The 100955-nt window shown below is 43.4% G+C and overlaps 2 protein-coding genes and 1 long non-coding RNA gene across 3 annotated transcripts in view; 2 read left to right on the top strand and 1 right to left on the bottom strand.

Annotated features, from left to right (window-relative positions):
- The window catches only part of SRSF10 (serine and arginine rich splicing factor 10), a 21844-nt gene extending 15013 nt beyond the window's left edge, over positions 1-6831 (top strand). The window contains exons 3-6 of the mRNA XM_056557033.1: positions 1-31; positions 1379-1544; positions 1648-1695; positions 5382-6831. The exon at positions 1-31 is cut by the window's left edge and continues 73 nt beyond it. Coding sequence (XP_056413008.1) covers positions 1-31; positions 1379-1544; positions 1648-1695; positions 5382-5640 — 504 coding nt within the window. The 3' untranslated portion in view covers positions 5641-6831. The remainder of the gene's footprint in view (positions 32-1378; positions 1545-1647; positions 1696-5381) is intronic.
- A 10140-nt stretch (positions 6832-16971) lies between these two features.
- Positions 16972-26087, bottom strand: PNRC2 (proline rich nuclear receptor coactivator 2). Its single transcript, XM_056557030.1, has 3 exons — positions 25902-26087; positions 24797-24986; positions 16972-21051 (listed from the first exon to the last, which is right to left on the bottom strand). Exon 3 carries the CDS (start codon positions 21031-21033, stop codon positions 20626-20628), a length of 408 nt encoding a protein of 135 aa, XP_056413005.1. The 5' UTR covers positions 21034-21051; positions 24797-24986; positions 25902-26087; the 3' UTR covers positions 16972-20625.
- Positions 26088-26303: 216 nt separating this feature from the next.
- LOC130356027 (uncharacterized) lies at positions 26304-69698 on the top strand. Its single transcript, XR_008888743.1, has 3 exons — positions 26304-26436; positions 64223-64574; positions 69442-69698. It is a non-coding gene; the product is annotated as an uncharacterized LOC130356027 (long non-coding RNA).
- The last annotated feature ends 31257 nt before the right edge of the window (positions 69699-100955 follow it).

Below are 100955 nucleotides of genomic sequence, written 5' to 3'. Positions count from 1 at the left end.
GAAATTCAGTTTGCTCAAGGAGATCGAAAAAGTGAGTTTTAAGAAAGTATCATTTTAAAGCGTACCTGTCATAGTGCAAAAATCCTGATCGTGTGCATATAATTTTTGTCTCTAGGACCTATATAGCCAGAGAAAAAAGCATTTATCTGCTGCTGAGTTACTTTTTCATCTTGCTGGCTGGAGGGGGCGTGTCTGTCGGTCTCCCTCACAGTGGTGACTCATCTGCTCTGAGTCTCGGGAGTGAGCCGGAGCTGTCAGCCAATCACTCCTCACTATTCTGTAACCCTTTCCTTTCTGGGTGTATGTACATTCCTATACATCTATGGGTATGTTCAGAGCATTGCTCCCTTGTCAGTAGTGCAGACTAGGGTGCAATGCTCTGCACATACCCCCACCTGTATAGGAATGTACATACACATTGGGGGGGAAGACACTAGGGTGCAATGCTCTGCAGTGCACTTAGCCCCATGTGCAGAGATCCTGGCTGGGAGGATTGCTGAGATGCAGACAGTTACAGACCCAACCGGTCCTCCAGGGCAGGCTACCCGTGCTCCACAAAATGGCAAGGGGGGGGGGGGGGCGATGGCAGAGTGAGGAGACATAGGAGGGGCACAATCCCAATGCAGCCCTCTAGTACAGAGCTCTATGCTGCTGCAGCACAGGGGACAGACAGCACAGAACTCCGCTGCATACTACTCCACTGAATTTCTATGAAACCAACCTTGGTGCGTTGCGTAGAAACGGAAGCCCCCAAAAGTTACAAAATGGCGTTTTTTTTTTTTCTTCGATTTTGTCGCACAATTAATTTTTTTTTTTTCCATTTCGCCGTGAATTTTTGGGTAAAATGACTAATGTCACTGCAAAGTAGAATTGGTGATGCAAAAAATAAGCCATAATATGGATTTTTATGTGGAAAATTGAAAGGGTTATGATTTGAAGTCCTTAAAAGGGTTAAGTTGTCTGTAATGATCAAAAATGTTTCCTGTGTTTGCAGATATGGGGGCCTCGCTTATTATAACTCTATTGTTAATAATTGGCCTTGTTCCCAATAGCAAATAATGGCACAATATAGCTTTCACTTCTGCAGAGCAGTTCTACATTTAGCTTTAATTGCTATATACACATAGTAAATACTACTGATGAGATACTGTTCATTGCTGCCTGTGTATTACAGTATCTGGGTAGACGCCAGAATTGTGGTTAATCAGTGAGTGATGCCAAAAAAAGGGTTTTACCTCCTAAATTGATTGGACTCTATATCATATATACTTCAGCATTGCTGATAATTGTTGATTTACAACAGTGACCTTTTTGGCAAGTTTTTGGGTTGTAAGTGGTGTGTAACAATGTCTAACAATTAATTTCTCTACTCTTACAGCCCCAAATCAAATGAAGGCCAAAGAAGGAAGGGGCTCATACGGCTCTTCACGTTATGATGATTATGACCGATACAACAGGCGATCTAGAAGTCGCAGTTATGAAAGGAGAAGGTCTAGGAGCCGTTCTTTTGAACAGAATTATGAAAGATCTTATAGTCCCAGAGGGTAAGTGTATAGTGCATAGAAAAGGAAGGACATGATGATTTTTTTTTTTTTTTTTTTTTTTTATGTACCACAATTATTCAACTTTAACTTGTCTATTTAACAGACGAGCTGAGAGACCACGTCGGAGCAGAAGCCGTTCACGTCATGGCAGGTAGGGCTGCTTTCACACTATACTTTTCCTCCTCTAAAAGATCCACTATAAGTGTCCTTATTTCCCCTCCCACTGTCTGCTCCTCATCTTCTTGGAGCAGGGCAGCAGTGGGGACATGTCGGGAAAGGTGGCAGTGAATGAATGAAGCAGATATGTCCCGCATTTAGGCTTCATTCTTTCACCACCACCCGACATGTCCCCGCTGCTGCCCTGCTCCTAGCGCAATCCGCTGGGACATGTCTATTTTCTGCTGCTCCTCTCCGTATCCGACTGAGATGAGCAGCAGAGAATAGACAGGTCTATTGTTCTATTCACTAACGTCTTTCTGGAATATTTCCTTTTTAACTCGCTGAACAAACCAAAATGTATCTTAAGGTCTGTGAGCCTAACTTTTTTTGATTCCCTCTGTCTAATCTCTTACATGCTGCAGTCAATAGTGACTGTAGCTACTAACAAGATTTAAAGACTGAGGTGACTCATTTTAAAGGGGTTGTCCAGGAATAGAAAATCAGAGCTGGGTATTGCAGTTCAGTTTCTTTGAAGTGAATGGAGCCAAGTTGCAATACCACACACAAGCTGAGAACTAGTGTGGTGCTGTTTTTTTTCTTTTTTTCTTGTAACCCTACAACTATTCCCATAAAAATGACCATGGAGAGTATATGTACAAAAATTACAGAGGGAAAAAGCGCTCAGATCCAAGGCCTACCACCTTTATTAGTAAGGGAGAGGACTCACCCGGTGTACGTGGAGCGGTACCTATTTATAGGTGACCAACCCCACTAACACACACACGAGCCTAGACTGCAGTCAGGTTAATCAACACAGAACGTAGCCTCTTCATAAATCCACAGATCTGGAGAGCGCGTAGTCTTCCGGGGACAAATAAATGCCCGTAGAATACCAGCATATAAGCAAAAGACAAACGTAAACAAAATTTTTACGTTTGTCTTTTGTTTATATAAAAATGACCATGGAAGATCTGTTATAAGTTGTGGAATGAAAATTAAGATATTGCTGCCTTGCCATTTTCAGCCTGTTTGAGGCCGGCAGAGATGGTAGGGCACTGAAAACAGTAGTTAGCTAAGTTAAACAATTTGGCGATTTCCTATTGTTACTGGGAGTTGTGCAGGCACCATGGAAGCTGCGCAGTTAATGTAACTGTAAAATTAGGGGAACAGCAGAGTTTTGCGCAATGTCAATGGGAGTTAGGCAGATTTTGACTTGATTGTTGTGTTTATTTTTTTTCATATTTTTTTTCTCTTGTCATCAAACCATTTCTGCTGGGTGCAAACAGGCTAGAGATAGCAGATCAGCCACTGTCTTCATTGGTGATGCAGTGTATGGCATCTAACTTTTTACACAGGCCTATATGTACTGCCTAAAATGTTCTTATCTAAGATGTAGCTACTGTATTGGGTTTGATGGCTAGTAGGGCTACACCATATATCGCAGTCAAATCGCGCTAAATTTTGCGATTACTCATTCCGGAGAGGCCGGGCCGCGCAGCACTGGAGCTTACTTTCATGTGAAACACTGCAGCTGACGATCCTGGTCTCAGAGGCTGCTGTATGCTCAGCCTCCTGGCGTGCGTCTCACTGTTCCTCCTCCCAGCAGTGCCGAGCGCTGGGAGGAGGTGCCTTAACCCCACCATGACTGGTTGCCGTTTATATAAGGCGCAGCAATAGGGGTGGGGAGGTCTATGAAGCAAGCTCAGGAGCGGAGCTCGCTTCATGTTGGCTAATGCCGGGCAGCACTGATCCAGGTGATGTCCGGCATTATCCCTTTAGACACCACGATCAAAGTAGATTGTGGCGTATAAAATGCTGAAAGCACATGCCGGTAGCTCAGTGGAGCTCATCGGGACACCCAGGGTAAAACCCGCGGGGTCCCCATCAGCTAAGAGGACAGGCCGAGGTTCCCAACCTGCCTCTGGCTCGTCTAGTCAGTGCTCCAATAATGCAGGCAGCCTTTAGTAATGGAGCGCCAACAATGATCAGTGCTGTGCTATAGGCTCTAATGGCACAGCCCTTTTCAGTGTCTGCAATCACATGATTGCAAGTAATATTCCAATGTGTCTCTAGCTGTTTCAGAAACACTCCCAGCATGCCTTTGGCTGTCTGGGCATGCTGGGATTTGTAGTATTGCAACAACTTGAGACACTGTTTGGAAAACACTGCCCTAAAAATTATTTTTTTTAAATAAAATTAAGGGTAGTGTCATACGACACAGATCCGCAGTGTATTTTACGCTTCAGATCTGCCGGTGACCCGACTGTTATTGTGCCTCCAGCTGTTCCACAACCATTTTGTAACTTTTGGGGGCTTCCGATTCTATGCAGTGCTCTTTTTGGTGAAAATGACCCAATATCTTCTGTAGGTCCATATGGTTACAAGGATACCTAATTTTATATAGATTTTATTTTACTACAAAAAAAAATAAAAAATTATAGCTACATGCACCAAAATAAGTATGTGTAAAATTGTCATCTACTGACCCCTATAACTTTATTTTTCCACATACAGGGATGTATGAGGGCTAATTCTTTTGTGCCGTGATTTGAAGTTTTTATCGGTGCCATATTTGTTTTGATGGGACTTTTTGCTTTTTATATATAATGATTTTATTTTTTTTGTGACCAAAAATATGCAATTTTGGGCTTTGGAACTTTTTTTTAAATGTGTACACCATTGACTGTGCAGTTTAATTAACATTACATTTTTATAGCTCGGACATTTACGCACATGGCGTGAATTTGGGGAAAACTTTTAATATGGAAGGTGTTAATGGGTGTTTTTTTTTTTTTTTTATTCAACTTTTTTTGGGGGACTTTTAGGAGGAATCAGTAGATTCCTCATACAGATCAATGAGGTTCCATAGAACCACATTGATCTGTGTGCTCTGGGCTTGATTGACAGAGCCTGGCTGAACCAGGCTTTATCTATCACAGAGCCGGGACAGCTGTAGGAGCAGAGGTAAGCCCTCCGGCTACCTCCACAGTGGATCGCAACCCCGCGATCACGCTGCGGGAGGGGGGGTTGTCAACCCACTCAACTGGATGGTTTAAATGTCCCTTTAGACGCCGCTGTCAACTTTGACAGCAGCGATCTAAAGGGTTAATAGTCGGCCGCAGCAATCTCTGCATGTCGGCTATTAACGGCGGCCCCCAGCTACAAGAATCAGCCGGGGGCCAGCCGGTATGAATCGGGAGCCATACACCACTTGCCGTCTCAGGACAAGCCGGCAGGTCCTTAGACGACAACCGGTTAAACTAGCATAGGCTGTTTACGTCTGTCATTTCTATTTTTATTTTTTTTTGTTTTGTTAAAGCAGAAAACTAAATTAGTGTTGAGTCTGGGACACAAAGCCTTACTGACATCAAGGTGTGTTTTTATTATTTTACTGGAAAAAAAGTAACCCTGAATACACAGATCTGCAGAAAAGGATTAAAACAGTGCTCTGTTCTAATTTCTTCAACAAACAGCATCACACCCATATGTGGTATTATAACCTGGCTTTATTTACTTCAATGAAACTAAGCTGCAGTAACACTCAACTTGGGGACAGGTGTGATGATGTTTTTTTTTCATCTTGGATAACCCCTTTTATTTTTGCTGATTATGAAATATCTTTTCTCAGGGTTTGTCATTCTCAACTTCACCTTAATCCTTCTACACTTATTCTTTTAGATTCAATCGACGTCAAAGATCACAATCCAGATCACAATCTAGATCACACTCCAAATCCCTGCCAAGAGAAGAGAGGAAAGAACGACATTCTGGGTCTAGATCTCAGTCTCGATCCAAAGCAGATGGCAAATACAAAGCCAGTCGAGAGTCCAGAAAAGAGGAGCGTGAAAGATCAAAGTCTCAGTCTCACTCAGAGTCAAGGTCACGGTCAAAATCAAGATCACGGTCTTGGAACAGTCACAAATCCAGTGGCCACTAGTCTGGCTGCTGTGAACAGTTTTATTCACAGAAATGTGATATTTTTTTCCCTATTAATGTGCTACAGTCATGAATATTTGTTACCCATCTGACAGCAGCTGATCAAAATAGATTAGGGTCTCTTACAGTGAGTATAATAGAATCGTTTTCTGTTGGCATATGTCTTGAAGTTAATGTTTTTGCTACTTTTTAATATGCTGAAAGAGTTTGGTATTGCTGTGTGTAGCAGCGTTACTAGCTTGTCTAGCCACAGGACACTAAACCAAAAACTCATCTCTGAAGGACCATAAAAGTATTCTTCATTCTTGAAGTTCCTCCAGTACAGTTTTGTATTTTAATTTTATTTTGACTTGGCTTTTTTATGGTTAACCTTGTTCTACCTATTAGGAAAAAACTAAGGGAAATGTATAGGTTTGGTGCTGCAGAATAAGGTTAGTTGACATTTGATGGTTATTAGGCATTAAAGGTTCCCCAACTGTGTTGTATATAAACACTAGAAGTGCCAGGTATAAAACACCCATTCCCTTATTCAAAGTATTGATATTTCTAACAGTACTGGACAGTTTTTAATGTAGCCCTTACAAGCATGTACCAGGAAAGGTAGACCTTTATTTGGTAACATTTCATTTTGTTTATGAACATGGCTTAAAATGCTGAGATTTCATTGTCTCTAAAGTACACATACAGGTACGTTTTAGTAGTTCTTTGCAAGATATCTTTTCTGGCCCTTAAGGTATCTATTCTCTGCTTTTACATTTCTTTATATATTTTTCCGCCCTGCACACTTGTTATAGTTCTTGGTTTTGCTCTTGCATCTTTTAAAGAAAGCTCAATACTTAAAATAAATATGCAAATGTGACCAGAAGAGGGCATTTTACATGTTATGTTTGCATGTTGGTGCTGATATGAGCTGTAGTAGTTCCCTCCTAGCTAGCAACATATGGGTTATATTTATAAATCCTTTTGGGTTAACAGGTGAGCCCTGATGTGATGGTTCAATAGACAAAAAGCACTGACTCTTTCTATCCATTTTAGACTAGTAATTGTATTTATGGAAATTGGCTTAGTCTAAAATTCTTCACCTGGTGTAAAAGCATCTTGTGATCTATGGATGTAAAACTGTAGAAAGTATAGACTTTCAAACAAGTGGTCGTTTGGTCACATTCTGGTTTGAGTGATCGATATGTATATTCACATTTACGTCTACTATATTTGGAGAAAAAAAATGTATTCTGTTCTTTTAGACATATTTTCTTATAATTCAAATCCTAAAATGTGTTCTTTAACAATACATTTGATATGTTTGTCAAGCTATTCTCCATTAAACTTAAGTCTTTTTGTCTTATCTTAATGTGGACATTTTTTTTCTGCTTTTTATTTATTGACCGTTTTAGCAGGTGATGTGTATTCCATCAGTCTGCGTTGTTTTTGTAAATACTTTATCATGCAAATGGGTAGGTTTTTTTCAGCTATTGATTGATATTTTTTCCTTCTGCCTAGATATCCCATTGGGCTGTACACTTGCCCTGAGCTGCTCATGGAGTGTACTAATTTCTATTCTCACAGCAACCAGAATAGACTAGTTGCAGACAGTCCGATCCAGTTTCTATATTTACACTTTATTTTTATTTTTTTCGGGACATATGACAGGTCACATCATTGCCCTGTCTGTGACAAAACATGTTAGGGGGGCATTGGAAAGTGTTTTTACCTGTAGCACAATACACTATTCATACCTTGACATACACTTCAGGTGTGTTTAGGGTACTGTCATAGTAGAACAGGTAAATAGGGTAAAAAAAAAAAAAAAAAGCTCCATTCCCAATAAAGGCCTGTATAAAAAAAAATAAAAAATAAAATACATAATAGGTATTGCCACGTTTGGAACGACTTGTGCTCTAGAATGATGGTGTTAATAACCTTGCACTGTCAATGCAGGAATTGCTCATTTCTCTAGTCGTCTTCACGACAGCACCTTGAGATTACCTCCGCTTGTCTGGACAGGCAATTTTTCCTGTCCAAATCTGGGTAGGTAACCGGAGAGGTGCAGGAGACAAGTCCTGCGCTAAAAATTATAAAAATTTTCTTACATATACTGTGATCCCGGTGTTGTCCATACCTTTTCCTCTCTTGCGGCGTCCAGGCGGGCTTATGCAAAAAGGGAGCGACAGGGAGCAGATCAGCGCAGTCACTACTTCTTCTGCTCCTGTGCCGATTTACCATCACTGGGAGCCTCCATTTGAGGTTGTTACATTATGGATTGAGGCAGGAGCAGCGCATGCGTCCAGACGGGCGTCTGATTATTTCCGGCCTGCTTCAGCCAGGAGTTGGCGTCTGATGTCGCTTCTGGTGGGTAGTGTGTCACGTGCTCTGGCCTACCTATCACAGATGGGGGTGGGTATTTTGAAACACAGGCCCTATCCAGAATGCAAACAGAGGACTTACTATGTAATGATCTTCTAGTTTAGTGTTCAGAGCTTAACCCGGACACGTGCTGAAAGGAGCTTCCAGGATGTCTACTCCAGCAAAGGACCCAGAGGGTGAAAGAATGCTGCAGGATCTGGGAGTACCGAGGGCTATGCGGTTTTATACCCAGGCCCATCTCCACTGTTTTTTTTTACTGATCCTGTCTTTCCTTATTGTTTTCAGGGACAAAAGGATGTTAATCCTGTTAAACCTAAACCTTCTAAAATGAAATGTTTAATTTTTAATAAGGACTGGGCTTTTTCCTTCAAGAAAACTTTGTGTAAAAGTGTATAGCTAACCTAGTTAAAGGGGTACTTCGGCACTGATATCTTATCCCCTATCCAAAGGATAGGGGATAAGATGCCTGATCGCAGGGGTCCCGCCGCTGGGGACCCGGTGATCTTGCACGCAGCACCCTATTACAATCAATCCCCCGAGCATGTTCGCTCCGAGTCTGATTACTGGCGATCACGGGGCCGGAGCATTGTGATGTCACGGCCCTGCCCCTGTGTGACATCACGCGCAACCCCCTCAATGCAAGCCTATGGGAGGGGGCATGACAGCTGTAAGGCATCTTATCTCCAGTGGTGGGACTCCCGCGATCAGGCATCTTATCCCCTATCCTTTGGATAGGGGATAAGATGTCTTAGCGCCGGAGTACCCCTTTAAGGAGGAGACCCCTGATCTGATGAAAGAAATTAAAAAGCTTATTCATACATAGATTCAGCAATCTGGTTACTATGGGCAACTGTTTATCTGATAAATAGTCACCAATGTCTAGTTTTAGACTTTTCATACTTTGATGCCAGGTTGACTTTAACCCCTTAAGGACACAGCCGCTAATTTTGCAAATCTGACCTGTCACTTTAACCACATAGGGACCCAGGGTGTACAGGTACGCCTTCGGTCCCTGGTACTAAAGGACCCAGGGCGTACCTGTACCCCCATGGGAATTTCAGTCCCTGGCGGGGACCGGACACCCCGCGCAAATGCCCAAGGGTGTCATCGGAACACCCCCCCCCCCACATGTCGGCGATCGGCGCAAATCGCAACTGAATTCACAGCTGCGATTTGCGCCAATTCCGGGTCTATGGTGACCCGGAATATAAGGGGGATCGCGATTGTCTGACACCCACGATCCCCCTGAAGGGATAGGAGTGAGGTCGCAGGGGTGCAACCCCTCCTATCCCTGCTATTGGTCGTCAAGGAGTGACGACCAATAACAGATCGGGGGGGGGGGGGGGGTGTTTACTTTAGTTTTCCCCATCCTGCCCACCCACAATAGGCGGGGCAGGACGAGGAAACAGACAGGGATCGGGCGCCGAAGTCCACTTACCCATCGGCGACGGATGTGATCGGGACAGGGATCGGCGGAAAAGGACGGCGATGCGACTCCCGGGATCCTACGGAAGCCGGTGAGTTGCCTAGCAACAGCTGGAGGGCTACAGTCTGAGACCACTATACAGTGGTCTCTATACTATAGCCCTCCAGATGTTGCAAAACTACAACTCCCAGCATGCCCAGACAGCCATTTGCTGTGTGGGCATGCTGGTATTTGCAGTTTTGCAACAGCAGGAGGGCTACGGTTTGGAGATCACTGTGCAGTGATCCAACTGTGGCCCTCTACAGCTTGCAAAACTACAACTCGTAGCATGCCCACACAGCAAATAGCTGCTGTTCTGGCACCGTAGGGTCTTCCTAAATGTGATATGACCCCCAAAAACCATTTCAGCAAAATTCACTCTCCAAAATCCCATTGTCGCTCCTTCCCTTCTGAGCCCTCTACTGCGCCCGCCGAACACTTGACATTTACATATGAGGTATTTCCTTACTCGAGAGAAATTGGGTTACAAATTTTGGGGGGCTTTTTCTTCTATTACCACTTGTAAAAATTCAAAAATTGGGTCTACAAGAACATGTTAGTGTAAAATATGAAGATTTTGAATTTTCTCCATTTTGCTGCTATTCCTGTGAAACACCTAAAGGGTTAACAAACTTTCTGAACGTCATTTTGAATACTTTGAGGGGTGCAGTTTTTATAATGGGGTCATTCATGGTGTATTTTTTTTTTAAGAAAGCCCTTCAAATCCACTTCAAAACTGAACTGGTCCATGAAAAATTCAGATTTTGAAAATTTTGTGAAAAATTGGAAAATTGCTGCTGAACTTTGAAGCCTTCTGATGTTGTTTAACCCCTTCCCGCAGAATGTCATATATAAACGCCGGGTTGTGCAGAGCGTTCGCGCATCCCGGTGTTTATAAATGACATTCAGTTAACCCGGCGATGCGCAGCATCGCACGGGTTAACTGGCAGAAGTCCCGCTGTTTCCAGCAGGGGTCAACTTCTGCTTCACCCCCAGGACCATCCATTGATGGTCCTGGTCAGCGATCACTGTGATTGGTCCCTGTGGACCAATCACAGTGATCTAGGGTGAAAGTTCAGATCCCCCGCACTGCCCGCCCCTGTAAGTCGGGCAGAACGGGGGACGATGGCTGCGGGGGCTCGCGGCATAGGTGGGAGAACACGTGGGGACCGGCAGCCTTACCAGATCCAGCGGCGGGACCGAGGAGCAGCGCGGGACCGGCCACGTGGACGAGCAGCGACGGGACCGGCAGGTGAGTATATGGTCCTCAGAAGCAGCAGTGAAGATCTTCACTGCTGCTTCTAGGAGTCTGAAAACTACAACTCCCAGCATGCCTAGACAGCCTTTGGCTGTCTGGGCATGCTGGGAGTTGTAGTTTTACAACATCTGGAGGGCCCCCGTTTGGAGACCATTGTATAATGGTCTCCAATCTGTGCTCTTCCAGCTGTTGAAAAACTACAACTCCCAGCATGCACTGACTGTCCAGGCATGCTGGGAGTTTTAGTTCAGCAACATCTGGCCCTTCAGATATTGCCGAACTACAGCTCCCAGCATGCCCTTCAGCTGTCTGGGCATGCTGGGAGTTGTAGTTTTGCAACAACTGGAGACACACTGGTTGGGAAACATTGTTTCTAACTCAGTGTTTCCTAACCTGTGTGCCTCCAGCTGTTGCAAAACTATAACTCCCAGCATGCACTAACAGACCATGCATGCTGGGAGTTGTAGTTTTGCAACATCTGGTGCACCCCCCACCCCTGTGAATGTACAGGGTACATTCACATGGACGAGGCTTTTACAGTGGGTTTCTCGCTGCAAGTTTGAGATGCAGCAAATTTTGCGCTGGGAAACTCGCCATAATCCCTCGCCCATGTGACTGTACCCTAAAAACACTACACTACACCTACACAAAATAAAATAAAAAGTTAAAAACACTACATATACACATACCCCTACATAGCCCCCCTCCCCCAATAAGAACGTCCGGTACACCACTGTTTCCAAAGCAGAGCCTCCAGCTGTTGAAAAACAACAACTCCCAGTATTGCCGGACAGCCGTTGACTGTCCAGGCATGCTGGGAGTTTTGCAACAGCTGGAGGCACCCTGTTTGGGAATCACTGGCGTAGAATACCCCTATGTCCACCCCTATGCAAATCCCTAATTTAGGCCTCAAATGCACATGGCGCTCTCACTTTGGAGCCCTGTCGTATTTCAAGGCAACAGTTTAGGGTCACATATGGGGTATCGCCGTACTCGGGAGAAATTGCGTTACAAGGTTTGGGGGGTATTTTCTTCTTTAACCCTTCATGAAAAGGAAATGTTGGGGTCTACACCAGAATGTTAGTGTAAAAAATTAAAAATTTTTACACTAACATGCTGATGTTGCCCTATACTTTACATTTTCACAAGAGGTAAAAGGGAAAAAAGCCCCCCAAAATTTGTAACGCAATTTCTCCCGAGTATGGAGATACCCCATATGTGAGCGCAAAGTGCTCTGGGGGCGCACAACAAGGCCCAGAAGGGAGAGTGCACCATGTACATTTGAGGTGATTTGCACAGGGGTGGCTGATTGTTACAGCGGTTTTGACAAATGCAAAAAAAAAAACACATGTGACCCCATTTCGGAAACGACACCCCTCACGGAATGTAATGAGGGGTGCAGTGAGAATTTACCCCCCACAGGTGTCTGACTGATCTTTGGAACAGTGGTCCGTGAAAATGAAAACTTGTACAGCCCACTGTTCCAAAGATCTGTCAGACACCAGTGGGGGGCAAATGCTCACTGTACCCCTTGTTACGTTCCTCAAGGGGTCTAGTTTCCAAAATGGTATGCCATGTGTTTTTTTTTTTTTGCTGTCCTGGCACCATAGGGGCTTCCTAAATGCGACATGCCCCCGAGCAAAATTTGCTCTCAAAAAGCCAAATATGACTCCTTCTCTTCTGAGCATTGTAGTTCGCCCATAGTGCACTTCAGGTCAACTTATGGGGTACCTCCATACTCAGAAGAGATGGGGTTACAAATTTTGGGGGGTATTTTCTGCTATTAACCCTTGGAAAAATTTGAAATTTTGGGGGAAACACACATTTTAGTGAAAAAAATCTTTTTTTTTTTACATATGCAAAAGTCGTGAAACACCTGTGGGGTAATAAGGCTCACTTTATTTCTTATTACATTCCTCAAGGGGTTTAGTTTCCAAAATGGTATGCCATGTGAGTTTTTTTTTTGCTGTTCTGGCACCATAGGGGCTTCCTAAATGCAACATGCCCCCCAAAAACCATTTCAGAAAAACGTACTCTCCAAAATCCCCTTGTCGCTCCTTCCCTTCTGAGCCCTCTACTGCGCCCACCGAACACTTTACATAGACATATGAGGTATGTGCTTACTCGAGAGAAATTGGGCTACAAATATAAGTAACATTTTCTCCTTTTACCACTTGCAAAAATTCTAAAATTGGGTCTACAAGAACATGCGAGTGTAAAAAATGAAGATTGTGAATTTTCTCCTTCACTTTGCTGCTATTCCTGTGAAACAACTAAAGGGTTAAAACACTTACTGAATGTCATTTTGAATACTTTTGGGGGTGCAGTTTTTATAATGGGGTCTTTTGTGGGGTATTTCTAATATGAAGACCCTTCAAATCCACTTCAAACCTGAACTGGTCCCTGAAAAATAGTGAGTTTGAAAATTTTGTGAAAAATTGGAAAATTGCTGCTGAACTTTGAAGCCCTCTGGTGTCTTCCAAAAGTAAAAACTCGTCAATTTTATGATGCAAACATAAAGTAGACATATTGTATATGTGAATAAAAAAATTTTTTTTATTTGTAATATACATTTTCCTTACAAGTAGAGAGCTTTTCAAAGTTAGAAAAATGCAAAATTTTCAAATTTTTCATCAAATTTTAGGATTTTTCACAAGGAACGGATGCAAGTTACCACAAAATTTTACCACCATGTTAAAGTAGAATATGTCACGAAAAAACAATCTCGGAATCAGAATGATAACTAAAAGCATTCCAGAGTTATTAATGTTTAAAGTGACAGTGGTCAGATGTGAAAAAAACGCTATGGTCCTTAAGGCCAAAATGGGCTTGGTCCTGAAGGGGTTAAAAGTGAAAACATGTCAACTTTATGATGAGAATGTAAAGTAGACATATTATATTTGTGAATCAATATATAATTTATTTGGAATGTCTATTTTCCTTACAAGCAGAGAGCGTCAAAGTTAGAAAAATGCAAAATTTTCAATTTTTTCACCAAGAAATGATGCAAGTATCGACAAAAATTTACCACTAACAGAGTAGAATATGTCACGAAAAAACTCTCGCAATCAGAATGAAAGGTAAAAGCATTCCAGAGTTATTAATGCTTAAAGGTGACAATGGTCAGATGTGCAAAAAAATGGCCGGGTCCTTAACCCGGCCATTCCGTTTTTTTGCATTTTCGTATTTTGCTCCTTGCTTTTAAAAAATTATAACTCAATTTTGCACCTAAAAATACAAATGATGGCTTATTTTTTGCGCCACCAATTCTACTTTGTACTGACAGTCATTTTGCCCAAAAATCTACGGAGAAACGGAAAAAAAAAATCATTGTGCGACAAAATTGAAAAAAATATGCAGTTTTGTAACTTTTGGGGGCTTCCGTTTCTACGCAGTACATTTTTCGGTAAAAATGACACCTTATCTTTATTCTGTAGGTTCATACGATTAAAATGATACCCTACTTATATAGGTTTGATTTTGTCATACTTCTGGAAAAAATCATAAGTACATGCAGGAAAATTAATACGTTTAAAATTGTCATTTTCTGACCCCTATAACTTTTTATTTTTCCGTGTATGGGGCGGTATGAGGGCTCATTTTTTGCGCCGTGATCTGAAGTTTTTAATGGTACCATTTTTGCATTGATATGACTTATCAAAAATTTGTCAAACACCTGTGGGTTGTTAAGGCCGTCTATACCCTATGGGGTGTAGCTTCCGAAATGGGGTCACATGTGGGTGTGTTTTATTTTATTTTTTAGCGTTTGTCAGAACACTGTAAAATCAGCCACCCCTGTGCAAATCACCAATTTAGGCCTCAAATGTACATAGTGCACTCTCACTCCTTAGCCATGTTGTGTGCCCGCAGATCCCTTTACGTCCACATATTGGGTATTTCCGTACTCAGGAAAAATTGTGTTACATATCTTTGGGGTCTTGTTTTTCCTTTTTCCTCTTGTGAAAATGAAAAGTGTGGGGCAACACTAGCATGTTAGTGTAAAAAAATAAAAATAAAAAAGGCTTTTTTACACTAACAGGCTGGTGTAGACCCTTAATTTTTCACTTCCATAATGGATAAAGGAGGAAAAGCCCCACAAAATTTGTAACACAATTTCTCCCGAGTACTGAGATACCCCATATGTGGCCCTAAACTTTTGCCTTGAAATATGACAGGGCTCCGAGGTTAGAGAGCGCCATGCGCATTTGAGGCCTAGATTAGGGATTTGCATAGGAGCGGACATGGATGCAAGCGTTACACTTGCCTCCGCCGCCAAAAATACCCTATGCCAGTGTTTCCCAAATAAGGTGCCTCCAGCTGTTGCAAGATCTGGAGGGCCACAGTTTAGAGACCGCTGCACAGTAATTTCCAATCTGTGGCCCTCAAGATCTTGCAAAACTAAAAATCCCAACATGCCCAGACAGAAAATGGCTGTCTGGCCATGCTGGGTGTTGTAATTTTGCAACAGCTGGAGGCACACAACTACAACTCCCAGCATGCCCAGACAGTCGTTTGCTGTACCATTGTTAGATTTTCCACACCTAATGTCTCTTATCAATTTAGTGCAAAACAAAATCTGGTTACTCCCCCCTTCTCCTGGGAGCCCAATTAGTCTAACATTGGCCCTCCTGGATCTGCCCTATAGGTCATTTATTTCCCACTTCATATCATTAATCTCCTTGCTACCTTCTTCCTGGATTTTCATTATTGTTGAAACTTCCTTGTTCACCGGCGGTAGCACTTGCCTTTCTTTCATGTTTTTAATGTCCTCTCTGATCAACATATTAGAACTCACAGTCCCCATTTGGGTCATCAGATCCTCAAGGGCATTATTACATCTTTGTACTGCAGTAAAAATAAGAGTCCAACATCTGTGTACTATCTTCTTCTCTCTATCCCTCCTCTGTAAACCCTTCAATCAATAGTACTACATATCTGGATCCTCCATTCGTGTTTTCCACAATATGTACCAGATTTGGTTTATTGGTTCTAGTTTTAACAGTATCCCTTGGTGATTTAAAAAAATGTATCCATCTTAGTGTGACTTGTAATTTTGCTCAGTGCCCCTCAACCTGAGCATCTAATCTGCTGTTTTGGACATTTTATACCACGTGTGGATCACTTTACTTGCAGACTCCTCGGAGGTCTGCTTTACTTTCACACTCCACTTAGCATTTTCAAGCCACCCTTAGAGTCAGGCTGCCCCAGTACTGCAATGGTATACAAAATTATTTTTCATAAGTACCTGTCTGCATGTTATCACGGCATCAGTCAGCTTTGTCTATAAGTTTACTTTAACACTGTCTCAGCCGGCTCCAGCCGCACCGGTCCGCGATTGCCACATCTCAGCCAGCAACCTCCATCTCACCAGTGGCGCAGGGGGCCCCACCGACCGCACCATGCCCAGTCCCAGCAGCCATCACAGACCAGCAGGAGACTCGTTGGGGGAGAGAGGGAGAAAGGTACGCCGAGGGTCTGGAGCTGACAGGCTTATGTCATCCTGTCACGTGACCTACTATATATATATATGTGTATGGTCTTTGAGCCCACCATTTGGGATATGCCATATAAAAAAAAGGTAGATGGATTATATTAGTGAAATCTCCCTTAGTGGACACCTCCCAATAGCGGAAAGTTTTATTCCCCGGCAGCATCCCATAGGATTTAATGGATGTGCACCCTCCGAATAGGGGACATTCCCAATAGCCCTTAAAAAAAGGGCAAACGGAACCCATTTGGGACCCAGCAGTTTGCATCAGAACCATTTTAGAGTTTGTTCAAGATCCAAATGACCCTAAACGGGTCAGATGCAAACTGCAATGTTGCATCACCCTTACCTGGTGGTCCCCTAATCCCATTTTGTTTTTATCTGATCAATGATACCAATAAAAGGCTAATCTATTTCTTACTAATAATGGTCCGTTGCAACCCTAGTTAGAACACTAGACTAGCAAATCAGAGAGACCTAATCTATGGGTGAGCGTTTACGATTTACTGATACCAGAAAACTCCATTAACCCATCTTGTATCTGCCACTATGGGCTGAAATAAAATAATTTAATTTCACTATATGAAACTGCAATGCACACAATTCCATCAGTCTTGCTCCTTTATTGCTTTAAACATAGCTTGCGGCTACACTTTCCCTCTCTGGACCTTCATAGGATAGAAAAAAAAAAATAAAATTAAAGCATACCATTCCCCTCCCTGCTACAGTATCACTCACAAAAACACAAAACACAATATAGGGGGGCAGAAAATTATTTATTTGTTTTTTTTCTCCGAATTCTTTTTTGTACTTGAAATTTTAAGCCAAATTAAGTTTGGACATTTGAAAACAAGACTATGGAGTTGGGGGGGATATGTCAAACTATAATCATGCCAATTCATTATTTTTTTTCTCTTCTCCATAGTTCACAAATTGATAAGTGCTGCTGACACATTCTTAGTGTATAAATAGATGAATTTTACATACAGGTCACATTGTAACAATTTCAAAATAAGTGAATACAGCACAGCGGTATTCAAGAAATGCTTGCCCATAACAAAACAGTGGAATAAAACAAATTCTGAGAACATTTCAGTTTACAAAGTCATATGTTGCATGTCCTTAGGATGAAAACTGGACTTTTCCATGACAATAGTAATGCTCATAAGCAGTTTTGATTCGCAGACAGCCGTCTGCTACCAAAATGTAAGTGTCAGTATTAAAGCCTTATAGTGAACACCTTATCTAGGGATAAAAGAGCATGTTTTCAGAAATATACAAAAGATTAAACAAAACCTGGAAGTGTTTTGTCTTTAAAAGCACTATGCCTTTAGAGACACTAAAGTTTTACTTCAAAATTTTAAATAGGGCAGTAAGAAGACAGATTACATGGTTTGAGTACTGGCAAGACTGCTATCCCCAACTCCAACTTGTGCCAAAGCTCTGAATAACTTAACACAGGCTGGTTGTTAGGGATGTGGCACAAGACAAATTTATAACAAATTTTTGCTATGCATAGCAACCAGTCTGTTCTACTGAAAACAAATTTGAAAGCGGCACTGCAGTTTATCAGCACCCAAACATGACATTCCATCTTCTGCCAGTCACTGAATATTACTGTTTAATATCTATTAAAAGTCCCTGGTTTTTTTTTTTATTCCAACACAAAAAAAAAAAAAAAACTTAGGAGGTATGAATGGTGTTTTGGAATACAGGAAAAGTAAAAAAATAAAAAAAAAAAGTGGAAAAAGAATGCTAAACTCTAGGCACAAATGTTACTGTTTTCTCCCATTATACATTTCTGATTTATGCATTGAAAATGTATTACTGCTTCCACAGGATTGATTCAGAAGCCAACTAAGGATGTAGCCACAAAGCTGCATTTTATAAAAAGCCAAAATATGGCGAGGGCGAACTAGAACATTTATGGCAATTCACAAGTGTCAGGAGACATCAGAGGAAAGATGGTTCAAGAAGTTTGATTTTAAAATGGCCAAATCTCAGGAGGGGGGGGGGGTTAGTACAGCCTGGTGAATGCATCCAGAGTCAGCTTTCAGAATTCTGTGTATTGTACACAATTTTTCAATTCAAGGCATTCTTAAGTAAAGTCCATAAATTACAATTCACAATCCACATGTATAAGCACGTTACAAAATCCTTTGTAACCAACACGATCTGTAAATGGACATTTATAGTTGTGGATATAAGTGGACCATACAAAGCTCTAACAGTAAGTACAGTGCATTTCTCATACATACAGGTGGAGTCCTGCTAAAAATATTGGGATACTCATTTTAGACAAGCAGTCCTTTGAAGGAATGTCCAGTTTTTGAAAAACAGGAATCCAGGTTGTCAAGGAGGTAAGGTTGTTGTTCAAAGTACTAGAGCAGTCAAGTTGGGCTTCTTGCTTTATGCCACCTTCACAGATTTATATATATATATAAAAAAAATTCATAGGATCACAGGTCAATACTCCTAGAGAGAATTAGGAATACTCCTCCAAGTCATGGAATGAAGGCCCACAGTGCAATTCAGGTTAGATCATGCAATCTGAGCAACATTTCATATATAGTCCATTTACTATAAACAATCTATTTACAGTTTCACAATGCAACTGAGCAGTGGGAATACTCAGCCTGCAAAACATAAAAAAATACATCTATTCATACAAAAACAATGTGTTGTCAGATCTAAGCAGCTTTTTGTTTTTTTTAAGTTTTTTTTTATATTTATGTATAAAATAAATGCTTCATTTGCACCAATCCCACTACAGAACCAGTTACAATTGATAACACGAGAACGTGTACATATTTATACTGGCACTTTGTGCAAAGGCTACACTCACACACACTTATGTGTTTTAACAAAATATTCAATATTTGTAAGTCATGGCATACGCATGACTACATTCAGCAGTTTGTACTAAAAAATACTTTATCTCCGCAGATGCTCCTGCTTTCATTTACATATGCTACAACTTTTACAGGTATTTACAGAACTGTACTGTTAGAGTTGTTCCATGCTAGCTTGAAGATCATTGCAAAGTAGCAACTGAAGAGGTCATTTTATAGCAAGGAATAAGGGGGAAAAAATAAAAATTACTGGGATGGGAAAAAAACTGCAAATATAAATAGCTGTTTATATAAAAACACCAACCCAGTACAGCTTAAAACTGCTATGGTTGGGCTGTGTTCTGTCTTGGTGTTTAATAAGCAGGACAACCACAGTTTTACAGCTATTTTCCAAACACATGTAAACATCACACAATCTTACCATACTTTGCACTGCTTATTAAACACCACGTGTAAACAAAATAAAAGCAAGGCTGTGGTGAGCTGATATGGGCAAAGAGGCAGGCTGTTTCATAAGTCTGCCCCTATGTTTAGGCAGTTTAGCCGAGTCTGCCATTTGTCTACAAAAGTTGCAACATGGGTAATGTGAAAATAAACTAAGCCTAAAAGCTCCTATTTGAAGGATGTGGTAAGCAATATATTGCTCTCAACAGCCTCATACTAGGTTAGGCTGGGCTGAATTATCCTCCATTGTTTTAGAGGCCAGGGAAAACTAGTGATTTCTCGACAGTAACAGATTAATTTTTCTACTTTAGGCTCAGTGCTTCTTTAAATTTTAAGTGGCTAAAACTTATGTACTTGCATATGGAGGATACTGTATTAAACGCAAATTGAAGGCTTTTCAAAAAAGGACCCAGCTTACCAGAGGCCACAAGCTAAAACTGGCTTGATGTTCCAGAGGTTGGCAGTGCAAACACACAATTCAATTGGCACTATTTTTATAAACATACTTGCTCAGTAAACCAGCTTGAGGATCAGTCTGAAACAAGTTACCACTAAAACATCCTTTCAGGGATCACAGTAGATGCATGCTTTGAAAATAAAAGCATCTTGTAGTTGACTAAAACTATGCTTTTGTTTAAGCTAGACTAATACTAAACCGTCTGCATTAACAGACAAACTATAAAAGGAGAGTGATGAATGTAGAGAGTCATCCCTACAGATTATGCGAACAGTGAAGCTCATCTGAAAACTAACTGGACCATTCTACTCATTCCAAACCAACTTTCAATGAACTCACAGTTCTATGTCAAGTGCAAAGTATTGCATGAATGTAGTTTGAACAGATTAAAAGTTCAGCGAGATATGCACAAAATATGCTGTAATAAAAAGTGCTTCTGATGCAGGAGTCTTCACAGAAGTTTCTCCAGGTAATTTGTTCAGTCTTTCTCCTGAGCAAGTTTAAGCAGAGCAGATCCCAGCAGAAACCTGATTGGTTTACGTGCCTAATGATACAATATTTAAAAAATAAAATAAAAATCCCCATAAATGTAAATAACAGTCTTCTCTTGCTACTCTGCAATGATCCAAAAATGCTGTACTGATCTGGTTCAAGCTACTTAGGCCTGGACCTTCAGCAGTGTTTTGAGCTGGAAGGACATCAATTCTTTATCGGCAGGACTACAGGTCAGATGTACCCAGTGGCTTGGAGGTTTAGGAAGAACACTTGGTGATGGTGGCTCACTAAATTTGGCACCAGCATAATTCTGGTTGTCATCGCTATTCAAAAGGTTTGTGGATCCATGGTAACCAGAATTCCAGTTCTGGTTTGAAGAGCGGTTATTGTTGATTGCTCTGTTCTGCATGGCCTGCCATGCTAGCCCAGCTGGACCACGTCCTCTGTCTTTCCCGTGAGAAGTGTTAATCTTTTGATTGTTTCGTTCTAATAATTTCTGCCGGTTGCTCTGTTTGCTGAGGTTATGTCTATGCTGTTGAAATGGAATGTTACATCTTTCACCTCCACCCATCTTCAAAAGTTATGTCACCTGAAGTGAAAAAGACCATAAATTTAGCACCCAAAACACACTTTACAACATATGCACATCTGTGAAGACAGCAAGATAAACCTTTCTGAATAAAGCATTCACTTATGACACAAAGGACAATTTTCCTGAACAAATGCAGGTTGACATAGGATTAGCACAGATTTCTTAAAGTGTAAAATTTAAAGCAACTCTTCATGCAAGACAATCAGCAGTGGATTTGTCCATGGCATAGACCTGTGTGCAAAAGCGATCCCAACAATTAGAGATGAGCGAACTTACAGTAAATTTGATTCCTCACGAACTTCTCGACTCGGCAGTTGATGACTTATCCTACATAAATTAGTTCAGCTTTCAGGTGCTCCCGTGGGCTGGAAAAGGTGGATACAGTCCTAGGAGACTCTTTCCTGGGACTGTATCCACCTTTTCCAGCCCACCGGAGCACCTGAAAGATGAACTCATTTATGTAGGATAAGTCATCAACTGCCGAGCCGAGAAGTTCGTGACGAATCAAATTTACTGTAAATTCGCTCATCTCTACTCAAGGGCTCAGACAATTTTATTTTTACGTTTGTTTTTTCTCCTCCAAAAAAAAAATCATAACATTTTCATCCACATGCTAGTATGAGGGCTTTTTTCTGCGTGACCAGTTGTCCTTTGTAATGCGTTCACTCACTTTACCATAAAAAGTTGTATGGCACAACCCGAAAAAAAATATAAAAAAAAAATAAAAAACTATTTGTGTGGGGAAATTAAAAAGAAAGCCGCAATTTTGCAAATTTTGGAAGGTTTCATTTTCATACTGCACAATTTACGGTAAAAATGACATGTGTTCTTTATTCTTTGGGTCAATATGATTGAAATGATACCCATGGCTAGATACTTTTCTATTACTGGAAAAACAAAAAAAGCTAACTTTTTAACCAAATTAGTACATTTAAAATCCCCCTATTTTGAAGACCATGCATTGCATATATAAAACTTTTAATACATTTTTAACCTGTTGGGGACGGAGGGCGTACCTGTACGCCCTCTGCCCACTCAGTCTATAATGAGTCGGCCCGGCACCTAGCAACGGCAAGGACCCGTGGCTAATAGCGCACGACACTGACTGCAGTGCCAGACACTATTAACCCTTTAGACGCGGCGTTCAAAGTTGAAGGCCGCGTCTAACGTGAAAGTAAAGCTTTGCCGGTTAGCTCAGAGGGCTGTTAGAGATAGCCACAGCATCCCAAACAGCTCTAGGACAGCAGGATGGTTCCTTACCTTTCCTCCTGTTGTCTGATCGTCAAATAACTGCTCAGTGCCTGAGATCCAGGCATGAGCAGTCAAGCGGCAGAATCATTGATCAATGGTTTCCTATGAGAAACCATTGATCAATGTAAAAGGACCCCATGGGAGCTAACCTTGCAAAAAAAAAAATAAATAAAAAAACACCTTCCCTAATAAAAGTTTGAATCACCCCCCTTTTCCCATTAAAAAATAAAAATCATGTTGTGATGTTGCAGAGTACGGAAATGTCAGATTTAAAAAAAAATATTGTTAAACCACACGGTCAGTTGTGTACGCGCAAAAAAAAAAGTCCAAAACAGCGTATTTTTGGGCACTTTTTATATAATGAAAATAAAAAGCGATCAAAGTCAGATCTATACATAAATAGTACCGCTAAAAACTTCAGATCATCGTGTAAAAAATTAGCCCTCATACTGCCCAGTATGTGGAAAAATATATAATGTTATAGGTGTCGGAAGATGACAATTTTAAACATACATTTTCCAGCATGTAGTTATGATTTATTCCAGAAGTACAACAAAGTCAAACCTATATAAGTAAGGAATCATTTTAATTGTATGGATCTACAGAATGATAAGGTATCATTTTTACCAAAAGAAAATACTGTGTAGAAACAGAAGCCCCCAAGAGTTACAAAATGGCACTCTTCAATTTTGTCGCACAATGATTTTTTTCTGTTTCGCTGTAGATTTTTGGGTAAAATGACTCATGTCATTACAAAGTAGAATTGGTGGCACTTTAGGATTATTTGTATATTAATTTGTGTCATGTAATGATTTATTCTTATTTCATAAAATAAAAAATTAATATATAAATATAAATATATATATCTATATATCTATCTATATATCTATCTATATATCTCTATCTATATCTCTCTCTATCTCTCTCTATCTCTATATCTCTCTCTATCTCTATATCTCTATCTATCTATATCTCTATCTATCTATATCTCTATCTATATCTATCTATATATCTATATCTATCTATCTATCACAAAAAATAAGCCATCATATGGATTTTTAGGTGCAAAATTTAAAGTGTTACTATTTTTAAAAAGGTAAGGAAGGGAAAAAAAAAACCTCTCCGTCCCAACCAGGGTTAATAAATTTTTGGGGGAATAAAATGTTAAAAAAGCAGTAGTTTTGGACTTTTGTTTAAATTCACCGTATGGTATCAGTATATTTTAATAGTTCGGATATTTACGCACGTGGCGATACCAAATATGTTTAAAAAAAAAATGATATGGGGAGGGGGTTTAATTTTTTTAACTTTATTTTTACACTTTAATAGTCACCATAGGGGACTATTTATAGCAATCATTCCATTGCTAATACTGTTCAGTGCTATGTATAGGACATAGCACTGATCAGTGTTATCAGTCCTCTTCTGTTCTGCTTGATCTCAGACCAGAGCAGAAGACCCATGGAAGGCAGCGGAGGCAGGTGAGGGGACCTTAGTCTGCTGTTCTGTATGACCGGGTAGCCACAGCAGCGCTGCGATGCTCATGGTTATGTATAGGACGTAAATGTACATTCTGGTGCATTGAGTATCACCTCCCCAGGACGTACATTTATGTCCTGCATAGTTAAGGGGTTAAAAGGAGCATCATATGCTTGAAAATCTATTTTTCCACAATTTTGAAAGGGTGTCAATAATTTTGTCCAGCCCATTCTTGGAGTTTGGTGGGACACAAGTTGCTTTTTTTCACTCTTGTTTTGTTCTAATACACACAAAGGGAATAAACATTTATATAGCAAAACATGTGTTACTGCAATCCTTTTCTGTGAAAAATACTTCATTTTCTTGAAAAATCTCAGGTGTCAACATTTACAGCCATGACTGTATGTCTATGTCAAGCAGACCCCAAAAAGGTACAGCACTTCCTAAAAAAAAGGTGGCAAGACTTGTAAATCTGTAAAAGGGTTACTAACATAATGGGGGAGATTTATCAAAACTGCAAAGGAAAATTTGCCCATAGCAACCAATTAGATTGCTTCTTTCATTTTGCAGAGACCTTGTTAAACATGAAAGTAGTGATCCGATTGGTTACTATGGGCAACTGAGCAACTTTTCCCTCTGGACAGGGTTTGATAAAATATCACCAAAAGAGTTCATAATGCCCCTACTGGAATCAGGGGAAGAAATGACCTTAGCAGATTGTGACCTTTGTTCCTAGTGAGACTTGGAGTCACTCCCACCCCTTTGTGACACACACAACTAGGAAGTAAAATTGTTCTGCTCTGACTTCAAACAAGGGCAGAGGCCAAAGACCGTGCCCAATATTATTTGAAGTTTCATCCCTTATATTTAATATCATGATGTATTGGACATGTCCACAGCACTGATATAGTTGATAAACTGATATCTTGGTATTATAGAATTAACTTCACCAAAAGAAAAAAAAAAAAAATATTTTTTTTAAATATATAAAAATATTGTAGCAATTCCTTACCTTGCAATAGATCCTTCAAACACCTCCTCTCCTTTGTTAGATCTCTGATGCGATAAGAACTGTACTACCCGCTGTGTTCCACTCTCCCACTTGCCAGACTGTTTTAGCATGGGCCAGTGAAGATACAACAACAACATGAATCCCCTTGGTAGGAAGCTGCAGGGGATCTCAAGAAGTGAAGTCTATACAGCTGTTAGGGGGGGAGGGGAAAAAAAATCGTTAGGGGGCGGAGCAATAAGGCAGCATACGTGCACAAAGCAAAAGCACAATACAATGGAAGAGGGCACCTATGAAACTCAAAACAACCAAAGCTGGATTCATCATTCTACCTACATACAAATATTTTGTTATAGGTCTTACAGTATTATAAATGTAAACATTCACCTCCAGCTGTTGCAAAACTACACCTCCCAGCATGCCCGGACAGCCGTTGGCTGTCCGGGCATGCTGGGAGGTGTAGTTTTGCAAGATGTGGAAGTCACTGCTTAAGTGTAATACAGATTTGTTAAGTAAACACATTAAAAGCGTAAACAAAACAATTAGAATTACTAGATTACCACAAGATATTTTCAATAACCTACAGAAGGAAAGTGAATATATATATATATATATATATATATATATATATATATATATACATATACACATACATACACACAGTCTAGTTTTGAGAATTGATTGAGAAGTTACGCCCAGATTGGGGCGGGGCCATGACGTCAGCGGGATCCCTGCCATCCATGTAAACAGCCACACGATAAGAACAACGGCTTTCCGACCGTTGAGGAAAGTTTTTATTTTTTTTTTTTTTTATATTTGTAGCATTATTTATCAACAGACCGAAGATAAGAGCAATACACTTCCCGTCATATCGGGGACATGCTAATATAAAAAGTCACCGTCACAACAAGAAAGAGCCTATAATTAATGACTACTATCTTAATACCCCGGGTGGCACACAGTAATAATAGTTGGTAGCCCTTGGGGTCGAGTTTGAAAAGTTAGGGCACAAAGTGGCCACATAGAGACGACGTAAGGAAACAAAGAAGCAAGCACAATATGGCGACCGGAGAGGAGGGGCACCGCGCACCGTCCACTAACAACTTACCAAGACTTCCTTCCGTAATACTGGCTCCCCTCAGTTGAGGTGAACTTGCAAGGACACTCCCGGACCGGTAACGGGACAGCAGCTCCACAGATATACGTGGTAACGGTTTGTCCCTTGGTCGACACTTTCCACTATCACCCTCCGTGTCCGACTCGCAACTCTAGACAGAGCCTTGCCAGCCAAGGGATAAAAATGAATCGTTGTCTCCGCCCACTTCCGTTCTAACCAATTGAAGCGCAGGGGAGCTCCGGGCGGCCAATCATAACGATCCCTCGCTGACTGGAGCCTGTTGCAGTGCGGATTCGGACTTCTGCTCGCTGGCTCCGCCCACTGTTTCCATTTCGTGGCGCTTGTTATTGTGAGGGAGGGGGGGGAGGGTAAAAGCAAAACAAAGTCAATAGACGCCAGAGACTTACACAGGGTTGCGACATCCGCCTGGAAACAGCAGATGGGGCGGAGGAAGGAGAGTGACGGAAGACTCCCTAGTCACGTGATACGTCGAGCTTGTTTTGTTTCACAGTTGCTTTAAGAAAAAGTAAGACATTTCTGTATAGAATGTTATGAGGTGGTGAAGTACTAGCCTGGAACTTCACTGATATAAATCTCCACGTACATAAACGAAGGCGACGTGTCACAGAATTGGGCTTCAACGATAAACAAAGCCTTTTGATTTTCAGCAAGACCCCCTCGCACCCACAAAATACATTTGCTGAGACCCCCCAGTATAAATACGGTTAGACCTGTCCCCCCACCAAATACATTTGTATAGAAATCAGTCAGAAAGTGTTTCTCTGTAGCGCCCCCTACAGTCCACGTTTGGCACTATTCATAAAATGACTACATTACCACATGAAATGTCACCCAGACTAAAGACCTACTTATGTGAATGTGTCCAAACCAAGGGGGAATGTATTATTGGTTTTAGCCAGTTTTTGTGCTGGCAAAAATTCCCTTTTTTCAGTGGTCATGAATTTATCACTGGCAGTTTGTCGCACAATCTGTGGCAAATCTACACCAGCCCTGACTAGCTGTCCAGGCATTCCGGAATTGTAGTTTTGCAACAGCTGGAGGCACCCCTGGTTGGAAAACACTTCCCTATAGTTACACCCCTGCTTACTGTCTATCCTGTGTATAGGTTGAGTTTTAACGTAGATGTAACCCCCTTTAATAATTACCATAGGGATTGTACATCTTTGTCACTCATTTAATAATAATAATTGTGACGTCTGTGGACAGCTCAAATCTTGACCAATCAGGGTGTAATCACACGGACATGTTTCTTGCACATATTTCATGCACAGAATTTAAATCTGTGTTCACTCCTTTACTTTACATTAAATTGTACAGCATAAAATATGCAATTTTAAATCCTGTGCATCAAATATGTGCAGGATACTGTACCTGTGAATACACCCTTAGGGTGCGTTCAGACGAGCGGACCCACAGCGTACAATGAAACGGTGTGCGAGTCGCTGCGCATGCGCGATGTACTCACACACATCGCAGCCGCTCCCCCTGCTCAATGAACCAGGCCAAGAGCTGACGCGATGTGCGAGTATACTGCGCATGCGCGCGACGACTCGCGCATCACACTGTGTCTGCTCCTAGCAGCGTATTGCCGCTACGAACAGGCACATGTGAAGGCAGAATACAGAGGGTCCTTCAGCAGCGGATCCGCAGCGAAATCCGCTGCGAAAATCGGGGTATCCGAGCACAGTAGGTATCAAACTGATCAGCGTCCCCTGCACTCAGCCAGTACCGCTGCTTAGTGCGGGGGGGGGGGGGGGGGGGTTCTATATTGAAAGCAAACATCATGTATACTTCTTTTTTCCTTTATTCGACTCATATAAGAAGTGTCTATTAACGGCAATTTACCTTTAAGGGTGTATTCACAGGTACAGTATCCTGTACAGGATCCAGTACCACTGGTTAGTGCGGGGGGAGCAAGCTGACAGTTTTCTTATAAACATTACAATAGTCCTTTGTTATCCTACACACTTAATTCAGTTAGAACCTGCTCACTTATTTGTTGTTTTTATTTTAATACTAGCTGAGTACCCGGCGCTGCCTGGTTTTTCCTACCTTATCCTTGTTGGTGAGGAAAAGCAACAAAGGGGGAAGCTTTTGTCCTCATATCCTGTCCTGAAATCCTGACTCCATATCTCCTCCTCATATCCCGACCCCAAATCCCCTCCTCATATTCCAACCCCATATCCCGTCCCCATATCCTGTCCTCATATCCCGACCTCATATCTCGACCTCATATCCCGTCCCTATATCCCGACCCCATATCCGGTCCCCATATCCGGTCCCCATATCCCGTCCTCATATCCCGTCCTCATATCCCGTCCTCATATCCCGACCTCATATCCTGTCCTCATATCCCGACCTCGTATAACTTCCTCATATCCCGTCCCCATATCCTGTCCCCATATCCCATCCCCATATCCCAACCTCATATCCCGACCTCATATCTAATCCTGATTTCTAATCCTCATATCCCGTCCTCAGGTGGGGCTGCGATGTAGTAAAGATATTACAGGGCATGCAGGGAGGGTGTGGCTTATCCAGACTGACGCATTCACCAGGAGAAGCAGAGCAGAGGTTGTGGAGGAAGGCACCAGAAGTCCTATATACTTGCATGGGACTTGAAACAAAAACCTTATCCTTCACATATGGGGCAAGTTAGAGGTTAATTTAGCTATTGTATATTTTTATTTGACATATAAGTAACATGTGACCAAGTATTATCGAAATATCTCCAGCCGTTTGGAAGTTATGCAGTAACATATATTTCCCATAGACTTGTATGGGACTTTAAATAAAAACCCTGACTCTGGCAAAAGGGGGTGAGTAAGGGTTAAATTACCTATCCTATGTTTGTTGTTGACATATAAATAACATGTGTGCCAAGTTTCATGTTAATATCTTTAGTGGTTTGGAAGTGATGCTGGAACATACACACATACATACACATTGAGTTTTTATATATATATATATATATATATATATATATATATATATATATATATAGATTAAAGGGGTATTCCAGGCCAAAACTTTTTTTTTATATATCAACTGGCTCCGGAAAGTTAAACAGATTTGTAAATTACTTCTATTAAAAAATCTTAATCCTTCCAATAGTTATTAGCTTCTGAAGTTGAGTTGCTGTTTTCTGTCTAACTGCTTTCTGATGCAGCTCCAGCTCCTATGGGGATATTCTCCCATCATGTAAGGGATATTCTCCCATCATGCACAGCTCCCGTGACGTGACATCATCATTGAGCAGTTAGACAGAAAACTTCAGAAGCTAATAACTATTGGAAGGATTAAGATTTTTTAATAGAAGTAATTTACAAATCTGTTTAACTTTCCGGAGCCAGTTGATATATAAAAAAAAAAAGTTTTTGCCTGGAATACCCCTTTAAATCCTCTTAAAGGAGATGTCCGGTATTCCTATTCCATCCTGCCCGGGCTGGAAAAAAAGAGAAAACAAACTTTCACTTACCTTTCTACGTTCCCCCCGGAGCTCCGCAACAGCTGACCGGTCGGCCGGGCTGTCTACTTCCGTCTTCCCTTAGCCCGAGACATCACACAGCGTTTCAGCCCATCACCGGCCGCAGCGATGTCCCTCCTTGGCCGGTGATAGGCTATGACGTCCCGGGCTAAGAGAAGTAGGAAGCAGACAGCCCGGCCGACCGATCAGCTGTTGCGGAGCTCCGGGGGGAACGTAGGAAGGTAAGTGAAAGTTTGTTTTCTCTTTTTTTGCAGCCCGGGCAGGATGGAATAGGAATAGTCCGTATCGGACATCTCCTTTAAAAATTGTCAGCTAAGGCTGATGTAAAATACTGATCAAAATATGCCCCTGGGACTACACACATAATAAAACTGTTAAACAACTGCTATTTCCCCTGACTTCCCAGAATGCACAAAACATGAAAAAACAATATATAACAAATACCTAGTAATTTATGATTTTTTACAACAACAAAAAAGGTTTACAGAATATAATGCTGTGCTAAGGTCATGTTTACACATTTCAGAATAAGTCAGTGTATTGCATTAACCCCTTTTGCACTTTCGTTTTTTCCTCCTTACCTTTTAAAAATCATAACCCTTTCAATTTTCCACCTAAAAATCCATATTATGGCTTATTTTTTGTGTCGCCAATTCTACTTTGCAGTGACATTAGTCATTTTACCCAAAAATGCACGGCGATACGGAAAAAAAAATCATTGTGTGACAAAATCGAAGAAAAAACGCCATTTTGTAACTTTTGGGGGCTTCTGTTTCTACGCAGTGCATATTTCGGTAAAAATACACCTTATCATTATTCTGTAGGTCCATATGGTTAAAATGATACCCTACTTATAATAGGTTTGATTTTGTCGCACTTCTGGAAAAAATCATGACTACATGCAGGAAAATTTATACGTTTAAAAATGTAATCTTCTGACCCCTATAACTTTTTATTTTTCCGTGTATGGGGCGGTATGAGGGCTCATTTTTTGCATAGTGATCAGATGTTTTTATCGGTATGATTTTTGTTTTGATCGGACTTTTTGATCACTTTTTATTCATTTTTTTATGGTATAAAAAGTGACCAAAATACGCTTTTTTGGACTTTGGAATTTGTTTGCGCGTACGCCATTGACTGTGCGGTTTAATTAATGATATATTTTTATAGTTCGGACATTTACGCATGCGGCGATACCACATATGTTTATTTTTTTATTTTTTTACACTGTTTTATTTTTTTATGGGAAAAGGGGGGTGATTCAAACTTTTATTAGGGAAGGGGTTAAATGACCTTTATTAACACTTTTTTTTTACATTTTTTTTGCAGTGTTATAGGTCCCATAGGGACCTATAACACTGCACACACTGATCTTTTACACAGATCACAGGCGTATATTAACGCGCCTGTGATCAGTGTTATCGGCGCTTGACTGCTCCTGCCTGGATCTCAGGCACAGAGCAGTCATTCGCCGATCGGACACCGAGGAGGCAGGTAAGGGCCCTCCGGGTGTCCTGTCAGCTGTTCGGGACGCCGCGATTTCACCGCGGCGGTCCCGAACAGCCCGACTGAGCCAGGTCACTTTCATTTTCACTTTAGAAGCCGCTTCTAAAGGGTTAATACCGCACATCGCTGCGATCGGCGATGTGTGGTATTAGTCGCGGGTCACGGACGTTGATGAGCGCCGGGACCGACGCGATATGATGCGGTATCGCGGCGCGATCCCGCTTCATATCGCGGGAGCCGGCGCAGGATGTAAATATACGTCCTGCGTCGTTAAGGGGTTAAAGAAAAAACTTGTAAATTTCAGTCTCATTTTGCTTGTAAATAAAAGCATAGGGGGAGATTTATCAAAATCTGTCCAGAGATAAAGTTGCTGAGTTGCCCATAGCAACCAATCAGATCGGTTCTTTTATTTAAAATAAAAAGGCCTCTGGAAAATAAAGAAGCGATCTGATTGGTTGCTATGGGCAACTGGTCAACATTTCCTCTGGACAGATTTTGATAAATCTCCCCCATATTGTTTAGCCTAAAAATACACTGTAAGACAATTCAGTCCTGGTGTGGGCCTCTAGGTACTGATGTAAAATTCTGACCAAATCTGCAATGTGTGGATTCTGCCCTATCTATGTGAGAACTTACATGAATGATTACACAATTTAGTTTATGTATCCTCTACCACACTGCCTGTTACAAAAGGTTGGTGAACTGGGAGCAGGGAATAACCAGTCTCAGGCTTACTGTGCTTATAGTTTTGTCCATTTCTTGCGTTTGTTTCTTTTTTAAGAGAAAAATAAGCCCTGTTATAAATAAACAAACCTTGAAAAATCTGAAGTATGTTACATTCAAAATATTCGTTTTATATGAGATGTTTATTTTGCTTATATTATAGTTGTTTTGAGTAGCCATATTCGTCCCTATTAGCAGTTTATATTATGTCAATCTATCTATTGTAATAATTAATAATAATTGGATTTCTTACTCTAAATACTAACTATAGTTTCTTTATTGATTAGTCATGTTATGAATGTGAATTGATCTTGGGTCCTCAGTACTAGTCTGGACTTGCACACTTTCTTGAATTACAAAGAGGCCGTATCTACTGACTGTAGGCCATCCCCCATGCTGTGATGAATAGATGTGTGTTGATCTGACAGTAGTGGGCTTGGTTATGTTCAATATAGGGAGGAGTTAGACAACACAAAGACACCATTGTTAGGTGACAGACATCCTGTGTCTGTGTTATGTTGTCCCTGAACAGAAGATTAAGTTAATATTGGCCAAATCCAATCTACTGATTTTGGTGGGGCCAAATGATTACTTAGCATGTCCAATGACTGTGTTGACTTGCCAGAGGGGTTTGGAAGAGGTTTATAGCAATATCCACATTCAGAACACAAGCATGCTTAAAGGCATTATCCACCATAATGTGATTTTAGTACATTAATACAGGAATTTAGGTGCACTACTGTGGTAGATGTAAACAATGACATTGGCTAACCCTCAACACTGATGTTAAAATTGAGACATTAGCCAGTATATCCTTGTTTGAAGGACATACCTGAGCCCGCACACCAACGCCAAGGTTTCTCAAGTGGCACGGGACCTAACACTAAACCTACCTGTGCCGTATGGGCAATACCAGGGGCCAGTGGGCAATTACTGCAGTATTAGGCCGACTCACAGCCTCCTCCCAGGTACCCTCCAGTGTGGCTGCAAGCACACACATACAATGGGAGGAGGGAGGCAGGTTACAAGCTCCACCTAAGTTGGCTAATATAGTTGCCGGCCTCACAGGTGCTCCTTAATGCTGCCTGGAAGATGTTCAAGGCGAATAACATATGGAGCCACTTGAGAAACCTTGGTGTTGGTGTGCGGGCTCAGGTATGTCCTTCATACAAGGATATACTGGCTAATGTCTCAATTTTAACATCAGTGTTGAGGGTTAGCCAATGTCCTTGTTTACATCTACCACAGTAGTGCACCTAAATTCCTATATTATTCTAATTGTTACACATCCACACCGTTTATCTGGTGTAGGATTTTAGTACGTACCTGGCAGGCAGTAATGGACATGCTTAGGAAGGATCTGCGCTTGTCTTGGGGATAAACGGCTATGTTGTGAGATTACCATAACACTGTGGCTAGCTTTTTGGGAACTTTTATTTCCTGTTTGCAGGGATGTGGAATTTCTATCGCCCGACGCCCGGGACTAGCAGTTTTGGGCGCCGAGCAGGTGAATTTGTCCGGCCCTTAGCCCGGCTTCGGGCAAGCAGGGCCGGACCTGACAAGTCGCCTGGACCTCTGCAGTCTGTATGGAGCGGGCACCCGACTCCTGCCCGCTCCATACTCTGCAGCCTGTGTCCTCGGAAGCAGAGCAGGGGAGATGAGAAGCTGTGTATTTGTCTTCTCTCCCCTGCTCTGCAGACGTGCGGGGGGAGATGAGGGGGCGTGACTTATTTGTCCCCGTGCAGACCTGCGTCCTCTGCCTTCACTCCCCGCACGTCTGCACGTGGAGACTGTATGCGGCGCTCACAGGGGAGTATGGAGCGGGCTCGGGATTCTTGCCCGCTCCATACTCTGCAGCCCCCGGCTGTTCTCAGTTGCCGGGGGCCGCCGCTAATAGCCAGCATGCAGCGATCGCCGCGGCTGGCTATTAATCTTTTAGATCGCCGCTGTCAAAGCTGACAGCGGCGTCTAAAGGGAGATGTGAATAATCCCTGGTGGGCTAGTGGGGTGGATTGCCCCCCTGCAGCGTGATCGCAGGGGGGGCGATCCACTATAGAGGTAGCCGGAGGACTTACCTCTGCTTCCTCCTGTCCCGGCTCTGTCATTGATAGATCCTGGCAGGACCAGACTCTATCAATGGATCACAGAGCAGATCACAGATCAATGGAGTTCAATAGAATCTATTCATATGTCTGAGGAATCTAATGATTCCTCCTATAAGTGGAATAAAGTGTAAAAAAAAATAAAATAAAATAAAAAAGTTTTAATAAAAGTTTGAAAGACACATTAACCCAGAGGTCTTCAAACTGTGCCCCTCCAGATGTTACAAAACTACAATTCCCAGCATGCCAGGACAGCCGTTGGCTGTGCAGGCATGCTGGGAGTTGTAGTTTTGCAACATCTGGAGGGCCACAGTTTGAAGACCGCTGCATTAAAGGGAACCAATCATCAGATTTACCCTATATAACGCATGGCAAAGCATTATATAGGGTAAAATCTTTATTTTCACCATTCCCGGGGTACGCTCCTGCCCCCAGGGATGGTGAAGATATGAAGTTATAAACTAGTCACCGCCGCCGCCGTAAGTAGTCACCTGGGTGGGGATCTCTTCTCACCTACTCCCGTTCTTCGCCGGCAGCGACGCCCCCTCCGCTTGATTGATGGGCCGCGTCATCGCTCTGCTCCGTCTGTTCAGTGAGCGGAACAATGACGCGGCCCATCAATCAAGCGGAGGGGGCGTCGCTGCCGGCAAAGAACGGGAGTAGGTGAGAAGAGCTCCCCGCCCAGGTGACTACTTACGGCGGCGGCGGTGACTAGTTTATAACTTCATATCTTCACCATCCCTGGGGGCAGGAGCGTCCCCTGGGAATGGTGAAAATAAAGATTTTACCCTATATAACGCTTTGCCAAGCGTTATATAGGGTAAAATCTGATGAGTGGTTCCCTTTAACCCCATCCATGTTAAAAGTTCAAATCACCCCCTTTTCCTATATAAAAACACGTAAACATAATAAAAATAAACATATTTGGTATCGCTTCGTGCGTAACTGTACAACCTATTAAAATATAACATTATGTATCCCGTACGGGAAATGTAAAAAAAATACCAAACCACTGAATTGCAATTTTTATAATATCCCAGAAAAAAAAGTTAAAAAGCGATTAAAAAGTCAGATCAATACCAAAATGGTACCGATACAAAAAACAGATTATGGCGCAAAAAATGAGCCCTCATACAGCCTGGTATGCAGAAAAAAAAATAAAGCTACAGGGGTTAAAAAAGTTCAGAATTAGTAAAACATGACGTAATCGATACAAATCTGGTATCGCTGTAATCAGGCGCCTAAAGTATAAAACTAACATGTTACCTCAACCACAAGGTAAATGGCGCAGAAAAGAAAAAACACCAAATCTGCTAAATTATCTTTTACTATTTCAATTTCACTTCCCTTAAAATATATATATATATATATATATATATATATATATATATATATATATATATATATTTACATATATATATATATATATATTATTTTTTTGGTTCGGAGAATGTTATTGAAAAATTAAAAGGTGTCATTATAGTAGGTATTTATGGCTATTTTAGGGCGAGGGGAAAAAAACTAGAGCGTAAAAGCGAAAATTGGCCGGACAAGTGGATTGTCATGAGGGACAAGTAGATTTTGCTCCATTTTAGTCCCGTGGACAAGTAGTTTTTTATAAAATTTCCACACCCCTGTGTTTGACTTTTCTTTTTGTGACTACAAATCCCACAATTCCATTTTTCTCCCTCCCACACATCAGCCACCCCACCCATTGAAATATAAATGAGCTGCGTCCATTCAAATCAGTGTGGTTTTCAATCGGGGTGTCTACAGCTGTTGCATTAGTTGCAGATTGATCTCTCTCCCAAGTGATCGCTCCACCCATTGAAGCAGACAGGCTCCCTGTCATCAGCTGACTAGTGAGTCAGGTCTTGGCCGCATTGCAAGCTGGGAAAAAATCTGAGACAACAGTAATTTTGTATGCTGTTAAAAATAAATATTGGGGTGAAAATCACATAAGAATTGTGAGAAAACCGTCACACACAGGTACAGACATTATATTATGAACTACACTAACTTTACAGCCCCAGTAGCATAGTCAAATAAAAAAACATTCCTGGAATACCACTTACACTTGCACCCTCAGTTAATCAGTTGGGTTGGGGAGTCAGGAGATATAGCCTTTAAAGGGGTTATCCACCATAAGGGGATTTTAGTACGTACCTGGCAGGCAGTACTGGACATGCTTAGGAAGGATCTGTGCTTGTCTTGGGGCTAAATAGCTATGTTGTGAGATTACCATAATACTGTGGTTAGCTTTTTGTGAACTGGTATTTTCTGTTTGACTTTTCTTTTTTTTTTTTTACTACAAATCCCATAATTCCATTTTCCTCCCTCCCACACATCAGCCACCCCACCCACCTAAACATAAATGAGCTGCATCCATCAAAAGACCTGTGGTTTTCAATCAGGATGCCTACAGCTGTTGCATTAGTTGCAGATTGATCTCTCTCCCACCAAGCGATCACTCCACCCATTGAAGCAGACAGGCTCCCTCATATAAAAAAAGGTTCACACACACTGTTACTGCTAAAGCTTCTTCTTTATATGAATAATCTCTTCACAAGAAATAATTTCTTCACAATACAAAAATGCAAGAAAAAAGCAGTGAATAATCACCCAGGTGGATACAGATAGTCCGCAGAATGTAGATTGGAGAAATAGCCGATTTCTTAAAACTTCATTGTGCAGCTTCACTGCTCAGTTTCTCTGGCCTTCTCTATTCACACGAAGGACAGGTGAGAATAATTGCAACGTTTCAGAGGCTATGCCTCCTTTGTCAAGCATAGTAAACACTCCCATTACCCACATACATAGTATCAAACTCTCGCAAGATTTTAAATCTACAAAAATATAATATATATAGAAATTACAATACTGTTAAAAACAATGTATATAGTTGATCATAGAATATATCCTGGTTACATCTTACAAAAAGATATTGAAATTACAGTTTTCAGGCTCCCTGTCATCAGCTGACTAGTGAGTCAGGTCTCGGCCGCATTGCAACCTTGGAAAAATCTGAGACAACAGTCATTTTGTATGCTGATAAATATTGGAGTAAAAATCACAGAAGAATTGTGAGAAAACCGTCACACACAGGTACAGACACTATATTATGAACTACAGTAACTTTCCTTAATGATGAAGGGTGTAAATGTACGTCCTGGTGAGGTAGTACTTAACGCACCAGGACGTACATTTACGTCCTAAGCATAACCGCGGGCATCGTAGCGAAGCCCGGATCATGCGCGGCAGGTCCTGGCTGTTGATCGCAGCCAGGGACCCGCCGGTAATGGTGGACACCCACGATCCTGCGGATGTCCGCCATTAACCCCTCAGATGCCGTGATCAATACAGATCACAGCATCTGCAGCATCGCGGTCACTTAAATGGATGATCGCATCGCCCGCAGCGCTGCCGCGGCGATCCGATCATCAAGCACCGGTCCCCTCACTGGCCTCTGCTGCCTTCCGGGAGTCTTCTGCTCTGATCTGCCTTCCCGCAGACCAGAGCAGAAGATGACCGATAACCCTGATCAGTGCTATGTCCTATACATAGCACTGAACAGGATTATCAATCGAATGATTGCTATAAATAGTCCCCTATGGAGACTATTAAAGTGTAAAAATAAAAGTAAAAAAAACGTGAAAAACCCCCTCCCCCAATAAAAACTTAAATTGTCGGGGGCATGGCCTGGACGCGCATGGCGGAGGTCGCATAGTTTGTGAGCTCCGTCAGCTACCGGCTTTTCATCAGCACTAACCCGCTTTTGCCTGCACCGACTTGTTCCATCTGCTTTGGACAGGACCCCTAGTCACAAGCGACCATGGCCAGAACCAAGAAAGGGAAGAAGAGCCCGTTAAAAATGACTCAATTCTTTCCCGCGGCAGACTCCCAAGATGGCGCCAGGGACCTGCCAGTCTCTGGCACGGCAGTGACTCCAATCATCTCTGGCTCGTCTGCTGCCATGAGACCAGTCTCACAAGGATCCACCTCACCTCCAGGATCAGTTGGCTCCCACCTAATGGGCTCACCGATCCCAGGCCCTCTAGCATCGCTGGCGGGATCAAACCAGTCACCACCGCAAAGGTCAGTAAACATGGCCGGGGACTTGCAGCGCAGCTCCTCCGCAGTTCTTACGTAGGCGGTCTTGCTTGCAGTTGCAGCTGATTTAACCTCCTCGATCCGGACTGAAATCCGGTCGGCAGTCTCCAGCATCCAAAAGAAGCTGCAAAGCCTTGGTTCCCGCACTGCTCACCTCGAAACTAAAATGGGGGAGCTGACTGCAGCGCATAACAGTGTTGTGGACAGTGTTAACAGCATGGAGGACGAGCTCACGAGACTTAAAGCAAAACTTGCAGACATCGAAGATTGTTTCCAGAGGAACAATCTGAGGGTCCGTGGGGTACCTGAAGATATTAAAACTGAAGACTTGAGGGACTTTATTACAGATTACTTTGCAGCCCTTCTACCTTCTGCTTCCACGCAAGATTTGCTCCTAGATAGGGTTCACCTCCTCCCTAAGCCCAAGTCGCTTCCTGCCTCCTCACCTAGGGACACCATTATGAGAGTCCATTTCTACCACATTAAGGAGAAAATAGTGCTGGCAGCATGCCAGACAAGTGCCTTGCCTGACAGATTCTCCCGTCTGTCTATTTTTGCTGATCTGTCGCCCGCAACCTTAGAGAGGAGACGAGAATTCGCCAAAGGATCTGCTATCCTCAGAGCCAACAATGTCCCATATAAGTGGGGCTTCCCCACCAAACTCATCATTACTTACGCTGGATCCAAACATGTTGCGGCTACACCGGAGGACTTACTGCAACTTTGCCACACCTGGCACTTGTCCTTACCTGATGCTACGGAGCCTATGGAACCCTCCAGCGCGCCAAGGAAGTTGTTTAATGATTGGACTGTGGTGCACTATGGTAAACGCCGTTCAGAGTGACTCCCTATTATTCTGCAGGTATATTTGTTAGTTGCCGGGTAGGCACACGTGAAGTTATGGTTGTATTCCTTCACCCATATCTCCAAAAGTGGTTCTCTTCAGGAATCACTATGGCACTGGTATTTTTTACTTTTATTACTACTTTGCACCCCGTTGGTGCGTATTTACCTTTGTTCTTGTTCTTTGTAATTTAACTTTACATACACCGATAGGAGTATTTTATTATATGCTTGTATTGCAGATGCCTAACTATATATACCTTGATTGTTTTACTATGGTTCTGCTGCCGCGGTCTTCCCCTCTGCCGCCATGGTCATAATGGTCACATCGCTAAATGTTAAGGGGCTCAACTCCCCATTCAAATGGTCCATGGTGTGGGCGGAAGCTCAACGCATTCACACTGACCTGTTGTGCCTTCAAGAGACGCATCTGTCGGAGCGGGACTCAGTCCGCTTGCGTCATAAAAATTTTCCACACATTTATTATGCTCATGCCACCCAAAAGAAATGCAGGGTAGCCCTAGCCATCAAAAATACCATAGCGGTGGCAGACATGGTGGTACAGGCGGACGACCATGGCAGATTCCTTATTGCTTCATGTTCACTCAATGCAGTACCATATACTATAGCCGTACTATATTCCCCAAATAGGAAGCAGCACACCTTTTTGAGGGGTGTTCTGTCCAAAGTGACGAAGTCCAATCCAGCAGCACGTCTTATTGTAGTGGGAGACTTTAACTCTACCTTATGGGCCTCAGTGGACACCACGTCTCGCACGCATTGCCAAGAACCCACACCTTTGTTTAACACGGTATCCAAATATAATTTTTTGATGTATGGAGAATTCAGCACCCTAGTGAGAGAGATTTCTCCTTTTATTCCCACCCACACAACATTTACACCAGAATTGATTACTTCCTAGTTAGCCAACCCGTGCTCCATTCCATCTCTGACTCTCACCTCCACACCATTTCCTGGTCAGATCACGTACCCATCTCCATTAAAATAGCTGAACGCACCTCCTCTGGTAGGACATCTCTGTGGAGGGCAAGCCATTATATCCTCCAGAACAATACAGATAAACCGAAGTTACAAGAGGCTATAACTTCTTACTTCACTAATAATATGGGATCAGTGTCTTCGCAAGGCTTATTGTGGTGCGCTTTTAAAGCCACACTAAGGGGAGTGCTCATTAGTCAGGCGGCACATCATAAGAGATCTGTTAGGGACAGAAGGCTTGCTCTGCAGAGGGACTTAACTGCTCTACACAGACAGAACAACATTTTCTTCCCTATAACTGCTGCTCGGATTTCCTCTATTACGGCTGAGCTACACAAGTTGGACCTTTATAAATTTGAACTGGCTCTCAGATGTCTTAAACTTCAGTCATATTGATGTGCTTATAAACCAGGGAAGGTCCTTGTAGTTTGGCAACATCTGGAGGCTACCGTCTGGGCACCACTGTAACAGTGGTTTCCAAACTGTGACCCTCCAGATTTTGCAAAACTACAACTCCCAGCATGCCCAGATAGCCTTTGGCTGCCTGGGCATGCTGGGAGTTGCAGTTTGGCCTTCCTAGTGGTTGCTACAGTAAAGATCACTAAACTTTCACTTTCAATTACCCCCTCCCCCCCCCCCCACAGTAGTTTCCCTACCTGAGCCAGGATCCAGCAGTCTCCAGCGAAGATCGGGGGGGTCCCCAGGCATCTTCTCCTGCAGGTACCGACCTCCATCTTCTGTCCATGTTCCCCTCGACATCCAGGGGTGGGCAGAATGGGGGGTTGCCATGGCAACCCACTGTCCTGCTCTGCCATTGGTCAAGTTCTGACCAATGGCAGGGGAAAGGAGGAGATCGCAGCACTGCGACCTCACTCCTAGCCCTCAGGATGATCAGGGCTGTCCCTGACAGCTCCGATCATCGCTATTTTCCAGGTGATCGGGTTACCAGAGACCCAATCAGCCCAGAATAGCAAAAGATCGCATGTCTGAATTGACATGCGACTTTCTGCGATCGCCGACATGGGGGGGGTCCCCCCTGGGCGATGTGTCGGGATGCCTGCTGAATGATTTCAGCAGGCATTCTGGTCCGGTCCCAAACCGGCTTGCGGCGGGGACCGGAATTTCCACGGGCACATGCATACGCCCGGCGTCCTGAACAGGTTAAGGCCCAAATGGGCTGCGTCCTTAAGGGGTTAAGCGAACAAGCATTCAGCCTTAGGCTATGCTCACTCAGAGGAAACTGTGCGGAATGTCTGCCCAGAAAACATGGACGGACATTCCACACATTTGCATGTTCCATCGGCCCTGGGACCTCTCAGAAATGTGCTGTTTCAATAGGCGGCAATACATTTCTGAGCAGAATCCGCAGAAACTGTGAACTTGTGGATGCCAAAATCAGGATTTCCGTGGCAGATGTTTCTGTCACAGAAATTCTGCTGTGTACATACATAGTACAGTAGTATCCCATTGAAATTTTTCCGACGGATTCCACTCAGAAATTCTGCCGTGTGAACATAGCCTTAGTGAAGACCAATACATGTAGACATCTATTTTTTAACAATAACACATTTTTATATATTCTAGGTTGTTGATTTTTCATAATAGTCTATTTTGTCCTATATTACACTGAAACAGTGCCTTTAGTAGGGTATATGGCATGAAATAAGGCATTTATTGGAACATTCCATAATTTTTTTAGTATATAAAAATACTGCTTTATGAAAATACAGTGGTATTCAAGTCACAACTGAAAATTTCTGTTGCCACATTTTGGATTTCTGTGAAATAGATCCTTAGAAATGCACTGTGTCATATGAATTTGAATATGTTTGTGTGCGTGAGCCTATAGGCCATATTCATATAGTAATTTTTGTTTTGTTGCCACAGAGGTATTTTGCTTCAGCAGCCAAATCTTATACTTTTTGGGTCCATTCAGTATCCTATGCATATTTGAAGCTGCAAATTTTATGCTGCATATTTTAGTTTAGCTTCAAATATACAGCATTAAATATACACACATGCTGAATGTGCGAATAGACCCTAAAAGTTTAAGTCCAGATCTGCTCAGATTTCTATGATTTCTTTCTTATGCCAAATTTGCACAGAGACACAGCTGAAACTACCTAATTGTGCATTTTTGGTCACTTCATATAACATAAAAAGAATTAATAAAATGCGATCAAAAAGTCTCATCAAAACAAAAATGGTACCAATAAAAACTACAGACCACGGTGCAAAAAAATCAGCCCTCATATAGCCCTGTATGCGGAAAAATTAAAAAGCTATAGGGGTCAGAAGATGACAATTTTAAACATACTAATTTTGTAATAGAATTGTAAAATAAAATAAAACCTACATAAATTGGGTATCCTTGTAACCATATGGACCTACAGAATAAATATAAGGTGTCATTTTTACCAAAAAGTGTACTGAATAGAAATGGAAGCTCCCAAAATTTACTAAATGTTTTTTTTTTTTATTTCACCACACAAATAAGTTTTTTTTGTTTCACCGCAGATTATGTTATAAAATAAGTGATGTCTTTACAAAGTACAATTGGTGACGCAAAAAGCAATCCCTTATATGGGTCTGTAGGTGCAAAATTAAAAATGTTATGATTTTTAGAAGGGGGAGGAGGAAAAAAGGAAAATGCAAAAACAAAAATTGTCCGGGTCCTTAAAGTGGTATTCCAGGATCTTTTTTATTTGACTATGCTACAAGGGCTGTAAAGTTTGTGTAGTTCACAATATAGTGTCTGTACCTGTGTGTGACGCTGGACTCACAATTCCTATGTGATTTTCGCCCCAATATTTATTTTTAACAGCATACAAAATTACTCATGTCTCGGGATTTCCCAAGTTGCAGTGTGACCTAACATATCTAGTCAGGTGATCAGAGGGAGTCTGTCCTGCTTTAAGTAGTGGAGCGACCACTGGGTGGGAGAGAGTTCATTTTGCCACAGCTGTAGCCACCCTGATTAGGAAACACTGGTCTTTGAATGGATGCAGCTCATTTGTGTTTCAATGGGTGGGGTGGCTGATGTGTGGGAGGGAGAAAAGTGACTTCACACTTACAAGCATGGAACTATGGGATGTGTAGTTTAGAGAATGAAATTCAAAAAGAAATACCCATACCAGTTCGGGCAGGTACGTACTACTAAAATCACCTTATGATGGATAACCCCTGTTAAGGACCAAGGACGTACCGGTACGTCCTGAGTCCTTTCCCTTTCTAACAATGGCCGGGACCCGTGGCTAATAGCACGCAGCACTGATCGCGGTTCCGCGCGCTATTAACCCTTTAGACGTGGCGTTCAAAGTTGAATGCCGGTTAGCTCAGGGAGCTGTTCGGGATCGCCGCGGCGAAATCGCGGCATCCCGAACAGCTTAACCTGCCTCCATGCTGTCCAATCGCCGAATGACTGCTCAGTGCCTGAGATCCAGGCATGAGCAGTCAAGCGGCAGAATCATTGATCACTGGTTTCCTATGAGAAAACATTGATCAATGTAAAAGATCAGTGTGTGCAGTGTTATAGGTCCCTATGGGAGCTATAACATTGCAAAACAAAAGTGAAAAAAGGGAATAAAGATCATTTAACACCTCCCCTAATAAAAGTTTGTATCACCCCCCTTTTCTAATAAAAAAAAAACTGTGTAAATAAAAATAAACATATGTGGTATAGCCGCGTGCGGAAATGTCAGAGTTAAAAATATATATAATTAATTAAACCGCACGGTCAATGGCGTATGCGCAAAAAAATTCCAAAGTCCAAAATTGTGTATTTTTGGACACTTTTTATATCATGAAAAAATTAATAAAAAGCGATCAATAAGTCCGATCAATACAAAAATGGCACCACTAATGGTACCATGGCGCAAAAAATGAGCCCTCATACCGCCCCATATGCGGAAAAATAAAAAAGTTATAGGGGTCAGAAGATGACAATTTTAAACGTATACATTTTCCTGCATGTAGTTATGATATTTTTCCGAAGTACGACAAAATCCAACCTATATAAGTAGGGCATAATTTTAATCGAATGGAACTACAGAATAAAGGGAATGTGTCATTTTTACCGAAAAATGTACGGCGTAGAAACAGAAGCCCCCAAAAGTTACAAAGTGGCGTTTTTTTTAAATTTTTTTTCAATTTTGTCTCACAATGATTTTTTTCCCGTTTTGCCGTAGATTTTTGGGTAAAAATGACTATGTAATTACAAAGTAGAATTGGTGGCGCAAAAAATAAGCCACAATATGGATTTTTAGGTGCAAAATTTAAAGAGTTATGATTTTTTAAAGGTAAGGAGGAAAAAATGAAAGTGCAAAAAACGGAAAAACACCTGGTCCTTAAGGGGATAAAGTCATAATGGGTCCTGGCTGCTCATAACAACCGGGTCCCACCGGGTTTGAAGCGTGCTCTGCTCGTGAGCACGCTTTAAACCCCAGTAACGGGACCAGGGCGTACAGATATGCCCTCGGTCCTTAACCCCTTAAGGACTGAGCCCTTTTTCACCTTAAGGACTCAGCCATTTTTTGCTATTCTGACCACTGTCACTTTAAACATTAATAACTCTGGAATGCTTTTAGTTATCAATCTGATTCTGAGATTGTTTTTTCGTGACATATTCTACTTTAACTTAGTGGTAAAATTTTGTGGTAACTTGCATCCTTTCTTGGTGAAAAATCCCAAAATTTGATGAAAAATTTGAAAATTTTGCATTTTTCTAAATTTGAAGCTCTCTGCTTGTAAGGAAAATGGATATTCAAAATATTTTTTTTTATTCACATATACAATATGTCTACTTTATGTTTACATCATAAAATTGATGAGTTTTTACTTTTGGAAGACACCAGAGGGCTTCAAAGTTCCGCAGCAATTTTCCAATTTTTCACAAAATTTTGAAACTCGCTTTTTTTCAGGGACCAGTTCAGGTTTGAAGTGGATTTGAAGGGCATTCATATTAGAAATACCCCATAAAAGACCCCATTATAAAAACTGCACCCCCCAAAGTATTCAAAATGACATTCAGTCAGCGTTTTAACCCTTTAGGTGTTTCACAGGAATAGCAGCAAAGTGAAGGAGAAAATTCACAATCTTAATTTTTTACACTCGCATGTTTTTGTAGACCCAATTTTTGAATTTTTGCAAGGGGTAAAAAGGAGAAAATTTTTACTTGTATTTGAAACCCAATTTCTCTCGAGTAAGCACATACCTCATATGTCTATGTTAATTGTTCGGCGGGCGCAGTAGAGGGCTCAGAAGGGAAGGAGCGACAAATGGTTTTTGGGGGGCATGTCTCATTTAGGAAGCCCCTATGGTGCCAGAACAGCAAAAAAAATCACATGGCATACCATTTTGGAAACTAGACCCCTCGGGGAACATAACAAGGGGTAAAGTAAACCTTAATACCCCACAGGTGATTCACAACTTTTGCATACGTAAAAAAAAAAAAAAAAAAAAAAATTCCCTAAAATGCTTGGTTTCCCAAAAGTTTTACATTTTTAAAATGTAATAGAGGAAAATACCCCCCAAAATTTGAAGCCCAATTTCTCCCGATTCAGAAAACACCCCATATGGGGGTGAAAAGTGCTCTGCTGGCGCACTACAGGTCTCAGAAGAGAAGGAGTCACATTTGGCTTTTTTGAAGGAAATTTTGCTCTGGGGGCATGCCGCATTTAGGAAGCCCCTATGGTGCCAGGACAGCAAAAAAAACCACATGGCATAGCATTTTGGAAACTAGACCCCTTGGGGAACGTAACATGGGGTAAAGTGAACCTTAATACCCCACAGGGGTTTCACAACTTTTGCATATGTAAAAAATAAATAAAAATTTTACCTAAAATGCTTGGTTTCCCAAAAAATTTACATTTTTACAAAGGGTTAAAGCAGAAAATACCCCCCAAAATTTGAAGCCCAATTTCTCCCGATTCAGAAAACGCCCCATATGGGGGTGAAAAGTGCTCTGCTGGCGCACTACAGGTCTCAGAAGAGAAGGAGTCACATTTGGCTTTTTGAAAGCAAATTTTGCTCTGGGGGCATGCCGCATTTAGGAAGCCCCTATGGTGCCAGGACAGCAAAAAAAAAAAAAACACATGGCATACTATTTTGGAAACTAGACCCCTCTGGGAACGTAACAAGGGGTTAAGTGAACCTTAATACCCCACAGGTGTTTCACGACTTTTGCATATGTAAAAAAAATATTTTTTTTTTTACCTAAAATGCCTCTTTTCCCAAAAATTTTACATTTTTAAAAAGGGTAAAAGCAGAAAATACCCCCCAAAATTTGTAACACAATTTCTCCCGAGTACGGCGATACCCCATATGTGACCCTAAACTGTTGCCTTGAAATACGACAGGGCTCCAAAGTGAGAGCGCCATGCGCATTTGAGGCCTAAATTAGGGACTTGAATAGGGGTGGATATAGGGGTATTCTACGCCAGTGATTCCCAAACAGGGTGCCTCCAGCTGTTGTAAAACTCCCAGCATGCCTGGACAGTCAGTGGCTATCTTTCAATACTGGGAGTAGTTGTTTTGCAACAGCTGGAGGCTCCATTTTGGAAACAGTGGCGTACCAGACGTTTTTCATTTTTATTGGGGAGGGGGGCTGTGTAGGGGTATGTGTATATGTAGTGATTTTTACTTTTTATTTTATTGTGTGTTAGTGTAGTGTAGTGTTTTTAGGGTACAGTCACACGGGCGGGGGTTCACAGTAGTTTCACGCTGGCAGTTTGAGCCGCAGCTCAAACTTGCAGCCGGATACTTACTGTAATCCTCCGCCCATGTGAGTGTACCCTGTACGTTCACATTGGGGGGGGGGGGGAACATCCAGCTGTTGCAAAACTACAACTCCCAGCATGTACGGTCTATCAGTGCATGCTGGGAGTTGTAGTTTTGCAACCGCTGGAGGCTCCGTTTTGGAAACAGTGGCGTACCAGACGTTTTTCATTTTTATTGGGGAGGGGAGGGGGGTTGTATAAGGGTATGTGTATACGTAGTGTTTTTTACTTTTTATTGTGTATTAGTGTAGTATTTTTAGGGTACAGTCGCACGGGCGGGGGGTTCACAGTAGTTTCTCACTGGCAGTTTGAGCTGCGACAGAAAATTTGCCGCAGCTCAAACTTGCAGCCGGATACTTGCTGTAATCCTCCGCCCATGTGAGTGTACCCTGTACGTTCACATTGGGGGGGGGGAACATCCAGCTGTTGCAAAACTACAACTCCCAGCATGTACGGTCTATCAGTGCATGCTGGGAGTTGTAGTTTTGCAACAGCTGGAGGCACACTGGTTGTCAAACACAGAGTTTGGTAACAAACTCAGTGTTTTGCAACCAGTGTGCCTTCAGCTGTTGCAAAAGCTACAACCCCCAGCATGTACGGACAGCGGAAGGGCATGCTGGGTCTTGTAGTTATGCAACAGCTGGAGGCATACTACCTTGGCTGGGGATGCTGGGGACTGTAGTTATGCAACAGCTGGAGACACACTGGTTTCCTACATAACTCAGTGTGCCTTCAGCTGTTGCAAAACTACAACTCCCAGCAGTCACCGACAGCCAACGGGCATGCTGGGAGTTGTAGTTACGCAACCAGCAGATGCACTACTACAACTCCCAGCATGCCCTTTAGCTGTTGGTGCAAGCTGGGAGTTGTAGTTACACAACAGCTGAAGGTACACTTTTCCATTAGAAAAAATGTGCCTCCAGCTGATGCAAAACTACAAGTCCCAGCATGCCCATAAGGGCATGCTGGGAGTTGTGGTGGTCTGCCTCCTGCTGTTGCATAACTACAGCTCCCAGCATGCCCTTTTTGCATGCTGGGAGCTGTTGCTAAGCAACAGCAGGAGGCTGTCACTCACCTCCAACGATCCTCGCCGCACAGGTCAGTCCCTCGTCGTCGTCGCCGCGGCCGTCGCTCCTGGGGCCTCGATCCCAACATTGACGCCGGGGATCGGGGTCCCCAGCACCTGGGGTGCACGTCCCGCACCCGCTCACGTCCTCCGGAAGAGGGGCGGAGCGGGTTGCGGGAGTGACACCCGCAGCAGGCGCCCTGATTGGTCGCCCGGTAATCCGGCCGACGAATCAGGGCGATCGTGAGGTGGCACCAGTGCCACCTCACCCCTGCAGGCTCTGGCTGTTCGGGGCCGTCGGAGACGGCCCCGAACAGCCTGTAATTCCGGGTCACCGGGTCACTGGAGACCCGATTGACCCGGAATCTGCCGCAGATCGCTGGACTGAATTGTCCAGCGATCTGCGGCCATCGCCGACATGGGGGGGCATAATGACCCCCCTGGGCGATATGCCCCGATGCCTGCTGAACGATTTCAGCAGGCATCGGGCACCGGCTCCCCTCCGGCTAGCGGCGGGGGGCCGGGAATGGACAGGACGTACTCAAACGTCCTGAGTCCTTAAGGACTCGGAAAAGGGGCCGTTTGAGTACGTCCTGAGTCCTTAAGGGGTTAAGTACCATAACGCAAGGGCGTACCCATACGTCCTTCATCCTGGAGGGGTCAAAAGTTTGTTAAATTTCACACTAAAGTACACTTAAAACTAAAGAACACAGAAAACAGGGAAAGGGGGTGTGGCCTCCAAAAAGGGGCGTGTTCCTGACATTTTCACAAAAACCCAACATATTTACTAAGGTTTCCACATAAAATTTGGTGGATTTGAGCTGAGGAAAACCAGACAGATCAGAGCATGTGTAAAAAAGCAAAATGTAGGGAAAAGTGGAAAATGTAGGGAAACCTTAGTAAATACCGTGGAAAATAAATTGTGGGGAATTAAAACCCACAAAGAAACCTACACAACACTCTTAGTAAATAAGGGCCGATGTCCAATATATGCTGTTATATATTGTACATCATGCACCTTATGATTTATACTTTATCTGTGGAAGGATCACTATAGCTCTGAAACACATTATGCACTGCACTTTATTGTTTTCTAATAAATGATTAGAATCTTTTATCCACCGGGATATTTACCATACAACAGCTTGCGCCAAATTACCTTGGTATTTTTCACTTCTTTTGTTGCCTATGACCTAATAGAGCATATGAACAGGGGTTGGTTTTGTGAGACAACCCTTTAACCCCTTAAGGACCCAGGACGTATGGTTACGTCCTGGGTCCCGGTCCTGCGATATAACGCGGGGTCACAAGGTGACCCCGCATCATATCGCGGCGGGCCCGGCGTCATAGTGAAGCCAGGACCCGCCTCTAATTAACCCTCTATTAACCCTTTAGCCGCACGCACAAAGCTGAGCTGCACCCCTAAAAACGGAAGTGAAAGTTGCCATTTAGCTCAGGGAGCTGTTCGGGATTGCCGCGATATAATCGCGGCATCCCGAACAGCTGTAGCACAGGAGTAAGGTCTCTTACCTTCTCCTGTGCTGTCCGATCGCCGAATGAATGCTTCAAGCCTGAGATCCAGGATTGAGCAGTCAATCGCCGAAAACACCGATTGATCCATTCCTATGGGGATGCATCAATCAGTGTAAAAGATCAGTAAATGCAATGTTATAGCCCCTTATAGGAGCTATAATATTGCACAAGAAAAGTGTAAAAAAATCATTAACCCTTTCAATTATCCCTTCCCCTAATAAAAGTTTGAATCACCCGGCATTTCCAAGAATAAAAAAACACAGTGTAAATAAAAATAAACATATGTGGTATCACCGCGTGCGGAAATGTCCGAATTATAAAAAATATACCGCTTTTTAAACCGCACGTTCAATGGCGTACACGCAAAAAAATTCCAAAGTCCAAAATAGCGCGTTTTTGAATAAAAATTGATCAAAAAGTCTGATCAGAATAAAAATGGTACCGCTAAAAACTTCAGATCACGGCGCAAAAAATGAGCCCTCATAGCGCCCTGAACACAGGAAAAAAAAAAAAGTTATAAGGGTCAGAAGATGACCATTTTAACCTCTTCAGGACATAGGGCGTATGGATACGCCCTGCATCCCGAGTCCTTAAGGACCAAGGGCGTATCCATACGCCCGTGGGAATTCCGGTCCCCACCGCTAGCCGGTTGGGGACCGGAGCCGGATGACTGCTGAAATCGTTCAACAGGCATCCCGGCATATCGCCCAGGGGGGTCATTATGCCCCCCCATGTCGGCGATGGCCGCAGATCGCTGGACAATTCAGTCCAGCGATCTGCGGCCATTCCGGGTCAATCGGGTCTCCAGTGACCCGGTGACCCGGAATTACTGTCTCTGACGGCCCCGAACAGCCATAGCCTGCAGGGGTGAGGTGGCACTGGTGCCACCTCACGATCGCCCTGATTCGTCGGCCGGTTTACCGGCCGACCAATCAGGGCGCCTGCTGCGGGTGTCACTCCCGCAACCCGCTCCGCCCCTCTTCCGGAGGACGTGAGCGGGTGCGGGATGTGGACCCCGGGAGCTGGGGACCCCGATCCCCGGCGTCAATGTTGGGATCGGGGCCCCAGGAGCGGCGGCGAGGGACTGACCTGTGTCCCGGAACAGCAGCAGGAGGTGAGTGACAGCCTCCTGCTGTTGCTTAGCAACTCCCAGCATGCAAAAAGGGCATGCTGGGAGCTGTAGTTATGCAACAGCAGGAGGCAGACAACCACAACTCCCAGCATTCCCTTATGGGCATGCTGGGACTTATAGTTTTGCAACAGCTGGAGGCACATTTTTTCTATGGAAAAGTGTACCTTCAGCTGTTGTATAACAGCTAAAGTGCATGCTGGGAGTTGTAGTGGTGCATCTGCTGGTTGCATAACTATAACTCCCAGCATGCCCGTTGGCTGTCGGTGACTGCTGAGAGTTGTAGTTTTGCAACAGCTGAATGCACAATGGTTGTGAAACTCAGAGTTTTTTTTTTACCTAACTCAGTGTTTCACGACCAGTGTGCCTCCAGCTGTTGCAAACTATAACTCTCAGCGGTCACCGTACACCATGCCCCGTACATGCTGGGAGTTGTAGTTTTGCAACAGCTGGAGGCACACTGGTTGTGAAACACTGAGTTAGGTCACAAACTCAGTGATACATAACCAGTGTGCCTACAGCTGTCGCAAAACTAAAACTCTCAGCATGTACAGTCTGTCAGCGCATGCTGGGAGTTGTAGTTTTGCAACAGCTGGATGTCCCCCCAATGTGAACGTACAGGGTACACTCACATGGGCGGAGGTTTACAGTAAGTATCCGGCTACAAGTTTGAGCTGCGGCAAATTTTCTGCCGTAGCTCAAACTGCCAGCGAGAAACTACTGTGAACCCCCGCCCGTGTGACTGTACCCTAAAAACACTACACTACACTAACACAAAATAAAATAAAAAGTAAAAAACACTACATATACACATGCCCCTACACAGCCCCCCTCCCCAATAAAAATGACAAACCTCTGGTACGCCACTGTTTCCAAAACGGAGCCTCCAGCTGTTGCAAAACAACAACTCCCAGTATTGTCGGACAGCCGTTGACTGTCCAGGCATGCTGGGAGTTTTGCAACAGCTGGAGGCACCCTGTTTGGGAATCACTGACGTAAAATTCCCCAATGCCCACCCCTATGCAAGTCCCTAATTTAGGCCTCAAATGGGCATGGCGCTCTCACTTTGGAGCCCTGTCGTATTTCAAGGCAACTGTTTAGGGTCACATATGGGGTATCGCCGTACTCGGGAGAAATTGTGTTACAAATTTTGAGAGCTAGTTTCTGCTTTTACCCTTTTTAAAAATTTAAAATTTTTGGGAAAAAATAAAGGTATAAAGGTTCACTTAACCCCTTGTTACGTTCCCCGAGGGGTCTAGTTTCCAAAATAGTATGCCATGTGTTTTTTTTTTTTGCTGTCCTGGCACCACAGGGGCTTCCTAAATGCAACATGCCCCCCGAGCAAAATTTGCTTCCAAAAAGCCAAATGTGACTACTCCTCTTCTGAGACCTGTAGTGCGCCAGCAGAGCACTTTTCACCCCCATATGGGGTGTTTTCTGAATCGGGAGAAATTGGGCTTCAAATTTTGAGGGGTATTTTCTGCTATTACCCTTTTTAAAAATGTAAAATTTTTGGGAAAACAAGCATTTTAGGTAAAATATTTTTTTTTTTTTACATTTGCAAAAGTCGAAACACCGGTGGGGTATTAAGGCTCACTTTACCCCTTTTTACGTTCCCCGAGGGGTCTAGTTTCCAAAATGCTATGAATTGTGATTTTTTTTTGCTGTTCTGGCACCATAGGGGCTTCCTAAATGCAACATGCCCCCCAAAAACCATTTCAGAAAAACTCACTCTCCAAAATCCCCTTGTTGCTCCTTCCCTTCTGAGCCCTCTACTGCGCCCGCCGAACAATTTACATAGACATATGAGGTATGTGCTTATTCGAGAGAAATTGGGCTACAAATATAAGTAAAATTTTTCTCCTTTTACCACTTGCAAAAATTCTAAAATTGGGTCTACAAGAACATGCGAGTGTAAAAAATGAAGATTTTGAATTTTCTCCTTCACTTTGCTGCTATTCCTGTGAAACCCTAAAGGGATCCCTAAAGGGTTAAAACACTTACTGGATGTCATTTTGAATACTTTGGGGGGTGTAGTTTTTATAATGGGGTAATTTGTGGGGTATTTCTAATATGAAGACCCTTCAAATCCACTTCAAACCTGAATTGGTCCCTGAAAAATATCGAATTTGAAAATTTTGTGAAAAATTGCTGCTGAACTTTGAAGCCCTCTGGTGTCTTCCAAAAGTAAAAACCTGCCAATTTTATGATGCAAACATAAAGTAGACATATTGTATATGTGAACCAAAAAAAAAATATTCGTAATATACATTTTCCTTACAAGCAGAAAGCTTCAAAGTTAGAAAAATGTTCAAATTTTTCATCAAATTTACGGATTTTTCACCAAGAAAGGATGCAAGTTACCACAAAATCTTACTACTATGTTAAAGTAGAATATGTCACGAAAAAACTATCTCGGAATCAGAATGATAAGTAAAAGCATTCCAGAGTTATTAATATTTAAAGTGACAGTAGTCAGATGTGCAAAAAACGCTCTGGTCCTTAAGGCCAAAATGGGCTTGGTCCTGAAGGGGTTAAACATATAAATTTTCCTGCATGTATTCATGATTTTTTTCTGAAGTGATACAAAATCAAACCTATATAAGTAGGGTATCATTTTAACCGTATGGACCTACAGAATAAAGATAAGGTATTATTTTTGTCGAAAAATGTACTGCGTAAAAACGGAAGCCCCCAAAACTTAAAAATAGTGTTTTTTCATAAATTTTGTCGCACATTGATTTTTTTTCCCGTTTCATTGTAGATTTTTGGGTAAAATGACTAATGTCATTACAAAGTAGAATTAGTGACGCAAAAAATAAGCCATCATATAGAATTTAAGGTGAAAATTTTAAAGAGTTATGATTTTTTAAAGTTCAGGAGGAAAAATTGAAAATGAAAAAACACAAAAAGCCTGGGTCCTTAAGGGGTTAAATACCAAACCAGTTGCTTGCCTTTACTTAGTGACATGTATGCATGTTGGGTCAGGGAATTCCATAAAGCAGTCATTGGAAACTCTTAACTGTCAAACAAAGGAACTTTCAGCCAGGAGGGAGCAGTAAAACTGTAACAATATAATGCCTATAAGATCCCACAGGTTAGACTTTATCTGTAAAGGGTCTGCTGATAAATGCCCTACATCAATGACAGCCTAAAGGGCAAATCTGACTAAAATCCATTTTATGCCATTTTAGGGTAGGGTCACGTGTCATATTTTTCTGTGCATTTGCCTCTGTGTATTTTCCTACACATTGAAGTCAATCGAAAATGGGGTTGTATATACTTTTTATTATATTATATATTATAGTGTATTGTATACCGTGTATACCGTAATACTTGCGCTGGAAAGGCTTAGGTGACCTGCTGATTTAGCATTGTTACAACCTCTGTATTAATTGCTGACAAAGTGCTGTAATCCTTTATGTTCTCCCCATTTGGAGGGAGTGTAATCTGTCGTAGGGACTATTGTCCCTGGGAGCCCTGTCCTTACATTATTACTGTGTGAGAAGTTTGTATTTATCTTCTTGACACATAAAATTCATAGTTTCTTTGAAATCTTGGGTGTTTTTTATGAAATACTGCTGTACGTGCAAGTTGACAAGCAACAAAGGGTGCAGTTACATATCACCTGACCGCTTATAACGTGCCCTACCTAATGTGTTTGTTTTCGATTCCGTCCAATAGTTCAGTTAATGAGTCAGCCGCCTGTATCCTTTCCTTAAACTATAAAAAAAAAGTGTGTGTTTTCTTTTCTGCCATCGGTCTTTTAACACTTAACTCTTTTGCCTCTGGTGGTTACTCTTGTTCTGCTGGTATAACGCCTACGCATATAGTATTACTTTCACAAAGGAAACTGCATGTTTGTTTTAGTTTATGTTTCACAAGTGTTTTGTTTTAATCCTGTAACAGAAATCCAATCGCCAATCCGCATGGATTACAGATGTGGATTCTTCACAAATTTTGAGGTGGAATTTTCCAGTTATTTGCCATGTGAACAAGCCATAAACTCACATGTGATAGCCTGGGGGTGTAGGGTATGGGGATTGTAGCTGTGCGGTAGTTCAAAGGTGCTTGTTCACCCTTGCTATTCGTGATGCCAGGGTGAGGGCTCCTCAGTAATGCTTGTCCTACCTCAACCCTTTCCAAGAGCGATAGGGAGGTAAATAATAATAGAATGTCCACAACCGGAGAGTTTTCTGAAACAGGTATAACTTTTACTGAAGATTTTCTGTAAGCTTCAATAACGGAACAGTCTTTATGCACGCCCCTCAATGAAAGTCTATGGGAGAGGGCGTGATGGCCGTCATGCCCCCTTCCATAGACTTGCATTGAGGGTGTGTGGCTGTGATGTTACAAGAGGCGTGGCCGACCCCCACAGCGCAAAAACAGCGTTCAGAACATTTACTTCCGAACGCTGACCAGAAGAGTACCCCTTTAATATTGATCAGTGGGCTCTATTTCCAAGTCCCTAACCAATCAGCTAAGTAAAGTTTTTTGGAAATAACTGTATTTGTAGTCAGTCGTCAATCACATATACAATAAATGATGCATTCACTATACATAGCATGACAGCACAATTTTAGCACAGGTTCATGAATCCTCACTGTTATAATAAATATTACAAAATTCTACTAAGATAAAGAGCAAAGCTACATAAATACCGAATTTATTAAAAGCTGTCACTTAGCTGAGCGCCTAGACTCTTCAGTGCTGTCAATGCTGACAGATGACAGTCCATTCCTTAGTATACTGAGCACTATGATTAGCGCTACTATGTAGGGCAGTGCTCCATGGCAGATGAAATAGCGTGTTGATGCAAGGCTGTCCTGATATGGTATCCTAGTGTCAACTTTGCTTAAAGTGCAGGGTCTCATTCTTCCTTATTGCTAGTGCAACATACTATTTATTCAGAGTGTGCTGACTGCAAGAAGACCGAATTACAGTCGGGTCAAGAACAATTCTGTGGTTGTTCAATACCTGCTGACTGCATAGAGATGACTGCAAAGAGATGATGCTGCTTAATTATTATCATTAGTGTAAATCACTAGTAAATGTGAACATATGAAACTTGGTTTATCTTCTTAGTAAAAAGTGACATCTTCCAGCAAGTTATCTGCAAAGCTATTTTGACATCTAAACCAACACTATGTTTGGGGCATCACTCCCTGAGGGATTGTTGTAATGTTTTCTAGCGCAAGGAGGCAGAAATTTGGAATATCTAAAGGTGCCCATAAACCTTATACTAAAGTTGGCCAAACCACTGCCGGTATGTTTGTCCAACCTTCTAAGGTGCATGGCAGCCTACAATTGGTTGCCACTTGCCCTTTTTGTCCCAGAAAAGATAAGCTGGCATGAGAGCAGTCTGGCTGTGGCTTACCCCTCCACTCCCCATAGACAACTCAAAAACATTTGTCTATGGTGAACATTTATGTGTATAGGGAGGTCTCGTGTCTATATATATATATATGCCCACCATGTAAATGGTGTCATCTATATTCTGGTGTCCCCTTTCTCTGTAGTCCTGCCTGTGATTACAGTGAGGACACTGCTGAAACGTGATCTATACATGTACTCCAGTTGTAGAACCAGTTTGTTTTATGTTAAAACTGTTGTAGTGAAATGCATGATTTATTAAGACATTAGTTATACATCAGTGAAAAGAAAATGACATCATTATTGATGACTTATAGCTGAAGTCTGTGTGGACTGGCAGAACTGGTATCACATAATGATACAGCTCTGTGACAACTATAAGGGCTCATTCAGATGGCATTATATTCACCCAGAAAGATTCCAGGCAGACATGTATTCTGTGTGTCTGTATGCATTCTGTGATTCAGTCAGCACTGTATTTCCAAGAGGATTCTGCTGAAGTGTCTGAACTATAAATTCCCAAGGCAGTATTTTCCGCTGCAGAAATTCTGCAGTGTTCACAGAGCAGCAGAATCCCACTTAAAACAATGGGAGGTTTCTGCACCAGAATTTCAGAGCAGAATTTTTATGCTGGATTCTGCTCTGAAATTCTGCTGTGTGAATGGGTCCTAAGGGTATGTCCACACTGAGGAATTTTCTCTCTCGCTGAATTTCCTCAGTTGATCCGTGATCTGCATGGTGCAAAAATGATCTGGAATCAGTGCTTATGTCCATGGCCAGCATTGTTTCATTGACAAGAAGATTATCCTAATGGATAGAAGATCTTAACAGGGACATTCCACAATGATTTTCGATAGTGTGAATGGGGTCTAACATTTTAAAAGCATTTTAGCCTATGTGATTGCACTAGTGTATAGATAGTCCAAATGGCAGAGTTGTCACCCATCATGGCTCTTGTAAATGATGTGGCTGCACTGTTGCTTGACCTGTACAAGGGCAGAAGGGAGACCTGTTTATGCAGCTAGATTACGTGCTTGTTACTGACAACATAGTGAGACCACGTTTCATATGACCTGACCCAGACAGTATTGAGAGGTCAAGTATCATATGACATTTTTTTTATGTACCGTATTTTTCGCCGTATAAGACGCACTTTTTCTTCCCCACTGGGGAGGGGGGGAGGGGAAGTTGGTGCGGAACCCGCGGCTAATACAGGACATCATCGTTCGCGGTGATGCCCTGTATTAACCCTTCAGATGCGGCTATAAAAAGCTGACTGCTGCGTCTGAAGCGAAAGTGACACTAACCCGGCTGCTCAGTCGGGCTGTTCGGGACCGCCGCGGTGAAATCGCGGGGTCCCGAACAGCTTACAGGACACCGGGAGGGACCTTTCCTGCCTCCTCTGTGTCTGCTCCTTGTCGGGATCCCCTGCATGGCCGGCGCTCTCCTTCGTCGTCATCACGTCGTCACACACTCTGTCCCATCATCCAATAGGAGCAGTGTGCGTAGCGGCATGATGGCGGCAACGGAGAGCGAGGATACCGGGCAGCAGAAATGTTCCGGAGCGACTGGGACACCCCGGGGATGCGGCGACAACGATGGAGAGCGACATCCAGGGCAGCGGTGACGGGTCCGGAGCGGCGGGGACATGTGAGTACTACCTCCTATACCAGAGGTCTTCAACCTGCCAACGGCTGTCTGGGCATGCTGGGAGTTGTAGTTTTGCAACATCTGGAGGTCCGCAGGTTGAAGGTTCAGAATCTTTTTTTTTCTAGATTTTCTAGATTTTCATCCTTCATCCTATGCCGGAGCGTCTTATATGGCGAAAAATACGGTACTTTTGATTTCCAGTATCATTACACTAAAGGGGAAAATAGGTCAATGCCATTGCCCAAGGTTAATATTTTCCAGTTTCAAATGCCTCCTGTACTGAAGGGTATACAAATGTGTGCATTCATTAGTATTTAAACTGTATACTAAAACGTTGATCCCTTCTCACAGTGACTGGTCAAGTTTGTTACAGATTATATTTATGCAGGTGCAATAGTACAGTATTACTTATTTAGAGCCCTCATGTCCTGGATAATTGTGCTAAATCATGCACATTATACAGAAAGTTATATTGTGTAATATGCAATGTATAGGTAAGCTACCTTATAGTTCAGAAAAATGAAACTTTTCTGTGTTTTTCTGAACATTGTGGGAAGAAATGGATTAAACCGTGTGAAGAGGAACAGTGGAACAGTTGCCTATAGCAACCACTCATTCCAGCTTTATTTTTTCAAAGGCCTTTTAAAAGTTGAAAGAAACAATCTGATTGCTATGAGCAACTGCACCACTGTTCCTCTTCACGAGGTTTGATAAATCCTCCATGCTTGTTTTGGCCTATGCACAGATTAGGTTTAGGTAGTGAACCAGTAATATATCCCATTAACATAATAGATGTTGCGTTTGTAACATATCCTAATCATTTCTAGATATTCATGTTGATTCCATTCTGGCATTTTCTTTGCTAAAAGGGGTTTTCCAGTGGAAAACAATTTTTTTCATATCACCTGGCTCCAGAAACTTCAAACGATTTGTTAATTACTTCTATTAAAAAAATCTTAATCCTTTCAGTACTTCTCAGCTGCTGTATGTTTCAGAGAAAGTTGAGTTGTTCTTTTCTGTCTGACCACAGTGCTCTCTGCTGACAACTGTCCAGGAATAGGAGCAAATCCCCATAGCAAACCTCTCCTGCCCCTGACAGTTCCTGACATGGACAGAAGTGTCAACAGAGAGCACTGTAGTCAGACTGAAAAGAACTACTCAACTTCCTCTGGAGCATACAGCAGCTAGTAAGTACTAGAAGAATTAAGATTTTTTTTTAATAGACTTAATTTACAAACCTGTTTAAAGGGGTTATCCAGGAATCGAAAAACTTAGATATTTTCTTTCAAAGACCGCTCCATGTCTGTCTCCAGGTTGGGTGTGGTTCTGCAGTTCAGTTCCAATTAAGTGAATGGAGCCAAGTTATAATACCACACCCAAAATGGAGTCAGACAGGGAGCTGTATTTGAAAGAAAATAATCTTTTTTTTTTATTCATGGATAACCCCTTTAACTTTCTGGCACTAGTTGAATAAAAAAAATGTTTTGCACCGGAGTACCCCTTTTTATGGAGGATAATAAACTGTGCATGAATGGTCTAAACCATCTACAATAAGGTACTCTAAGGGTTTATTCACAATGGCCCTCATTTACTATTCTAAACCCGACCTCTTTTGTCGGTTTTTTTTGGCGCAGCTTTGTCTGCGGCATGTCGCAGACATCGTGCGCCAGTCTGCGACACGATGCGACATTTTTTCCCGACGGACCCGATGTGGATTCTCCCAAACCCGAAAAAGGGGCGTAACCCGACATTTCTGAGCTTTCCCACGTATTTATTAAGGTTTCCAACTCGAATTTGTTGAATTGTTGTGGATTTTTTCCCGACAGCTCAGAGGAGTTGGAAACCAAAACCTACAAAACCCACGTGCGACAAACAGGATGCGACATAATAATAAATACCAGGGGAAAAAAGCAGTCGGGTAAGAAAGCAAGAAAGACTTACAACCCGATTTTCTTAGTAAATGAGGGCCAATGTGTTTTTTTCTGTGTCACATTCAATGACAAAACAAGTTATGTTAAAGGAGAAGTCCCATGTAGGACAATTTATCCCCTATTCAAAGCATTGAGAGGGTCCGACTGCTGGGACCCCTGCTATCTCCTGTAAAGCACTTTGGCTCCTCACGCATAAAGCGGGGGTAAGTACACGCTATCCATTCAATTATCCATTCGTGGAGAGCCGGAGTGCCGAGATAAGGACCTTATACACTGGGTGATTATCCAATGAATAGGCCAGTAATTGCCCCATGCAAGGCTGTGTTCAGGTTTTTATTTGCAATTACTGAACATAAAGCGAGGAATAGATTGAAATTGAAATTCTCTGTCTTTACATTACACGTGTCTTCTGCTTCGGATCCATTCTTGGCTTTGCATTTAATAATTGCAATTAAAACCCTGAACGTGTGAATACACCCTAAAAGTACCTCCGATCAGTCCGAGAGGAAGCAAACTCTCATTTGTTAGCTGATCACTGGGATAATGCTAAAAAAACACCCTCAGGCTAGGTTTTCACTTGGTTTTATCCAGCAAAAACACCCAACAAAACACAACATTCTCTACAAATGTGGTTTCTTGCAGTAAAACCTTGCCACCAGCTGTTAGCTGAAATTTAATAAAGTCAATAGGGAATTATGAAACGCTCAACCCACTCGTTTTATTTTTCACTCTTCTTGTCCATTTTTGGGTTCAGTGTCAGATTTCCAAAATCGCTGGAGGTTGAGACTATGGCATTTTTTTTGTTTGTTTTTTTAAAGAAATGTTGGAATTTCCACGAAAGGCAAACATGCCTTCAAAAAGCCATATAGGTTTGCCATTTTTTCTGGCGTTAGCCCCCCATTCTTCAAGAGAAACTCTTGAGTCACATGATGAAAGAATCACATGACTTGAATAAAGGCAGGGGAGAAAAGTGCAGTGGCAAAACTCCCAAATTTTATCCCAGCTTAAGGGCACGTTCACACGGGTGGATTACCTGCGGAATTTCTGCAGCAGATTTTGCTGCCATTCACTTCAATGGATCTGCAGAAAATCCGCAATTGAGGCAGGTTTGCAGATTTTCCTTAAGACCCATTGAAGTCAATGGTAGCAAAATCCATTGCGGATTTTCCGCAACAAACACGCTGTGGAAATTCCGCAGGTAATCTGCCCATGTGAATGTACCCTTAGTCGGCTGCACATCTCCCTGTGTAATCAGGGGATGTTTTTCTGACAAAGATAAAAGTGATGGGTCGTACAATCTGATCTGGCGATTGTGTTGCCCTGCCCTTACAATAATTGTATCCTTTTAACAGGCGCCAATCTACTACACTGGCGTTCCTATCTGGCAGGGGTATGCTTGTAAAAAAAAGTAGCAGTGTATTCATATCTGTACTATGTAAGTGTGTAATTTTTAAAGAAAGAAAAGACATGAATACAAACAGAGGTTAGAAAGAAAACCTTCCAGATCATAGGGATTTATTTTTTTCTGCTTTGATAAAGCCTTAGACCAGAGAACTCTGGGTCTGAACATATATACAGTGGGACAAAAAAGTATTTAGTCAGCCACCAATTGTGCAAGATGAGAGAGGCCTGTAATTTTTATTATAGGTATACCTCAATTATGAGAGACATAATGAGAAAAAAAAAACATAAAATCACATTGTCTGATTTTTAAAGAATTTATTTGCACATTATGGTGGAAAATAATTATTTGGTCAATAACAAAAGTTCATCTCAATACTTTGTTATATACCCTTTGTTGGCAATGACAGAGGTCAAACATTTTCTGTAACTCTTCACAAGGTTCTCACACACTGTTGCTGGTATTTTGGCCCATTCCTCCATGCAGATCTCCTCTAGAGCATTGACATAGAGAACAGTCCTCTGCACCGCTGTAGCTACATCGTTGAGAGCCCAATGTTGTCTACGGCAGCTGCGTATGCTCAGCCTTATGTGCGGTGCTGATGCATCAGAAACAAGGTATATGGTAATTCTTCAAATGTGGAACAATAAACAAAGCACTCACCGGGTTTGTAGAGCAAATATCTTCAAGCTTTAATGCAGAAAATCAGCAGGATACATCTTGTGCAGTGAAGCGGACAGGAGCAGTGGCGTGTGGGTTGGGCAACAGACCGTATCGCGCGGCGTTGCGCTTCGTCAGGCCCCTAACATGCTCACATCAGTAGTGCGTTTATAACACCCAAAACCTGTCACCATGTTGATGCTAAACATAGCAAAAGGTAATGAATAATTAAAAACAACACATACTGGCATGTGAATCAAAACAGGCACAGCACATAATATTAATAATATTGTTTCATTTCTGTCATTCAAGCCTAGTGTTAAGTTTCGTGATCCACCTGGCTTCTTTCAAAAGTAGTTGCTGTTGTCTGTCACCGATTAACTCACTCTAAGGCTGCAAATTGTAGTGCTTTTGAATCCCCTTTATGAAATTCATTCACTTGACTGATCATCCTCATTGCTCCAACTCCTGTAGTAATTGATCTGATATGTTCTCTGATGAGGTGGAAAAGTGGACAAATCGTTTTTCCTACATAGAAAAAAAAACACATTTACAGTACAGGGTGTAGACAACGTAGTTTGATCTGCATGTGAAGGATTGGTCATTCCTGATCCTTTCTCCTCCCAAGGTAATTTCTCTACGTTTGCAAATTTATGCACAAAGGGAGCATGTCCCACATGGGAAGTTCCCCTTTGGTCTCTGTTCAGACAGCCAATCCTTCTTTATTTCTTGTTTTTTGTTCCCTTTCATTCTAAGGTAATCAAAGAGTATGTATGACGCGTTTCACACCTAGGTGTGAAACGTGTCAGACATACTCTCTGTTGTGATCATTTGACACCACAGGGTGAGATATTGTATGGAGCCCTAGATCGCAGAAGATTATCAGTAGTCTTGTATGTCTTCCATTTTCTAATAATTGCTCCCACAGTTGATTACTTCACACCAAGCTGCTTGCCTATTGAAGATTCAGTCTTCCCAGCCTGGTGCAGGTATACAATTTTGTTTCTGGTGTCCTTCGACAGCTCTTTGGTCTTGTCCATTTTGGAGTTTGGAGTGTGACTGTTTGAGGTTATGGACAGGTGTCATTTATACTGATAACAAGATCAAACAGGTGCCATTAATACAGGTAAGGAGTGGAGGACAGAGGAGACTCTTAAAGAAGTTACAGGTCTGTGAGAGCCAGAAATCTTGCTTGTTCGTAGGTGACCAAATACTTATTTTGCTGAGGAATTTACCAATTAATTCATTAGAAATCCTACAATGTGATTTCCTGTATTCCCCCCCCCCCCCCCCCATTCTGTCTCTCATAGTTTCATAGTTGAGGTATACCTATGATGAAAATTACAGGCCTCTCTCATCTTTTTAAGTGGGAGAACTTGCACAATTGGTGGCTGACTAAATACTTTTTGCCCCACTGTATGTATAAAGCATGTTCAATGGGCAACTTCAAAACTTTGGAAAGAGTCTGAAACATGGTAGTGATAATTTGTTTTACCTCGAAAATAAGGTCAAATAATATAAAGTTTTATAAATGTCTGAAAAATATGATATTTTAACACTTATTCTGTGCTGTTTTCCTTTCGCTGCATTAAAATGATTCACTGTATGTTTCCTTTTACGTTTCTGCTGGGTTCGGCCTCTCAGTTGTGCAATACTCATGTCTGGTTCGGTGGGGAATTTTCAGGTTACGTTGATAACTACTGATATTGCAACATTCTCTTCCTGACTCATGAGTAGCATCTGCAGCAGGGAGGAGTAAACATGCTGTAATGGGAATAGAATGTACAGTATGAGAGATACTACTGTCCTCAGTTTAGGTTGTCAGTTATCTAAATGTTTGATGTGCTGAGCTAGGCTTTTTAGGCTTCTGTAAAATGAAAAGAAGTGAAATTATAGGCAGTGCATTTACAAATACATCAGCACCATATGATGCACCCATATCTCTGTCCCATGTAGCAGGTAAATCATACAGGGCACCCAAGGTAACTAATTCACAGATTAAGGCCTCCTTCACTCACTCTGTTATGTGTTGTTTTTTGGTTCATGATGCAGAGCATGCAGTTTTTTTTCCTGCATATTTTTCTCATTGCATGTTATTTAGGTCTTAGACCATGCACCACTGGGACCCTCCACAATCTCCAGAACAGGGCCTTCACCTTCCGAGACAAACTGGTTTTGGCAGTGACGGTCCACTCAGCCAATCACCAACTAGAACGCTGCAGCTAGTGGTTGGCTGGACAGGCTGTCACTGCCAAGACCAGTTCGTTTGGAAAGTGGGGGCTGTAGTGCTCAGTAGTCCCATTCTAGATGTTTCGAGGGGGAGGGGGAGGCGGGTTGTGCAGGAGGGAGAAATATAAGTACTTCCTTTATATTTCCACTTTTTAATTCACGTCTGGCTTTGGCTCAGAAACTGCATTAGTAAATTTTAAAAAAACAGCTGTGTGTGACCCCAGTCTAAGGTTGTTTCTTGTCTTTGTACTTCCATGTGGAGGCTGCATAGTTGCCCACTGCAATTTTCACAACTAGTTTAAGAGTTACCAATACAATACACTTCACCATCTGTTCCACCCCACTGACATCCTTGTTTGTGATGAGGTGGCAAAACCAGCAGAACTCGAATACAGCAACAAAGAAGCAATTGTAATTTGGTTCCATTGAATAAAGGCTCCAACTATTTTAGTGTAAGAAAGATCATTTTGTTATCTTTGTACTGTAGGATCCTATATTTTTATACAACAATAATATTTTATTGTTTTATATAAAATAAATACAAGTCCTCTGCTTAAAGCAGACCTGTCAGCAGCCTTATTATTTATTTGTAAAAGAGGATTAAAGGAGTACTCCTGCGGAAAAAAATAATTTAAAAATCAACTGGTGCTAGAAAGTTAAACAGATTGGTAAATTACTTCTATTAAAAAATCTTATTACTTCTAGTTTTTACCAGCTGCACAGTACTACACAAAAAGTTATTTTCTTTTTTCTCCCGCTACCCCCGCTCAAGGACCACTACCCTGAAAAGTGACGTTCCCGATCATCAATAGACATCAGGTACTCATTCTTACTAGGATGTCATATTTCACCCGTGTCTAAGGCAACTAGGAACCCCTTTTTTATCGGAATTGCAGCGCTGGAGTACCCCTAAAATGGGCCCACTATGGAAGGATTCATCCCCTTTTGTGACCACAACACAATTATTTCTCCTAGCATTATACAGCACTCCTTATATCAGGTATCCGATCAGTAATCACTTATTTCCATAATTTACTGTAACCACTCGCTCAGTCATTTAAAATCCTTTATTCATATTTCAGAGGACTATTGTTCTAGTATAATGAAATACTACTAATTGGAAGGTAGGACATTGTTTCTTTCACTTCATATTGTCATTCCACTTTTGATATCTCTCCCAGCGCGTACTCCTATTTTTCTTATATTGTACAATTTACAAATCTGTTTAACTTTCTGGCACCTGTTAATATAAAAAGAAAATTGTTTTCTGCTGGAGTACCCCTTTAAGAGCCCAGGTTTGCCCACTCATCTCCTTTTATTCGTCTGGAAGGATAGAAATCATGGCTTATAAAAAAAAAAAAAAAGACCATCCAGAACATAATCCTGTCCTGCTGCATCATCATCTCCATCCCAGCTGAAGCAATGGCTTGGAGAAAGTCCAGGAAGTGAGGGCGGGGCTAGCACTCTTCCATGCTCACTACTGAGAGGAAGGGGTAATAGAGCAGCCTGCTGCAGTGATTGGATAAAGAAACCCAGTTCTGCACTGCAGACTTATTGAGGAAGTGAATGCATGGAGAGTGAGGGCAAGCTCAGTGCTTGCATTCTTGAGCAGTGGAAGTCAGAATGAGTGAGTATAAAAAAAGAGACATATGTGATACAAAATACAGATTTCTTTTCTGTGATATGACAGGTAAGCTTTAAGAAACCTTTTAAGACCTGGGCTTCACAGAGAGGAGATAAAGTTTTTTTTTTTTACCTCTGTTTGCCTCTGTACTTCCCCCACATTTATAAAAGAGGCGCAAGTTCCTCATAAATCAAAAAAAGTAGCTTACATGTAGAAAAGTTCCTAAGTGTGGTCTGCACTGGAGCAAGTTTGCACAAACATTTGAGTGTTTGCGCAAATATATAGCGACAATTTAAAAATCACAGTTATCGTGATTGATAAATCACCGACCACTGCAAAAAAGCTAACCATGCTAATTTTGTGAATTTTTTAAAGAATGCACAAAAATTTGCAACAATATACAACTAAATAAATGGGTAAAACCAATTATAAATTCCCCTCCCCCCTCAGAAAATGTTGTAGTGCAGCTGCAGTCCTCAAGATTACATACAACGTATTTCACTGGACTGCAGTAGTGCCTTGATAAAGATCAAAAGATAATGCTACAAGTGCTCTAGCTCTTCAATATGCTCTCAGTAAAGCCTTAGGCCCCTTTCACACTATAAAATTCATCCATTAAAAGATCCGTTATAAACGTCCGTTAGAAAAGCTTTAAAAAAAGGATGTTAAACGTCCGTTGCAAAATCCAGTTAAAGTCTAAGGGATTTTTTTCATTATCCGTTATGACCTGTTATTGTCCGTCATGAATAACGGACGTTAGTTGTGATAGAAGAATTAACGGAACATGCATTAATTTTTCTTCCGTCACAAGAAACGGATAAATTAACGGCCGTTATTTTTAGCATTGAAGTCTATGGCAAACGGATGTGCCTTTATGTCATCCGTTTGCACCTGATTTATAATATTGTTTCCATGATGGGAGTAGTAATTCCCTGGCTGCGGGAGTCTGCTGGAGACAGCTGGGGAGGCTTTATTAGTGTTTGTACTACTACCCCCATCATGGAACAGAGTCTGTTCCATGATGGGGGTTGTAGTACAGGGGCTGAGGGATTGACCGCACTGGGTTTCACGTCTGAGACCCGATGCGATCCGAAGAGTGGGCGGCATGGTCCGCAACCCTGCGATGTATCTTGTGTTTTAACTTAAATTTTTTATCCCCCGCGGGTAGCCCTGAATGGCAGGTATGGAGGAGCCATTCAGGGCTCTCAGTGGGAAATTTTAAAATTAACATTATGAGTAACAGGGGGGCCATATGTATATTAAAAGTGCTGTGTAGGGCAAGATATATAGTGCTGCAGGGGGGCAGACATATAGCCTATATATCTAGCCCCCCAGTGCATTTATAATATGCCCCCTGCAGCGCATTAATAAAGATATGACCCCCGCCGGCACATTAATAAATATATACCCCTCGCAGCGCATGTATAATGTGCCCCCTGCAGCACATGTAAAATGTACCCTCCGCAGTGTATGTATGATATACCCTCGCAGCGCATCTATATACATATGCCTCTGCAGCACTATATGTGAAAAGCATTCTAGCAGCAGCATCGGCCGGCCCGATGCTGCTAATAGAAATACTTTTCATACATAGTGCTGCAGCGGCATATGTATATAGATGCGCTGTGGGGGGCGCTGAGAACGCTGTATGTCTGCCCCCCAGCGCTTCTATATACATATACCCCTGCAGCGCTATGAATGAAAAGTATTTCTATTAGCAGCGCATAGTGGAGTATATATATATATATATATATGTATAAATGCCCAGGCGGGGGTCATATCTTTATTAATGCGCTGCAGGGGGCATATTATAAATGCGCTGGGTGGCTAGATATATAGGCTGCCCCCCCTGCAGTGCTATATATATATTGCCCCCCCATAGCACTTTTAATATAGATATGGCCCCCCTGCTACTCACAATGTTCATTTTAAAAACCCTACGGAGAGCCCTGAATGGCTCCTCGGTACCGGCCATTCAGGGCTCCCCGCGGGGGATTAAAAAATGAAAGTTAAAACACATAATACATTGCAGGGTTACGGAGCATGCCGCCTTCTCCCCTGCTTAATAACTTCGGATCTCATCGGGTCTCAGAAGGGAAACCCATTGCGATCAATCACTCAGCCCCTGTACTACAACCCCCATCATGGAACAGACTCGGTTCCATGAAGGGGGTAGTAGTGCAAACACTAATGTAGCCTCCCCAGCTGTCTGCAGACTCCCGCAGCCAGAGAATTACTATTCCCATCATGAAAACAAGTCTGTTCCATGATGGGAGTAGTAGTAGTAGTCCCAGCTGTGGGAGTCTGTAGGCAGAGGTGTTACGGCCATACATGAGGGATGTTCTAACGGGTCTTAACAGATGAATATTTATTCAGTTAGCACCCGTTATTTCATCCGTTTTTACACAGAAAATGGACGTTTAATAATGGATGAATGCTCAGAGTGTGAAAGGAGCCTTAGCTGATGCTGATTGAAGGCATTTAGCTTGTAATTGAATAATGATCAGGTGTTCTTAAGAACACTTAATCATTGCCTTAACACAAGGAAGGAAATCCTAGAATGGTTGCCATCCCCTTACATCATAATGCCTCACTACAGGCCTACAGGTATTAGTCTAGTAAGAGCATTATCAATATGTTGCATCACTCCTGTATTATGACATTTAGTCTATGTTGAATGTCAGACAAACATTAGTTGCTTCCAGTTACATAAAGAATGACATATTTCTTATATATGTAATGGAACCTGAATGTTTCTAAATCTATATTATTACCATTTTTACAAAATCTAAAGTTACACAAAGATTGTTTATCTAGCTAAGTAACATGTTTCTTATAGTTTACATGTAGCTGCTTAGTTCTTCAGCCATTTTTGAATTTAGTTTTGTATTCACACTAATGGGCTCTTTAGTGCAGTTATCTGATAAATGTTGTTCAGTTTAGGAATAAAAATAAAGAAATAACCAATAGATAATGTTAGTTACTCTGTAGTCTATCAAGTTACATCACCACCTTGCTGGATGTACCTTTTGTAATGCTAACTGTTGCAGACAACAGGGGATTTAACTCTCTCTACCACTATGAGCAAAAAACTCACCAGCAACAATGTCAGCTCCACCACAATTAAGAGCTACATTTAGGTCATATTGATAGGTGAAGAAACATCCTCTGGGACTTCCACCTGAATAAAAATAAACAAGCTATATCCAGTGTAACCTATAGGGATTTAACCTGTAGGATTTGTGATTCCTAGTGATTCCTCATTGTCATTGGGGAGATGGCAGTTTGTGTACAGTATATATATATATATATATATATATATATATATATACATACAGGGTGGGACATTTATATGGATGCACCTTAATAAAATGGGAATGGGTGGTGATATTAACTTCTTGTTTGTGGCACATTAGTATATGTGAGGGGGGAAACTTTTCAAGATGGATGGTGACCATGGCGGCCATTTTGAAGTCGGACATTTTGAATCCAACTTTTGTTTTTTCAATAGGAAGAGGGTCATGTGACACATCAAACCTATTGGGAATTTCACAAGAAAAACAATGATGTGCTTGGTTTTAACGTAACATTATTCTTTCATGAGTTATTTACAAGTTTTGACCACTTATAAAATGTGTTCAATGTGCTGCCCATTGTGTTGGATTGTCAATGCAACCCTCTTCTTCCACTCTTCACACACTGATAGCAACACCGCAGGAGAAATGTTAGCAAAGGCTTCCAGTATCCGTAGTGTCAGGTGCTGCACATCTCGTATCTTCACAGCATAGACAATTGCCTTCAGATGACCCCAAAGATAAAAGTCTAAGGGGGTCAGATCGGGAGACCTTGGGGGCCATTGAACTGGCCCACGACGACCAATCCACTTTCCAGGAAACTGTTCATCTAAGACTGCTCGGACCTGACACCCATACTGTGTTTCATCTTGCTTCAAAATGGCTGCCATGGTCACTACCCATCTTGAAAAGTTTCCCCCCCTCACATATACTATTGTGTCACAAACAGGAAGTTAATATCACCAACCATTCCCATTTTATTAAGGTGTATCCATATAAATGGTCCACCTTGTATATATACATGTGTATATATATATATATATATATATATATATATATATATATATATATTCTATAGAGGTCCCACTGACAGGACCTAAACCAATTACTAGAATAGAGGTTCTGATTCCCTTTTCCTCCCCATGACACTGTTGGGTCTATAATATTCTGATATATTGATCGCTATATCTATATGCCTTTGCTAAATGCTATGTACTCTTGCTGAAATATTGCAGAAGAACTTTGTTTTCCTTAATTCAAAACATTTCAGCTTGCTCTTTGCCTGTAATTAAGATGAGAACCTTGGATGGAGCCAAGATACAAGAAGTTAGCAGTTGAAGTCTAAACATTGGGCTTTGTGGAAGGATAGAAAAATCTCAAGATAGAGAAGATGCAACATGAGTGACCTATGCTACGCCATGCTCAAATGACCAATCAGCATATAAAACGATGATTTGATGCGATAGTTTTACCCTCCCCTTTTGTCAATTGTAATAATCTAATGTGATTTGTTAATAAACGGCAGAGCTCTTTGGGAGTCAGTGCTGAGAAGGGGATTTATACCAACATTGAATGGTGTGAATTTGCTTATGTCGTCACAGTGGTAGTCACTCACAGTTTAAGGCCTCACTGCAAGGCATCCTTGACAACACCACTGTGTAAATGGGTGTATTGTAATGGCGTATTTGCCCTCTAGCTCAGTGAATTCATGCACACTGCTTATTTTTGCTTAACCATGTTAAATATCTTTAGTTTTTAAATGTTATTGCATTGCTCCTGTTTGCCATTTTCAATTTAGTGTTCCTTCTTGGGTTGTAAGCCGGGTGCTCTGGGAGCCCTCTGGGTAGATCATGGTGAAGATTTGGGGCATCTTATTGCTTCAATGGTAGTGTGGCCTTGGTAGGAATGAGGAAGGAGTGCTGACACCTAGGCAGGACTAAGATCGCCAGCATTTGAGGCTTGAGAGTGACTGATGCCAAGGAGAGACAGATGCCCCAGATAGCACTGTTCCACCAAAGTTAATGCTAGAACTAGTTGGGGGACTGGTAGCTAACAGAGGGGTTCCGTAGAGAAGTGAAATCCCAGAAGCCAGGAGTACTGCAAAGGGAGATCAGATGAGAGATGCTGGGAAATTACCAACTTGATTCAGAGCAACCCAAAACCCCAGGAAGAAAGCCACTATCTCTGAGAACATTGATTACTTTGAGGTTTGTTTTGACTGTGTATCAGGCTGTGTATTGTGGCCTTAGGGAAAGGATGGTGGTTGAGGAAAGACCAGTGTGTGTATGTGTTTGTGTGTGTGTGTGTTGGGGGGGGGGGGGGGGTCATAGTAAGCAGTATATAGCAGGCCTCGGGAGCCATTTGTATGAGATGGGGGCATAGGAAGCAATTTGTGTGAGAGATAAGGGGCTATTTGTGGGATAGCCATCAACTATCCACAAAAAAGCTGGTAAGTATCTGATCGGTGAGATCCAACCACTGGGACCCCCTGTCATGAAGTCTCTGTCCCATGGGTGAACGGAGCCAGATCTCATCAGGTCAGTACCCAAAGGGGGAATTATTACTATATAGAACATACAAAGGTGGTGTTATTACAGTATGGGACAGTAAGAGGACAAACACTGAGAATAATATATGTGATAGGGGTTGTGTCGCAACCAGAAATCCATCCAGGATAGATTTATAACATTTGCTAGTGCCAACTGCAGTTCGCAATGCAACCCCATTCACTCAGATTAGCTGTGATGCAGCACAATTCAGGGAGTGGGGCATGGTGATATTTAACTGTACGAACAATGGGCCAAACGATTAATTTTTCCAAGACCCACAATCTAAAATCGTCCCTGAATGGCAGAAACAAAATCTCACCCTAACAACCCACATACAGGCAGCCTATAAAGCAGATATAAAAAGCACTTTAAAATGTACCTAATGCCTGTAATGAGAGACTGAACTAAACTGAATTATGCCAACCTTTCTCACTAGTCTAGTTACACACAATGTGTAACTAGTTATAGATATTTATATACAGTCATGGCCGTAAATGTTGGCATCCCTGAATTTTTTTTTAAGAAAATGAAGTATTTCTCACAGAAAAGGATTGCAGTAACACAAATTTTGCTATATACATGTTTATTCCCTTTGTGTGTATTGGAATTAAACAAAAAAAAAAAAGGGAGGAAAATAAGCAAATTGGACATAATGTCACACCAAACTCCAAAAATGGGCTGGACAAAATTATTGGCACCATTTCAAAATTGTAGAAAAATAAGATTGTTTCAAGCATGTGATGCTCCTTTAAACTCACCTGGGGCACGTAACAGGTGTGGAAAATATAAAAATCACACTTGAAAGCAGATAAAAGGAGAGAAGTTCACTTAGTCTTTGCATTGTGTGTGCCACACTAAGCACGGACAACAGAAAGAGGAGAAGAGAACTGTCTGAGGACTTGAGAACCAAAATTGTGGAAAAATATCAATATTCTCAATGTTACAAGTCCATCACCAGAGATCTAGATTTGCCTTTGTCCACAGTGCGCAACATTATCAAGAAGTATGGCACGTTAGCTAATCTCCCTGCGTGTGGACGGAAGAAAAAAATTGATGAAAGGTGTCAATGCAGGATAGTCCCAAACAAGTTCCAAAGATATTCAAGATGTCCTGCAGGCTCAGGGAGCATCAGTGTCAGCGCCAACTATCCGTCAACATTTAAATGAAATGAACCGCTATGGCAGGAGACCAAGGAGGACCCCACTGCTGACACAGAGACATAAAAAGCAAGACTACATTTTGCCAAAATGAACTTGAGTAAGCCAAAATCCTCATCTGTCTTGTGGACAGATGAGACCAAGATAGAGCTTTTTGGTAAAGCACATCATTCTACTGTTTACTGAGAACGGAATGAGGCCTACAAAGAAAAGAACACCGTACCTACAGTGAAATATGGTGGAGGTTCAATGATGTTTTGGGGTTGTTTTTCTTCCTCTGGCACTGGGTGCCTTGAATGTGTGCAAGACATCATGAAATCTGAGGACTACCAACGGATTTTAGGTTGCACTGTACAGCTTAGTGTCAGAAAGCTGGGTTTGCGTCCGAGATCTTGGGTCTTCCAGACGGAAAATGACCCCAAACATACGTAAAAAAAGCACCCAGAAATGGATGGCAACAAAGCGCTGGAGAGTTCTGAAGTGGCCAGCAATGATTCCAGATCTAAATCCCATTTAACACCTGTAGAGAAATCTTAAAATTGCTGTTGGGAAAAGGCGCCCTTCCAATAAGAGAGACCTGGAGCAGTTTGCAAAGGAAGAGTGGTCCAACATTCCGGCTGAGAGGTGTAAGAAGCTTATTGATGGTTATAGGAAACGACTGATTTCAGTAATTTTTTCCAAACAGTGTGCAACCAAAAATTAAGTTAAGGGTGCCAATAATTTTGTCCAGCCCATTTTTGGAGTCACATGACATTATGACATTATGTCCAATTTGCTTTTTTCCTCCCTTTTTTTTGGTTTAGTTCCAATACACACAAAGGGAATAAACATGTGTATAGCAAAACATGTGTTACTGCAATCCTTTTCTGTGAGAAATACTTCGTTTTCATGAAACATATCAGGGGTGCCAACATTTACAGCCATGACTGTTAGTAGCCCAGTGATGCGAAGAATTCTGTTTCTTGAGGAAAACTGTTTCCCGAACAGCTGATAGAAATGCTGAATCAGCACAGGTACCATTGCTGGGGGGGGGGGGGTACAGTCTTGCCCTGTTCACTATTTTGCTGCCTTGCTGCCTGGACACAGTTCTCTGCAACCCCTCCACTCTCATGTACTCAGCTTTTCCCCAACTTTACCTGATCACTGTGCTCGCTCTCTGGTAGCTGTCAGAGCACAGTTCTCTACAACCCCTCCACTCTCATGTACTCAAGAAAAAGATGCTGAAAAGAAATGTTTCCCTGATCTCTCTGCTCTGACAGCTGCCAGAGCAAGCACAGAGATTGGGGACATGATGAAGAACATATCCTGCTGCTTTGCTGCTGATTGTCTGAAGGGGAAGGAGGGAGGGAGCTTGTACTGAAATCTTCCCCTGATCTGTCCGCTCTGTCAACTGCCAGAGCGAGCACAGAGTTCGGGAAAAGCTGAGTACATGAGAGTGGAGGGGTTACAGAGAAATGTACACTGACAGCTGCCAGAGCGAGCACAGAGATCGGGAAAAGCTGGGGAAAAGGGAAAAGCTGAGTATATGAGAGTGGAGGGGTTGCTGAAAACTGTGTCCAGGCAGCAAGGCAGCAAAATGCTAAGCAGAGCGAGACTGCACCCCAGCCTCCCCCCCACCAACCAATAGTATGGGGCAGGTGAGATCGGAAAAAGCTGGGGAAAAAGGAAAAGCTGGGGAAAAGCTCAGTTCACAAGAGTGAAGGGGTTGCAGAAAACTGTGTCCAGGCAGCAAAATAGTGAGCAGAGCGAGACTGCACCCCCCACCCCACCAACCAATAGTATGGGGCAGGTGTGTGCTGACTCAGTATTTCTATCAGCTGTTTGGGACACAGTTCCCTTCAAGAAACAGAATTCTTCACATAACCGGTGTAGTGAAGAAAGCTGTAGAGAAATGTATCCAAGCAGCTGATGATAAATGCTGAGTCAGCAAAGCCACTGTGATTGGCACACCCGCCCTATACTATTCGTTGTTCGCTCAGCTCAGTATTTTGGCACCAGCTCCCTGGACACATTTCACTACACCCCGATCTCTGCACTCTCACAGCAGGATAAAGCTAACTGTACCTCGCTATGAGAGCAGAGAGATCGGGACAGAAGCGGAGAACAGGGATGTTGAAAACTGTGTCCCAGTTGCTGCGGCTCACTCTCGCCACTGCTGTAAAACTGTGAACCCGATCTCCACGGCTTTCATCAGCCTGGGGGATGTAGAAATGTGTGTGTCCGCTGCTGGCTTTCTCCATCCCGATCCCTTTGGCGGGGATGTAGAAATGTGTGTCCTAGTGCAGAGGCAGAGGAGACCACTATCCATCACCGCTCTCCCCTGCCTCTGATTACTGCTTCTTCAAATCAGTGTACCCGTGCCTCACTGCTTCCCCGTAATGGTGTCCCCCCACGCAGTGGCAGGGGAGAGCACGATCACCGCTCTCCCCTGCCTCGAGGATGTATAAAATCTGTGGAGAAACAGTGAGGCAGAGGTACACTGATTTGAACAAGCAGTAATTAGAGACAGGGAAGAGCAGTGATGGATAGCGGTCTCCCCCACTTCTGCACCCCAAGACACACATTTTTACATCCCTGCCGCTGGGATCGGGGATGGAGAGAGCCAGCAGCAGGGACACACCCGGGCTGATGAGAGCCATGGGGATCGGGTTCACAGTTTTACAGCAGCGGCAAGAGCGAACCGCAGCAGCCGGGACGCAGTTTTTAACATCCCTGAGCAGGGTGAGCATACTGAGCAGAGTGAGGCTGCACCCCCCCCCCCCCCTCAACAACCAATAATATGGGGAGGGTGTGCGGGTCTCAGCCAATCAGAGTGGCTTTGTTGACTCAGCATTTATCTTCAGCTTCTTGGACACATTTCTCTACAGGGAACAGCTTTCTTCACTACACCAGCATTGTGAGCTTCTAAGATCACTGCCCGGAACTATCAAGATTTGTATGTTAATGGGTCACAGTGCAATATTCAGAATAAATATAATCTAAAGGGTGCATATAAGAGTATAGGAACACCACCATAATAATACAGTTGCAGAGACGGTCAATTAATGTAACTTGAAAAATCGAAAAAATTTAGTTTTTAGAAAGGGGAAGAGTTCTAAAACCTACACCCACAATATTTAAATTGGTTGTGATTATTGTTCTCTTCTACAATGAGCGGACAAACCTATTTGTTGAGTTATTTAGGTCACCACGGGCTGCTAAAAGAACATGATGCCCTGGCACAAGAATTGCTAAAATATGCCAAGTGTGGTTTGTGCTTATTGTGCTTGAGCTGCGTTACTAAAACAAAAAACAAAAGTGACTGAATATTAAGATGTGGCCTACTCAGAAAGGAGACGTGACCTCCACCCCCCCCCCCCCCCCCACCACCCAAACAGCAAGCAGTGCAGAAGCCAATTATGTCACTCATCGGCGCATGCACTGTGGAGGCTGAATAACGCGGCCGGCGGGGGAGCTGAGAAGAATGCTGCGTGGGACAGGTGAGTATCTCTTTTTGTTTTGTTTTTTAATTTAAACTTGGCAGGGAAGGGAGGGCATCCCCACAAACCTGACCCACATACCTGGCTGACCCCCACATACCTGGCTGGCCCCCACATATACCTGGCTGCCCCTACATACCTATCTGCCTAACCTGGCCCATATAACTGGCTGGAAAACTTGGCCCACATGCCTGGCTGGCTAACCAGGAGGGTAAGAGATCTTGTGGACTTGGTCAATCAGAGATCCAAGCAGGCGCTACTCCTTAGCCTAGATGCCGAAAAGGCGTTTGATAGAGTGGCCATTCCTATTTGCCACCCTTCAAAAATTTGGTATTACAGGCAATTTCTTGACAGCACTACGGGGACTCTACTCCTCTCCCACTGCTTCTCTCAAGCTTCCTCACACTCCCTCTCTGACTTTCCCCTTGTCCAATGGCACCCGTCAGGGCTGTCTGCTGTCCCTTCTGATTTTTGCCCTCTGCATAGAACCTCTGGCTGCCATGATTAGGGGGAATCCGGACATTGCTGGCATTTCTCTGCATGACAGGGAGTTTAAGATTTGCTTGTTTGCTGATGATGTTCTTCTCACTCTTTCCAGACCCTTGCTTTCTCTCCCTAACCTGTACAGAACCTTACATGATTATGGTATGGTGTCCGAGTATAAGGTCAACCTCTCTAATTCAGAGGCCCTTCCCCTCAATCTTCCCAATTCTGTCTCCACTCTCTTGCGCTCCGACTTTTCTTTTAAATGGTCCCCCTCTGCTATCAAATACTTGGGGGTTTACATTACTTCTTGCTATTCTTCTCTTTACTCTGCTAATTACTCTCGGCTTTTTCGGGAACTTCGCGCCCTTCTAGAGAAGTGGCCTTCACAATACATCTCCTTTTTTGGGCGTATTGCGGCGGTTAAAATGACTATCCTCCCGAAGCCCCTCTATTTTTTCGAAACATTGCCGATTCGTGTAGCGTTGTCTGCCCTCCGTTCCTTTCAATCGGCAATTTTTCGTTTTATTTGGGACGGGAAGCGACTTTGCCTACCTATGAGTGTTATGATGGCTAGTAGGGCGTGGGGAGGCCTAGGGGTCCCGGATGTTATTAAATATTATTGGGCGGCCAATTTACGCCATCTTGCTGCGTGGTGTTCCTACCATGCTTACAGCCACTGGATGGAACTGGAAAAACTCTGGTTAGCCCCTGTACACCCTAACACTCTCCTCTGGCATCTACTCTCTCTCCCTCTCTCTCTCTGCTCTGTTGGGTCCCATGACTTTTTCTAAATATGTTTGGGGTTACTGTTCTGTGAAGTTTAAGCTGTCTTCTCTCTCTTCCCCTCTGCCTTCTTTCCTTTATCATCCTGACTTTCCTCCTGGTTTCTCTTCTGCTATGGTGAGGGAATGGGGTTCAAGGGGCCTTTTCTGTTGGGAGGACATAGTGGACCCTCTCTCCCGCTCCCTTCTGCCCTTCGACCAGTTGGTGACTCGTTGGGACCTCCCCTCCTCTGAGCGTTTCCACTATCTGCAGTTGCGACATTATATGTTGCCCTCGACTGGATCCATGGTAGTTTCTCAGCCCACTGGTTTTGAAAGGCTGTCCCGGGGGGGGGGGGGGGGTGGGAGCTCAGATGAGGGGACTTCTTTCTGATATCTACTCCTTCCTTCTCCACCCCCCTGAGAGAGCCCCTCCCTCTCACGTTATGTGGAATGCTGAAAATCTGCCCTTCGCACTACTATCACCCTTCCTCAGTGACAGGCTATTTGGGAGAGGGCCTCTAAGGCCTCCATCTGCACAGCTTACAAAGAGTCCTAGTAAAAGTTGATTATTTGCTGGTATCACACTGTTGAAGAGGCTTAACCCGGATATCCCCCCCCCCCCCCCCCCCAGTGCTGGCGTTGTGGGGTGGGACTGGGTACGCTTTTGCATATATTTTGGTCATGCCCCCTTTTAACAACATATTGGACTAGGGTTCAGAGACTGCTGCGTGAGGTTTTGGGTGTTCTGGTTCCCTTAGACCCCTTTATTTATCTCCTTCATCTCTCTCACCCTTCCTTAACTAAGAAACCCTTCAAACTCTTTCAACATATTGTTTTGGCTGCTAAGACTCTTGTAACCAAATATTGGAAGAAAAATATCCCCCCCGATACAGCTCTGATGGCCCGTATTAGAGAGATCCGCTCTCTGGAATCCTTGACAGCCTCCCTCAATAATTCTATTCCGTTATTCCTCTTGGTCTGGGAGCCCTGGGATCGTTTCCCTGATAGGCATCCACCTTGATTTCCTCTTTCTCCTTTCTTCCTTTTTCTCCTTTTTTCTTTCTTTTCTCCTTTTCTTCCCCGCCTTATGTGGTTGTTGTGCATCTGTCTTTATGTGTCTACTGTTTGTTATCCCTTCCCCTTTCCCATCCCTTGTCTGTGGTCCTTACCACCTTTGTACTTGAGAAAGACGTTGTGTGGTAACACGCGGGCTTAGGCACTTTCCGGACTATTGCGGTAGTCATAGGTATGTAATATTTTGGTAACGAAGGCCTTCCGCAATTCCTAGTGCCTTTATTGTCCTACCTTGGCCTTGTTTTCTACCTGCTTCTACCTCGTTTCTGATGCATATTTTTGTGCTTTGGCCCCTGTGTTCCTATTGAATTTCACAGATTGTACTGGGCTATGGCCCTTATGTTGTCATTTTCTTGTTTTTGGATTTGTATACCTGTCAAAATATTTAATAAACATTACAGTTAAAAAAAAAAAAAAAGAAATCCAATTACTGCACGTTAGGCGGGTACGAAAATACTTTTATTCCAAATGCCTTACTTCAGACTTCAGGAAATCCCCCACACCAAGTGCAATTCTGCTGACTGCTGCCCTATCCTCATAAACATCACCTCCCTCTAGCCAGATCTGGCCACTCTCCAACCTTTCTCCCTGTCTCTTCCTGCCAGTGAAGTGTTGGTAACTATTTAGTTATGACGAACACTGAGGTTTAATGTTTTCCCCTGCTCCAGAACCTTAGAAAGAATAGTATGAGCCAGTATGTACTGGCACTAGACTTATTTTTTCTGGTTAGCTAACAATGGCAAGCCCATATACAGGTAACACAATTTGTTTATGTGGCACTTCATAGGAGGACATTTGAATTATTAATATAATATTGAAGCAGACAACTTAAATATTTATTTTTAGACATGTTGAGATTTTCTATTTAATCTCTCATTACTAAGTGGGACTGAAAGCATTCAGAATGTATAGCACAATGTATGCCCAGAGACAGCAGCATAGTGAACACTATAGGGCATGTTCACAGTTATAAAAACCCATGTGTGTAAACCACCTGGAAAACAGTCTCCAAAGCAACTTGCAAATAAGCGTGATTATTACATGATTCTTTTTTAAACACAGGTGTTTTGGGTGCTTTTTTTTCAGACATTTATCTCAATCTTTCAAAAGGAACCTTCTCAAAAAGCTAAGCCGATTTAATGTTGTTTTGAGCATGTCAACGGGAGCTGGAAACCACACATTTTGTTTGTAAACCCACCCCTCTCCCCCACCCTGTGGGAACATTCCCATAGGGTTCCTGTACCAAACCCATGTACAGCAGACCAAATGGTTAAGGCTGTGTTTACATTTGCATCCTGGCTATGGTTTTTATTTACAACAGATGCCATTACGCAAAATTGCACAGTGGATCCAAGCAGAGCCAGACAAACCCTACTGTCTTATAATGGGGTCCAACAGGAATGTGTTTCCGATGTTTTGTGTAATGCTGGTGGGTACCACCTGCCAGTGTCCTGTCACCCAGGCTGCCATTCCATTTTTTGCCCCTAGGGCATGCATGTGCTTGCTCTTGAGGTTTAAAGGGCTAGTGCATGCATCCCTAATGCTTCCCCTACTTGACTCAGCTTAGCTAGGCCCTGTATAAGACAGCTCCACCCATTCCCTGTTGCTGTACCATACCAAATCTTCTGTGCTTGACCTGGTCTGCTGACTACACCTTCTTTCCTAACCCCCTGGTGCCACACCCCAGTACTACCTGATCCACTGGGGCACACTTGAGAAGCAACCCTTTACCCTATTAGCAACATTAGTCTAGCTTCCATTTTCTGGAACGGGATAAAATCTGGAAGGTGTGTAGACTCCTCTACTGAGTGGGGCCCAAAATCAAACCAGTTCGAATAGCACAGTAGGTCCATGCCCTTTGCCTGCACTATTGTCACGATGCCGGCTGGCAGGTAGTGGATCCTCTGTGTCAGAGAGGGATGGCGAGGACCGTGCTAGTGGACCGGTTCTAAGCCACTACAGGTTTTCACCAGAGCCCGCCGCAAAGCGGGATGGTCTTGCTGCGGCGGTAGTGACCAGGTCGTATCCACTAGCAACGGCTCACCTCTCTGACTGCTGATGATAGGCGAGGTACAAGGGAGTAGGCAGAAGCAAGGTCGGATGTAGCAGAAGGTCGGGGGCAGGCGGCAAGGATCGTAGTCAGGGGCAACGGCAGGAGGTCAGGAACACGGGCTAGGAACAAACAAGGGAACGCTTTCACTAGGCACAAGTGCAACAAGATCCGGCAAGGGAGTGCAAGGGAGGTGAGGTGATATAGGGAAGTGCACAGGTGGAAACTAATTAAGCTAATTGGAAGATTGGGCCAGGCACCATCATAGGTGCACTGGCCCTATAAATCGCAGAGACCCGGCACGCGCGCGCCCTAGGGAGCGGGGCCGCGCGCGCCGGGACAGGACCGACGGAGAGCGAGTCAGGTACGGGGACCGGGGTGCGCATCGCGAGCGGGCGCCACCCGCATCGCGAATCGCATCCCGGCTGGAGGCGGGACCGCAGCGCACCCGGTCAGTGGATCTGACCGGGGCGCCGCAGCAACGAGGATGAGGCGAGCGCTCCGGGGAGGAACGGGGACCCGGAGCGCTCGGCGTAACAGTACCCCCCCCCCTTGGGTCTCCCCCTCTTCTTGGGGCCAAAGAACCTGAGGAAAAAAAAGTCAATTTTTCCGTGATGAGGTCCGATGCACATTAGGAGGGGTTCTGTGCGGAAACGCATGAGACAGTCCAATCTTTCATTGTTAATACAATAGATGTAGAGGGGTCTGGCGAGACTGGTCACAGGGACGTAGAACCTGTTGATAAGAGAGGCCAAAAAAAATTTTCCTGCAGATCCGGAATCCAAGAAGACCATAGTAGAGAAGGAGAAGGTAGAGGCAGATATCCGCACAGGCACAGTAAGGCGTGGAGAAGCAGAGTTGACATCAAGAACTGTGTCACCTTTGTGCGGAGTCAGCGTACGTCTTTCCAGGCGGGGAGGACGGATAGGACAATCCTTCAGGAAGTGTTCGGTACTGGCACAGTACAGGCAAAGATTCTCCATGCGGCGTCGTGTCCTCTCTTGAGGTGTCAAGCGAGACCGGTCAACTTGCATAGCCTCCGCGGCGGGAAGCACAGGAACGGATTGCAGAGGACCAGAGGAGAGAGGAGCCGGGGAGAAAAAACGCCTCGTGCGAACAAAGTCCATATCCAGGCGGAGCTCCAGACGCCATCCGGAAGAACGCATGTCAATGCGAGTGGCAAGATGAATGAGTTCATGCAGGTTAGCAGGAGTTTCTCGTGCGGCCAGAACATCTTTAATGTTGCTGGATAGGCCTTTTTTAAAGGTCGCGCAGAGAATCTCACTATTCCAGGACAACTCGGAAGCAAGAGCACGGAACTGAATGGCGTACTCGCCAACGGAAGAAACACCCTGGACCAGGTTCAGCAGGGCAGTCTTGGCAGAAGAGGCTCGGGCAGGCTCCTCGAAGACACCACGGACCTCAGCGAAGTAGGACTGGACTGTGGCTGTGGCAGGATCATTGCGGACCCCATCAAATTTGTCCGGCAGGGACAAGCAGGGGTTAGGAGCGGCCGGTTGCTGCGGAGGAGTTGCAGGAGCCGGCGGAGGAGATGGTTGTTGCAGCTGTAGCTGTGACTGAATTTGCTGTATCTGTGACTGAAGATGCAGTGTCACGGAGGTCAAGTATGCCAGCTGTTGATTTCGTTGGGCGATCTTTAGGGCTTGCTGGGCGACCAGTGTAGGGAGGTCGGTGACAACTGGCAGAGGAACTTCAGCGGGATCCATGGCCGGATCTACTGTCACGATGCCGGCTGGCAGGTAGTGGATCCTCTGTGTCAGAGAGGGATGGCGAGGACCGTGCTAGTGGACCGGTTCTAAGCCACTACAGGTTTTCACCAGAGCCCGCCGCAAAGCGGGATGGTCTTGCTGCGGCGGTAGTGACCAGGTCGTATCCACTAGCAACGGCTCACCTCTCTGACTGCTGATGATAGGCGAGGTACAAGGGAGTAGGCAGAAGCAAGGTCGGACGTAGCAGAAGGTCGGGGGCAGGCGGCAAGGATCGTAGTCAGGGGCAACGGCAGGAGGTCAGGAACACGGGCTAGGAACAAACAAGGGAACGCTTTCACTAGGCACAAGTGCAACAAGATCCGGCAAGGGAGTGCAAGGGAGGTGAGGTGATATAGGGAAGTGCACAGGTGGAAACTAATTAAGCTAATTGGAAGATTGGGCCAGGCACCATCATAGGTGCACTGGCCCTATAAATCGCAGAGACCCGGCACGCGCGCGCCCTAGGGAGCGGGGCCGCGCGCGCCGGGACAGGACCGACGGAGAGCGAGTCAGGTACGGGGACCGGGGTGCGCATCGCGAGCGGGCGCCACCCGCATCGCGAATCGCATCCCGGCTGGAGGCGGGACCGCAGCGCACCCGGTCAGTGGATCTGACCGGGGCGCTGCAGCAACGAGGATGAGGCGAGCGCTCCGGGGAGGAACGGGGACCCGGAGCGCTCGGCGTAACAACTATTTTTGCCTTCAAAAGTTATGGAACTCACAATGTAATTAACAAAGCCAAAAATATGCCAGAAAATTAAGTGCTCACAACATTGTAATTTGGCATTTTCTCCAAAATATTAAAAAAGGTGTTGTACAGTCCCTGGAAAACTATAAAATCCACACACTTGGAGTATGTTAACTGGGATGCAAAATGATGTTTAATAGCTGAACATTGTGGCATTATATACATACGTCAAACACGTGAAAGTAAATTATCCTAATAATTATGTTTTTCCAGATCAAGTACAGGAAGATAGTATGGATAACCTTGTAATTTGCATTTCTAAAACAGCATTTCTTAAAATTTTAAATATTCCAAAGGTAAAAGTGCTTCCAGACCTTATTGAGCTGTGGGTTAAATGTTATTAACTGAAACAATTGCAATAGAAATGATAAGGTTGCATACATGCCATGTTGACACAGTTTGTATGGCATTTATGAAGCCTGAACAAGGCGTAGTTGTAGAAAAAATAAATTCTCCTTTTCTTAATTTAAAATCCACTCCTAGTTTTGGTTTAAATACATCAAAACGGCATATGGAAAAGCATCCTTTAAAAAACCCTCCAAGATTGAAATTCGGTATACAAAAGATTCCCAGATAGCTCTGTGTTATTCCCAGTTAGCTGTGTGTAAAATTTTTTAGCTAATATAAATAAAATGGGAAGGTTATCAAAGGAAAAAGTGTGGGTGAACAATAAAACAATAAAAACTCAAAACACTATGCCTTAAAATACAAAGTGCACAACTAAACAAATGAAAAACCAATAGGCAAAACAGGAGTTGGTATTTTGAAACAAAATTGTAAGAAATTGGCTGAATGAAATTGCATTTACATACAGAAGAGCCAACTGAACGCCACCTTAATAAAAGAAAAAATAAGATTACAGTTGGCTAAAGAAATGCAAACATGGAGTGTAGATGTTTGGATGAAAGTGATTAATGTGCATTCACCAAGGAAATAAAACTGAAACTTTTGTCTAGTGCCATTCTAATGAAATATATAAAGATTGCTGCCTGAACAGAAAACACCTACAGAACATGCTGTTCTCCAAAATGTGTAAGCAATTCAGCCTAATGTGAATCTCAGTATAGACCATGAGGGGAATTACTTTTGTTTCTTACGCCAAATGGTAGGCCCCAGTATCTCTGTAACACACCTGTGGAATTTCCTACTGCATTAGTTGTTCTGTTTGTTTCCTGTGGAACATAAACTATATTTAACCCCTTAACCCCTTAAGGACGCAGGACGTAAATGTACGTCCTGGTGAGGTGGTACTTAACGCACCAGGACGTACATTTACGTCCTATGCATAACCGCGGGCATCGGAGCGATGCCCGTGTCATGCGCGGCTGATCCCGGCTGCTGATCGCAGCCAGGGACCCGCCGGCAATGGCCGACGCCCGCGATCTCGCGGGCGTCCGCCATTAACCCCTCAGGTGCCGGGATCAATACAGATCCTGGCATCTGCGGCAGTTCGCGATTTGAATGAATGATCGGATCGCCCGCAGCGCTGCTGCGGGGATCCGATCATTCATAACGCCGCACGGAGGTCCCCTCTCCTTCTTCCGTGCGGCTCCCGGCGTCTCCTGCTCTGGTCTGTGATCGAGCAGACCAGAGCAGGAGATGACCGATAATACTGATCTGTTCTATGTCTTATACATAGAACAGATCAGTATTAGCAATCATGGTATTGCTATGAATAGTCCCCTATGGGGACTATTCAAGTGTAAAAAAAAATGTAAAAAAATGTAAAAGTAAAAGTAAAAAAAAAGTGAAAAATCCCCTCCCCCAATAAAAAAGTAAAATGTCCGTTTTTTCCTATTTTACCCTCAAAAAGCGTAAATTTTTTTTTATAGACATATTTGGTATCGCCGCGGCGTAAATGTCCGAACTATTAAAATAAAATGTTAATGATCCCGTACGGTGAACGGCGTGAACGGAAAAAAAAAAATAAAAGTCCAAAATTCCTACTTTTGTAATGCATTTTATAAAAAAAAAATTATAAAAAATTAATTAAAAGTTTTTCATATGCAAATGTGGTATCAAAAAAAAGTACAGATCATGGCGCAAAAAATGAGCCCCCATACCGCCGCTTATACGGAAAAATAAAAAAGTTAGAGGTCATCAAAATAAAGGGATTATAAACGTACTAATTTGGTTAAAAAGTTTGTGATTTTTTTTAAGCGCAACAATAATAGAAAAGTATGTAAAAATGGGTATCATTTTAATCGTATTGACCCTCAGAATAAAGAACACACGTCATTTTTACCATAAATTGTACGGCGTGAAAACGAAACCTTTCAAAATTAGCAAGATTGCGTTTTTCATTTTAATTTCCCCACAAAAATAGTGTTTTTTGGTTGCGCCATACATTTTATGATATAATGAGTGATGTCATTACAAAGGACAACTGGTCGCGCAAAAAACAAGCCCTCATACTAGTCTGTGGATGAAAATATAAAAGAGTTATGATTTTTAGAAGCGAGGAGGAAAAAATGAAAACGTAAAAATTAAATTGTCTGAGTCCTTAAGGCCAAAATGGGCTGAGTCCTTAACCCCTTAAGGACTCAGCCCATTTTGGCCTTAAGGACTCAGACAATTAAATTTTTACGTTTTCATTTTTTCCTCCTCGTCTTCTAAAAATCATAACTCTTTTATATTTTCATCCACAGACTAGTATGAGGGCTTTTTTTTTGCGCGACCAGTTGTCCTTTGTAATGACATCACTCATTATATCATAAAATGTATGGCGCAACAAAAAACGCAATTTTGCTAATTTTGGAAGGTTTTGTTTTCACGCCGTACAATTTATGGTAAAAATGACATGTGTTCTTTAATCTGAGGGTCAATATGATTAAAATGATACCCATTATTATATACTTTTATATTATTGTTGCGCTTAAAAAAAATCACAAACTTTTTAACCAAATTAGTACGTTTATAATCCCTTTATTTTGATGACCTCTAACTTTTTTATTTTTCCGTATAAGTGGCGGTATGGGGGCTCATTTTTGCGCCATGATCTGTACTTTTTTTTGACACCATATTTGCATATAAAAAAACTTTTAATACATTTTTTATAATTTTTTTTTTAATAAAATGTATTAAAAAAGTAGGAATTTGGGACTTTTTTTTTTTTCGTTCACGACGTTCACCGTACAGGATCATTAACACTTTATTTTAATAGTTCGGACATTTACGCACGCGGCGATACCAAATATGTCTATAAAAAATGTTTTTTACGCTTTTTGGGGGTAAAATAGGAAAAAACGGACGTTTTACTTATTTATTGGGGGAGGGGATTTTTATCTTTTTTTTTTACTTTTACTTTTACATTTTTTTACATTTTTTTTTACACTTGAATAGTCCCCATAGGGGACTATTCATAGCAATACCATGATTGCTAATACTGATCTGTTCTATGTATAGGACATAGAACAGATCAGTATTATCGGTCATCTCCTGCTCTGGTCTGCTCGATCACAGACCAGAGCAGGAGACGCCGGGAGCCGGACGGAGGAAGGAGAGGGGACCTCCATCCGGCGTTCTGAATGATTGGATCCCCGCAGCAGCGCTGCGGGCGATCCGATCGTTCATCTAAATCGCGAACTGCCGCAGATGCCGGGATCTGTATTGATCCCGGCACCTGAGGGGTTAATGGCGGACGCCCGCGAGATCGCGGGCGTCGGCCATTGCCGGCGGGTCCCTAGCTGCGATCAGCAGCCGGGATCAGCCGCGCATGACACGGGCATCGCTCCGATGCCCGCGGTTATGCTTAGGACGTAAATGGTGCGTTAAGTACCACCTCACCAGGACGTACATTTACGTCCTGCGTCCTTAAGGGGTTAAGGGGTACTCCGGTAAAAACCTTTTTTCATTTTAAATCAACTGGTGGCAAAAAGTTAAACATATTTGTAAATTACTTCTATTAAAAAAGTCTTTATTAATTTATTGTTGTCCTTAGTGGGATTTGAACCCAAGTCCCCAGAACTGCAAGGCAGCAGTGCTAACCACGGAGCCACCATGATTTTTGCTTTGATGTGACTTTTTGATCGCTTGTTATAATTTTTTTTTCTGATATATGATGTGATTAAAAATCAGTATTACACTGTTTACTGTGCATGATCATAAACATTATAGTTTAATAGTTCGGGCATTCATGCAGGCGGCGGTACAGGAGATTTTTAGTTTGAGTTTAGATGCCGTGATCACGGCATCTAAAGGGTTAATGACTGGCAGCCGCGGGATTCCCACTGGATGTCATTAACAGTCAGTGTCCGACTACTGATGGTAGCCAACACTCTATTTTGAAGTGAGCACAGCTCCTGCACTCGCTTCAAATCCGCTTAAAGACTCAGGGCGTACAGGTACGCCCTTGGTCCTTAAGTACCAGGACATAAGGGCATACCTGCGCCTTTCATCCTTAACACAATTCACTGTTCATACATAACCCTTATAACCAGAGTCCAATCATGTGCTGATAAAATCGTATTTAGAGTTTTGAATAAGAGCTCTTTGACTTAGGCTAGGTTCACACTGCCATTGTGCTCCAATCCATTCAGGGTCTGTTTGGCTCTTTTATTTGTGCCTAACAGTCCCTGAATGAGTCGGAGAACAACTGACACTGTTGGTGCTTGTGGATCCCATTGACTTGAGTCAGGTATCTGGTATTTTAAAGGTGTTGAGCAGAGAAAAAATAGAACATTCAGTATTTTTTTTCTCCGTTCAACTCATGTGCTTTTGACTGACTCGGAACTCTCTTTAGCAGTGCATGGCGGCAATGTGATTGACCCCCTGGACACCAGTGTGACCGAGTAGTTCCTCTACCTGCATATTAAACAAACAGAAACCACATGAAAAAATAAATAGAGAGATAAAAACAAAGAGTAACCGTAGTAAAGCTATTGACTCAACAAAATACCTAAGATTGTAAAACTTGATTAGGTTTCTCTCCATTTTCAAGATCTCTGTTTGTTGTCAGTGGATAAAAATCTTATTAATAAAAACTGTTCCCCACCATCAGTGCTTCTTGATGATCATTACATTTAAAGGGGTACTCCAGTGGAAAACATTTTTTTTTTTTTAAATCAACTGGTGCCAAAAAGTTTAACAGATTTGTAAATTACTTCTATTAAAAAAATCTTAATCCTTCCAGTACTTATTAGAGGCTGTATACTACAGAGGAAATTATTTTCTTTTTGGATTTCTTTTCTGTCTGTCCACAGTGCTCTCTGCTGACAGCTCTGACCATTTTAGGAAATTTCCAGAGCAGCATAGGTTTGCTATGGGAATTTTCTCCTGCTCTGGACAGTTCCTGACATGGACATAGGTGTCAGCAGAGAGCACTGTGGGCAGACAGAAAAGAAATCCAAAAAGAAAAGAATTTCCACTGTAGTATACCGCTGCTAATAAGTCCTGTAAGGATTATGATTTTTTAATAGAAGTAATTTACAAATCTGTTTAACCCCTTAATGATGCAGGACGTAAATGTAGTTCCTGGTGAGGTGGTACTTAACGCACCAGGAAGTACATTTAAGTCCTATTCATAACCGCGAGCATCAGAGCTCGGGTGCAGGCAGGGACCCGCCAGTAATGGCCGACATCCGCGATCCCGCCATTAACCCCTCAGATGCCGTGATCAATACAGATCATGGCATCTGTGGCAGTGCGGTCACTAAAATGGATGATTGGATCGCCCGCAGCGCTGCCGCGGCGATCCGATCATCCAGATGCCTTCCACGGGTCTTCTGCTCCAGTCTAAGATTGAGCAGACCAGAGCAGAAGATGACTGAAAACACTGATCAGTGCTATGCCCTATGCAAAGCACTGAACAGTATTAGCAATCGAATATTTGCTATAAATAGTCCCCTATGGGGACTATTAAAGTGTAAAAATGAAAGTAAAAAAATAAAAGTAAAAACATTAGAAAAATTCCCTCCCCCAATAAAAATGTAAATTGTCAGTTTTCCCCATTTTACCCCCAAAAAGTGTCAATTTTTTTTAAATAAACAGATTTGGTATCTCCGCGTGTGTAAATATCAGAAATATTAAAAATATAATGTTAATTATCCCGTATGGTGAACGGTGTGAATGTAAAAAAAAAAAAAAAGTCCAAAATTGGTGCTTTTTTAATAACATTTTATTTCAAATAGAATTGATTAAAAAAATTACATTTATTAAAAGTTTTATATATGCAAATGTGGTATAAAAAAAAGTACAGATCACGGCGCAAAAAATTTGCCATCATACCACCGCTTATACAGAAAAATGAAAAAGTTATAGGTCAGCAAAATAGAGGGATTTTAAACGCACTAGTTTGGTTAAAAAGTTTGCGTTTTTTTAAGCGGCATAATAATAGAAAAGTATGTTATCATGGGTATCATTTTAATCTTATTTACCTACAGAATAAAGAAAACATGTCTATTTTACCGTAAATTGTACAGCATGAAAACAAAACATTCCAAAATTAGCAAAATTGCGGTTTTCTTATCAATTTCCCCACACAAAAAAAGAATTTTTTTGGTTGTGCCATACATTTTATGGTAAAGTGAGTGAGTGATGTCATTACAACGGACAACTGGTCGCGCAAAAAACAAGCCCTCATACTAGTCTGTGAATGAAAATATAAAATAGTTATGATTTTTAGAATACAAGGAGGAAAAAATGAAAATGTAAAAATAAAATTGTCTTAGTCCTCAAGGCCCAAATGGTCTCAGTCCTTAAGGGGTTAACTTTCTGGCACCAGTTGATAAAAAAAAAATAAGAGTTTTCCACCGGAGTACCCCTTTAATACCAGAGAAATATCTGCAAGGAATTGAAAAGCTGAACATATTAAAAACATAATCATTTACTTTTGAGGACATTTGTATAAACCTGTAAAATCCTGTCATAACTGTTGTGCAAGAGAAGCCATGATGTTACAAAGTTACATTTAGGTGTGGATAGTCACCAGAAATGACGTATGTGTTTACTGGAAGAATAATACATCCCTTTTTCATAGGTCAGTTCATGACATACACATCCTGGAATCTCCCTGTACATTTTTTTGTTTCTGTCTTCCTGGTGCATTGCCTGCTGTTACATGGCTATGCCGCCCCCTGCTGCTGACCCAATTTCATCTGTTACTATTTCTGGACTCTAGACAGCATCATGTGACCAGCTATTTCCACAGGATTATTCAGAGAGAAAGTATAGGCTGCAGCTGCCTGCATCATGGCTGGGACTTTCCAGTAAGCGGTAGTATCAGGGAGGCGTTGCATACCAGTTTACACACAACTTCCTGGTAACAGCTGTTTTAGTTTTTATTGGAAAGGAAACTGCAACTCCAAATATGACAGAAATCCTGACCATTTCCTGAAAATCCTAAAATAAAATATTTCTTGAAAATAAAATATTAAGAAAACAATTTACCCAATTTAAATAGTTAGAGGGAGAGGGAAACAAAAAAAACACCTTGTCTTCTTTTCTGTGGAAAACAAAGAGTGAAATGCCTCAGATGTTTGCTGTAGGTCAGTAGGGCCCTATAACACACAGTACAAACAGTGCTTTTGTTTTGTTTTACTTCTCACTTTTGGGGCCACTTTGTGTGAAACAGGCATTTTTACCAAAGACTTTGGCCCAGATTTATCAAAGAATGTCTACTGTAGAGCTATTTTCCTACGTTTATTTGGGTGGTGGGTTTGACTAGTGTTCATCTTATTTATCAAGAAGGTGCAGCAGGATGATGAATTTTGCGCAGCTCTGCTGTGGTGGGAAAACTCTACCACATACACTTTTTCTAGACGCTTGTGAGGGAGAGAAGTAGACACTTTCAAGGGTCCTGAACTTAGGTTAGGTGTTTTTACTTACTTTCACAGAGCTGCCGGGACATTTTTACTTGCATTTTAGACACTACAATCAAATTTGATTGCAGTGTCTAAGGGGTTAAAGCCGGACATCACCGTGATCCGTGATGTCTGGCATAAGAGATAGCCCCCAGGACCACACAGCTATGACCTGCGCTCAGCTCCTGAGCACGTGTCATAGAAGGGGAGTGGGACGCTGTTGTCCACAAGAGGTTAAAGTTTGAATTGCGGAAGGTAGAAGTGATTCTCACGCCTACTGGTTGGTGGTGTAGGTTTACACCTAAAAAAGTACCTTTGCGCACAGAATAGCGACTTTTGACAAAAGTCGCAAATGATAAATACGTGACCACTGCATGGTCAAAAAGAAAAAGTTCTATGGGTAGGCAAAAAGAGTGAAACTGTTTATATCAAAAGACGCATAAAAGTCGCTAAATATGCTGCCTGCGCCTGAACTGCGCTAAAACATAGACAAAAAAATGCTCTAAAAGCAATGATAAATCTCCCCTCTTTTTTTTTTTTTATGAAAAAAGGGCATTAAAAAAAAAATCTAGATGCTGCATTGCTATTGACCACAACATTTAAGGTGTTAATCCGACAGAGAAAAAAGAAGATATAGCACTCACCCTTTAGGTTGGCAAACAGGGAGGGACTTTATTAGGACATCACAAAGGTGCCATACATCACACGGGAGACAGAAAGGACGAGCAGCTCAGTGAAGCTGCAGGAGGAGTGGCGATGGCCCCGTTTTGCGGTCTATATACCACTTAGTCATGCTTACCTATGCTGCTGCACACGGCACCATATTAAGTAGACACAGTCTCTGTGGGAGGGCAACAGCTGATGAGGCAAGTGACTATGGCAACAGGTAAGCGCTGATCTCCTGTGGCACAACAGCTGGCCAGCGTGCGCTTATTCCGTGGGATGCCTGCAGAGAAAAGGTAAAGGGGAGGGGACAGAAGGCACACATATCAAAGTCTTGGCAAACAATGCTATGTGAACAAAAAAGTTACGCACACAGCAACAATGCTTGCCGTGCTACATGGTGGAGATAATGCGCTGGAAGAAAAGGCAGGGGTTACATAAAGGCATTAAACTAATTTCTCTCATTCAGTCCGAGGGGCCTGTGGCTTGAGACATGGAGATGAATCTTGCTTTTCTTTGTAACAGGTGGGTATGTAAGTCCAAGCCGGGCATCACATTCTTCATTACCTCCAATCCAAAGAAACGAAGACAAGCTGTAGATCCACTGTGGGCATCTTTAATGTGCTGTGCTAGTCTGAGGACTCCCAAACCCTGTCCTGAGGGCCGGAGATGCTCCCGAATTCTCATAAACAGCAGTCGTATAGTAGATCCAATGTAGAAGCGTCTGCAGGGTCAAGTCACACAATAAACTACATATGGGGTGTGGCATATCACAAGTTCTTTCACATGTAAATATTCACGCCACCCACTTTAAAGTTCTTTCCTGTGAGCATGTGCTTACAGTACGCGCATCAGCCGCCCTTAACGTTCACTTGTGGTGTAGACTGGTTCAGCCATGTTCCTTTTTGGTCTCAGGGCTCCGCATTAAATTGCTTCTTACCAGTTTATTTTTAATGGTGGTACTGCACCTGTATGTAACCATTGGTTTCTTCACTGCTACCTCCCGTAGCAATGGGTCTTCATAAATCAGATACCAGTGTCTGTAAATGGATTTGCGGATTTCCGGTGTACTGAAGAAAACTGTTCCCTGAAGAGAAATGTTCCCAAGCAGCTGATGAGAAATGCTGAGTCAGCAAAGCCACTGTGATTGGCTGAGACTCGCACACCCGCCCCATACTATTGGTTGTTGGGGGGGGGGGGGGGTTACACCGGGGCTAAATTATTGTACTTAAAGAGAGGGTAAAGCGATTCCCATTCTGTTTCTTTTTTCCTTTGATTTTTGTAGATGAGATCATTTCTGGAGTAGGATTCCGTTTTTTGAAGGGTGTGATCAAGAGTCCTAAATGGGTAACCTCTAGATAAGAGATGATCTTTCAGTTCCCCCAATTGTTTGGCAAAATCTGCAGGGTTGCTGTTGATTTTCTTCAACCACAAGAACTGACTAAAAGGAATTGCCACCTTTTCTGCAGTTTCCAGTCTGTCCACTAGGGGCCGTGTGCGAGATCTGCCTGCAACTTCCTGATACAGTGGTTCACAACCTTTTTCGGCTGGGGGCACCCCTCAGGAAAAAAATTTTTTTGACAGGGCACCCCTACCGAATAATTTTCGACCAACAAAAAAAAACGGCTGAAAAAGAAGCAATGCACACTACATATCTGTTGGCTATGTACATTACAGTGCTGCTACATACAGCAACTCACAAATGACGTCCTCTCTTATCAGCATCGTTCTCTTTTCTTCTCCATCTGGTCCAGGCCATCATGACGATTTCTTCCAGCTACAGCTCTTTACCGTAAAGCCTGCAAAACAAACCTATTAGGCTCCGCACTTTTCCAGCATCAACCTCCAGATTCCGCTACACATAATGTATCCTACTTCCCAACATGCCTCCTGCTTCACCCACACGCAATGCCTACAGCCTGTAGTTAGGTAGCTTGGCTCCGGTGTTACCCCTTTTACAAGTGAAGAGGAATACAGGGGCATATAGGTGTAAAGGGGTAACAGGGGTGTAGAACGGTGTACATGGGTGACAGATGTGCAGCGGAGTGTACATGGGTAACAGAGGGGTGTAGAGGGGTGTACATGGGTAACAGAGGGGTGTTGGGGTGTAGAGGGGTGTACATGGGTGACAGAGGGTGTAGGGGGTGACATATAGGTGTAGAGGAGTGGACATGGGTAACAGAGGGGTGTAGGGGAGTTTACATGGGTGACAGAGGGGGGTACATGGGTGGCAGATGGGTGTAAAAGAGTGTACATGGGTAACAGAGGGGTGTAGGGGAGTGTACATGGGTGAAAGAGGTGGGTACATGGGTGGCAGATGGGTGTAGAAGAGTGTACATTGGTGACAGAGGGGTGTAGAGGAGTTTACATGGGTGACAGAGGGGTGTAAACGAGTGCACATGGGTGACAGAGGGGTGTAGAGGGTTGTACATGGGTGATAGGGTGTAGAAGAGTGTACCTGGATGACAGGGGGCATAGGGGATGACAGAGGGGTAGAGGAGTGTACATGGGTGAAAGAGGGGTGTACAAGAGTGACAGTGGGGTTTAGTTGGTGACAGAGGGGTGTACATGGGTGACGGGTGTAGAGGAGTCTACATGGGGGACACGGGTGTAGGGGGTGACACAGGGGTGTACATGGGTGACAGGGGGGGTAGAAGAGAGTACATGGATGAAAGAGGGGTGTACAAGAGTCACAGCGGGGTGGATGGGTAGACAGAGGGGTGGACGGGGGGGGAACAGGGGGGTGGTCAGATGGGTGGATAGGAGGGTGAACATGGGTGACAAGGTGGATGGACTGAGGTGATAGGGGGGTGGTCAAGGATGATAGAGGGGTGGACAGGATTGACAAGGTGGTAACAAAGGGGTGGACAGGGTGACAAAGGGGAGAGGATGCCTGGAAGAATTGGGGGGCCGGGAAGAATCCGTAAGGCGGGAAGAATCTGTGCAGCATCCCCAGTGCATTTATCCACTTACTGGCCTGCACACCTGTGACTCTCTCACGGCACAGCTGGGGGGAGGGAGACGCTATGTGCGCAGTGCGCACGTAAACGCAATGCGCAAACACGCAATGTGCACACAGGCTTTCCTCCCCCCCCCCTCTGCGCCATGAGTCACAGGCGCTCAGGCTGGGACCGGAAATTTTTTAAAAATTGGCGGCAACATCTTTCCCAATGGAGTGTCACAGCACCCTAGGAAGGACCTGCCGGCACGTCGGTTGGAAATCACTGCCCTAATAGTTTCCCCTCAAACGCCTGCTTGGCACTTACTATATAAAGCAGCTCCATATGTTCCCTGATGTCTTCTTAGCAATAGTGTAGTCTCCTGCCCAGCTTAGGTCTCTGAGGTATGTATAAAGGCCTGCGCAGCTGGCCTGAATTTGTGGGAGGAGCGGGCTGCCTTTAAGAACTCACGGCTGCCTCACATCCAGACGCTGTGGGTTCTTCGGTTGCAGGTCCTGTTACGTCATCACTGATCAGCTGACTGTTGGGTCAGCTGACCGGAAGTTTGGTCGGTGTCGGTATGGGTAAGTGGCTGGGACTGACTGAGGCATGCAGCGGCGCCCTCCTCGCTCCGGAGGTAAGCCGCAGCTTCGGGGGGACCTCAGTCAGTCCAGCCCTGGTGTTCTTATGCTTTATTGGCGCACGATTAGCAATGTTATGGGGACCTGGGGCCGCATCGCGGGCACGGCGTGAGGCCGTGGGATGCGGCACTAGGTGTGTGACATGTGAGTTTTTCGATCGCATCTAATCGAATTGAACCCGCTCGCACCTAACCGCCACGGGTTCTTCACGTCATCCCCGATCAGCTGACTGTGGGGTCAGCTGATCGGAAGCTCATTTGGAGTCGGAGCCGGTGTGGGTAAGTGGCTGGGACTGGCTGAGGTGTGCGGCGGCGCCCTCCTCGCTCTGGAGGCAAGCCGCAGCATCGGGGGGAACCTCAGTCAGTCCAGCCCTGGGGATTATATTTGTTTGGGGGGGCACAATTAATAGTGTGGTATTCACGTGGGACTTTTTTTCATATATTTTATATTCATACTTCAGTGTTTCCGGGCGGTGTGCCTCCAGCTGTTGCGGAGCTACAATTCTCACTCATACTGCGGTCGATTACGCTGCAGGGTGGATGGGGGCATACTCACTTAGCAGTGTTAATCCTGTCTTCCTTTACCCTTGTCCCCCCTCCCCTCTGCAGTTACATGTATTCTCTCGGTGTGTTGCAAGTTGTTAGCAGTCAGGAATAATCATCTGAGTTGGAGCTCCACTTCAGGTGGGAGTTCTGTCCTTAATAAACAGGAAAGGTGTATTGTTTAGCTTTGGGGCCTGTCAGTTCACAATTTCTATTTATTTAACACGTCATTTGCAGAAATTACGCTTTTCATGCGTTTCGCTATGTTTAAAAAAAAAAAAAAAAAAAAAAAGGTCTACGCTCATATAGTTGTTACGCCGAGCGCTCCGGGTCCCCGCTCCTCCCCGGAGCGCTCGCAGCGTTCTCTCATTCGCAGCGCCCCGGTCAGACCTGCTGACCGGGTGCGCTGCAATATTACTCCCAGCCGGGATGCGATTCGCGATGCGGGACGCGCCCGCTCGCGATGCGCATCTCGGCTCCCGTACCTGACCCGTTCCCCGTCTGTGTTGTCCCGGCGCGCGCGGCCCCGCTCCTTAGGGCGCGCGCGCGACGGGTCTCTGCCATTTAAAGGGCCGCTGCGCCACTGATTGGCGCAGCAGGCCTAATCAGTATTCTCACCTGTGCACTCCCTACTTATACCTCACTTCCCCTGCACTCCCTCGCCGGATCTTGTTGCCATTGTGCCAGTGAAAGCGTTCCCTTGTGTGTTCCTAGCCTGTGTTCCAGACCTCCTGCCATTGCCCCTGACTACGATCCTTGCTGCCTGCCCTGACCTTCTGCTACGTCCGACCTTGCTCTTGTCTACTCCCTTGTACCGCGCCTATCTTCAGCAGTCAGAGAGGTTGAGCCGTTGCTGGTGGATACGACCTGGTTGCTACCGCCGCTGCAAGACCATCCCGCTTTGTGGCGGGCTCTGGTGAATACCAGTAGCAACTTAGAACCGGTCCACCAGCACGGTCCAAGCCAATCCCTCTCTGGCACAGAGGATCCACCTCCAGCCAGCCGAATCGTGACAGTAGATCCGGCCATGGATCCCGCTGAAGTCCCGCTGCCAGTTGTCGCCGACCTCACCACGGTGGTCGCCCAGCAGTCGCAACAGATAGCGCAACAAGGTCACCAGCTGTCTCAACTGACCGTGATGCTACAGCAGCTATTACCACAGCTCCGGGAACAATCTCCTCCGCCAGCTCCTGCACCTCCTCCGCAGCGAGTGGCCGCTTCCGGCTTACGATTATCCTTGCCGGATAAATTTGATGGGGACTCTAAGTTTTGCCGTGGCTTTCTTTCGCAATGTTCCCTGCACTTGGAGATGATGTCGGACCAGTTTCCAACTGAAAGGTCTAAGGTGGCTTTCGTAGTCAGCCTTCTGTCTGGGAAAGCTCTGTCATGAGCCACACCGCTCTGGGACCGCAATGACCCCGTCACTGCCTCTGTACACTCCTTCTTCACGGAGATCCGAAGTGTCTTTGAGGAACCTGCCCGAGCCTCTTCTGCTGAGACTGCCCTGCTGAACCTGGTCCAGGGTAATTCTTCTGTTGGCGAGTACGCCATCTAATTCCGTACTCTTGCCTCCGAATTATCCTGGAATAATGAGGCCCTCTGCGCGACCTTTAAAAAAGGCCTATCCAGCAACATTAAAGATGTGCTGGCCGCACGAGAAATTCCTGCTAACCTGCATGAACTTATTCATCTTGCCACCCGCATTGACATGCGTTTTTCCGAAAGGCGTCAGGAGCTCCGCCAGGATATGGACTTTGTTCGCACGAGGCGGTTTCTCTCCCCGGCTCCTCTCTCCTCTGGTCCTCTGCAATCCGTTCCTGTGCCTCCCGCCGTGGAGGCTATGCAAGTTGACCGGTCTCGCTTGACACCTCAAGAGAGGACACGACGCCGCATGGAGAACCTATGCCTGTACTGTGCCGGTACCGAACACTTCTTGAAAGATTGTCCTATCCGTCCTCCCCGCCTGGAAAGACGTATGCTGACTCCGCACAAAGATGAGACAGTTCTTGATGTCTACTCTGCTTCTCCACGCCTTACTGTGCCTGTGCGGATATCTTCCTATACCTTCTCCTTCTCTGCTACGGCCTTCTTGGATTCCGGATCTGCAGGAAATTTTATTTTGGCCTCTCTCATCAACAGGTTCAACATCCCGGTGACCAGTCTCGCCAGACCCCTCTACATCAATTCTGTTAACAATGAAAGATTGAACTGTACCGTGCGTTACCGCACGGAACCTATCCTAATGTGCATCGGACCTCATCACGAAAAAATTGAATTTTTGGTCCTCTCCAACTGCACTTCTGAAATTCTTCTTGGATTACCGTGGCTTCAACGCCATTCCCCAACCCTTGATTGGTCCACAGGAGAAATCAAGAACTGGGGTACTTCTTGTCACAAGGACTGTCTTAAATCGGTGCCCAGTACTCCTTGCCGTGACCCTGTGGTTCCCCCTGTATCCGGTCTTCCTAAGGCTTATATGGACTATTCTGACATTTTTTGCAAAAAGCAAGCTGAGACTTTGCCTCCTCACAGGCCTTATGACTGTCCTATTGACCTCCTCCCGGGTACTACCCCACCCCGGGGCAGAATCTATCCTCTGTCTGCTCCAGAGACTCTTGCCATGTCGGAGTACATCCAGGAGAATTTAAAAAAGGGGTTTATCCGCAAGTCCTCCTCTCCTGCCGGAGCTGGATTTTTTTTTGTGTCCAAAAAAGATGGCTCCCTACGTCCTTGTATTGATTACCGCAGACTTAATAAAATCACGGTAAAAAAACGCTACCCCTTACCTCTTATCTCGGAACTCTTTGATTGCTTACAAGATGCCCACATCTTTACCAAACTGGACTTAAGAGGTGCTTATAATCTCATCCGCATCAGGGAGGGGGACGAATGGAAGACCGCATTTAACACCAGAGATGGACACTTTGAGTATCTGGTCATGCCCTTTGGCCTATGCAACGCCCCTGCCGTCTTCCAAGACTTTGTTAATGAAATTTTTCGTGATCTCCTATATTCCTGTGTTGTGGTTTATCTGGACGATATTCTGATTTTTTCTGCCAACTTAGAAGAACACCGCCAGCATGTCCGCATGGTTCTTCAGAGACTTCGTGACAATCAACTTTATGCCAAAATGGAGAAATGTCTCTTTGAATGTCAATCTCTTCCTTTCCTAGGATACTTGGTCTCTGGCCAGGGACTACAAATGGACCCAGATAAACTCTCTGCCGTCTTAGATTGGCCACGCCCCTCCGGACTCCGTGCTATCCAACGTTTTTTGGGGTTCGCCAATTATTACAGACAGTTTATTCCACACTTTTCCACTATTGTGGCTCCTATCGTGGCTTTAACCAAGAAAAATGCCAATCCCAAGTCCTGGTCCCCCCAAGCGGAAGACGCAATTAAACATCTCAAGTCTGCCTTTTCTTCCGCTCCCGTGCTCTCCAGACCTGACCCATCTAAACCCTTCCTATTGGAGGTAGATGCCTCCTCAGTGGGAGCTGGAGCTGTCCTTCTACAAAAAAATTCTTCCGGGCATGCTGTGACTTGTGGGTTTTTTTCTAGGACCTTCTCCCCGACGGAGAGAAACTATTCCATCGGGGATCGAGAACTACTGGCCATTAAATTGGCGCTTGAGGAATGGAGGCACCTGCTGGAGGGATCAAAATTTCCAGTTATCATATACACTGATCACAAGAATCTCTCCTACCTCCAGTCTGCCCAACGACTGAATCCTCGCCAGGCTAGGTGGTCGTTGTTCTTTGCCCGTTTTAACTTTGAAATCCATTTTCGCCCTGCTGACAAGAACATTAGGGCCGATGCCCTCTCTCGTTCTTCTGATGCCTCTGAAGTAGAGGTCTCTCCGCAACACATCATTCCTCCGGACTGTCTGATCTCCACTTCTCCAGCTTCCATCAGGCAAACTCCTCCAGGGAAGACCTTCGTTTCTCCACACCAGCGTCTCGGGATTCTCAAATGGGGACACTCCTCCCACCTCGCAGGCCATGTGGGCATCAAAAAATCCTTGCAACTCATCTCTCGATTTTATTGGTGGCCGACTCTGGAGACTGATGTTATTGATTTCGTGAGGGCCTGTACTGTCTGTGCCCGGGATAAGACTCCTCGCCAGAAGCCTGCTGGTCTCCTTCATCCTCTGCCTGTTCCTGAACAGCCTTGGTCACAGATTGGTATGGACTTTATTACGGACTTGCCCTCATCCCGTGGCAACACAGTTGTTTGGGTGGTCGTTGATCGATTTTCCAAGATGGCACATTTTATTCCTCTTCCTGGTCTTCCTTCAGCGCCTCAGTTGGCAAAGCAATTTTTTGTACACATTTTTCGCCTTCACGGTTTGCCCACGCATATCGTCTCAGATAGAGGCGTCCAATTCGTGTCTAAATTCTGGAGGGCCCTCTGTAAACAGCTCAAGATCAAATTAAACTTCTCTTCTTCTTATCATCCCCAATCCAATGGGCAAGTAGAAAGAGTTAATCAGGTCCTGGGTGACTATTTACAGCATTTTGTTTCCTCCCGCCAGGATGACTGGGCAGATCTTCTACCATGGGCCGAATTCTCATACAACTTCAGAGTCTCCGAATCTTCTGCTAAATCCCCATTTTTCGTGGTGTACGGCCGTCACCCTCTTCCTCCCCTCCCTACTCCCTTGCCCTCTGGTTTGCCCGCTGTGGATGAAGTGACTCGTGATCTTTCCACCATATGGAAAGAGACCCAAAATTCTCTTTTACAGGCTTCATCCCGGATGAAAAGATTTGCTGATAAAAAAAGAAGAACTCCCCCCATTTTTGCTCCCGGAGACAAGGTATGGCTCTCCGCTAAATATGTCCGCTTTCATGTCCCCAGTTACAAACTGGGACCACGCTATCTTGGTCCTTTCAAAATCAAGTGCCAGATCAACCCTGTCTCTTACAAACTCCTTCTTCCTCCTTCTCTCCGTATTCCCAATGCCTTCCATGTCTCTCTCCTTAAACCACTCATCCTTAACCGCTTCTCTCCCAAAGTTGTTTCTCCCACTCCAGTTTCCGGATCTTCTGACGTCTTTTCTGTGAAGGAGATTCTAGCATCCAAAACGGTCAGAGGTAAAAGATTCTTCTTGGTCGACTGGGAGAATTGCGGCCCTGAGGAGAGATCCTGGGAACCTGAGGACAACATCCTGGACAAAAGTCTTATCCTCAGGTTCTCAGGCTCCAAAAAGAGGGGGAGACCCAAGGGGGGGGTACTGTTACGCCGAGCGCTCCGGGTCCCCGCTCCTCCCCGGAGCGCTCGCAGCGTTCTCTCATTCGCAGCGCCCCGGTCAGACCTGCTGACCGGGTGCGCTGCGATATTACTCCCAGCCGGGATGCGATTCGCGATGCGGGACGCGCCCGCTCACGATGCGCATCTCGGCTCCCGTACCTGACCCGTTCCCCGTCTGTGTTGTCCCGGCGCGCGCGGCCCCGCTCCTTAGGGCGCGCACGCGCCGGGTCTCTGCCATTTAAAGGGCTGCTGCGCCACTGATTGGCGCAGCAGGCCTAATCAGTATTCTCACCTGTGCACTCCCTACTTATACCTCACTTCCCCTGAACTCCCTCGCCGGATCTTGTTGCCATTGTGCCAGTGAAAGCGTTCCCTTGTGTGTTCCTAGCCTGTGTTCCAGACCTCCTGCCGTTGCCCCTGACTACGATCCTTGCTGCCTGCCCTGACCTTCTGCTACGTCCGACCTTGCTCTTGTCTACTCCCTTGTACCGCGCCTATCTTCAGCAGTCAGAGAGGTTGAGCCGTTGCTGGTGGATACGACCTGGTTGCTACCGCCGCTGCAAGACCATCCCGCTTTGCGGCGGGCTCTGGTGAATACCAGTAGCAACTTAGAACCGGTCCACCAACACGGTCCATGCCAATCCCTCTCTGGCACAGAGGATCCACCTCCAGCCAGCCGAATCGTGACAATAGTCATTTCATGCACACATTCCTTATACATAGATGGTCATGTAGTTGTTCCGGGCACACGCTTTTTTTTTTTTTTTTTTTGCGCATATGCTCATATAGTTGTCGGTGTACACGCTCTTATAATTTAATTTACCTAAGTTATGGTCTGTGCACATAGTTGGTCTGTACATACTCATATATATAATTTGTTCGCTCTTATAATTTCACT

Source organism: Hyla sarda, chromosome 2 (assembly GCF_029499605.1).
Source record: "Hyla sarda isolate aHylSar1 chromosome 2, aHylSar1.hap1, whole genome shotgun sequence".
Classification (NCBI taxonomy): domain Eukaryota; kingdom Metazoa; phylum Chordata; class Amphibia; order Anura; family Hylidae; genus Hyla; species Hyla sarda.
The sequence above is the reverse complement of the archived record's forward strand: the minus strand, read 5'-3'. Positions and strand labels throughout refer to the sequence as shown.

Coding starts and splice junctions, on each gene's coding strand:
- PNRC2 (XM_056557030.1), bottom strand. CDS start 21,033: ATGGGTGGAGGTGAAAGATGTAACATTCCATTTCAACAGCATAGACAT.